This window comes from Hoplias malabaricus, chromosome 2, assembly GCF_029633855.1.
Source record: "Hoplias malabaricus isolate fHopMal1 chromosome 2, fHopMal1.hap1, whole genome shotgun sequence".
Taxonomy (NCBI): domain Eukaryota; kingdom Metazoa; phylum Chordata; class Actinopteri; order Characiformes; family Erythrinidae; genus Hoplias; species Hoplias malabaricus.
Genome location: NC_089801.1, coordinates 64,095,656 through 64,239,834, shown reverse-complemented (window position 1 = coordinate 64,239,834; position 144,179 = coordinate 64,095,656). Strand labels below are relative to the sequence as shown.

Sequence of the window (144,179 nt, the reverse complement as noted above, 5' to 3'; positions counted from 1 at the left end):
ACCATCAGTGATGCAGGCTTCTGAACGGAGCGTTGATAACAACTTGGGTTATCCTTGTCCTCTCTGGTCCGGATGACATGGCGTCCCAGTGTTCCATAAAGAACTTCAAATCGTGACTCATCTGACCACAGAACAGTCTTCCATTTTGCCACACTCCATTTTAAAAGCCCCCTGGCCCAGTGCAACGTCTGAGCTTGTGGAGCTTGCTTAGAAATGGCTTCCTCTTTGCACTGTAGAGTTTCAGCTGGCAACGTTGGATGGCACCGTGGATTGTGTTCACTGACAATGCTTTCTGGAAGTATTCCTGAGCCCATTCTGTTATTTCCTTGACAGTGGCATTCCTGTTTGAGGTGCAGTGACGTTTAAGGGCCCGGAGATCATGAGCATCCAGTAGAGTTTTACGGCCTTGACCCTTACGCACAGCAATTGTTCCAGATTCTCTGAATCTTTTGATGATGTTATGCATGGTTGATGATGATAACTTAAAAGTCTTTGCTATTTTACGCTGGGTAACACCATTCTGGTATTGCTGCACTATCTTTCTGCGCAACAATGGTGGAATTGGTGATCCTCTTACCATCTTGGCTTCAGAGAGACACTGACACTCTGAGAAGCTCTTTTTATACCCAATCATGTTGTCAATTGACCTAATCAGTGTTAATTGGTCTTCCAGCTGTTCGTTATATGCTCAATTTCCTTTTTCCAGTCACTTATTGCTACTTGTCCCAACTTTTTTGAATTAACACATTTTTCCTTTAAAATGTTACATTTCCTCAGATTAAACTTTTGATCTGTCATCTGTGTTCTATTATGAATAAAATATTGATATTTGCCATCTCCACATCATTGCATTCAGTTTTTATTCACAATTGTGTCCCAAATATTTTGGAGTCCGGTTTGTATTTAAAAATATGCCATTTATGTACTACGCTAAGGCCATATAACAAAACTTAAAATACAAAAGTAAAAAAACAAATAAATGGCAGAAGGGTACTTTAAAACATTTTGAGTTTCCTCAAATGTGTGGAAGTACACATTTGACGCTTATGGCATACATCAGTTCCATTAACAGTTTGCAAGCCTCTGCTGTGTTGTCACACTTTGTCAATACCTCACTGCCCTCAACAATGATGGAAAAATCAGCCGTATGCTCATCTCTGTCAGCCTGGACAACAGGGACCTTCAGGACATGCAGTGTACTGAAAGAACACTCAAATGTAGTCACCTCAGTTGTACTCCTTGTTGAATTCCAGCTCTATAATTAAACATATAGAGATTATGTACATGTTCTGTTCTCTTCAATATATTCTCTTTACAAATCTTTAATGAAAAACCATAAACTGCTTATGCATGCAGATTTATTAACTACTTCAAACGTAAAAGATAATCAGGTTATAGTACAAACGATTATGCTACATTTCTCACTGCCCCACTAGTTTTCTTACTGCAGTCCATCTTGACATAATTACATAAAGACAATTAATTAGTTCATGTTCAGCTCGGCACTGTCGGCTAGTTGCCGTCTCTGCGTGAATGCGGCACACTGCATCTGGCCCAGTTCCGGCTGCACGTTGGCACTGTCGGCTGGCTGAGGCTCGGCGTGAATGCGGCATCCTGCATCTGGCCCAGTTCCTGCTGCACGTTGGCACTGTCGGCTGGCGAGGTGATTGCCATTGCAGTTAGCACACTACACTGATCAGAGCATTTTATTAAATACTGCGTATTAATCGTATGTGGCCCACATCTAAAAATAAAAGACTATACTGGTAACCGTCTGGAAAACGATGTAGAAAATGTTAAATAAATAAAATCATTATTTTAAGTTTTTAAATGCCATACAGTTATAGGTAAGCTCTGTTAATATTGTAATATTTTAGAATATTGATGTAATGACTGGGATATGAACGACAGAAATGATTATGATAAACAGGGTTAATAAGGAGACAGTGCGGTGCTGAAGGAAGGAAATTGTTACTTAAGTTTTTCAAGACGACAGCTTTAAAATGAATAAACTCTGAATGAGAAAACGGAAGGTAGCAGAAGCGAACCGCTGTAAAAACACAGAAGAAGAAGACGATGAAGATTCGCGCTCTTTTCTGTGACCGCGGAGCGCGAGCAGCTCTTACCGGCCTCAGGAACAGCTTCATCCCGTAAGTATTTCAATTTAACCTTATATTTTTGGATACATAAGTATTTTTGTATCGCCCGAATGTGTTAACATCGTTAATGTTATGTACGTTATTCTATCAACTGCTATACGTTACATACGTGTTATTGAATCCATTTTTTTATGTAAAACTTTAGCTAATCTGTTTAACTCTAGCTAGCTCTTTTTTTTTCTCTGACATAGAAAACATTTAAATGACATCACAATCGCTCATACATGAGCATTTTAATTTGATGGCATATTTTACATAATGATGTGAGCATTTTTGTAGGTTTTTATGTCACACAGAACCCCATACCTCAGTATAAGAAAAAAAACTGCTTAAACACATTAAGAAGACATAAGGTACTAGCTAAGTAGGTTAAAATACATTCTCAATTTCAGTGCTGGTTTTTGGTGTAATGTAATGTTTTAAATACATAATTCCACATACACTAATCCTTTGTTAGGGAGTAGCAGTGACTTTGGGCTAGTGATTGATGGGTTGAAGGTTATTTTGAAAGATAGAAGCCTACTTACTGAGAGAAAAAAAAGCATGTGAAGTAGTTTATTTTTGGAGCTGTGAAGTTAGTTAAGTTTTTTCAAAATTAACTATGAACATGAACTAATTTTCTTTATGTAATTATGTAAAGATGGACTGCAGTAAGAAAGGGGCAGTGAAAATGCAGGTGGGCAGGGAGAAAAGCAGATAGGAGGTTAATTTAAGTTATTTAGATGAGATCTTTAGCATCAGTTATACAGTGTCTTGCTAAAGTATTCGGGCCCCTTGAACTTTTCAAACTTTTGCCATATTTCAGGCTTCAAACATCGTCTTCTTCTTCTGTGTTTTTACAGCGGTTCGCTTCTGCCACCTTCCGTTTTCTCATTTAGAGTTCATTCATTTTAAAGCTATCATTCTAGTCCAGTCATCTTCAAAAACCTAAATAACAATGTCCTCCCTTCAGCACTGCACTGTCTCCTTATTAACCCTATTTATCATAATCATTTCTGTCGTTCGTGTCCCAGTCATTACATCAATATTCTAAAATATTACAGTACAGATCTTACCTTTAACTGTATGGCATTTAACAAGTTAAAATAATGATTCTATTTATTTAACATTTTCTACATCGTTTTCCAGACGGTTACCAGTATAGTCTTTTATTTTTAGATGTGGGCCACATACGATTAATACGCAGTATTTAATAAAATGCTCTGATCAGTGTAGTGTGCTAACTGCAATGGCAATCACCTCGCCAGCCGACAGTGCCATTGTGCAACCGAAACTGGGCCAGACGCCGCGTGCCACATTCACACCGAGACGGCAGCCAGCCAACAGTGCCGAGCCTGAGCCGGAATCATCCCAGATCTATCTTGCTAGCTGGGAGGCGGAAACACACCCAGGAGGGGGCGCCCTTCACAGAGCAGCACACACTCACACACATACACACACCTGTGAGCACATCCACATCGCCAATACACCTGTTTTTGGACCATGGGAGGAAACAGGAGCCCCTGGAGAAAACCCACGCAGACACCGGAACAACACACCAAACACTAAACAGACAGTCAGTCACCTCGAGCGGGAATAGAACCCACAACCCAAAAGCATTGGAGCTGTGACATAAAATAGAATTTTTGAAATAAAATTATACATGAATTCATTAATACATACTGATTTATAAAATATTAAATAATTGTATGTATCTTAAAATGTATTTAATATTTAACTTTATTTCGTCATTAAATGTATTTCATAAACTCTGTCATTGGCCGATTAATATTTAGCTGTTTGCAGTGTCCAACGAGAAGCCTTCTTTAAGTTGCGGTTTTGATTGACAGCTGTTTGAACCAACCAGTTTTCACTCCAGCTCGGGCAGCAGCCAATCTTTCGAGGAGACGGGCGGGGCCTCGGCAGAGCGGCGGGATTTATTCTTTTGCACGGAGAAAGAATGGCGCCCAGCTCGAAGACGGAGAAAGACGAGGAGAAGGACAAACGAAAACAGAAGGAACACGTCAGTAAAGTTCTCACACGGGGAAAGGTAGCACTACAGCCGCCCCAGAGCCGCAGACACTCAGCAGTTCATGAAGGGAAACGGTTAAGTTGAACCGGAGCTAACGGACGATTACCTCCAACAACAAGAATTAGAGGGGGAAAGTGAACGAACTTTGAATTTGGCTCATCAAATATCGCAAAATATACACTTTAAAAAATAATATTTATTTAGATTTCCTCATTAAATAAACTTCCTCTTTATGGTAAAAAGCCTTAAAATCCAGACAATTTATTTTGACTGCCACACTTAAAATACACATTTAAAAATACAGAATAAACACATAATCATTTTCATGTGTTTGAAAGGAGAAATTTAAAGTTTGAATGAAGTTTTTTTTAGTTGTAAAGTGTAAGGATTTTAGAATAAAGTTTAGCCAAAAAGGCCTATTCAGAAAGACACTCAAGTTACTGTGGATTACAGGTGCTGGTCATAAAATTAGAATATCATGAGAAAGTTGATTTATTTAAATAATTCCATTCAAAAAGGTAAACTTGTATAATATACTTATTTATTACACAAAGACTGATATATTTCAAGTGATTATTTCTTTCAATTTGATTAATATAACTGACAACTAATAAAAACTCCAAATTCAGGGTTATAGGTTCTACGGTTGTTCCGAGTCTTGTGGTTGTAGCTCAACTGTAACTTGTGAAAATGTTTAAAGAAATATGTGTAGAATAAACACTGAGAATAAGAAGAAAGAGAAGAACAGTAATGTGTGAGTTTCCTCTGAGTGCTCTGGTTTCCTCCTTGACCCCAGGTAAAGACTCTGCAGTAAACTGGCTAAACCCTGTGGTAACCTGTTAAAAGCAGGATATTAAGAGCAAAACCACTGAGAACCACACAAACCTTAAGTGTCTTATGTATCAGTAGAAATACAATTTTGGTGGGGTACATACCAGTGGCGATTTCTCTTAGACTGCAAGGGAAGCTCAGCTTCCCCTAAAATGTCAAAAAATAAGTGATCAAATATATACTGTTGTGTGTACATGTCATTGAATAAATATGCACTACAACGCGATTAACTTTTGTTCAGAATCAGCTTCTTATCACTGGTAAAGACGCGGCTTTCCTCTCAATAATTTGCGCAGATTAACAATGCTTTAAACGGTGCGGACTCTGAGCGTCCACAGAGTTCAATGGAGAAGCAGCGAAGTGCAGCGAAACGAGACGAGTCATTGGATAAATGCTGGGCTTTGACTCGCCCATCGGACGCTCAGCGTCTCTGGGGGTCTATGGGGCAGTGGGCTGGCCTCGGCTGGCCCGGACGCTCAGCTTCTGCATGATGATTGGATGATCTGTCTGAGGCTGAATCCCTATTTGATTGACAGCGAAATGAGCGAATCAGCGATCCTTTGGTGTAAAGATCCGTGGAAGCATTACATTTTCATTCTGTTCTGCGCTGAACCAGACTTTCTTAAACCTCTTAGCGACATTTTCTTTGTTAAAAACGACTAGCGACAAATCGAGCTTCTATTTCAGGTGGGGTTTTTTGTAGCTGATTTTGTTTGGAGACAGACTTCTATCACTCTTTCTGACTTCTATCGCAGTTTCTGTCCAGCGGGTGCTGCTGAGCCCCTCCACCGTCACAAAGCACTCACAGGCGGACACACTTCACATGGGCCAAGGCCGTTTTAGCAGCCTAGCTCTGCTGGCCATTGAGAGGACACTAGTCAAGTCCCTGGAAAAGACGCCTTGTTGGTACGACAGGGTCACAGATCATTTTGTTGAAAAGGAATGGAGGGTAGAATTTACGTATAAATAAACCGACACATTTTATGATGTAGGCCGAAATTGAGCTTCCCCTTCTTGAAAGACCAGCATCCGCCTCTGGTACAGACTCTTCAAACAGAAGTGATGCAGGTGAAGTGTGTTTCACAATTTCACTTTTCAACTGTATTTTCTATTCATGTTAGACTAATTGTAGATTGGGACTGAAAAATCACACACACTGTTTTGATGTGACATGTGAATGTCAATCCCCCACCGGCTGTTTTGAATGATGTTTCAGCTCATTTGCATATCAAGTGTATTAAGCTGCTATGGCAACGGATTAGATGATGTGTAGAAAATTTTCCATGTGTTATCATTTTGAAAAATGAAGTCATCACCAAAATTTTTTCAACTGATGGAATAAGATAAATGTCCAAAACTTTAATGTAGATTTTGGCATTTATTGAATATGTAATGACTGCCATCTCCTCCATACTTTTACCTGACCTGGCCCATGTCATTAATGACTGTGGAAATTTACATGTTTTCTTTAGGCAGTCAGTCATCTTCATAAATTTCATAAATGGACTGGCACCAAACAAAAGCATCATCCCCTTTCACTTTCATCCAGTCACCCAGTCTTTTTCCTTAACCCACTATATCCTTGTTCTTTTCTGTTTAGGTGTTAATGATGGCTTTCATTTGGCTTTTTTGTGTGTAAATCCCATTTTTGTTAGGTGATTTCCTACAGTTCAGATTTTTGCTTTAGAAACTGCAAATTACAGAGTGATTCCATAATATTGTACTCAGAATTGAGTACTTCCATATTTCTATTCCTCTACTTTATCTAACAAAAACAATTGCGCTACAGCAAGTACATTTCTTTCTTTTTAACAGTTTTTTAAGCTAGAAGGAGAAGGTTTGAATTTTAAAACAAGATAGTTTTGTGGCATGTCTCTGTGATTTATGTATTTCTACAAACATAAATAATGGAAAAATTATTCTATAAGAATGGTGATCCCATTACTTTTGCCAGGGGTTATATTTACTGCTTCAAACACCTCAAAACAGAATGATGAATATTAGTATGAAATGTCCATTCTCAAAGAAAGTAAACAGCAGTGGAAAAATTTGAGAATAACATGGTCTGAGTCAGAAATATTTTGGCTGATTTATTTAAAAAATTCACAAGTGAAAATATGTTATGCTTATAGAATTCATGAATAAATTGACCTACGGCACCATTAACCACAGGGTTAAGGAAGCAACATCATTTAGAGCTGCAATGCCTTGTTAAAGGCTAAGCACCACTTAATGGACCTTCATGAATGTTTCACATTATTTTAGTTACTGACATATATAAGTATGAATTAAAATATAAATAGCATGCTTAATTTGCTTTAAAACTGACAATTTTATTAAATTGTCGGAAAAACCTGAGCTCACTACGGAAATTCTTGAACGCAACCGTGGCGTCACCGGTGGACAGCAGCTGAAAAACGCCGCGGTAAAACACCGTTATGACTGACTGTTATGACAGTATCTAGCTAAATAACCAACATTATTCATGACAATAGCCTAGCAATAAGCTAAACTCAAATTTAGAGGTATCGTTATTCTTGTAAATGTGATCAAAGTTGAACTCGAATTCATCCGACACTATAAACCTCCGAAATGCAACTACGTAGCCTAGTATAATCTCAGCTACCAAGTTTAGCAAGTCAAGCTATCTAAGTGTACTTACCCTGTTTACCTCCATGTATACGGAGGCTCTTGAACACCATTCGTTGGTTTCGTTACATGCCCATATTGTTGGAAAAGCGCCCGTGAAATGAGCACTACAGATAACGGAGTGAGCGGATGGTCGTTTCCAAAGTGCCCGTGCAAAGTTGACAAATTTAGTCCATTTTCTGGATATTTTGGCATCTTTGGGCCATTTGTGCACAAATGTCCCACTGTACATTGAATTATTGCAGCCAAAAACAACACACCTTTTCATCATTTTGCATTAAATTAAGTGCAATTTTTAGAGTTGTTGTCCACCATCTACGTCACATGCAAGACGCCTATTAGAGTTTCCGAACACCGTTGGGGGGCAAACGGTCTTTTAAACCTTATTCCTTGAATTAGTAAAAAATAACGTTTTCTGACTATCAATAAACACAAGTTAGGAACTCAAATTCCACTGTATTTATTTGTTTGACACTTTCATAAAGCTGATGCTTAGCCTTTAACTTTATGACTATGAATAAATGCTCTTTAAGGTAACATTAGGTTTTAAGTCCATCACCAGTGGACACTCACAGCACCCACAGAACTGAGCAAAATAAAATACTCCCTCTTCATAGTCAGCACAATCAAGACAGCTTTCCAATCCATCTTAAGTGGCGCGGCAGGTACATGGCAGCCTGATGAGGCTTTGAGAAGTCAGTATTTTGTTGTGTGTAGTTCTGCGGGATCTGTGATTGTACACTCGTGATAAATGAGTATGATGGTATCTCGGTCTCATCCTGAGCACAGGCGCTGTCTCTTGAGCCGTTTTTAGTCAAATTATTGCTCTTTTCTCCCTCATCTGCAACACCTCTCAGTATTCAATACATGTTCCTTGTGATTTATTGGATTACATTTTTTTGACGGACTGTAAAAGACACAAAAGACTGGTTTTATTAGAGGGTCTCATAGAGCTCTAAAGAATAACTAAATGATATATTCCACACTTAATATTGTCCCCATTGTTAATGTTATCAGTGTTTAAGAAATGTTTTATATCATTTTTATCTTTAAAATATAAATCATACAAATTATCTAGTTTTTAACCTTTACCTAAAGTTATTGTATTAGGGCCAGGAATAACAGTCTATTGTAAGGTCTTTTAAAGGTGTGCTTTCTGTCAGGAGGATTGTCACTAAGCTCAGGGAAAAGCTCAAAAGACTGTGTTAATGAACTGTAATCTACAGACGCAACAAATACTATTAATTTTACAAACATCTTAAATATCCTTCATAATGATAAGATTAAACATGTTCTCATTTACGTCTCAAAGAATAACACATCTTGATCTTGATTCAAACTCACGTTTTAGTTTTTCATATTCTTCTTGTAATTTCATATAATCTCCTTTAGCGCTTGTAAACAGATTCTCCAGGAGTTCATACTGTTTTTTATATTCTGTAATCATAGATATATTTATTTTTGTTATAATTGAACTCGTTTTGCAGCTCTGCCTGCTTCCTGTCTTCATCTTCAAATTTATTTTTCATCTTTTTCATTTCGTGTTTATGCTTCTTGATCATCTCCTGGCGTTCCTTCTCTTCTCTCTCTTTTCTAACAGCGTATTCGCTCTCTCTTTCCTTAATCTCCCTCTCTAATTCCTCTCTAAGTTTCTTTTCTCTTTGTCTTTCCTCTTCTCTTCTATCATCATCCTCATGTATTCTTTTCTCCCACTCTTCTTTCCTCATCTTTTCCCGTTTCTCATATTGCTCTTTCATTTGTTCTTCCATTAGTCGTTTCTGTTCTTCATACTCTCTTATCTTTTCGCTCACTCTCTTTTCTCTGTGCTTCTCTACACTGTCGTTGTTCCTCCTCTCTACGACTTCTCTCTTCTTCCATTTTCTGGAAACATTCCTCTCTCATTCGGTCTTGTTCTTCTTGTTTTGCTCTCAGCTCTTCTCTCAAGTCTGTCCTCTTTCTCTAGTCTTTTTTTTCTTCCCATTCCTGCTGTTTTTTTTGAGTTCCTCTTGTATCTCTTTCATCTCATGTTCAGACTTTTATTCTTCTCTCCCAAATACGCCTTTCATACTCTTCCACTTGTCTCCTTTTGTCCTCTACTAAATCTTTCTTTTTAAGCTCTTTGTCTTGTTTCTTTCTCAGTTCTTCCATGGTTTTCCTTTCTGAGGTTTTCTTTTTCTTGTTTGTATCGCTCTTCTCTCTTTTTATCCTCTTCATTTCTGTCACTTTGCTGTTTTTCAAAATCAGCTCGCTACCTCCTATTCTCTCTTTTCAACTCATTAAATCTGTTCTGCCATTTCTCCATTTGCATTTTTACTTCTTCTGACCTTCTCCTGTCATCTAACTCCCGTTTGTTCTTCTCTAGTTCATCTTTCTCTTCAAACTTTTTTGAGATTTTCCATCTTTTTTGTGACATTTCTCTGCATTTCTAGTTTTTCTTCACCAGCCTTTTCTTTTTCTTCCTGTACTCTTTTCTGCATCTCCTCCATTTCTCTCCTGTATGTGGTGTTTAATTCCTCCTTTTCAGCTTCAGTCTCTTGTTTTTTCTTTCAGAATTTGTTCTATTTTATTTTTGATGGACATTTCTGCCTCTTGGAACATGCTGTTTGTAAAGTATTAACTTTTGTTTGAATTTATCATTGTTTCTATCAGTTTTAAAAGCTCAGAAACTTGGGTGCAGTCATTTTTTTCATTGTTATTAAACACTAGGTACCTATTTCCACAGTCTCTGAGCAGCTTCTTGACTTGTTCAGTGGTACATTCCTCTATGTACTGGTGTATTGTCTGATCTTCCAGGTCATCTCCTCTAGTCAACAGTACCATGCTGAACATTGCAGCCTTTGGACCAAAGATCCTTTTTAGCAGATCTAAAGTGTCTAATTCCTCTTTGGTGATTCTCCCGACACTCAGTACAATGATGAAGGCATGGGGTCCAGGTGCTGACAGTGAGACGCATTTCACAATTTCCTGTTGTACTTCATCATTGGATAGTGTGGTGTCGAAGAGTCCTGGAGTGTCAACAATAGAAACTGACTTCCCCCGAACTTCACAAACTGCTTTTTCACAAATCTTAGTCACAGAATTCATACTGGCTTTAGATACAAATGCCTTTCTTCTGTCTTTCCAATCAACACTATCCTTAAGCTACTGGAATCCTGTGGATCATCTTCACCTGAAAATAGAATATATTTTAGGCTGGTTTGTATCTGTGGCAGAATAAGGGTTGCTGTTGCCCTTGCTCTTTTCTCTCTCTTTCTCTTTTCTTATTTATTATTAATTTTCACTTAGTGTTTATTTAATCAATTGGTGTTTTCATTGGAAATCCTAATCTTAGTCTTTTTGGTACCAACAAACTTGTGTGTCTAAACTACCTATTGAAATTATCAGGATGCAATTCCAAAGGTGGCGTAGTTGGCTACAGTGCTAAATGTTGCACGTCATCATAAATTATTAATGTAAAATTTAAATCACTTCTGTCGGCTACATTATTGCCATAATCAGCAGGATCTGGTACCAGATTTAAAAAATGATTGTGTTTAGTGATTTGAGTTTTAAAGTGGTTAGGTGGGTGAGACAAAACAGCAGCTGAGTTCATTTCACTGGGGACTGCAAATAATTGATCTCTCTTAGCAGTTTCAACCTTATGGTAAGTTCTTTCTTTATGATATTTTAGAAGGAGAAGCTAGAGAGAAGGTTAAGTACTGTTCTAGTGTGGAAAGGGGGGATCCAGTTAAGATAATTGCAATCTTATGAGAATTGTATGGTTGCTCTCAGTCCTATGTAGCATTACAGGAAGCTTATTTTTTCTAGGAAGCAGCCAGATGGGGAGTGCTTCCAAGAAAAACGTGTGTGCCTAATGCTGAAGTACTGTTGCATGACCAATTAATTGAACATACCTTTGATTGTGCCCTTCGCAGGGAGTGGAAACAACTGGTGCACGGTCAGCCAACTGCTACCCTTTTGGAGGTTTGTGCAGAAGCCATTAAGTGGTAGCAGGAGGGTATGGTAGGGGACACTCGAGTGCAAAGTCATTCTGTTCCAGAATATGGTATTCAATATGGGGTCCAGGGAAGCTCCATGGCAGGGGCTGGTGGTGCGTCAATAGGGTCTGAACTGGGGGAATTAAAAGATGTTAAAATCTCAACAGGTTCAGATAAATATATATATATATATATATATATACATCAGTGGCGGATGCTGGTCTTTCCAGAAGGGGAAGCTCAATTTCGGCCTACATCATAAAATGTGTCGGTTTATTTATACATAAATTCTACCCTCCGTTCCTTTTCAAGAAAATGATCTGTGACTCTGTCGTACCAACAAGGCGTCTTTTCCAGGGACTTGACTAGTGTCCTTTCAATGGCCAGCAGAGCTAGGCTGCTTAAATGGCCTTGGCCCATGTGAAGTGTGTCCGCCTGTGAGTGCTTTGTGACGGTGGAGGGGCTCAGCAGCACCCGTTAGAAACTGCGATAGAAGTCAGAAAGAGTGATAAAAGTCAGTCTCCAAACACAAGCAGCTACAAAAAACCCCACCAGAAATAGAAGCTCGATTTGTCGCTAGTCGTTTTTAACAAAGAAAATGCCGCTAAGGGGTTTAAGAAAGTATGGTTCAACTCAGAACAGAATGAAAATGTAATGCTCCCACGGATCTTTAAACCAAAGGATCGCTGATTCGCTCATTTTGCTGCCAATCAAAAAGGGATTCAGCCTCAGACAGATCATCCAATCATCATGCAGAAGCTGAGCGTCCGGGCCAGCCGAGGCCAGCCCACTGCCCCATAGACCCCCAGAGACGCTGAGCATCCGATGGGCGGGACAAAGCCCAGCATTTATCCAATGGCTCATCTCGTTTCACTGCACTTCGCTGCTTCGCTATTGAACTCTGTGGACGCTCAGCGTCCACACTGTTTAAATCACTGTGAATCTGCGCAAATGATTGAGAGGAAAGCCAAGTCATTACCAGTGAAAAGAAGCTGATTCTGAACAAAAGTTAATCGCGCTGTAGTGCATATTTATTCAATGACATGTACACACAACAGTATATGATCACTTATTTTTTGATATTTTAGGGGAAGCTGAGCTCCCCTTGCAGTCTTAGAGCAATCACCTCTGATATATATATATATATATATATATATATATATATATATATATATATATATATATATATATATATTTTCCAGTGATATATATATATTATTTATAATATATATATATAATATATTTATATATTATATTTATAGAAATACTCGAGTATACTCATTATGCTTTATTCAAGTTTGTATGAAGTATTTTTATTCATTGAGGTTATGTATTCGCCCAGAAAATATGATCTTTTTCTTTCTCTGGAACTGGAGACGGTCACGTGGACTCCCCAAACCCAGGAACAAATCAAAGGACGGAGACCTCTCAAGTGGGCGTGACTGCGGCACCTATGAAAAAGGGAGTCACGTTCCCTTACGCACACTTCTTACTCTTCTTACGCTTCTTGCACTCTCGATTCTTACGCTCTCGTTTTCACTCCTTCTTACACTCTCCCTTACGCTCTTTTTGCTCTTGTTTTCGCTCTAAATTGACAAAACTGACTCTCCCAAAGACTGTTAAAAGAAGACAGACCTTCATGCGAACTAGCATGGGACGCCTTGTGTCAGTTAGCATTGCAATACAGAAACTAAAAGAGTAAACAGTCGATTAATTGTCAGTAATTTTTTTTTCATTTGTGTTCGTTGTTTGTAGCCCAATCCAAGTTTAACTTTACGACTGATCAAAGCAGGTGAAATTTATTTTGGCCAGAATAAGAGCCCCTGCTGAAATTAGTATTGGCTATTCACTTCAGAGTACATCGCTTCTGAGGATTGGAGGAAAACAGCGAAATTTTATTCTGATGCCTCTTCCTTCTGGAGGGGACTCCCACTCAGGACAGGAAACCTTTCAACTGACGTCACCACACTCTGAGGGCGCCTGAAGCGGCCTGCCTCGTAAGTGAAAACTCCTACGCTGACCCAGCCTCAATGCTCCCATGAAAAGAACGGCAGGAACCAGGCTGGGCCTCTCTCCAATCACCTCAACATGCTGCTGTACCCATCGAGTTCTTGAGTTGCGCCAAAGAGTAAGCAAATTCCTCATTTTCAGAAGCTGATGATGAATTAAGTCTCTTGATAAATTTATACACTAATTAAATCATTTAGCAACATATTTTTCATAAGTCATATAGCCTAGCCAATTATTAAATTCGAACTGGTTTCACCTGCGTTGATTCCGTGAGATTTTGATGGTTGTGCTATGTTTATCAACCTATTATGATTCCTTCTAATAAAGTATTTCCATTATTTGAAATAATACAGTGTGTGGAGTTTGTTCCTTAAGAGTCTGAAAATCCTGAGAACTCATCCCTAGCGTTGACATTATTTCAATCTCTGATAAATTATTAATATTTTTGTCATTTAATTCAGTAACAATAATAATAATTATTATTATAAGTGATAATCACCATTAAACATAACCAACTCAAATACTGCTACTATGCTACACTGGCTCTGGTGTGCTTTCCTCCAGTATTGGGTCTAAATGTATTTCATCTTGGCCATCTTGGATGGTCATCAGGGCATAGAGCACACCACAGAGTTGGTTTGTCAGCATTGCTATTGGCCTGGCAGGTCCTCAGAGGTGCGTCACTGGTGTCAAGAGTGTGAGCGATGCCAAGTGTCAAAAGATGTTCATTCAGCATCTTTTGGCTTCACGCCCTAATGAGATCTTGGACATAGATTTTACTGTAATTGAATCATCTCAAAATTGGTTAGAAAACATTTTGGTTTAGACTGATGTTTTCAGTATATACACATTAGCTGTTCCGAGATCAGCGTGCTTCCACAGTAGCCCAGATGCTGGTTGGTTCTGAATGGTTCTGTAAATTCGGTGTTCCAAGTTGAATGCATTCTGACCAGGGTTGCAGATTTCAGAGTATTCTCATTCAGCAGTTATGTCAATTATATGGTGTTCAGAGATCTCATACTACTCCATATCATCCTGCTGGGAATTGTCAATGTGAACATTTCAACAGGACTTGCACAACTTGTTGCGGACTTTTCCTCCTTCCCCAAAGAGAGACTGGGTGTCTTGTCTTCCCCACCTAGTCTTTTGTTATAACATCACGCCTCACCAGGCAACAGGTGAGTCTCCATTCTTTCTTATGTTTGGGCAGGAACCTCAGTTGCCGGTATATTTTCTTTTGGGGCAAGTGCAGGAGTCAACTTCTGGCCTGGTAAATGACTGGATCCTGGAACATCAGACTCAGCTTCGAGTGGCTTCTGAGGTTGCCAGGGAATGATTGATGACTGTGGCGAACCGTTGTAAGGCACGCCATGACTAGAGGATAAAGGAGGTGCCATTGGCGGAAGGTCAGCTATTTTATCTCTGTGAATTTGGGGTTAGGGGTCATCATAAGATTTAGGATTGATGGAGTTCAGTGGTGTATAAGGTAATGAGGGCTCATCGGGGCACAGATTCAGGGTACACAATTGCATCTGTGGATGATTTGAGTAAATTAAGGCATGTACATTGATCATTGCTAAAAGCTTGGGTCCAATGGAAAAGTCTCCTGGTACTCCAGGGGTAGGTGTTTTGGATGTTGTACCAACACAGGAACAGGAAGTAAGGGGTATTTTTGTGAAGGAGATCTGTATGCATTTATATCTAACCCTTCTCAAGGATCTGAGGGTCCACAACCTGAAGTACCTGTCCTGCTGGGAGTTGTTTCTGGGACTGATGCAGAAGTAGCTTCAGCCCCATTTAGTGGTCCACCTGTGGTCAGCGGCTTGGGGGTGCGTAGGGCTACCCATACTACAGCAGGACATCATTCCAATCTCAATCATCTTCCTCAGGCAGTGGGGAATTTGGTGAGTATATCTGCTAATGATTTGGTTTCTGAGTCAGTGTCAAATTTCTTTTGGACTTGGCATTAATTTCAGGGTCAATCTTTTTCTGGGTCATTGCCAGGATGGTTACCTTGGTCACCTCTCTCACCATGCATTCAGGTTAATCTCCTCCGTCTGGCAACCCCTTACTTATAAGAAATCCTGCTTTATTTTGTACTCTGGTAGCTATGGCATTGAAACCCAAACAATACTTGATCTGATCAACATGGACTTGGTAAAACAAAATGATGCAGTCTGAGGATCAGTTTGCAGACAAGGTATGGTGTAATATTTCTGTACTTATTTAGTGTGTAAGTGTAAACAAATGAAACCCTTCTTTATTATTTCCATGATTCTCCTGTTGCAATTACAACAGAGCCCAATAATTTCTATTTTGTAGCTTGTTTATACTTTCTGGTTTGTAAGCTCATAGATCATAACATCTTGAAAGCGTCTTTTCAAATAATCAGCAGACCATTCAAGTTCAAGTCCAGCTGAAATTTCTTAACGGTCTCCAAAACAATATTTAATGACTGAGCCAAACAAATTGTAACAAAATATCATATCATATACAGCACCTACACAAAGTGTACAATTGTTGATTGTATGACATATTTGAGGCATTTTCATAATTTAATGTTTACCTTTGAATTTTTTTGTACTTTACACATCTGAATATATTTTACCTTTTTTAGATGCTGTACACAGTATATTCATATTCAGGCAAAAAAATTAAGGAGAATGCATTTGTCACGTCCTTTCATTCATTCATTCATTATCTGTAACCGCTTATCCAATTCAGGGTCGCGGTGTGTCCAGAGCCTACCTGGAATCATTGGGCGCAAGGCAGGAATACACCCTGGAGGGGGCGCCAGTCCTTCACAGGGCGACACACACACACACACACATTGACACCTACGGACACTTTTGAGTCGCCAATCCACCTGCAACGTGTGTTTTTGGACTGTGGGAGGAAACCGGAGTACCTGGAGGAAACCCATGCGGACACGGAGAGAACACACCAACTCCTCACAGACAGTCACCCGGAGCAGGAATCGAACCCACAACCTCCAGGTCCCTGGAGCTGTGTAACTGCGACACTACCTGCTGCTTACATTTGTCACGTCCTGTGTAAAAAAATATTTTTCTCTATTTTATCGCAGCTTTCTCTATTGAAATGAATAGGATGCAGCAGGAAGATGCACCATGAGTCAGGTTTAGGATCAATGATTTATATGTAATCAAACTTGAAACATTATTTATTTCAAGTGTATATGCAGCTCTGCCCCCCCTAGCCATATTTTCTGCCTTTGCAGAAAGCTAATTAATATTTTATAAAGTTTTTGTCTCAAAATTTATGTGACACCTCAAGTGTTGTACAAAATTTTGTGTCATACAAAAGTGTTCGCAGAGATCTATGCACATGTACTATAACTGTTGTTTGGACTGGATATTTCTTCTATTAATTTTACTTCCTTAAAAGTGAGTTTGGAGGGTAGGTGTAGCATTGCCCCCACCACTCAGGCAGGCGATAACACTCTTAACTGGCCTGATGTTGGTGCAATAAAGCAACCTTTGACATTTTGGCACATATCTCATGGAAAAATTGCTATGACAATAAGACCATTCTGAGTAACACCAGTGTGTCGTGGAAAACTGAGCCTGGCGCTGTGTGAGACTGTGGACTGCAGGACATTAGTCCTCCACCCTACAGCCCGGACTCAGTCCGAGGGATTTTATTACCTGCTCTAGAATCTGAAGAAAGACCTCAGAGGGAAAAGATTTTCTGATCAGAGCCATAAATTATAATTTATAGGGTAAATAAGAAATGTATGTTGGGTGATTACATAGAAAAATAAATATCAGATGAATTTTGTATGTTTCATATCTATAATTAGATCTTTAAACAACCCTTGTACAACTGGATCATTAGGAGAGGGGAAAGATACAACACGACATGACTCTGAACGAAGCGAAGTGAAATGTGAAATGAACGACAAACAGGACGTGAGACAAGAGGGCTTAAATGCTGACACAAACGAGACACACCTGGACAGATAACAAGGAGGACGGGTTAACACATGACACGGACTAAGAGGCGGAACAAAGGCGGAGACTCGAACATAAACAAACATAGCCATGTGCTCTCTCTCAGCACATGGCCGGAAAAACAGAGGTGACAAGACGAGGGCATGACAGTTTGTATATAATTGTATATTCTATGGTGAGTTAGAATTTAGAAATTTAGTACAATATAAAATATTACTCACCCTCACCCTCAGATTTTTTTTTTACCACAAGGAATGATTTTCTGGAAAATACTCTCAAATCTTCTCCCTACATTAGAAATATTAAAGTCAGTGACCAACCCACTGTGATCATAAGAGTGACTGATTATCAAACACATTTACTGATAATGGACATTCTAATATTCGGTTGGTTATAATGATACTTTAAAAGTATGGAAATAGAATATTTACATTTATCCTTGAGTTTCAGACTTTTGAGTTCAGACTTTTTCTGTGCTGTTGTCTCTTTGTGGTGTTGTACTTCTGTTGGAGCCAACACAAATTTCTCCCACTTAAGATAATCCCCTCTGTTCTCTTCCATAATCTTCTCCATGTTCATCAGAAGAGTGAAACGACTGCATCCACTGTTAAAGTCAAACTGGAATCTGCCGCATTCTGCAATAACTTCTTTAAAAACACTCTTTTCCACTGGGGTGGCCCTGCCTCTCTGTGGAATTTGTGTTTTCATCACTATGAAAACTGGGTGCAAGGCCAGTCCCTCACAAGGTGACACACACACACACATATTCACTCACACCAATCCACCTACCAACCAATCCACCTACCAACTCCTCACAGACAATCACATGGAGTGTGACTCAAACCCACAACCTGGAGCTGTGTGACTGCAACACTACCTGCCGCACCACCAGTCAAGCAATGCTCAAACAGAGCAATTTGAGTTGCATTAGTTATAGAAATTTGTTAGAAGAAAGAAAATAACTAGGACCCCTATTTTGTGCAGGGGCATTTTATGCAAAGCAGGACCTCACAGTTAACCAGACAGCCTAGGTTTCTAAAAGTATCAAACTATTCACACTGTCTGAACTGTGGTGTATAAGGTGCCCTGCAGTCTAGTATCTGTGCCTTAAGGATTGAGGTGAGGGGCCCTACAGTCCAGTTTACATGCCTTAAAAGTTCTGGGGTGAGGAGCATGGCGCAACCACAAACATTGCATTGACCCTGAGACCCTGCTCATTAACACAAGCTTTTAGAAACAGCTCCATATCAGCCCTGTTTTCAAAAACAAATAAAAAGGGTTCTTTAGCCTCTGGGTCATCTCCAGAGCCTGTATGCCAACTACATATCTCGAAGCCAGCGACGTGCTTGAGTCATGCTCAAAATGTTCTTGCGGGCTGACTTGGAGCTGCCTCCAGCCTGCAGAGATACCCTTCTCCCTTATTCAGCTCTGCCTTATCTGAAATGAAAAATACAGTTCTGAATTGCAGATTTGCAGTTTTTTTACTCGAGTCTCTAGAGACAGTTTACACCGAGCTCCTATGATAGTGTCAGGTTTAAAATCACTAGGCTGTTCTGTGTCCCATTCTACCGCCAGTGTCTGTCTATGGAGAGAAGATGGCTATTTGTGGCAGGTGTGTAAATAAGGATTTACACACCTGCCTACAATGAGATCATGTACACTAAGTGTTGGAGCATTTCTGTGAGAATTTGATGACATTCAGCAATGAGACCTTTAGTGAGGTCCGGCGCTGGTGTTGGATTATTAGTTCTGGACCTCAAACACCACTCTACCACTCCAGCTCACCCCAAAGACACTCAAAGAGCTCAGTCCACCAGAGAACACAGTCCCAATCCGACTTGTTTATACAAATGTTGTATATATCTGTCTGCAGTATTCTCCCTGTCCAAATTCTTGCCCTAAGCACTAAACCTTTCCTTGAAGTGTGCATTTTGATGATGTTTGATCATAATGTTGAAGTGTGAACAAAATTGTTTGGAGAACTAAGAGCTGAATTGGGACACACTTCGCTTGACACTCCTTTATGAGTGTGTTCAACGCTACGGCTTCAACACTGGCTTTCAGCAGAGCTGTGCATAACCTTACAGTGTTTAACTGGAGCCTCAGACAGAAATGCGTAGAGAGCCCTTAAGGTAATTTATCATCTCTTTTTCATGTGTGGAGGTGTTTGTGACCCATTTCATTTTCTACTCTATATTTTACAAAAGTAAGTCATCGCGTCTGTCCCTAAAATGACGCAATCACTCAGACGTGTATCTGACTATTACTGACCTTCTGTTGAATTCGTCTGTGCTATGGTAAGTTCCCGTTTTTACTAGTGAAAATATAATTGTTACTAGTAAAAATTAAATTCTGACTAGTAAAAATGAGAAATATAGCAATCTATAATTCAGTTCTCACTAGTAAAAATTGTTTTAATTTGTTGTAATTTCACTACTAAAAAAACATTTTTACTAGTAAGGATTTAATTAGACAGCTCTCTAATATTGTACGTAATACTGCGCAGGGAGGACGAGGAGACGGACGTAAACGCAAGGAATTTTATTTAACACAGACAGAATCAAAATAAACACGTGTAATAAAGACAAAACTAACTAAACAGAGCTAAACAAGGATGGACAGGGAAGAGCCATGAACTGGGGTAGACACGTGTGAACAGAAAGACTGTGAAACGCATATCTACACACGCTACACCAGACAAGGGGGCACTGAAACAAAGGGACTATATATACACATACAACGAGCATAGATAAGGACCACCTGGGACTGATAACGAGATGGCAGGACTATAAAGGAGACATTGATGAGAGGGTGGAACCAGGGCAAGACTAGGGAGGAGACATGAACAATAACAAACAGAGTGATGTGCTAAGTGAGCACATGGCAGGGAAAACATTAGACTGAACACTGGACGAGGACTGGGACTGGACAAGTGTCGAAAACTGGGACAAGACTGGTGACTGAAACAGGGAGCAGACTAGACTGGAAACAGGGCGAGACACTGGACTGGAACAGACTGGACTGGAGACCAGACAGGTGATGAGACTGAGGATCGATACTGGGAATGGACAGGGTACTGGACTTGAGGCAGGGGAACTGGGACCAGGACATTCACAGGGACAGACAAACACGGTGACAGGGACTGGGACAGAGACAGAGGCAGACACAGGTACTTGGACAAGGACAGAAACAGGGACAGACAGAGGAACCAAAACAATTGGGGAGTGCCCAGGACTGGCTAAAGTCTGAGGGGCCAGCCTGGACAGGAGTGGCCTGGTTGACAGCCTTCACAGGGACACGAGTGGCAGGTGCCGCCTTCACAGGAACAAGAGCGGTGGGGTTCGCTACCGGCACGGGATCAGGAGCAACATGGATTGCTGCCATCACGGGATCCGGAGCGGCCTGGATCACCGCCCTCGCTGGTGGGAGCAGAGAGTCCTGCGAAGACGCCCTCTGAAACGTGGACTTGGGCTGCTCGAAAGGCACGTGCTGGAGCTGTTGAGGGTTCGAGAGATCCAATGGGCGCATTCATGAGGAAATCACAGGTGTCACGTGAACAAGGATCCTCACAAAATGCACCCCTGTTAGCATCACTTCCTTTGCCCTGACGCTTGAGGCTAACAACACCAACCCTCAACGCCCCCCCCCCCAAATTTTCCCCGGACTTGAGGGAGCATTCCTCCAGCGAGGGGGAGGCTCCAGCACACTGCCCTTGATGCTTCCTACGACAATGGGAGGTGGAGGTTGCTGGTTCCTCCTTTATATACCCCACTGGAGTGCCAAGACCCGAATGGAAAGAAGTATGCTTAATCACACAACAAGCAAACGGATTCCTTGCTACATCCATAGTAAAAGGGTCTGATGTTCTGTCACAGTTGCGAAGGTAGGACGAGGAGACAGACGTAAACGCAAGGAATTTGATTTAACACAGACAGAATCTAAATAAACACGGGTAATAAAGACAAAACTAACTAAACAGAGCTAAACAAGGACGAACAGGGAAGAGCCATGAACCAGGGTAGACACGTGTGAACAGAAAGACCGTGAAACACATATCTACGCACACAACACCAGACAAGGGAGCACTGAAACAAAGGGACTATATATACAACGAGCATAGACAAGGACCACCTGGGACTGAAAACGAGAGGGCAGGACTACAAAGGAGACACTGACGAGAGGGCGGAACCAAGGCAAGACTAGGGAGGAGACATGAACGATAACAAACAGGGAAAACAGACATGACAGGACAAGGGCGTGAGAAATATGGCAAGCCTTTTTAGCTTTAAATAATTTTTTCTTCATATCAAGAATAAAATGTACACATGTGAAAATTCAGTTGTTACTAGTAAAAAAGCTATGTTTACTAGTAAGAATTTTTGCTAGCAAGATTCTTATTAGTGATAATTCAAGAATTTTCCCATTCATTTTAATGGGGGAAAGGTTTTTACTGGGAAAAAAAATAAATTCTTGATATCAGAAATTACATTTTCACTAGTAAAAATTCAATTCTTGATATCAAATATGGAAATTAAATTTTGGATATTAAGAATTTATTTTTTACTAGTAAAGATGTTTCCCCCACTAAAATTAATGGGGAAATTCTTGAATTACCACTAGTAAAAATTACATTTCAGAAATTTTATCTTTACTAGTGAAAATGTAATTTGTGATATAAAGAATTTAATATTTATTAGTAAATATTACATTTGTGATATCATAAATTAACTTTTCACTAGTGACAACTGAAATCTTACTAGCAAAAATAGATTTTTTCATAACAAGAAAAAATTATTACTCTAATGTAATTAGAAATATTAAAATTAGCCATAGATCTTGAATTCGCATTTTTACAAGTCAGATTTTAATTATAGATATGTGGACCAGGACTTTTTCCTAGTAAGTATTGCATTGTAGATATCAGAAATTACATTTGTACTAGTAAAAATATAATTGCAGATATCTCTAATTGGAGTTTTTACTAGTAAAAATTTTATTACGGATGAGAGGGTGAAATTTAATATAAGTCAATGGAGAATAATGACTAGTCAGAATTACATTAAAGATATGTTCTGACAATGTGACTAGTCAGAATTTAATTATGGATATGTAGGTCTACAGACTTGCTTCTTACTAGTAAAAATGTCGTAATTGATATCTGAAATGGGAGTTGTTACTAGTAAAAACTACACTAGAGCAACCTTGAATTAGCATTCTTACTAGTAAAAATGGACTTAGGACTTGTATTGCTGGCATCATTTTAGACTAAAACAGCTTGCCATATACTATGTCCTATTTGAACAAATGCACAACCTTACCCCAGATGGCAAAGGGTACCACTTTGTACGAGAAAAACACTTTGATTATCGATTTGGTGCAGGCACTGTGCAGATTAAGCATGCATTTCTTGATAGGGCTGTGTTCAGCAAGTCAACAAATACATTGAAGTCTGTGGTGACGGAGCCTCCCTAATGCTACACAAAAGCACATAACTCAAAAACACCATCATGAAACAATGTCAATTTTATAAGTGTTTTTTAAAGGGGAAATTTTTCTGATATTTAAAATTTAAATTAAGTTTCTAGGTGAAAGTCTAAGGATTTTAGAAGAAACATTTTAGCCTAAAAGGCCTATTCAGAAAGACACTCAAGTTACTGTGGATTATGACATCATCCACTCTAGCCTTCCCCATTCAAATGAATGGAGGGATATCAAACAAGAGATAAAATGAGACATGAGTGTGATTGGTCGTGAAACTTGATGTGGTGTCCCGATGTGCCCAGGTCTCACCATGTGAAATATGTGTATCTTAAAAATGGACTGAGTTAGAGCAGGTTACATTTTTGGCCAACTTTGGCAAGAATTATGGCCAAAAGTTGACGGACATGTTTGACTTCATTCCTATATAAATCCAGTCTGATTGCTCCACATGTATAGATCTACACTATAGGTTCTACAATTGTTCCAAAACTTGTAGATGTAGCTCATAAACTGTGACATATGAAAATGTTTATATATACGCTAAAATAAGAATTTGACCAGCCAAATTAATAACACACATGTAACAGACAGTTTCAGAGTAACATCATAGACACAGTTACACCACTACAACAAACTCTCAATCTACAGCTTAAAATCATGGGTAATTAGATGATAAACATTCATCTTTAACAGCCTTCTCATTCCAATTTTCCATTAAACCTGTGTGGGTTTCCTCTCCAGTGTCCTTTCACAGAGGGAGGATTGGAATGGATTGGTTGTTCCAAGGTGTCTCTAGGTGTGAATGTGTGATGCCCTGTGATGGACCCAACCCGTTTGTGTTCCTATCTTGAACCCAGGTAAAGCTGTCAGAGAGTCTGCAGACTCTGCAGTAAACTGTTTGGCTCCACCCTGTGGTGATCTGTTAAATGCATGTGTTTCATGAGAGAAACCATTTTGAGAACTACATGACCATTATGAATATCTTATGTATCCGTAGATATACAATTTTCAAAGCTTACATTTTCTGCAAACAGGAGGAGAAACAGGAGAAATATATTTAACCATTTCGTTTTTCAGCTATGTATTTTTTATTCATGTTACAATACCTTAAGATTGGGACTGAGCAAATACTCTAAAATTACACACACACACACACACACACTGATGTGATATGATATGAATGTCCATCCCTAGTGTGTGTGCAAAAATCTGCATTCCTTTATCATTTAGTTTGTTTGATGCAAGATAGTTTTGTGGCATGTCTCTGTGATTTATTTATTTCTACAAACATAAATAATTGAAAAAACATCCTCTAAAAGTGGTGATTCCAACATTTTTGCCAGGGGTTGTATTTACTGCTTCAAACACCTCAAAACTGAATGATGAATGTTAGTATAAATTGTCCAGGTTCAAAGAAAATAAACATCTGTTCAAAAATCTGAGAATAACATGGTCTGAGTCAGAAATATTTTTGCTGGTTTATTTAAAAAATTCACAGGTCAAAACATCTTATAGAATTAAGGAATCAATTGACCTACGACACCATTCAGGGTTAAGGAAGCAACATCAGTCAGAGCTGCAATGCCTCATTAACTTTATGACCATGAATAAATGCTATTTAAGGTAATGTTAGGTTGTAAGTCCATCACCAGTGGACACTCACAGCACCCACAGAACTGAGCAAAATAAAATACTCCCTCTTCATAGTTGGCACAATCAAGACTTTCCATTCCATCTTAAGTGGTGTGGCAGGTACATGGCTTCTCCTGCACTATATGAGGTGGAACAGGACACTGGGGAGTTAAAAGCTGACTTCAACCTCATGAGGCTTTGAGAAGTCAGTATTGTGTTTTGTGTAGTTCTACAGGAGCTGTGATTGTACATGGGTGATAACTGAGTAGGATGGTATCTCAGTCTCATCCTGAGCGCAGGCGCTTCCTCTTGAGCCATTTTTAGTCAAATTCTAACAACACTAACGTTTTGTGGTAAAGCTAAGATTTTCAGTAATGTATCATTGATTTCACTGAGGATGAGTAAAATTATATATACTGCACACTTGTCTCCACTATTACTCTTATCATTGTTTAAGAACTGCTCTATACCATTTCTATATTTATAAAAATGACAAAAAACAAAACAAAACAATTGTTTGTATTCATACAAAATATCTAGTCCAGGGGTGCACAACTCCAGTCCTGGAGGGCTGGGATCCCACAAAGTTTGGTGATTCCTTTGCTCACACACACCTGATTCAATTAATCTGTTAATTGCCAGGTTTAAGGGTAATGTTTTAGCAGTGGAATCACCAAACATTGCTGGATACTGGCCCTCCAGGAGTTTTGCACCCCTGATGTAGTCTTTAACCTTTACCTAAAGTTATTGTACTTGGGCCAGGAATAACAGTCGATTGTAAAGTCTTTTAAAAGTGTGTTTTGTGTCAGCAGGATTGTCACTAAGCTCAGGGAAAAGCTGAAAAGACTTTGTTAATGAACTGTACTCTACGGAGGCAACAAATACTGGGGAATCTTTTAGTAAATATATTTTCACTATTAATTTTACAAACATCTCACTGTCTTTGAAGAAACATCATTCATAATAATCAGGTTAAACATGTTCTCATTTACGTCTCAAAGAATAACACATTTTGATCTTGATTCAGGCTCACATTTTAGTTTTTCATATTCTTCTTGTAATTTCATATAATCTCCTTTAGCGCTTGTAAACAGATTCAGTTCATACTCTTTTTTATATTCTGTAATCAGCTCATAGATATATCTATTTTTGTTATAGTTGAACTCGTTTTGCAGCTCTGCCTGCTTCCTGGCTTCATCTTCAAATTTATTTTTCATCTCTTTCATTTCCTGATTATGCTTCTTGATCATGTCCTGACGTTCCTTCTCTTCTCTCTCTTTTCTAACAGCGTAGTCTCTCTCTCTTTCCTTAATCTCCCTCTCTAACTCCTCTCTAAGTTTCATTTTTCTTTCATCATCCTTTGTTTTTTCTTCTTTTTCTTTTCTTTTCTCGCACTCCTCTTTCCTCATCTTTTCCTGTTTCTCATATTGCTCTTTCATCTGTTCTTCCATTAGTCGTTTCTGTTCTTCATACTCTCTATCTTTTCGCTCACTCTCTTTTCTCTGTGCTTCTCTCCACTGTCGTTGTTCCTCCTCTCTACGACTTCTCTCTTCTTCCATTTTCTGGAAACATTCCTCTCTCATTCGGTCTTGTTCTTCTTGTTTTGCTCTCAGCTCTTTTGTGTGCCTCTGTTTTCTAAGTCTGTCCTCTTCCTCTAGTGTTTTCACTTGTCTTTTCTTTTCTTCTTCCCATTCCCTCTGTTTTTGTTTGAGGTCCTCTTGTATCCGTTTCTTCTCATGTTCAGACTCTTTTATTCTTCTCTCCCAAAAACGCTTTTCCTTCTCTTCCACTTGTCTCCTTCTGTCCTCTACTAAATCTTTCTTTTTAAGCTCTCTGTCTTGTCTCTTTCTCAGTTCTTCCATGGCTTGGTTTTGTTGATTTCTGAGGTTTTCTTTTTCTTGTTTGTATCGCTCTTCTCTCTTTTTATCCTCTTCATCTCTGTCACTTTGCTGTTTTTCAAAATCAGCTCGCTGCCTCCTATTCTCTCTTTCCAATTCATTAATTCTGTTCTGCCATTTCTCCATTTGCATTTTTACTTCTTCTGACCTTCTCCTGTCGTCTAAATCCCGTTTGTTCTTCTCTAGTTCATCTTTCTCTTCTTTTTTGAGATTTTCCATCTTTTCTGTGAATTTTCTCTGCATTTCTAGTTTTTCTTCATCAGCCTTTTCTTTTTCTTCCTGTAGTCTTTTCTGCATCTCCTCCATTTCTCTCCTGTATTTGGTGTTTAATTCCTCCTTTTCAGCTTCAATCTCTTGTTCTTTTTCTTTCAGTATTTGTTCTATTTTATTTTTGATGGAAATGTCTGCTTCTTGAAACATGTTGTTTGTGAAGTATTGACTTTTGTTTGAATTTATCATTGTTTCTATCAGTTTTAAAAGCTCAGAAACTTGGTTGCAGTCATTTTTGTCATTGTTATTAAACACTAGGTACCTATTTCCACAGTCTCTGAGCAGCTTCTTGACTTGTTCAGTGGTACATTCCTCTACATACTGTTGTATTGTCTGATCTTCCAGGTCATCTCCTCTAGTGAACAGTACTATGCTGAACATTGCAGCCTTTGGACCAAAGATCCTTTTTAGCAGATCTAAAGTGTCTAATTCCTCTTTGGTGATTCTCCCAACACTCAGTACAATGATGAAGGCATGGGGTCCAGGTGCCGACAATGAGATGCACTTCACAATTTCCTGTTGTACTTCATCATTAGACAGCGTGGTGTCAAAGAGTCCTGGAGTATCAACAACAGCAACTGACTTCCCCTGAACTTCACCAACTGCTTTTTCACAAACCTTAGTCACAGAATTCATACTGACTTTAGATACAAATGCCTTTCTTCCCAGGACAGTGTTTCCTGTTGAACTCTTTCCATTTCCTGTCTTTCCAATCAACACTATCCTTAAGCAGCTGGAGGCCTGTTGTGAGTTTTCTTCACCTGAAAATAGAATACATTCAAGTTACCTTGGTCACCTCTCTCACCACACAGACAGTTTAAACTCCTCCTGCTCACATACAAATCACAGCATGGTCTGGCAGATCTTATCAGAAATCTTGCACCCTTACTTCCCTCCCCATACACTTAGGTACTCTGATGCTGGTCTTCTTTTTAAATTTAGACTGATCTCTGCAGAGAGAAGATCTTTCAGTATCATAGCCCACATGGAAATGGAAATGGAACACATTTCCTTAATCTCTCAGTTCCTTCATTTAAAATTTTTTGCTTGCTTTATTTTGTGCTCTGGTAGCTATGGTCTTCAAATGCAAACAATACTTAATCTGAACAACTTGGACTAGTGAAAAAAAAAATGGTGCCGTTTGAGGATTAGTTGGCAGAAGAGGTATAGTGTAATATTTCTGCAGTTAGTTAATGCTGAAAACAATGAAACCATTCTTTATTATTTCCAGTGTCCAAATTATAACAAAATAGCATATATCATATAACATAATTGTATATTTACATTTGGATCTTTTGTACTTTTACACATCTGAATATATTTGACCTTTATTGTAGTAGCTGTACACCGTATTTTCATATGTATACTGTATAACAGTACTGCTGTATACTATATACTTGTGTATTAATGAGTGATTATTAAGTGACTTATGGAACCAAAATCTTCTCTCTATATACATAAATAACTCACTTATTGGAACCATTAAATGAGCAGATATTTCTGTCATTAATCTGTATTTTTACACTCATTCATTCATTATCTGTAACCGCTTATCCAATTCAGGGTCACGGTGGGTCCAGAGCCTACCTGGAATCATTGGGCGCAAGGCAGGAATACACCCTGGAGGGGGCGCCAGTCCTTCACAGGGCAACACAGACACACACACTTTTGAGTCGCCAATCCACCTGCAACGTGTGTTTTTGGACTGTGGGAGGAAACCGGAGCACCCGGAGGAAACCCACGCGGACACGGGGAGAACACACCAACTCCTCACAGGCAGTCACCCGGAGCGGGAATTGAACCCACAACCTCCAGGTCCCTGGAGCTCTGTGACTGCGACACTACCTGCTGCGCCACCGTGCTGCCTGTATTTTTACATATTTTAGAATTTGTTGAGGAAATTTGTACCCCTAGAGCAGCATTTTTTCAACCATGGAACTTTTTAAAAAGTATTAAAGATTTTCAGATATATTCTAAAAATAATCTAAATCTATGTCTAAAATATATATTTTTTAAATATACTGTCTGACAGCCAAAAACACTCAGTATTTGTATGTGAAGGCTCATCTAAAGGCATTCAGTTTTAGACGAGCTTCCAGGGTAACAGTACTTCATAATGTTGCCAAGATACCAACAGCATTGGAGATGGGTGAGGATTTGCTCACTGCAATGAATATAAGTTTAAACATAAACTAGTCATTTGTTCATTCATCGTCTGTAACCACTTATCCAGTTTGGCATGTGTTGTGTATCCAGTTCAGGTGGGTCCAGAACCTACCCAGAACAATTGGGTGCAAGTAAGGAACACCCCCTGGAGAGGGTGCCAGTCCTTCACAGGGTGACACACTCATACGTTCAGTCACACCTACAGACAATTTTTTGGACTGTGGGAGGAATCCGGAGCACCCGGAGAAAACCCACACGGACACGGAGGAGACACCAAACTCCTCAAAGAAAGTCACCAGCTGCAGGACTTGAACCCACCTGTGACCCTACCTGCTGCACCACCATGCCGCACTGAAGACTCAGATTCAAATTCAAATTTTCTGATGTTATTCTTCACATATTCTGTATTTTTACTTGGACGATTCTGAATTTAATCTGAAAGGCGTCATAGCTGCACTTTCATGATAAGTTTTGTCTTATAAATGTTTTTTGGTTAGCAGTATCGTTTTTGATGGCACCCCTGATTAAGCCAGGCTGCACCCCAGTTGAGAAAAGCTGCCTAAGAATATGGTATTATAATACATAAGACAAATTTTTAGGAAAAATCAAATAAACCAACCTTCTGACTTCATCCCCTTTAGCTCCTGGATTTCCATCTCCTTTTTGAGCAGTTCTTCTTTATACTCGTCTTCAACGTCATGTCGTATCTGATTCTCTAGAGCTTTTACAAACATGTTTAGAGAATATGGCTGTGATTTTATCTCATTTAGAATGTGGTACATCAGATCTTCATTCGCCTGCTTTGGAGGTTTGCCTGTCTTTGTTTCCACCAAAATGTATCTTTGATCACAAATGGATAGAAATTTCTTTGTGTTTGTGTTGTGTTCTATAAACTCTGTCACAAAACTATTTGCATGCTGAACTGTAAAAAGAACTATTAAATGATCCTTGACTTTGTAGCAGAAGGTTTTCTGTATCATTTCTATTTCTCTTTTGTCTTCATCAGGGAGAGGCCCAGGTGGAACAACGAAGAGGAAAGCATGGACTCCTGGATCACAGAGAGAGAAACAGTTTAGAGCCTCACTCATCAATTCCTCCTCTAAGAGCTGGGTGTTGTAGAGAGATGGCATCTCCACAAGAGTGACTGAGCGTCCAGACACTTTTCTGTCTCTCCTCACACATTTTGAGGTGGGCTCTGGACGGTGCCGACTCTGGCCCAGTATTAGATCTGATACAGAAGACTTCAGCTCTTCATCACTGCCACACAACACCAAGTTCAACTTCTGAGACACTGAAAGAGAAAAAATAACAATAATAACAATGACAATATAATAGGTTCACAAACTCAAGGATGCTTTACAATTAGAGGTAAAAGCGAGGTCATTGTAAAGAAGCTGGCTGTTCATAAAGCTCTGTGTCATTAATAGAGAGGCGAAGGGAAGGAAAAGATGTGGTAGAAAAAAGTTTACAAACAATAGGGATAACCGCACCCTGGTGATTGTGAAACAAAACCCATTAATAATTGTGTGGGAGATTCACAAAGACTGGACTGGAGCTGGAGTCAGTGCTTCAAGAACCACCACGTACAGGCATGCAAGTGCTCTAAAACTTCTTGGTAGAAATCTGCGTTGACCTTGGACCTCAGAAAACACAGTGGACAAACACCTGTCACGTTCGCATGTCGCAGCTGTCACATTCCATGTGTCAAGCCACAAGAGACAGCATCAGAAGCGTCTCGCAACGGCTAAAGACAAGGACTGGACTTCTGCTGAGTGGTCCAATGTTATGTTCTCTGATGAAAGTAAATTTTGTATTTGCTTTGGAAATCAAGGTCCCAGAGTCTGGAGGAAGAGAGGAGAAGCACAGAATTGCTTGAGGTCCAGTGTAATGTTACCACAGTCAGTGATGGTTTGGGGTGCCATGTCATCTGCTGGTCTTGGTCCACTGTGTTTTCTGAGGTCCAAGGTCAACGCAGCCATCTAGCAGGAAGCTTTAGAGCACTTCATGCTTCCTACTACTGACAGCCACCGCCTCCAGCTCCTCCAGGGATATACCGAGGCGTTCCCAGGCCAGTCGAGACATGTAGTCTCTCCAGCGTGTTCTTGGTCTGCCCCGGGGCCTCCTCCCTGTTGGACATGCCCGGAACACCTCACCAGGAAGGCATCCAGGAGGCATCCAAACCAGATGCCCGAACCACCTCAACTGGCTCCTCTCGACGTGGAGAAGCAGCGGCTCCACTCCGAGTCTCTCCCGGATGTCCGAGCTCCTAACCCTGTCTCTAAGGGAGAGTCCAGACATCCTGCGGAGAAAACTCATTTCAGCCGCTTGTACCCGTGATCTCATTCTTTCGGTCACTACCCAAAGCACGTGACCATAGGTGAGGGTTGGGACGTAGATTGAACGGTAAATCGAGAGCTTTGCTTTTCTCCGCCACTTGGCTTGCGCAGAGACATTCTGTCCATAAAAATTGTGAACAGAACCGGTGACAACGGGCAGCCCTGACGGAGTCCAACTCCGACTGGAAACCAGTCGGACTTACTGCCAGCCATACGAACCAGACTCCTGCTCTGTTTGTATAGGGACTGGATAGCTCGTAGCAAAGAGCCCAATACCCCATACTCCCTGAGCATCCCCCACAGAATACCCCGAGGGACACGGTCGAATGCCTTCTCCAGATCCACAAAACACATGTAGACTGGTTGAGCAAACTCCCATGCACCCTCCAGGATCCTAGCGAGGGTAAAGAGCTGGTCCTGTGTTCCACGACCGGGGCGGAATCTGCATTGTTCCTCCTGGATCCGAGGTATCAGTCGGACTCTCTTCTCCAGTACCCCCGCATAGACCTTACCAGGGAGGCTGAGGAGTGTGATCCCCCTATAGTTGGAACACACCCTCTGATCCCCCTTTTTAAAAAGGGGAACCACCACCCCAGTCTGCCAGTCCAGAGGCACTGCCCCCAATGTCCACGCGATGTTGCAAACGCGTGTCAGCCAAGACAGCCCCACAACATCCAGAGCCTTGAGGAACCTGGGGTGAACCTCATCCACCCCCGGGGCCCTACTGCCAAGGAGTTTCCCTACCACCTTGGCCACCTCAGCCCCAGTGATAGACGAGCCCCCCCTGGGGTCCCCAAGCTCTGCTTCCTCTGCGGAAGATGTGCTGGTGGGATTGAGAAGATCCTCGAAGTATTCCTTCCACCGTCTGTTGATGTCCCTAGTTGAGGTCAACAGTTCCCCACCCCCACCATATACAGTGTTGGTGGAAAACTGCTTTCCCCTCCTGAGTCACCTGATGGTTTGCCAGAAACTTCTTGGAGCCAACCGAAAGTCGTTTTCCATGTTCTCACCGAACTCCTCCCACACCCAAGTTTTTGCCTCAGCGACCACCGAGGCCGTGAGCCGCTTGGCTGTCGGCTGCCTCCGGAGTCCCCTGAGCCAACCAGGCTTGATAGGATTCTTTCTTCAGCTTGACAGCCCCCCCTCACCCGGGGTGTCCACCGCTGAGTGCGGGGATTGCCACCCTGACAGGCACCGACATCCTTGCAGCCACATCTCCGTTCAGCCACCTCAACATTGCAGGTCTGGAACATGGCCCACTCGGACTCAATGTCACCAGCCTTCCCCGGGATGCAGTCGAAGCTCTGTCGGATGTGGGAGTTGAAGATCTTTCTGACAGGTTCCTCTGCCAAACGTTCCCAGCAAACCCTCAGCACACGTTTGGGCCTGCCAGGTCTGTCCGGCATCCTCCCCCGCCATCTGATCCAACTGATCAGATGTCAGTTGACAGCTCAGCGCCTCTCTTCACCCGAGTGTCCAGAACATATGGCCGCAGGTCAGATGATACGACTATAAAGTCGATCATCGAAATACGGCCTAGGGTATACTGATGCCAGGTGTACTTGTGGACACCCTTATGCTTGAAAATGGTGTTCGTAATGGACAAACTGTGACAGGCACAGAAATCCAATAACTGAACACCACTCGGGTTCAGATCAGCGGGGCTGTTCCTCCCAATCACGCCCCTCCAGGTCTCACTATCATTACCCACGTGAGCGTTGAAGTCCCCCAGCAGAACAATGGAGTCCCCAGAATGTGTGTTCTCCAGCACTCCCTCTAGGGTCCCCAAGAAGGCATGGTACTCTGAACTGCTGTTCGGTGCATAAGCACAAACAACAGTCAGAGCCCTTTCCCCAACCCGAAGGCGCAGGGAAATTACCCTCTCGTCCACTGGGGTAAACCCCAACGTACAGGCGCTAAGCCAGGGGGCTATGAGTAAGCCCACTCCTGCCTTACGCCTCTCACCCTGGGCAACTCCAGAGTGAAAGAGCATCCAGCCTCTCTCAAGGAGACTGGTTCCAGAGCCCATACTGTGTGTCGAGGTGAGCCCAACTATATCTAGCCGGTACCTCTCAACCTCACGCACCAGCTCAGGCTCTTTTCCCACCAGAGAGGTTACGTTCCATGTTCCAAAAGCCAGTTTCAGTAACCGAGGATCAGAATGCCAGGGCCCCCGACCCCGACCGCCACACAATCCACAATGCACCAGACCCGGATTACTACCACTCCCACAGGTGGTGGGCCTATGGGAGAGTGGACCCATGTAACTCCTTCGGGCTAAGCCCGGCCGGACCCCATAGGTGAAAGTCCGGCCACCAGGCGCTCGCCAAGGAGCCCCTCCTCCAGGCCTGGCTCCAGGGTGAGGCCCCGGTAACCCTACTCCGGGCAAGGGAGGCTGTGTCCATGCTCGTGTTTTATTCATCTGTGTCTTTATGGATCACTATTTGTCTGGCCCATCACCTAGGACCAATTTGCCTTGGGAGACCCTACCAGGGGCTATTGCCCCCGACAACATAGCTCCTAGGCTCACGCAGTGATCCAAGGAGGAGTATATAAAAAAATATATTTATTTTCCTAATGTTAAGGCAAACTTTGTTTTGTTACTGTTCCATTGTTTCTAAACAAAAATGTTGATTGTGATAATAAAGTATTATGTTGTCATGTACAATGTTTAGTGAAATTCTATCCTAGGTCTTTTGAATCCTTTGGATCTATGAAGCTTAAATATTAAAAAGCATCAGTATCGGTATCGATATCTGCGATATTGGCCCTGCATTTACTTGGTATCAGATCGATACCAAAATTCACGGTATTGCCCACCTCTACTGCAGACTCATCGTCTCCATGCCACGCTGCAGTGCTGCAGTAATTCAGGCAAAAGGAGGTCCAACTAAGTATTGAGTGCTGTACATGCTCATACTTTTCATGTTCATACTTTTCAGTTGGCCAGCATTTATAAAAATTATTTTTTGTATTGGTCTTCAGTAATATTCTAATTTTCTGAGATACTGAATTTGGGGTTTTCATTAGTTGTCAGCTATAATCATCAAATTAAAAGAAATAAACACTTGAAATATATCAGTCTGTGTGCAATGAATGAGTATAATTTACAATTTTCATTTTTTGAATGGAATTACTGAAATAAATAATCTTTTTCCTGATAATCTAATTTTATGAGCAGCACCTGTATGGCGTCGGAGCCAATAAAAAACCTGAGCAGAGAAAAATATTTTGTGTGAGGAAAACCATGGCAACAAACAGTGATCTTGCAAATGGGAAAATATTTCCAGGGAGGACAATACACTTTGAGTGAACAAAAACCCAGCGGGTTCTCCCTTGGTGCGAAGGAGTTTCTGCGCTTGTGTTTTGTGTTTTGTCGCCATACCAGAAACAATACACCCCGAACACAGAGTGAACAGGAGACTATAACATTTATATTTAATATTTAATAGCGTAAACATTTATAGTCTTGTTTACATTCTCACATTCATGTGGTCGCCTGTTCATTTAGTGCAATAGCTGGCTATGCTGAACAAGAATAGAAATGAAGCTTTATCAAGCTCAATTACCTAAAATCATGTTTATTGAGTGAAAAATAATAACGAAACAAATCAATATTGTTTTATCGTCCACCATTAAGTATATGTAATCACAATTAAAACATTATTTGTTTTATTTTATTTATTTAAATGTATATGCAGTTCTGCACCCCTAGCCATTTTTTTGCCTTTCCAGAAAGCTAATTAACATTTGATAACATTTGATTTTGTGTCTCAAAATTTAGAAGACAGCTAAATTGTTTTTGTGATTGTGATTGTTTTGACTGGATGTTTCTTCTTCTAATTATTTTTCTTCCCACAATGTGACTTTGGAGGGAAGGTGTAGCATTGCCCCCAACACTCCGGCAGGTGATGAAACTAAAATTTGCCTGATGTTGGTGCAGTAAAGCAACATTTTACAAATGGGAAAATATCTCTTTCTATGACACATATCTCATGAAGAAAAGGAGTTTATTCATACCCTTTTCTTCCAAATTCAACTGATGTCCCTGAATGTTTGTAAATAATTGTATATTCTATGCTATGAGTTAGAATTTAGAAATTTAGTTCAATATAAAATATTACTCACACTCAGACTCAGACTTCTTACCAGGAGTCATTTTCTGGAAAATATCCCCAAAACTTCTCCCTACATTAGAAATATTAAAGTCAGTGACCCACTGTGATCATGAGAGAGACTGATTATCAAACACAGTTACTAATCATGGACATTCTAATATTCAGTTGATTATAATGATTTTTTAAAAGTATGGAAATAAATTTACATTTATATTTTAGTTTTGGACTGTTGTGTTCAGACTTTTTCTGTGCTGTTGACTCTTCGTGGTGTTGTACTTCTGTTGGAGCCAACACAAATTTCTCCATCTTAAGATAATTCCCTCTGTTCTCTTCCATAATCTTTTCCATGTTCATCAGAAGAGCGGAACGACTGCATCCACTGTTAAAGTCAAACTGGAATCTGACGCATTCTGCAATAACGTCTTTAGAAATATTCTTTTCCACTGGGGTGACCCACCAGGCTCTCCGTGGATTTTGTGTTTTCATCACTATGGTGTATTTTTGTGGGTCCTCAGAAAAAGAACGAAAAATGAAATCCAGCCTTTTATCGTCTACATCGGTGAAGTCTTCTGGCTGTATGACCAGCACTATAACATGAGGTCCAGGATCACACAGAAACATGCACTCTTTAATTTGCTCAGTCACTTCATTCTCAGACAGTGGATTATCAAATAAATGAGATGCACTGATGAGGGCGATGTGTTTTCCTTCCACTATTTCACTGGCTTTCTCACAATACTGTGGTGGCCAAATGATTTCAGTATCAAACACCTTACTTCCCAGGATGAAATTTCCCACTCTTCTGTTCTCCTGATAATTCTTCCCCAGCAGCATCATCCTCACTGTATAATGAAAGAATTATATTAATATATTGCTAATAGGTCTACAGGTACTGTAAAGTGTTGTTTGTGTAATATATATTTGTACTTGTAATGCATTAAGCATTAATAAGAAACTTTGTCTGAGTTCCAATGAATAAAAAGAGACTTCATAAAAAACTCACAAAATGTTTATCTACTGAATTGTGTATTGTTTTATGCAACATTTTAGCTTTCAGCACGTCCACTAACCTAGAGAGACCCTGCTCTGTTATTTATGTTTCCATCCATCCATTATCTGTAACCGCTTATCCAATTTAGGGTCGCGGGGGGTCCAGAGCCTACTCGGAATCATCGGGCGCAAGGCGGGAATACACCCTGGAGGGGATGCCAGTCCTTCACAGGGCAACACAGACACACACACATTCACTCACACACTCACGGACACTTTCGAGTCGCCAATCCACCTGCAACGTGTGTGTTTTTTGGACTGTGGGAGGAAACCGGAGCACCCAGAGGAAACCCACGCGGACACAGGGAGAACACACCAACTCCTCACAGACAGTCATCCGGAGCGGGAATCGAACCCACAACCTCCAGGCCCCTGGAGCTGTGTGACTGCGACACTACCTGCTGCGCCACGGTGCCGCCCTATTTATGTTTATAGTACTTTTAAAATTAAAATAAACACTTATAGGATTTGGTTCTGAACAACAGAGAATATTCATTTAAAACAATGAAAGCAATGCAGACTATAAGGAGGATCTTCTAAAATACTCCTCCTCCGGGGGCGTAATGGATCTGTGCCAAAGAAGAAATTATTTTCTGCTATGCTAGTGTTGTGCTGCAAAATAGAGTGAAATGTACAGTATTTATGTAAATAAATGTATAAATGTAAAAACGTTACAACAAACACCTGTTACACATTTCACTTTAATAATAATAATAATAATACTTATTTCAAGGGCACTGTAAAATCATAGGGGGAGAAAATTCAAAAGACACGAAAAGGAAAGTTTTGAGCAGAGATCTGAAGTGAGACAGATTTGAACAGTTACAAAGAACAGGACAAAGAGAGCTCCAAAATTTGGGGGCAGCAACACTAAAGATTAACTACCCATAGTACTTAGAAAATCTAAGGCAATGACAGGGACAATATGGAGAAATAAGTTTGAAAAGAAACGTAGCAGCCAGAGCATGTAAAGCCTTAAAGATTAGAATTTTGCATTTAATCATAGACCCAACTGGAAGCCAATGCAATTGTTGAAGAACTTAAGTAATATTAGCCCTACTCTTGGTGAAAGTAGGAATACTGGCTGCTGAGTTTTGGATGTAATGAAGATGACTGACCAGTTTAACTGGTATACTGTAAAAAAGTGAGTTCCAATAATCAATATGGGACAAGATGAAGACTTTAATCAACATTTTAGCATCACTATCACTAAGCATAGGGCATAATTACGCAATAATACACTCGAAGGATATATATTATAAAGAGGAGTGGTCCTAGAACAGATCCCTGAGCTACACCACAATCTGCAGGAGCAATAGCAGAGTTATAGCCAATGTATTGATGACTATGAGTAAGGTATGACCTTAACCACTGGAGGACTAAGCCTGTAACACCAACAGACACTATAAATAAGATGTTAATGGCTAACAGCGTCAAAGGCTGCCGTCCAGTCAAGGAGGACCAGGATATTAATAAATCCAGCGACATCAGCAAGGGCACAATCTGTACACTGAATTGTGCAAAAGCCAGACTGGACAAATTATTAGAAGTTAAAAAATCTTTTTCATGACTTTAGCTAAAAAAAACTGAGGTAATAGATGGGTCTGTGGTTGACCAATGACGATGGATCCAACCCAGGTTTCTTTAGTTTATAAGCTATTTTAAGAGGAGTATCAGTACCTAGTGGTTTACAGAGATTTATTAAATGCGCTATTAAAGGAGAAATAACAGCTACAGAGGGGCTGCCCATACACTAAATGGACTGTGCACATGGCTTATGATCATCACTGGTGACCATAGACCATCAGAAAGCTCTTCTAAGTCAGTCATGAGTTCCTGATAAATAACTAGTAAAACTATCACACAATGAAGCCCAGGAGTTCCCCAAGACCATTTGTCAACCTTACTGTCAGATCTCATCTCAAGAAGGAATCAAGCAACACAAAGGAGAGGTAACACGACCACCCCCTCAAGCCTCCCGTAAAGAAAACTATTGAAAGCTCAATATTTAAAATCTTCTTTCCTACTTATAAATCTCCAGCAAAAACCTATATCAGTCGACAGGACTTTATGAGACAATCAAATGGATATAACACTCGATGGTATGAACCTTTTATTGAATGTGGAATTTTAAATTGAACATTCATAATTAAACTCTGGAAGAAAACAGCATGGACCAACAGTCCCTCCAAGTGGACATTTGGGAAATCATTCATTCATTATCTGTAACCGCTTATCTAGTTCAGGGTTGGTCCAGAGCCTATCCATTTATGCATTTTCCAGTCCAGTTTATACATTATCCAAATTATTATTCAATTATGTGTTATTCTGTGTTATTCTCATTTTAATGTATTCAACCCTGATTGCATGATTTTATAGGAATTTCTGTAACAATGAGTATTAATTAATCTCTAATAACTAGAATAGTTTTGTGTACCTATATTAATGTACTCAATATATTAATTCATGAAAGAAATCAAGGCTAAGATATAAAAGGGGTTTTATCCCCTACTGTCATCGTAAGCAAAGTAAATTTGACTCATGTGGAACTAGAGGTGCGAGCCCTAGATCTAGATCTAAGCTCTGACGCTAACGCTGACTCAAACTCATTCTGAGAGGCTCGGAAAGAAAGCTCCCAAAAGACGCACCGAAGAAGAACAAGAATCCATCTGAGAACTGAACCGAGGACACTTGGACCAGTTCTAGATTTGAGCACACAGATATTTAAGCATTTTCAGAAATAACTCCGTCAATCTCAGTCGCAACTTATTGTTCGTTGGTTTTGATTTCTTTTATTGCCCAGTAAAGAATTTTACTAAGGGCTGGTCAAAGCAGGTGAAACTTATTTTTGGCCAAAATAAGAAATCACCCCTGAAATTAGTAAATAGATAAGATAGAAATTCACGGATTTTAGACACCAATTATGAAACTAATCTCCACCTATGTCCTGTTAAGTTTATTCATTTAAACAAAAATGCTTTAATAGAGTGTTGCGGTCCTTTGTAACTTTAATACCAAGATATTTTATTTTAACAGTGGAAATTTTAAATTGGAAGGAATTTAAAAGCCTAGGGTTAAGATTAATCGAAAGAGCCATGAATTCACTCTTTTGCCAAATGATGATATCACCAGATATTTCACTAAAAGAGCTAATGCTGAGCAGAGGAGGAATCGATTGTTCTATTTCAGATAAAAACAAAATTATATCATCTGCGTATTGTGAAATCTTATGTGCAACATCCTCTAAAATTATAGGCTTAATATTCCTGTTTTCTCTAATTCTAATTGCTAAATGTTCTATGGCGATAGAGAAGAGAAGGGGTGAGAAGGGTCTCCCTTGGTGTATCCCTTTATAAAGAGGAAAATGGGCTGACAATCAGGGCTGACAGCTCCTGATTAAATAGAATAGAAGCAGTAGGGTGTTGTAGTGGAGTATGGACCGAATAAAGAAATGGAAAGTTCTGAATAAAGACTCTCCACTTTGAATAAGGATTTCTTGGGAGAGGACCCCACATTCCACAGACTGCGTGTGTGCAAAGACCCTGCAGTCCCCCCCCCCCCCCCCCCCCACACACACACACACCTAAGGCCTGCATCAAACGACTGACCAGGATGCCTGTCCATGACCCGCTCATCTCCGCCATGAATGAGAGATAACAAGCCAGTTTATTATGCTTTTAGGCAAAAAGAAGATCAAACAAAGTGGGGAATAACTATGAGTAACAATTCAGCTTTATGGCTGTGGCGCCTAAATGGCGAAACGTTATCTCTCGTGAAAATCAGCAGATGGCAACGCTGAGTGAACTTGGGTTGACCTCCTGGTAACCCATCCGCACAGGACGAACAGCATGGACCAACAGCGACCCCAAGTGGACGTTTGCGAAACCGTGTTTCGCCCTAATGACTCCTAAATGCACACCGAGCGCAACGAGTGTTCATGAACATCGTTTTATGCAAATATGTATTAGTGTCAGCCCCTTTTGTTGTCCTCAGATGAACGTCTACCAACCAATGAAGTGATGTGTATTACTGTTTCAATCATGAAAGAAAGTTTCTGTCTCTAATTGAGAAAACGAATTAATATCTTCTAACATAATATTGTAGTGGGATGTAATCATAAAGTACCCAGGATATATATACGTAAATGTTTGATATTAATAATCCAGGACACACATTATGCTATACCATAAGTATGTATGGGTAATTTTTATGTTATTCAATTTTGTGTATACGTTTATCTTTTCTCTCTCTCTCTGAAACGTGAAACAAGTCACGTGAGCCTCAGACCCAGGATCCAATCAAAGGAAGGATACCTCCCAGTTGGGCGTGAGCGTGCCACTTCTGAAAAGAGTGTGCCCGGATCACGCCGCTGTAGTGGAGTATGGACCGAATATAAAAAAATCAAAATGAAAAAATTGAAGAAATGAAGAAATGAAAAGTTTTGAATTAAAACTTTCCCTTTCTGAAGAGGACCCCTTTCCTGTCTCATGAAGTCAGTCACGTGAGCCTAAACTCGCGTCCAATCAGAAAAGAACGCCTCTCCTTAGGGCGTGATCGCGCTGACTTTGAAAAACAGCAGCTCGACTGCTCGCAGTTCAGTTACGAGAGCTCGACAGAAGTAACGGTCCACGAAAGAAAGCGGAGAAGAGAGGACGACAACAACGGCAAGAAAATCCGAGAAACTTTGAAACAACAAAGAGACGCTTCTCCTTCCCGCCGACGAAACAAAGAAAAACCTCATAGACTTCATCAAAAAGCTTACAAGAGACGTCTTGAATTAGCTAATAGTATGAAGTTTTAATAACGCGTCGAAGGATTTGAATATTTTCTTTTCTTCTAATCGTGTTTATGTCTTATAGCCCAATCTAAGTTTAATCTCACGACTGATCAAAGCAGGTGAACTTATTCGTGGCCAGAGTGAGGAACACCGCCGAGATAAGGAAAGTCGTAGAATAAGTGAGTTTATTGAATCGATTTTCAGTTCTGGATCTGCAGTAACTAGCGAACCTTTCATCCAAGACGTCCATACGTTGGACTCTCCTGCCCAGGACAGAAAGCCAAAGAGAGGATCCTGCCGCCTGCGTCATCACACTCCGGGTACGCCCGAGTACTCAACCGATGAAGAAAGACCTACACGCTTACTCAGCCTGGACGCTTCCGCGGGAGAACCGCGAGACTAAGTGAGACGCCTTCACTCCCAGGACCTCATAGAGCCTCTGTATTTAAAGAGTGGTGAGAATCGACGAAAAAGTAAGCTAAACTTATGCATCTCCAGAGCTGAAAATTGAATCAAGTTTCTTGATAAATTTTGTATTAATTAAACCTCATTTAGCAACACTTTAGTCACAAGCCAGAAGCGCCTAGCTCACCTTTAAGCTCGAGTCGGTCTCCCCTGCGGTGGCGCCGTGAGATTACAAGGTTATGCTATGTTAATCAAATATCTTTCTTTTTGTTAATAAAACTTTCATTATTTGAAATCACAGTGTATACAGTTTTGTTCATTAATTTTCCTGAAAATCCTGAAGTACTCACTTAGCGTGATTATTATTCATTCTCAAACTAATTATTAACGTTTTAATTGCTTAAGCCAATTATAAACTTTAATTAATATCATTAAGTCAAATATCAGAGATTATAGGAGTTTGAATAAGGTCAACGCTATAAACACAAATTATAAATATATATATTAAATATATATTCACAGAGGTATCGTGGCGTATGATTAAAAATCCAACATACGCTACACCACGCTCTTTTTTTACTCTCTCCGACTCTACGCTCGACTCTTTGCTTTACTCTCTCTTACGCTCTCAACTCTGCTCTCTCTAACTTCCGAACTTTCTTCAAGCTAAGCTCTTCCTCTTCCTCACGTCAACAAAACAAAGACTCTAAAGGACCTCACTCAGCTCCCAAGAGACGTCTTGCGCTAGCTAGAGTGTGAAAGACAACTACCAGTAACATCGAGTAACTCCAAATAATCTTTTGTTCTTTTTATTGTGTTTATGTTTTATCGCCCAATCTAAGTTTAATCTCATGACTTATCAAAACATGTGAAACTTATTCATGGCCAGAATAAGATATCACCCCTAAGATTAGTTGATAGCGTATACATTAGCGTTATAAGCCGACTTCTGAGGGCACTGCTTCTCAAACTCGAGTAAAGGACGGAACAACTCTGAGACACCCCCCCCACTCAGGGGAAAGACCAGCCAGGCCTGCAGTCCTTCGTGAAGGGAAACTCCCGACTGACATCACCACGTCTAAGGCCAAGAGTGTCTGACTCAAACTTGAAGGAATCCTCTTTCCAGCGAGCCTACCCTCAACGACGCGGGGAGGACAAGAAGCAAAAACCCGGAGCACGGAGATTAAAACAGCAGGACCCGACGGTGAAGCAAAACTTCACTCACTTTTCAGAAGCTGGTGCCAAATTAAGTCTCTTGATACATTTATACATTAATTAAAACCTCAGTTAGCAACACATTAGTCACAAGTCCTAGCACCTAGCTTATCTTTAAATTCGAATCGGCTTCACCTGCATTGATGCCGTGAGATTTTGAGATTATGCTATGTTAAGTAAATATTCTTTTGTTAATAAATATTTCCATTATTTGAAATCACAGTGTGTGGAGTCTGTTCATTAAAAGTCTGAAGATCCTGAAGAACTCACGTAGCTAGGCCATTATTCATTCTCAAACTACTTGTTAATGATTTAATTATTTAAGTCAATCCATCCATCCATCCATTATCTGTAACCGCTTATCCAATTTTAGGGTCACGGGGGGTCCAGAGCCTACCTGGAATCATTGGGCGCAAGGCGGGAATACACCCTGGAGGGGACGCCAGTCCTTCACAGGGCAACACAGACACACACACATTCACTCACACTCTCACACCTATGGACACTTTTTGCGTCGCCAATCCACCTGCAACGTGTGTTTTTGGACTGTGGGAGGAAACCGGAGCACCCGGAGGAAACCCACCAACTCCTCTTTAAGTCAATCAAATTTTAATTATTATCATTAGTCAAACATCAGTAACCATAAGAGTTTGAATAAGGTCAAACGCTACAAACACAATATATAAATATATATAATATATATTTACATATATCATGGTGTATACACAACATACACTACAGTGTGCATATAACATACGTACCCATGAAATAAAAGCATTTCCAAATATGAATTCATTGAGAGTAGTAAAAATACAGTCCCATTCAACTTGGTCAAGTTTATGTTTTTTAGCCAGGCTTTAATGTGTCCTTTTGCTTCTGATTTGTACAATGTTGCGAATGGCGTTGTTTGCATGCAAATTTCTAAGCTGAGGAGCTTATAATTGTTGTGGTTTATCTCCAAATTCAAAGTAGTTCCGTTAATTTTTTAGGATCTGATCACATACCCGCCTTGAAATAATTGTATTATATTCACATTTTAAATTAGGCATCTTTTGTAAAGTTTGCGTGCTTTCTGAGTTTCTATATGAAATATTTAATTTAGTTTCCCACAGCATAGAACCAGAGACATCAGATGTATCGAGTTCCAAATATTCTGATATTTTAGTGGAAATGAACCGGCAGAAAGCGTCAGTTGACAGTAAGCTTTGATGAAGCTGCCAAACATATTTCCTTTGTGGTATTCCAAAATCAAGCGTCAGTGATATTGGAGCATGATCTGAAATCAAAATGATATTTTAAAAATTATATTTACAATTAATAACATTCTATAATAATCTTAAATCAAGCAGAAAAAAATAATAAGTATAAGTAATGCATTTGAGGAAAAAATAGAATAACAGTAGTACACCAAATATCTACTAAATTATTAGAAATAATCTAATTTTAGGAATAGGAATAATAAAGGCTCCACAGTTGATGATCTATTTAAATGCTTATCCAACACAGTGTTGAAGTCCTTACCTGCAATCAAATATGTGTCAGTTAAATCTAGCAAAACATAAAAAGCCTTCCAAAAAATTTCTGCATCATCAAAATTAAGACAATAGATATTTTTACATGATTCTTCCAAATATATCCTGTTACTACTATGTATATGTCATCCATTAGGGTTAGTTATAGTGAAATTTGCTCAAATTTTAGAGACGTTTTGATTATAATGGCATCCCCCTGAGATTTGTTTACATGGAAAATATAGACTGGAATATCTGACCAGTCCAGCTGCAATGCAGCCTGTTACACTCAGAACGTCTAATATGTGTCTCTTGTAAATACACAATGTATGTTGAAAGGGATACCTTGGATGGCCTAGGCCACGTACATTCCAGTACACAAAATTAACCCAGCAGCTGCTGGATTGTGATAACCTAGCTGTTAGTGCCAGTGATCCTTAAAATCAATATAAAATCAATATATCTCTATTGACAGCAGTGAAACCTAGAACGCCCAAAGATTCACGCAACATGGAACAAAAATAAAACGTGAGTTTACAAACAACAATAAGCTCCCCCCACTCCTCCTAATAACCCACTCTCACAAACAGAGTGATTTATAATACTCCCATAGACCCTCTGGAGATAATATATCCAAAATGTTGACTATGCTAAATGATGCCAAACTTATCTGCAGTAACTTTAAATGAAGCAACTACATTTCCTCTCCAATTTCAAGAATGAAATGTCAGTATATAATTAGCCTGCGGTGGAACAATATCAGGAGGTTAGGAAACCACAAAGATGAGATGTAAAATCATCAGAAAAAAAAGAAGGGGTTGCCAAATAGTGATTCCCTACCTATATAATGCTATGGTGTTATAGTTACAGTGTGACAATTCAAGGATCTGCCTCAGAGTTCTTCGTAAGTAAGCAGCTAAGGAACACTTCAGCCTCTTGCTGGGAGGCGAACAGCTTCGTGGTATTATTGTGTGTGACATGGAGATACAAAAAGCCACAAATTGCACCATCAATGTTTCCTCACAACTTCTGATGGAAATAGATTTATTTCAGATCTGGAAAGAAGGAAATCCTTTCCCCCTCAAATGTCAGAGGATGTTTTTGCCGTGCAAGCTGTAGAATCTTTTCTCTCATTTGGCAGTGATGGATCCTAGCAATCATTACATGCAAACGAGCTGAACTCATTGGTGGCTGCCCTCCAAGCCGATGAGTGTGGTCTTCCTTCAGAGGCTTGTAAAAGTCCTCTGCCATCAGCAAGTCCGAGATAAATTTTTAGATTTAATAGATTTTTACTTTTATTATTGCCTGTACCTTGAGGTTTGCATTAGCCACTTGCTACCGGGGACATGCTGGCTCATGTACCCACTATGTGGACCGTTCCTCTGGCTTTTTTGTGAGGGTGCTGCAGATGGGTGGGGGTGGGGGGGGGGGGGGGGGGGTTGTGTGGAATGAGCACACACAACAAGGCAGAATTTGCTTAAGCACTGCCTAGCTCCTGACTAAATACTAAACACCTGAACTAAATACTGAGCTCAATGCTGGGGCTCTATGGTGAGTCACTGTTCTGTATACAGTTGATGAGATATAGCACCTCCTGCTGAGGACTTTTAGTTTGACAGTTCTATTTCATGCCTCCTGACCACCAGAGGGTGGTCTAACCTTGTGGATGTTCCCATGGGCACGCCTGCTGGACCGAGTAAAAATACCAACAAAGTCACATGTGACCCAGCCCCTATAAGGGCCACCGGACATGTATGAATGTTCTCTTTTTCCTCTCGGGCTCTGGACCGTTCACAGCTCACTGAGCTGCAGTTCTTTTCTGCCCTCACGAGCTGTTCTCTACTACACCTACTTCATCTTTAACTTTGCCACCCAGTGCTTGTGCCCAGGCTGGTGAGTATTGCGGTTACCCCACATGCTTGAGCTTTGTGCACTTTCCCTGCACTTGTCTCAGTTTCCAGTGCTGTTGGGTTCACGTCGGACGTGTAGTCCCTAGTGCCAGCCTCCTCTTCGGCTTCGTGCCCACGCTGTTGCCTCTGGGCACGTAATACAGTGCTTTTGGGCTGTGCTGTCTGTACTCCTGACGGCCTCATTTCGACTATTGCAGTGCTATGTATGCCCTGGCCTGTCGTGCGTGTTTCACGGCTTTACAGCCGGATGACCCGCAGACTTTGTGCCCCTCCTGCCACTGATCCCTGTGTGCACTGCGCTACAATTCCGCTCGCTACGCATCAGCACTGGCTCGCTTATGTTCTAGTCAGCACTGACACTATGCTCCCTCCTCCAGAACTCCAGCGGCACGGTGTGGAACAAAATGCTGTTCCTTGCAGCTGCCGTCTGCTCGTGCGTCGAAGAAAAGACCAGGGAAACGTCTTACACGCTTGGAGCATGTGGAGGCTTTACTTGTGCAGCTCCAGGCTCAGCAGCCGCTGGCTGCGGACCGGCCCCTCACTGACGCTCCTTCTTTTGGGAGCGACTCTCCTCTACACCCCAGTGCGGGGTATTTGGATGATGACATGCTCTCCACAGCTGCTACAGATACTTTATTCACATCCGAAATACACATCCGGGCTTTGGGCTCTTCCTCTGCAGACTCGCCGCTTTGTTCGGCCTCTGTTGTGGATTGTGAAAGCACGCTGAACAACGTTTCTCTTCCAGTGATGGTTCGAGCTACGTTAGCCCGACTGGGCTCGGCTCCTGTGCAGGCTAGCTTGGACACGAGTGCTTACTTTAAACACGTTGCTACGGATGCGCCTGTGTTCATTCCACCACGCTTTTGAAAAGTTTCAGTCTGCTTTTTCAATGGCAGCCTCACGCCCGCAAGCTGCATCTCTCGCTCTGGCTTTCTGAAATATGGGTGACGCGGCTCGGTTCGGGTTAGATCATATGCCTTTGGTGGAGCCTTGTGTAGCTTCTCTGGTCGTTTCGCCTGATGAAGCATTGCGCGCTAATGTGCGCTGTCCGAGCAAGGCGTGCAGATACACTGATGACGGGCTTGTTAAGGCTTATGCTCACAGTGCGCGCATAGGGTGGCTGGAAAATACACTTTCTCATTTCCTTCTGGAAATGGACTCCTCACCTCAGCTGGCAAACATGCCTCCTGCTTTCAGAGATGCTCTTCAGATGGTTCTTCATGGTATGGATTTTATCACGCAGGAGTTGGGCAGCCTTATGGCTTGCTTGGTTCGGCTGTGGCGACATTTGTGGCTTTCGCAATCTCCTTTTTCGGTTGCTTGCAGAGCTGCGCTCAGGGAACTTCCTTTTGTACCAGGCCAGCTGTTCAGGTCAGCAGCTAAGGAGGCACTGGAGCGCTCGTGTAGCAGAAGTTCACCAGCAGCAGTCAGAACAGCGACGCCAGCATTTCCGCCCTCCTCAGCACTCGCAAGTGCAGCGTGTACATTCTTCTGGGAACAGTCGTACATCTACTCAGCGATCATCACCGCATGCTTCTGAACCTTTCTGCCGCCAATCGGCTCCCCCCCCCCCCCCACTGTTACTAAAATGTTGCACTCTTCACGCTGACAGGCGTGGGTCGCCGTCCGGGTTGTTCACCACATGGGGATAAATGGGCCATCTCTGGGTGCCCATAGACTGTTCTGCAGTTTTCTTAAAGGTGTTTGTCGCATCAGACCTTTCAGGGCTCCTCGCAGTCCTCAGTGGGATTTGCACTGTGTGCTGGATTATCTACGCGGGCCCCCATTTGAGCCGATTTCTCTTGCTGATGTTAAGTGGGTTTCTTTTAAAACTTTTGTTGGCAATTGTTTCAATGAAATGCGTCAGTGAGTTACATGCACTTTCAGTTAGTGCCACCTGTTTGCGCTGGTGGCCAGACTTTTCCGGTGTTACTCTGTGGCCAAATCCTGTGTTCCTGACTGGACGCCCTCTTTTGTTAACCAGTCTTTAGAGTTGTCCACACTTATGGATGAAGTCTCTAATCTACCTTCTGTTCTGTGACTGTTCGTGCACTGTAACAGTACATTTCAGTTACGGAGCCCATTTGCTGTACTGATCAGCTCTTTGTCTGTTTTGGAGGCTGCACTGTCGACCGGCCACTTTGTAGGCAAGGGCTTTCACTCTGGGTGGTCCAGGTGATTACTTCGGCCTATACACCGTCTGGTATGATGCTTCCTGGCACAGCTAAATGTCACTCACTGTGTGACATCCTGGGCTGTGCTTCGTGGGGTCCCTCTAGCTGATGTCTGTTCAGCGGTGACATGGTCATCCTCAAGTACCTTTTCGAGGTTTTATCGGCTTAATGTGACTGCTCCTTCAGGCTTGAGCTCCTCTGTGTTGACAGCCACGGGCCTACCTTAGGATGCGCTGCCTTCATGACCAAGTATGCATCATCCACAAGGTTACACCGCCCTCTGGCGGTCAGGAGGCATGAAATAGAATGCTTGTTATGAATGTAACTGTGGTTCTTTGAATGCTGGATGACCGCCAGAATCATTTGTCCCTTGGTAAGCTTGTGGTTTCGCGAGGTGTTTTCAGAGGACGTTCATACATGTCGGGTGGCCCTTATAGGAGCTGGGTCACTTGTAACTTTGTTGGTATTTTTACTCGGTCCAGTAGGTGTGCCCATTGGAATATCAACAAGATTACACCGCCCTCTGGCAGTCATCCAGCATTCATAGAACCACAGTTACATTCGCAACTAGCGTTTTTGTGTTCCTTTGTAAATAGGAAGTAACTTGCAGTACTCCAGCTCCCATGCTTTGTGGAAGAATTTCTTGTATACCTGTTTGTTTATGCCACAGAAAGCATCGTTTGTAAGTGACAAAAAATAGTTACAAACCTTATATTTATTTTTAGGAATATTTTTTGTTTGTTTGCTTCGATATTTTGAGCTTATTTATGTTGGAATGCACTATATACGACTTTCTGTTAGCCTTGCTTCATTATTTCTGCCTCTACTCATGGTAACTATATAAGAGAGAGTTTAAATTTTTATGTTTGAAAGAATTTTTATGTGTTTAGGATTGTTAACAATGTAGTAGTGTAGTGAATATGTTACAGTTCTGCTGGCATTACTTATGCTATATTGTAATTATTCTTATTTTTCTTATAGTTTCACTCCCGTTCATTTGATGTATGGATACCCAGCTCAATAAAACTCAGGAGCTTGGAGGCTCTCGTACATTTATATGAAGGGAGTTTGGCTTGCTGTTAAATTGTGTACATTCACACACACGAGGAGAACAGTATAGTGAAAAAATGTAAACTCAGTTGGCTAAACTTCGCAGCAACAAAATATTATACACATTATCATGGAGGAGAAATACTTAAAGGCTGCTAGGACAGAGGGATGACACAAGGCGGAACAAAGGCGGTACAAAGGGCGGAGACATGGACAACAACACACAGAGCCATGTGCTAAGAGAGCACATGGCAGGGAAAACAGACATGACAGGACAAGGGCATGACACGTGTCATAAAAATGTATGCTATGCTCGACGACCAAAGCAACAGAACTTTAGCAACATCAGAGGTTTTTTTTACCTGTTTGGGATCTATGGAAATTCATTACCTTACACCCTAAGGACCTGTGCCAGAACAGCAGAGGCTTCAGGCAGAAGAGCATTCGGTTATCAGATTGAAGCAGCAAATGGTGGAGTCAGCCTAACACTCCCAATGCTAATCGAGTGCAATGAAATACTGAATAATTGAGATGAAATCCCTACCCCAGAAGCAGCTCTGCATCATCTTCACCTTAAACACATTGCAAAGGAAATCCCAGCCTTAGAACCTGATGCCCACATCATTCTCCTCTTGGGCAGAGACATCCTCAGAGTTCATAAAGTGAGACGACAGATCAACGGACCTCACAGTGCTCCCTTTGCTCTGAAACTAGATCTTGGATGGGTCCTTATAGGTGATTTCTGCCTAGGAAAGGTCCACAAGCCTGCCGTGCACTGCTTCAAAACTAACATACTGGAGAATGGAAGGCCATCATTCTTTGTTCCATGCCCTAGCCACATCCACTTAAAAGAAAACATTAGTCAAAGCCTCGATTCACCTGCAACCGAGGGTCACTGGGGAAACAAATCAGATGATGGACTTGGGCTCACTGTTTTCAGAAGTACATGCAATGACAATAAGCCTGCTCCTTTATTGAAGATGAAATCTTTTTAACACTCATGGACAAAGAGGTCTACCAAGATGATTCAAATAGCTCGGTGGCCCCTCTTCCTCTCAAAAGCCCCAGACAGTCACTCCCTAATAATAGAGAACAAGCACTTACTCGCTTCTCTTCTTTAAAGCGCACTATGGGAAGAAAACCTAAGATGAAAGAACAGTTCATTGCTTTCATGAAGAAAATGTTTGACAATGGACATGCTGAGCCTGCACCTCCAATGAGGGAATGGAAAGAATGCTGGTATTTGCCATCGTTTGCCGTTTATCATCCAAGAAAGCCAGATCAAATTAGGGTTGTGTTCAACTCTAGTGCACAGTACAACGGCACCTCCCTGAATAATGTCCTTCTTACAGGACCAGACTTGAATAACTGCCTCCTGGGTGTCCTAATTCGTTTTAGGAAAGAACATGTGGCAGAGACAGTAGACATAGAACAGATGTTTCATTGTTTCATCGTCTGGGAGGACCATCGAGATTATCTGCGCTTCTTCTGGTTTCATGATAACAACCCCGACAAAGACATCTTGGAATTTAGGATGAAGGTCCATGTATTTGGAAATAGTCCTTCACCAGCAGTTGCTATCTACAGCCTGAGGAGAGCTGCAAGAAAAGGTGAACAAATCTAAGGCTTCACAAGCTTGTGTCAAACAGCACAAAAGTACTGAAGGCCTTTCCTCATGATGACCGTGCCAAAGACATTAAAGACTAGGGCTGCAACAACTAATCGATTAAATCAATTAAAATCGAGTGTTAAAATAGTTTGCAAAAGTTATTATACACATAGGTACAGTTGCATAGGTACACATGACGAACTCTGGAAGAAGGGTTTGAAAAATGGCGGAGGTGGTCACAGCAGAAGATAATGTTAGCACAAGCAGAGAAAAAAATGTATGACCCAAGTCATCAAAAGTATGGGAGCACTTTACATTAACACCTTCAAGGAACAGCGTTAGATGCAAAATGTGCACAGCTGATCTCGCATGGCACAGCAGCACAACATCACTGGATGAGCATCTGAAAATGAAGCCTGTTGGAGCTATGTGTGAAAGAGATTAAGTATAGTAAGTTAATTCTACTTTTTCTCTCACTCAATTTTACTAGAGCCTGCTAGAGTAGATAGATAGATAGATAGATAGATAGATACTTTATTGATCCCCAGGGGAAATTAAAGGTCTCAGTAGCTTACAGACTTAGACATCACATACACGAATCACTAAACAGCAATGGACTAATAGAGTTTTAAAAAAAAAAAAAAATCAAATACCCAAGAAGCTGACAGTGTGCTTAAGAATAATCAATCAATCGTCAGAGTAATCAAACATAGCCTGGCAAGAATCTGTGATACTGTGAGCAGCTGGGGATGATCTCTTTTGTGCAGCATATGATTTAAAAGTTGAAAAGGTGTGGATAATGCAATGGGTATGGAATGTGCAATATAAGTACAGTGCAATAACAGCGCAGTTTCAGAATTAGAAATAAATATATTAAATAAACTAGTGCAAGGCAATTTAGTGCAATGTACCTGTATTAAGTATACACCTACTATTGTAGCTGTCAGATTAAGGTACACATGAGGTAGATGAGTTGGTTGACTTGTCCAGTGGTTGACCTGTCTATTGTCCAGTTAGGTACACATGTGCAATATGGAGGAGGTGGAGGTGGTGGTGGTGTTGGATGGACAGACAGACTATGCAGAGAAGTCCAACTCTCCTCTCCCCTTTAGTGAAGCATTGAACAGCTCAATAGCCCTGGGGACAAATGACTTCCTCAGTCTGTCAGTTGAGCCTGGCAGTGAGCGAAGTCTCCAGCTGATCAAGCTCTTCTGCTTGGTTATGATACTGTGGAGTGGATGGCACTCATTGTCCAAGATGCTAATCAGTTTGTTCAGGGTCCTCTTGTTTGATATGGAAGTGATGCACTCCAGTTCAGCCCCCACCACAGAGCCAGCTTTCTTAACCAGCCTGTCTAGTCGCCCAGCATCCCTCTTCTTTATGCTTCCTCCCCAGCATACCACAGCATAAAAGAGGACACTGGCAACAACAGTCTGGTAAAACATCCTGAGGAGCTTACTGCAGACATTGAAGGACCCCAACCTCCTCAGGAAGTACAGCCTGCTCTGCCCTTTCTTGTAGAGTGCTTCAGTGTTGGCTGACCAGTCCAGTTTATTGTCTAGGTGTAAGCCCAGATACTTATAGGTGTCCACCACCTCCACGTCGACCCCATCAATGGTGACTGGTAGCAGGACAGGCTTTGACCTGCGGAAGTCCACCACCATCTCCTTGGTCTTTGAAGTGTTCAGTTGGAGGTGGTTCAGTTTGCACCATTGCACAAAGACCTCCACCAGGCTCCTGTACTCCTCCTCCTGCTCGTTCCTGATACACCCCACAATTGCAGTATCATCAGAGAACTTCTGCATGTGGCACGACTCAGTGTTGTAGCAGAAGTCAGATGTGTACAGGGTGAACAGGACTGGTGAGAGCACAGTACCTTGTGGAGCTCCTGTGCTGCAGATCATGGTGTCGGAGAGACAGTTCTTCAATCTCACGTACTGTGGCCGCTCTAACAGATAATCTGTAATCCAGGTTACCAGGTGAGCGTCCACACCCATCTGTTGGAGCTTGTCTCCCAGTCTGAGAGGTTGGATGGTGTTGAAAGCGCTTGAGAAGTCAAAGAACATGATTCTCACAGCACTGTTCCCCTTGTCCAGGTGTGAATGTGTCCTGTGTAGGAGATAAGTGATGGCATCCTCCACGCCCACTTTCTCCTGGTATGCAAACTGTAGTGGGTCCAGTGCATGGCGTACCTGGGGTCTCAGTATGCATAAGACCAGTCTCTCCATTGTCTTCATCACATGTGATGTTAGAGCCACAGGCCTGTAGTCGTTAAATTCACTCGGGTGTGGCTTCTTAGGGACAGGGGTGAGACATGATGTCTTCCACAGTGTTGGAACTCGACCAAGACGGAGACTCAGGTTGAAGATGTGCTTCAGTGGCTCACCCAGTTCAGCAGCACAGGCCTTGAGCAGCCTTGGACACAGTCTGTCTGGCCCGGCAGCCTTACCAGGTTGTAGTCTCCTCAGCTGTCCTCTGACCTGATCAGCCGTGACGATGGGGGGAAGGGGGATGGGGGCAGGGGAGGTGATTGCCTCGGGGGGTAGTTGGATGGCTGGAGACTGATGGCTGTTGACTGCAGCCGTTGACACCGTGTGGGGGAGAGGTGTGATAGCATGTGATGGGGGTCGCCTAGAGTGTGAAGGAGGTGTTGGTTGGTCGGGCAAGCACACAAGAGCAGTGTCCGAGTCAGTAAGGGGTGGCTGGCATACCACTGCCATCGGAGCTGGATCCGGATCAGGGCGGTCAAACCTGCAGTAGAACTGGTTCAGCTGATTCGCCATGTCCAGATCCCCCTCCACAGAACTGCTGCTCTTTTTGAGGCCAGTGATGGTCTTCATACCATCCCAAACCTCCCTCATGTTGTTCTCCTGCAGCTTCTGTTCCACCTTCTTTCTGTAGTCCTCCTTAGCCTCTTTCAGCTTAACTTTGAGTTCCCCTTGTACGCGCCTCAGCTCTGCCATGTCTCCCTCTCTAAACGCCTTTTTCTTCCTATTGAGAAGGGCCTTGACATTGCTGGTAATCCAAGGCTTGTTGTTGGGAAAGCAGCGTACAGTTCTCGTGGGAACAACAATGTCCATACAGAAGTTCAGGTAGTCCGTAGTGCAGTGTGTGACCTCCTCTAAGTCCTCCCCACTCTGCAGCACACTCCAGTCTGTGGATCTGAAGCAGTCTCTCAGAACCTCACCTGCTTCAGGTGTCCATTTCCTGAAGGTGCGTGTGGTGGCTGGTAGCCTCTGTACTTTGGGCTTGTACATTGGCTGTAGATGAATGAGGTTGTGGTCTGACTTCCCCAGCGGGGGGAGTGGCGTGGCACTGTATGCATCCCTCAAATTTGCGTACATGAGGTCTATTGTTCTGTTTTTTCGAGTAGGGCAGTTAACAAACTGGTAGAAATTCGTGAGAGTGGAGTCCAATGTTATGTGATTGAAGTCGCCCGAGATTGCAAAAAATGCATCAGTGTGTTGAGTTTGCAGCCTAGCGATTATTGAGTGGATGACGTCACACGCTCTGTCCGGAAGAGCACGCGGCGGAACATAAACACACACCACAATGGCGTGCGAGAATTCTCTCGGCATGTAGTACGGTCTGAGACTGACCGCCAGTAACTCCACATCCTCACAGCATACAGTCTCCTTCACTGTAACGTGTCTGGGATTGCACCATCTGTTGTTAATGTACATCACCAGTCCACCTCCCTTCTTTTTGCCAGAAAGTTTACAGTCTCTGTCCAAGCGAGCCACACTGAAGCCGGGCAGCTCAACGTTAACAGTGGGGATTTGGCTAGTTAGCCATGTCTCCGTAAAGCATAGCAGGCTACACTCTCTGTATAACTTTTGGTTTCTTACCAAGGCAGCCAGTTCGTCAGACTTGTTAGCCAGAGAGTTCACGTTTCCCATAACCATCGAAGGAACTGCGGGCTTGTATCTCCACTTCTTCTCCCGCCGCCTTGTCTTCACTTTAATCCCCGCACGGCACCCTCTAAAGCGCCATAGCTCCTCCGGGATGTTTACGTTAACTCTGCCAGCGTTCTTCCGTAGTGCAATCAGCTGATTCCTTGTGTACACAAGTTTGCTGTCGCTGGGTCGTTGTGATCGGTCCATATCCATAGGATATAATAAAACACTCCTCAAGGTGTGTAACCAAAAAGTTTCAAGATAAAAAAGTAAACAAAGACTTAGAAAAAACAAGCGAAGACGGAGCTACCTCGAGATGCTGCCACTGTCGTCGGCGCCATTTTGAATTTGAATTTAGTAAAACAACATTTGTTTTTCTTAGTACATTGATATTACACTGGCATTTAGCGAACAAGCTTTAGCATCCCCCCAAGTTTTATCTTCCACCTTAAATGTGTCATCTCCACCAGCAGTTCCAAAACAAACCGTAGTTTTAGTCAAGCTAACGTTAGTGACAAGTTCTATTTTTTCTCTCACTCAATATCACTACAGCCTGCTAGAGTAGTTAAACAAGATGTCTCATTTTTAGTAAATTTATATCACTCTTGTATTTAGCGAGTTTTCCGTTCCACCTTAAATGTGGCGGCAGTTACATTCAGAGTTAAAAAAAAAATCCAACATTTTTTTAAATAATATATTCAAAGCCTTTTTCAAGGTATTTTCTGACTGGCATTGCGTGTTAGTGTTTGAGTAACACAGCGATGTGTATTTTACATTATAACTGTATATTACATTACATACACGGTGTTAAATATTGATAAAATAAAATGTATGTAACGGTTGGGTTAATTCTTCATGTAAACACTAATTTTTAATAATGGTAGGTTGTGTGTTCCTTATACAATTTCAACATTAGTTCTCTAAAATCTTATCTTAACAATATCTGATCATATGTGTTAGTTGAATTTCCCTTTTATTCTCAGCACATGGCAGCATCACCCAATATTCATTTATGTAATTTCAATTTGCCTGCATTGTTGTCTGCATTTTAGATCAGTAGTTATTAACTTAAAAAAGATGTATAGTCATATCTACACTTTCTCTCTCACCTCAGATAAAAACAGCCCAGCATTACTGACTATGTTTTGAAGAAGATCTGCACACCACAGCAAGCAGCTGTTCTCACTGATGGTATCCTGAATATGCTAGTAACAGACAGGAAACCAAATTTGGTCTTCCTTTTTATACGATTAATAATCAATTAATTGAAAAAATAATCGTTAGATTAATCGATTATCAAAATAATCATTAGTTGCAGCCCTATTAAAGACTTAGACCTTAATGGAGAAGTCTATCATACACAGCGTAGCCTTGGTTTAATCTGGGAAGTAGCATCTGATACATTCACCTTCCAGGTGTAAGTCAGTGATAAGCCATTTACATATCATGAAGTCCTATCCACTATTGACAGTCTCTTTGATCCTCTTGGCCCTGTCACTATACATGGAAGATTTCTACTAAGAGAACTCTTTACAGATGCAGGAGATTGGGATACGTCTTTACCACAAAGTAAATGTGGTGAGTGGGAGACATGGAGAAATTCTTTGCAGGACTTACAACAGCTTCATATTCCTCGCAAATACACTGCAAACTCACTCTGCGAGGCTAAAAGGAAAGAAATTTGTGTCTACTCAGATGCATCCATGAAAGCTATAGGTGCCGTCGTATATCTCAAGACAACAGACAAAGACAACCAAGTCGATTTTGGCTTCATAATGGGAAAGGCTAGACTGGTGCCTCAGGCAAAGCCCACTATTCCCAGGTTGGAATTATGTGCTGCTGTGTTAGCAGTAGAGATAGCAGAGTTCATAGTTCAATAGATTGATTTCAAGCCGGATGCAGTGACCTTCTTTATTGACAGTAAGGTGGTTCTTGGGTACATATACAATGAGTCAAGATGTTTCCACGTATATGTCCATAACAGAGTGCAGAGAATTATAAAGTCCACACGTCCACAGCAGTGGCGTTACATACTCACAGAGCATAATCTGGCCCACCTCAAGATCTGTTCAGGCATCCCATCTAGTCAACACCACATGGTTCACAGGACCACCCTCCATCTTCAACGTTCACAATACATATGGGGCAGCAGGAGATGTGTATGAGCTGGTTGACCCTGAAGCAGACAGAGAGATTAATCCCCAGGTGACAAGTTATGTCACCAGTTCTAGGGAGAAGTCCCTTACCTCTGGAAGATTTGAATGCTTTTCTTCTTGGGACAAACTTCGAAGGGCTTTCACATCACTCATACATATAGCACATTCCTTCAAGTCCTCTCCCAAACCACCTGAGTGCACTGGCTGGCATCATTGTTCTAGAACCCACACGGCTGGAGATTTGTTACAGGCCTCTAATGTAATCATCCAGAGTGTACAGAGAACAGCCTTTCTTGAAGAGTACAACATACTTTGTCAAAGAGCCCAAGTACCAAAGAAAACCCAACTTTTAAAGCTTAATCCTATTCTGGACAAAAATGGACTAATCAGAGTAGGGGGCATGTTGAAACAATCAGAAATGGAGACAGACGAGAAAAATCCCTTCTTACACACTTCTTATCCGCCACTATCATAAAAAGGTGGAGCATCAAGGCCGAATATTCACAGAAGGAGCTATTCGTGCTGCTGGATTTTGGCTGATTGATGGGAAAAGATGCATCAACAGTCTTCTGCATTCATGTGTCATCTGCCGGAAGCTGTGTGGCAGAACAGAGAGGCAGAAGATGTCTGATCGGCCAGGAGAGCTACTGACCGTGTCACCACCATTTACAAACACTGGCCTGGATGTATTTGTTGCTGTACGCCTAGGGTGACCAGATCTGAAATGGTGAAAAAGAAGACGCATTTCCAGGGTGGGGGGATGATTTTATGCTTGCTTACTCTTGTCGCTGTTATAACCAAGCCGATTGGTCCAGCAGATTTAATCTCCGTTCTCAGGTTCTTGGCTTTCTGTCCCCCCCGTGTACGGCTGAAGGTAGGCTTGCTATGGAGGAGATTCCCTCCAGGATGAGTAGGCCACTTTTGGCGTCTTTGGACGGTGTGACGTCATTCTGGGATTCCCTTCATAGAGAACTGCTGGCCTGGCTGGATAGTCCCCGGAGTGAGGGGGGGGCGTCAAAAGGAAGCTCGCTGTTTCCTCAAATTTTCAGAAGCGATGCCCTCAGAAGTCAGAGGATAACGCTAACATATGAGCTATCAACTAATCTCAGAGGTGGTATCTTATTCTGGCCAAAATTAAGTTTCACCTGCTTTGATCAGTCATAAAATTAAACTTTGATTGGGCTACAAAAAAAAAAAAGACAAACACAAAATAAAAGATAAGTTGAAAGTTGCTAACAGAGCTAATCGACTTTTCGCTGTTTTAAAATGTCCACTTGGGTCCACTGTTGGTCCATGCTGTTCGTCTGTGTTGAACTCAGGTGGACAGTTCACTATTAGTGCAGTCCTCGGGCCATCTGCAGATTTTGCGATAAGATAAGCGTTCGACAGTCCGACGCTGGAGGGTGATAAAATGCTGGGGGGGTCCTAGGGTCTCCACAAGTGGTGAGTTTTTATGATTAAGTTCTCAAGGATCTATTTGCGTTATGTTGATTTAATGATGCTTTCTGGAGTCATAAAATTGGGAGAACCACTTAGTGTCAGTCTGGATTCTTCTTTGAGCATCTCAGGGTCACTGAAGAATAGGGCTTTATAGTCTTTCAATCTTCGGTAGACTAGGTGTGTGTGTGTGTGTGTGTGTGGCTGCTAGCACACACACATTCTGTGGAATGTGAGGCCTTGATAAAGTCAAAGTTTGAATCTTAGCGTTTTTTCATTTCTTGATCTGGATCCATTCTCCACTACAGTATATATACAAACAGTGTGCTGCTTTCTGATTGGCTAAGATAAACATCACAACAATATCACTGCTATACTATTTAAAAAGATAATAATAACTTGTAACATTTCATTCTTACTAGTGATATCTTGAACTGCCATGCTGACTAGTCAATGTGTGATTAGAGAATGCAAATATGGTGAGACGAATTAAAGTAAAAACGGTTTGCCATATGTTATAGACCGTGCCTTGTCCAAGGTTTATTCCTGCCTTGCACCCAATGAGTCACTGAGTATAGGAGCCGTAACTCCAAACTCAGCAATCAACAGGAACCAAGACCTAAAACCCATCTACTACACAAGCACAGAGTGCGAAAGGTAATTATCTGGAAAAAAATTACCTTTAGTTTTTGAGTCATTTCGTCAGTTTCAAACTCTTTGCTTATTTAGTTTGGTACTTAAAAAATTATGTTCACTATGTTTGACAAAATCTAATTCAATACTAGATTATAATCTGTACAGGTAGAAGAGTTGCATATAAGTTTAACCCACACTAAGATTAGGACCTGTTTTCTCTAACTCTGTATAAACTACTAAGACACATTTAAGCTGAAAATGCAACATCATGTCACTGACGCCTCTTTAAATTCAGTTTTACAGTGTGTGCTTACCACAAGCTGACTCCATTTCGCCTTCATCAAAGAGCTGAAATCAAAACAAAACCTTGTCTCTGAAAAAATCATCCCCCTACAATCACACATTAAAAGAGGAGGGGCTACTAATCGCATGTTCCCTTATTTGGCTCTGCCTTTTTCTAAAATCAGCAGATACAGTTCTGAATTGCACACAATTTTCTGTCCTATGACAGTGCCAGATTAAAAGTCACTAGGCTGTTCTGTGTCCCATTCTACTTCCACTGTCTGTCTATGGAGAGAACATGGCTATGTACTTGATTTACACACTTGTCTACAATGAGTTCATGTACACTAAGTGTTGGAACATTTCTGTGAGAATTTGATGACCTTCAGCAACGAGAACTTTAGTGAGGTCCAGCGCTGGTGTTGGATTATTATTTCTAGACCTCAAACACCACTCTACCACTCTAGCTCACCCCAAAGACACTCAAAGAGCTCTGTCCCCCAGAGAACACAGTCCCACTCCGACTTGTTTATACAAATGTTGTATATTTGTTGTGTACAGTTAGTACATGAGTGACAACATGTGGTCATATGCAGATACTCCAGTGTGTGAGTATGACTGAGATTAATGCTACAGGGTGCCAGACATCCTCTTTTTGTTGGACCTGTCTTGTTTTCGGGACCTAAACTTTTCCTTGAAGTGTGCACTTTGATGATGTTTGATCTTAATGTTGAAGTGTGAACAAATAGGTTTGGAGAACTAAGACCTGAATTGGGTTCCAGTCCATGGTTTGGAATCCATGACTATGGTTTAGCTCCACCTTTCCACTATAAAAGAGTGGCCAACTTCACTCTCAGGAGGAAGATTTCTGCACTTGATCTGTTGTGTGTTTTGCTCTGCTCATTTTTGACCCTGCTAGTTTTTTACTTTTGATTTTTGCCTGTTCCTTTTAGTCTTCATTGCTTGTGTATAAATTGTACTGTATTTTCAAGTTTTGCAATCTTTTTTTTTTTTTTTTTGCTTAGCAGTGTCAATGTTTTTGATGGCACCCCCTGATGAAGCCAGGTTGCACCCTGGTTGAGAAAAGCTGCCTAAGAATATGGTATTAAAATACATAAGACATATTTTTATCAGCTCCGGTTTCCTCCCACAGTCCAAAAACACACGTTGGTAGGGTAGGTTGATTGGCAACTCAAAAGTGTCCGTAGGTGTGAGTGTGTGAGTGAATGTGTATGTATGTCTGTGTTGCCCTGTGAAGGACTGGCGCCCCCTCCAGGCTTTATTCCTGCCTTGCGCCCAATGATTCCATATAGGCTCTGGACCCCCGCGACCCTGAATTGGATAAGCGGTTACAGATAATGAATGAATGAATGAATATTTTTATGAAAAATCAAAGAAACCTACCTTCTAACTTCATCCCTTTTAGCTTCTGGATTTCCATCTCCTTTTTGAGCAGTTCTTCTTTATACTCATCTTCAACTTCATGTCTGACCTGATTCTCTAGAGCTTTTACAAACATGTTTAGAGAATATGGCTGTGATTCTATCTCATTTAGAATGTGGTACAACAGTTCTTCATTCGTCTGCTTTGGAGGTTTGCCTGTCTGTGTTTCCACTAAAATGTATCTTTGATCACACATGGATAAAAGTTTCTTTGTGTCTGTGTTGTGTTCTATAAACTCTGACAGGGAGCTACTAATATCTTGCTGAATTGTAAAAAGAACTATTAAATGATCCTTGACTTTGGAGCAGAAGGTTTTCTGTATCATTTCTATTTCTCTTTTGTCTTCATCAGGGAGAGGCCCAGGTGGAACAACGAAGAGGAAAGCATGGACTCCTGGATCACAGAGAGAGAAACAGTTTAGAGCCTCACTCATCAATTCCTCCTCTAAGAGCTGGGTGTTGCAGAGAGATGGCATCTCCACAAGAGTGACTGAGCGTCCAGACACTTCTCTGTCTCTCCTCACACACTTTGAGGTGGGCTCTGGACGGTGCCGACTCTGGCCCAGTATTAGATCTGATATGGAAGACTTCAACTCTTCATCACTACCACACACCACCAAGTTCAACCTCCGAGACACTGAAAGAGAAACAACAACAACAACAATAATAACAACAATAAATTACACTTGAAGAGCCTTTTAAAAACCAAAGGACGCTTTACCATTTAGGATTTTTAAAAAATCGCTAGTGAAAGAAAGTCTTCAGCGAAAAGTTCTGAAATTTGAAGATGCAAAGACAGGAGGAAAAGCTGATGGAAGAGTGTAGCAATGGTCAGAAGACCAGAATTTGCTCAGTGTCAGAAAAAAGGTATTCTACATGTACATGTACATGTCACTAAATGTACAAACCATGTTGGAAATATACCTTTAAAGGAACAGCAGTGGTGTTAAAGTCCAGTTGTGTTCCCTAAATGTTCATTACATTCTCTTCTCCAGAAGGAGAGGGGGATATCTGTGATCATTCATTACAGAACTGTGTAAAATAAGGAGATGAAACTGGAATTATGATATCAAAACAAAAACACTACAGTTAATATTGAAAGTATTTTATCTGTACCTTTGGGGTACCACCACAGTGCCAATTTTTCTGAGGGTGTACAGCAAAATTTTAATGGAAGCAAACAATCACAAATATCTCACCAAATAATTTCTGCAATCTTTGCTGTAATGACATGCCAAGGGACATACAAGAGGTGATCATAATGTTATGGCTGACTGGTGTATGTTGGTATGTGTGTGCCAAATGTACACAAATGCACGTGCACACACACAATAGAGTGGCACTGTAAGTTATGGATGTGGATTTAATCTAATCCTGCAAGGAATTTTATAATGGTTCTGGGAACCATTTTGTAAATCCACTTTCTGATTCAATATAAAGAAAAACATCGTCTCATTTCCGTCATTAGTTTTGTTGTAATCGTTACGAAAATTAAACCATTCTGAGTAACACCAGTGGGTTGTGGAAACTTGAGAATGTTACTGGTGTGTGACTGGACTCCAGGACTTTAACCTTCTCCTGAATATGATGAAAAATCTCTGGGAATGAAATTAAGATTCATTGAGTGAAGAAGAAATGTTTTTCAGGTAATTTAAAAGCTAATTCCTAGAACAAATGTAGTATGATTAGATAGAAAAATTATATAAATTTTGTATGTTTTTACTTCATATCTATACCTGGTTAGAATTTAGAAATGTAGTACAATATAAAATATTACTTACACTCAGCCTCAGACTTCTTACCAGGAGTCATTTTCTTGAAAATATCCCCCAAACTTCTCCCTACATTAGAAATATTAAAGTCAGTGACCCACTGTGATCATAAGAGAGACTGATTATCAAACACAGTTACTAATAATGGACATTCTAATATTCGGTTGATTTTAATGAGTTTTTAAAAGTATAGAAATAGATTATTTACTTTTATCCTTGAGTTTTGGACCTTTGAGTTCAGACTTTTTCTGTGCTGTTGTTTCTTCGTGCTGTTGAACTTCAGTTGGAGCCAACACAAATTTCTCCCACTTAAGATAATCCCCTATGTTCTCTTCCATAATCTTCTCCATGTTCATCAGAAAAGCAGAACGACTGCATCCACTGTTAAAGTCAAACTTGAATCTGCTGTAATCTGCAATAACTTCTTTAGAAATACTCTTTTCCACTGGGGTGGCCCTGCCTCTCTGTCGAGTTTGTATTTTCATCACTATGGTGTATTTTTGTGGGTCCTCAGATAAAGAACGAAAAATGAAATCCAGCCTTTTATCGTCTACATCTGTGAAGTCTTCTGGCTGTATGACCAGCACTATAACATGAGGTCCAGGATCACACAGAAACATGCACTCTCTCATTCGCCCAATCAGTTCATTCACAGACAGTGGATTATCAAATAAATGAGATGCACTGATGAGGGCGATGTGTTTTCCTTCCACTATTTCTCTGGCTTTCTCACAATACTGTGGTGGCCAAATGTTTTCAGTATCAAACACGTTTTTTCCCAGGATGAAATTTCCCACTCTTCTGTTCTCCTGGTAATTCTTCCCCAGCAGCATCATCCTCACTGTATAATGAAAAGGAAGAACATATTAATGTATTACTGATATATTTACGTACATCTTAAAGTGTTGTTTGTGTAATATATAATTGAAATTCAGAAGCACTATTTCAAACATAAACCTTTGTCTAATTTACTACACAGTAAATTCACCAGTGTTAAATCAACACTATTAGTGTTAAATTAACACTGAGTGTGTTAAATTATTACACTAACAGTGTTAATGTAACACTAATAGTGTTGATTTAATACTGGTGAATTTACTGTTTATCAATAAGAAACCTTGTCTGAGTTCCAATGTATAAAAAGAGACTCCAGAAAAAAGTCAAAATATGCATCTACTGAATTGTGTTTTGTTATATGCAGCATTTTAGCTTTAAGTACGTCCACTAACCTGGAGAGACCCTGCCCTGTTATTTATGTTTATAGTACATTCAGAACTAAAATAAACACTTATAGGATTTGGTTCTGAACAACAGAGAATCTTCACTTAAAACAATGAAAGCAATACAGTCTTTATTCCAGAAAATATGGATGCTGTGTAACTTACTTTCAGGAGGATCGTCTATACTACTCCTCCTCCGGGGGCATGATGGATCTGTGACAAAAGAAATTATTTCCTACACATTACAACAAACACCGGTTGCACATTTAGTTCTAGTTCTACTACTTAGCCACAACTACTTAGTTCTATTACTTCTTGACCTTAGTGCTGCCTTTGATACAATTGACCATAAGATTCTTATAGATAGACTCGCAAACTGGGTTGGACTCTCAGGAACAGTCCTGAAGTGGTTAGTTTCTGACCTGGAAGGCAGGAACTACTTTGTAGAAATAGAAAATAATATTTCAGAGAACATGCCAGTGACCTGTGGTGTTCCCCAGGGCTCTGTTCTTGGTCCACTTTTATTTAATTTATATATGCTTCCTCTTGGCCAGCTATGCAGACGATACTCAGATTTACATGGCTCTGTCCCCAAATGACTCTGGTCCAGTTGACTCATTAAGCAAGTGCCTTGAACCCATCACTAACTGGATGGGACACAACATTCTGCAGCTGAATAAAGATAAAACTGAGATTATACTATTTCGGAACAGCAATGAGAGACAAAGACTTGAGAGCTCCCAAATCTAAAGAACTGGCTCGAAACCTTGGTGTATTAATGGACTCAGATCTAGATTTAGTAGTCATATAACGGTTACTAGATCAGCATTTTACCATCTTAAGAATCAGTAAAATTAGAGATTTTCTTACTAAACCAGATCTGGAGAAACGTATCCATGCCTTTCTTTCTAGCAGGATTGATTACTGTAATTGTCTCTTAGCTGGTGTCACACTCACGTCCCGTTTAGTCTGTTTTCCTTTCTCAGCACATGGCTTTGTTTTGTTTATGTTCATGCCCTGCCTTTGTTCCGCCTCCTCGTCTTTTCCCTTGTGATCCGTTTCAGGTGTTTCTCGTTTGTTATCGTATTTAAGTCCCCTTCCCTCACTTCCTGGTGTCGTTCATTGTTCCTAGGTTCTTGTACCTTGTTAGGTGTTTCGTTCGAGTTGTTCTTTGTTCCTCGTTTCGTTAGCTCTGTTCTTCGTAGGCTTCTTCGTATTGTTTGTCTCGTTTCTCTTGCTCGTTTCACGCCCGTTTCATGCTCGCTTCCTGTTCAAGTCGTGTTGTGTTTGTTTTTTTAATTCCCTGTGAATAAAGTCTGTGTTCTAAGCGTTTGCGTCCGCCCTCCGCCCTCATCCCTCGTGACCCGTAACAGCTGGACTTCCAAAAAAGACCATTAAACAACTATAGCTGATTCAAAATGCAGCTGCCAGAGTTCTCATTAGGAGCAAAAGAAGAGATCACATCCCCCCATCCTCAAATCCTTACACTGTATACCAGTCTTTTACAGAATAGACTTTAAGGTGTTATTACTGGTCTATAAATGTCTAAATGGGGTAGGACAAGCATATTTATCAGATCTGCTACAGAGATATGAGCCGAGCATAGCTCTCAGATCTTTAGGAACTAGTCAGTTAGTGCTGCCTCAAGTCAAAACTATACATGGAAAGGCAGTGTTTAGCTACTATGCCACTCTTAAATGGAACCGGCTGACTGAGAATATTAGAAGAGCCCCGAGTTTAGACACTTTTAAATCAAGGTTTAAAACATTCCTGTTTGAGCAGTTACAGCTCAGTTTAAAATATTCTGCATTTTTATTTCTGTAACTGCATTTTATTTATTTTATCATTTTAAATTGTTTTAATCATTTAATCATATTACTCTTTTTATGTAAGTATTTTATTGGACTTTTATTATTTTATTCTGGCCTTTAATTTAACTGTTTTTTTTCTCTCTCTGTAAAGCACTTTGAATTGCTTCTGTATGAAAGGTGCTCTATAAATAAACGTGCCTTGCCTTACTAATATAAAAATGTTATTTTTATTAGAACGAATTGTATTTTTACATGTGCAAACTGAATTCAGGATAGCAGTAAAATGGCTTGCCATAGATATCGTGATCATATTTTAACTAGACGGTTCAGATATCTTGACTGATCATTCTGACTAGTCACAACACAGCAGATTTATAAAATGAAGTTTCTTCAAATAAATTCCTGTTAATTACATGGGAAATTCAAATGAGCAGTACTCAGTGGAAGGAAGCTCACATTCTCTGTATCCCATCCCAGCTAGCAAAATTGTATCGGCCGACATCACACACGCCAGAACAAAAACACTCGGCCCGATGCCGGCATGCGGGGTCAGCATTGTCTTGACCGTGATGTAAAGTGGGCCGATAGTTCTGGCCCGAGTCTGGGAAACTCTCTGCCCAAACTTAGCCGAGTGTTGTGGCTGAGGTGCGGCTCAAATGACTCGGCCTTAGTCAGGCAAACCATAACTAAATCTCGATTACCAGACCACGGCCAAGTTTGAGCCAGAAACACGCCATAAGTGCCAGACTCTGCCCAGATCTGGCTCATTATCGGTTGTAATTGTTAATTTCTATACACCCCACGACCCCCCTCCCTCTCCCCCCAAAACCCACCCCCACCACCATCCTCCCTTCCCTCAAAAAAGTTTAGAATCAGGTTCATGGTGAAATTACTGCTTTATTAAATAACTTACACTCTCAGAAAAAGGCCCATTATTGGTCACTAAAGGTACAAGTGTTTAAAAGTCTAGTTTTGTTCCTTAAAAAAATGTACATTGCATTCTCTAATAAATGTCCTGGAGATGAAACAGGGTGTGTGAAATCATCACATTTTAATATCTACAATTATAATATAATTATGTTATTATTATTAAGTATGTACAATTGAGGGTACCACCACAGTGACAACATCTAACAATGTAATATTCGTAAGTGTGCTTTTCCTACAACCTTGAAACAATGTAAACATACAGCAATTGCCATGTATACAAACAGTACATAAAACTCAATAAATAGAAAATACATTTGTAACTGGCATTGAAATTTGAAATTGGCAGTGTCGTGATTTCCTAAATCCAATTAACATTCAAACACAGTTTTCATAGTTTTACACCCTAAGAACTGCCATTTACATTCAGATTTTTCTTTAAAAAATTGTAATTTATATAATACGCTAAGGCCATATAACAAAATGCTTATAATAGAAAAATATTTCACCAGTAGGTTTGGAAAAGTTAAAAAAAAATGTCAGAAGGGTATTTTAAAACAGTTTGAGTTTCCTCAAATGTGTGGAAGAACACATTCGACACTTATTCATGGCATACATCAGTTCCATCAACAGTTTGCAAGCCTCTGCTGTGTTGTCTCACTTTGTCAATACCTCACTGCCCTCAACAATGATGGAAATATCAGCCGTATCCTTATCTCTGGCAGCCTGGACAACAGGGATCTTCAGGACGTGCAGTGTAGTGAAAGATCGCTCAAGTGTAGTCACCTCAGTTGTACTCCTTGTTGAATTCCAGCTCTATAATTAAAACATATAGAGATTATGTACATGTTCTGTTCTCTTCAATATATTCTCTTTACAAATCATAAATGAAAAATTCTAAACTGCTTATGCATGCAGATTTATTAACTACAGAACATCAAATGTAAAAGATTATCAGGTTATAGTACAAACGATTATGCTACAGCTAATGCTAAAGATCTCATCTAAATAACTTAAATTAACCTCCTATCTGCTTTTCTCCCTGCCCACCTGCATTTTTCACTGCCCCTTTCTTACTGTAGTCCATCTTTACATAATTACATTAAAAAAATTAGTTCATAGTTAATTTTGAAAAATATAACTAACTTCACAGCTCCAAATATAAGCAACTTCAAATGCTTTTATTTTTTTCTCTCAGTAAATAGGCTTCTATCGCTTTCAAAATAACCCTTCTTCAACCCATTAATCACTAGCCCAAAATCACTGCTACTCCCTAACAAAAGATTAGTGTATGTGGAATTATATATTTAAAACATTACATTACACCAAAAACCAGCACTGCGATTGAGAATGTATTTAACATACCTTATGTCTTCTTAATGTGTTTAAGCAGTTTTTTTTCTTATACTGAGGTATGCGGTTCTGTGTGACATAAAATCCCACAAAAAATGCTCACATCATCTTGTAAAATACGCCATCAAACCACATAATTACTCAAATTAAAATACACCTGTATGAGGGGCCTGGAGGTTGTGGGTTCGATTCCCGCTCCGGGTGACTGTCTGTGAGGAGTTGGTGTGTTCTCCCCGTGTCCGTGTGGGTTTCCTCCCACAGTCCAAAAACACACGTTGCAGGTGGATTGGCGACTCGAAAGTATCCGTAGGTGTGAATGTGTGTGTGTCTGTGTTGCCCTGTGAAGGACTGGCGTCCCCTCCAGGGTGTATTCCCGCCTTGTGCCCAATGATTCCAGGTAGGCTCTGGACCCCCGCGACCCTACATTGGATAAGCGGTTACAGATAATGGATGGATGGATGTATGAGCGATTGTGATGTCATTTAAATGTTTTCTATGTCAGAGGGGAAAAAAAGAGCTAGCTAGAGTTAAACAGGTTAGCTAAAGTTTGACATTTGAAAAAAAAATGGATTCAATATCACGTATGTAACGTATGGCAGTTGATAGAATAACGTACATAACATTAACGATGTTAACTACTGTTGTAGAAAACAATTTTATTACTTTGTGTTTGTTGACAAATATCCTCAAATGATGATTAGTTAAATTAGCATACTCATTGTGTGAAATCCTGTACCCTATATGCATGTATATGAATGACTAACCAGCATTTACATTATGAATTACTTACACATGTAGTTAAACATTTTTGCTTGATTCTGCACTACTAACTCATATGATAATTACTCCTAAAGACATATTATAAGCTAACTTCACTATATGGCATGATAACTTGATATTTACACACAGTTTTAATTCTTAACGTCTAACCTTGAACGGATGTGCACTCCAGGATTGTAACACACTGACATCATAGTGTTGGGCATGGAGGCGCTGATCTGTAGCTTCTTCTTGTGGCCTTGAAGTGTATTTCTAACTCCCTAAATTTTAGTCTCTAGGGAAAAAAAGTGCTGAGAAGAGAGGCCCATTGTAAGCCTGACCAGATAATGAATGTCTTCAGGGTCACAACAGGCACCTGAATATTGCACGTGAAGAGCTGAGTACTAACACGTGAAATCATGCATATTAATATACGCTAATCAGCCAGAAACGCCTCACCACCAGGCTATACGTCATCATGGGTATAACTTTTTGAGTCAGATGATGGGAGGTCAGAGCTTCACTTGGGAGGGGTATTAGACTGTTCTCAATGTGTGAATTCTCCTGGATCCAGTATTTTGGTAAATAAATACTTTGATTTGCTTTGAACTTCACTCGACTGGTGTCTGCGACTCTCTCGTAACGGACATGCCTCCCCCGAAGAGGGAGAGTGTATTTTGGACCTTTATGTTATTTTCTCATGAGTTGGTACATTTTAAATACTTTGAGAACGGTCCAAAGAAACATTTTTATCTTCAAATTGGTGACCCCGACGTGCGGGAGGTCCAGACGGCGGACAACTTCGGACTCCTTTCCACTCGCGGCCGCAATATAATAAGGTGGGTGTGCAGACCCTGTTTTATTCAAATTCTGCATATTGGACATTTTAAATTGGAGTGGTGTGGAGCCCCGAAGGTGGTCCGGAGTGGGGTATTGAGCAAATCAATTTATTTTGAATATGTTTTTATAATTTTTTATTGGTTTATACATTTGGGGTTGCTTGGTTATGGAATAGATGGACGTTGTGCCCATCTGAGACAGAGTGGTGGCGTCCTCAGCTCGGAACCTGACGAGGTTTCGTGTTAATTGCCTGGTCTAAGGGTAGGCCGTGAGAGTTCGTCTCCTCAGAAGTATATTAATATTCGCGGATGTTGTACCCGCGAGCGGAAGTTGTCCCCGCGTATTAATTAATTTAAAAAAAAGCAGCGGAAGTTGTCCCCGCGAAAAATAAAAGAGCGGAGGTTGTTCCCGCCACAATTTGTTGTATATTTTAATGAAATTTGATTGTGTATTCATGTTTTATGTCTGTTTGGAATTGCCTGTTATTCTTACAGGCTGTTATGTGACTGTCGTGTATGTTTTTGCTCGCTAGAGGGCGATAGAGGAGTGTCTTGCTGTGTATGTGTATGTGTGTGTGTGTGTGTGTGTGTGTGTGTCAGCTGAAATAATTTTTTTTTTGGGAGAAAATGGAGAAAGTGGAGGACTGATCAACCCCCTTTTCTTCTCCGGTTGCTTTTGAGTGTGGGTGTGAAGAACCCTCCATGTGCTGTACAGAGCCATAAATTTTATGTGAGTGTGTTTAGAGAAAAGGGGGGAAAGGACATCTCTGTTTTTAGAGTGTCAGTGAGAGAGTGTGTTTAATGAGAACGGAAAATGTCATAAAGAGAGATTTAGAAATTAATAGGGAAAGAAATTTGTAATGGTATAAATTATGAGCTTCGTTCAAGGACAGTTATTTAAAGAATATGAACCTCAATAAAATGAGGGGTTTGTTTATTTATGACAATGAGCCTGAACGGAAGACGTTTTAAAACAAAATATATAAAGTTAATTAAATGAGCTTTCTTGGAGACTATACATTAAGAAAATATAGACAATGAGCTCCAGAAAGACGTTTTTAGAGGTTGAGAATAGGAGAAAGGTGAGCAAGGTGTAAAGCTGAGTAATTAATATGATAAATTGGGGAAACTGTAAGGTTTAAATATGGGAATTAAAGGGAAAATTGTTAATTGAACACTTGCTCTAATTTTGAATCTGGTGTCTTTGATATTGTTAATTTAGATTTGTGGTAGATAAAATATATTTGATATTTTGTTTACTGCTTATTGTCCTAAGAATCTTATTTTTCCCGTTTAGTTAGTATTTTTTAACTATGGTAGTTTGTCTAAAAATTTATTTTCTGCCACGGTTTGAATTTTTCGTTCATCATAACATATTTTGTAACTTGCTTGCTATTTCTCTAGTTCATGATATTTTGCTTTCACTTGTTATAATATATCTTGTGATTTCACTGTGGCTTGTGGACTGTTGAGTGTGGCTGGAACCTTGTTTTCGTTTTTAAAATATAGTCGTTGGTTTAATTCTGTGTTGTGTGATACTAGTCCTGCTTTTCTTGCTTTTTCTATTTACTATAAATTGTATTTCGTATATTGGCGTGGTATTTGCTTCTGCCTAACAAGCTTTTTCGGTCCGTGGGTCGGTTTCATAATTAATGTAAATTAGGCTTGACTTGCTTTTATATTCAATACTGTGTTTGAAGACAAACTTATGTTTTATATCTACCTGTGAAATTATTCACAGGGTTGAGGAGGTTCTGCTTTTATTGGCTGAGTTTGTAAACTTGACTGTAAAACTTTGGACTTTTTCTTTTATATAAACTGAGGCGGACTGTGCTGAGAGCAGCGGCGGCTGCGTGGGCGATTTGCGTGGGTGCTGGGAAACTGTTTTGGTTCACTCTGAATTGAAATGAAACCTAGCGGTGATAATTGATTTGCAATTAAAGGATGAACTAGAACGAAGACCAATTCAGGTAAGGTCAAATTTTTTAATCAGCTTCTTACAGACACTATGGCTACTACTAGAGACTTACATAATGAATTAAACGCCATTTACGGCGTGGGGAATTGGGAATGGAAATTGTTTGTAAAACAAATTGAAATAATAAATGAGGGATTAAAACAGGGAGAAATATATTTGGAAAAGCGGGATATTGTGCACAAAAGTGTGCTACAGAGATTTGAAACGTGGGCTAAAAATACACACAGGGGAGAAAACTTATTTAATCACCGGTATTAATCAGTTGAAAAGAGAGCTGGAGGTAATATTACGTCAGGCTGAAGCAGAGGTTAGTAAGGCTAGCCTTTTCCAAAGACCTAAGGCAAACACAAGTTTAAAAATAGCTAAAACAGACATTGCGGAGCTTCAAAATTTTAAAATGGCGTTTCTCAGTCTCCTTCCGCAGCTTGTGGTTTTGAAAACACCAGGTCCGTCACCTTCGAGCGGTATATCACTCACTGCCGTGAAGCCGGAAGTGGAAATTGCCTATACGAACCAAAAGGGGGAGGAGCCTACAGCTCCTACAGCTCCGCCTCCCCCATATAACATAGGTCACGTCACACCAGTTGATAATATCCTCCGTTTTCAGTGTTGATTCCGGCAAAGTGAGCGTACAGACAGACACAAGAGGCCGGGATTTTGCTTGTGAGCAGCCAGTTCAAAGTGACAAACACACAAACGCACACACAGACGACCCATTCCAATTGCGAAAGCCACATGAGTCAATTTTAAATACACAAACGGATATTAACACCGACTGTTATGACATTATAGATGACACGGGAAAGCATGTAGAACAGGATAATCCGCGCCTTGTCGATAAACAAACAATAACAACATCATTTAAGAACCCGATGCCACGTAAAAATAAACAAAACATCAGGATTAAAGCTGATTTAGAGGGCCATGTCACAACGGATGACTCTGACCAAGATGAGGGACTTATAGCAGATGATGAGGACAGTGCGAATGAACGTCGTGGTGGTAGACGGATGACTGATTTGAACAAAACATTGCGTGCCATGGAAAAACTCATATTAGAAGAACAGAGACAATTGGACTTAAAAAAACAGACTTTAGAATGCGACATGCACACCTCAGACAAAACGGACATTTTGAGACGAAGCACCAGACCCCGACACCCGCCTGACAGATATACGTCTGACACTAACGTTGATACTATGCTTCCATTAGTGGCCACTAGCACAGGAACATATAAATATGTACCATTATCATTAACTGATGCACAGACTTTGGTCGATCAGCTTCCGCCTTTATGTAGTGGAGCGGCTGCTTGGATTAGAAAGCTGGACAGTCTGACAGGTGGCGTGACTTTAGCACTTGGGGATTTTAGAAACATTATTAAAAGATCAACTACTTCTATGGAAGCAGCTGAAATAGAGAGACAGGCTGAGACATCTACTAAACCTAACTATGATTTTTTCTATATGAACAAATATAAGGAAAAATTTGATAATAAAGACAAGGAGATACTTAAGTTACAAAGAGACCTACTAACTGTTCAACTAGCAGAAGCCAGGAAATCTGTAAATGATAATAAAAAGCAAACAAAGTCTGACACCATGATGCCTATGACTGCACTGCCACATATGCAATCACCACAAATATTTATGAACAAAAATACATACATGCCTACTCAATCTGGGCCACCACAAAACCCACCGTATAATTATGGACCAACTCCATATTTCTTATATCAGCCCTACTCATGGGGCAGGGGGCACGGTAATGGCAGGTGGAGGGGCAGGGCCCGCCGTCGGACAGGGGCGTGTCTAAGATGTGGAGCTTTGGACCACTGGGTAGCACAATGTGAGGCACCACACCCACAGGCGGCACCAAAACCGGAGCCATCACATCTTCCTGCTGGCCAATACAGCATGGAACCGTGGGGTGGACATTGATGGGGCCAAGAGGAGCACCAGGACAGCAGGGCCAGGGCAGAACCATGCTGTCATTAACTGTGGGGGCCTCCGAAATTGTTTTTCTGGTTGACACGGGAGCCACATGGTCAACCATCAACACTGTATTACCTGCACATCTGATGAGCGAACACACTGTGCAAGTAAGGGGCTTCTCAGGGACATCTAAATCACTGCCAAAAACAAGACATTTGCCAGTCAGTACTGGTACACAGACTGTGTCACATTCATTTTTAATTGCACCACAAGCACCTTTGAACATTTGTGGTAGAGACTTGTTGATAAAAATGGGAGTCTGTATTTTATGCCAAACAGATGGGATCACACTTACGTGGTTGGACGGACACAAAATTGTGGCAGTGGTGGGGTACACTGACGGTATGTACCTGATGAGACCTCAGCAGGATGAGTCGGTAGACATTTATTGAGGTTTAGTGACTGGACAGACGGACCCGTCACCACGACTCATTGCCTTGTTCCACCACTGGTCGACTTGGTTTACAGCCATGGCACCCTACGTTCCTCCGCCCGACCCATTCCATGTCACCCTGTTTTATGATGTAGGGGGAGATTTAACTTATTATGAATTTTTTCAAACAGAATTAGAGGACATACAGTGGTCGGTTAATACCACAGGGATTTATGTGGGTCTTGAAGGGGTGGCATCTCCTGTTTCACTAACACCACAACAACATTATTGGTAAAAACTGTCTGACAAGGCGGCACAACACATTTCACTAGCTCTCGATCAGAGACAAGAGGCCAAGCAGTTGGGCCCTATGGTAAAAAGAGCAAATGAGGCCACGGATTGGGTCTGGACCTAGCTGCCTGGTGTCATGTTTTCAAAGTCAACATAGACATATCACATCACTGATAACTCACCAATCTTAGTCACATTGCACCATCAATTGCTGCCTAGACACCATGGTTGTGAGGACTGTGATTATCTACAGATGGAGGTATTATTAGCATCACTACCTGACACATTGTGGTCCACAGGACCAGATGATGTATGATAGACTAATCAGACACCTGTCTCTTTTTGTATGAATATTACACAACCAATTTGGATTGCCCAATATAACCACAAAACCAGAGACTGTGTAAGACATGTTAGCATTTTTAGAACTGACTGGTTACAGCAGACAATACATTACTGACTTTGTCGGACGAACATAACCTTTTAGGGACATGGTGAAATTTATAGGGATGAGAAATTTGTCTGGTAAGCTGAATTGGACGGTGGAGTCGGTACAGGCGTTTATAGACGTTAAACAAGCCTTATCCGTTGCAGTTGACTTGGCCAGACCTGACTATTAATTACCTTTTTACATGGATGTTTCTGAAACAAACACTGTGATTAATGGTGTACTGTTTCAGAAAAAGGGGGAAGGTAGAGCAGTACTAATGTATTTAAGTGTCCCATTGGACCTTATAGAGAGGAGACAATCACAGTGCACAAGACATGTAGCAGGACTGACCAAATTAGTCCAGAAAACAGCACATCTGGTAGCAGGATACCCATTGCGCATTCTAACCACACATGGAGTAGTAGCGTACATAAACTCACAGATGTTCACACTCACTACATTGAGACAGAGACGCATTCACAAAGCATTGACTGCACCCAACATCACCTACACACACGAAGGAGTTAATATGGCAGATGGGATGTTGGAAGGTCCACCACATGAATGCGAGGAACAGGTGGAAAGGCAAGGAAAAGTAAGACCAGACTTACAAGCCACACCCATTCCAGGGTCATGGAATTTATGGACGGATGGGTGTGGGTATAGGGCAGATACAGGTGAAGTCAGAGCAGGATACGCAGTAGTTCAGGAAGCGAAGGGGGAAACATGAGTTTCAGACAGTTATAGCAGACGAAGTGAAACAAAACCCATCGGCGCAGAAGGTAGAGCTGCACATATAGGAAAACAACAAAACACTGGAAAATTAAAAACAATGGTGGCACCCATACATATCAGCATTAGTGGTTGATCGCATCACTAAATGTCAGATTTGTAACACTCAGAATGTAGCAAAAGCATTTAAACTAGCTCCAGGAAGGTTTCCATTGCCAGATTATCATGGACATGAGATTCAAATGGATTACACAGATATGATTGACCCCATTAGGAGATATAGATATCTCCTGGTCGTGGTAGATAGATTCTCGGGGTGGGTAGAGGCATTCCCCACTCTGAGGGAAGATGCAAAATCAGTCTGTAAGTTTCTGATTAATTGTTGGATTTCTAACCATGGGTTTCCTAGAAAATTTTTTTATTTTTTATATTTTTTCAGATAGCGGGAGTCATTTCACGAGTAAAACACTGCAGTGGGTGGAGCAGTCGTTGGGGCTGCGCCATAGCTATGGTTGTGTGTATCATCCTGCCTCACAAGGTCAGGTGGAGAGGATGAATCAAACTTTGAAAACCAAATTAGCAAAAATCAAACTGGCCACAGGCATGAATTGGCTTGAGGCCCTTCCAATTGCTTTAATTTGTGTCTGTAGTTCAGTAAATAGAACTATAGGATTTACTCCTTTTGAATTAGTGAGAGGCATGCCATTTCCGGGCCCCAACAATGTGCTTGCGTCCCCACAGAAACCACCTCAAGCAGAGTACCGACAGCTATATGAAGAACTAAAAGCTGTTTGTAAAGATTTCTCTATACAGGTGCAAGAAAGGAGAGAAGGAGAAAAAACAGAGGAGAAGGATCCAGAAGTGACAGTCTCACCCTGGGTCCTCCTGAAGGTCATCAAGCGGAAGTGGTACGAACCTCGCTGGACAGGACCCTACCAGGGGACAGAGAGAACCAGTTGTGCAGTCCGGCTGAAGGGTAAAGGCTTACAGTGGTACCACCTCACACAGTGCAGAGCCACACCGACACCTAACATCAAACATTCACTGAAGGAAAACAACACCTCAGAAGAGGCTGATCAAGCAGCCTCAACCAACATAGGGGCAGAATAATCCCCTGAGGCAGGGGCACGACAAGGAAAGTCTATCCTTGCCCCCAGCGCAGATCCCTACCAACGGATGAAGAATACACTTTAACACATACACATATAGGGTTCATTGTAATCTCTTAGTCCAGAGAGTGAGTGGTAGGACAGAGGTGTCCACTCCCAACAGGAGTGGTGTAATTGCCCGCTACCACCACAATCTGCCATCACGCTCTACCTAAGTCACTCACCAAACCGGGGGTGACCTAGGCAGACCAATTTAACATTAATTGTTTACCATTTATCTAAATGTATTGACCTGTCAGTTGGACAGGTCAAAAGGGGGAATTGTTGTAGAAAACAATTTTATTACTTTGTGTTTGTTGACAAATATCCTCAAATGATGATTAGTTAAATTAGCATACTCATTGTGTGAAATCCTGTACCCTATATGCATGTATATGAATGACTAACCAGCATTTACATTATGAATTACTTACACATGTAGTTAAACATTTTTGCTTGATTCTGCACTACTAACTCATATGATAATTACTCCTAAAGACATATTATAAGCTAACTTCACTATATGGCATGATAACTTGATATTTACACACAGTTTTAATTCTTAACGTCTAACCTTGAACAGATGTGCACTCCAGGATTGTAACACACTGACATCATAGTGTTGGGCATGGAGGCGCTGATCTGTAGCTTCTGTTTGTGGCCTTGAAGTGTATTTCTAACTCCCTAAATTTTAGTCTCTAGGGAAAAAAAAGTGCTGAGAAGAGAGGCCCATTGTAAGCCTGACCAGATAATGAATGTCTTCAGGGTCACAACAGGCACCTGAATATTGCACGTGAAGAGCTGAGTACTAACACGTGAAATCATGCATATTAATATACGCTAATCAGCCAGAAACGCCTCACCACCAGGCTATACGTCATCATGGGTATAACTTTTTGAGTCAGATGATGGGAGGTCAGAATTTTCACTTGGGAGGGGTATTAGACTGTTCTCAATGTGTGAATTCTCCTGGATCCAGTATTTTGGTAAATAAATACTTTGATTTGCTTTGAACTTCACTCGACTGGTGTCTGCGACTCTCTCGTAACGGACACGCCTCCCCCGAAGAGGGAGGGTGTATTTTGGACCTTTATGTTATTTTCTCATGAGTTGGTAAATTTTAAATACTTTTAGAACGGTCCAAAGAAACATTTTTATCTTCACTACATTTGGGCGATACCAAAATAATGATGTATCCAAAAATATAAGGTTAAACTGAAATACTTACGGGATGAAGCTGTTCCCTGAGGCCGGTGAGAGCTGCTCGCGCCGTGGTCACAGAAAATAGCGCGAATCTTCATCTTCTTCTTCTGTGTTTTTACAGCTTTTCGCTTCCGCCACCTTCCGTTTTCTCATTCAGAGTTCATTCATTTTAAAGCTGTCGTTCCAGTCCAGTCGGCTTCAAAAACTTAAGTAACCATGTCCTCCCTTCAACACAGCACTGTCTCCTTCCCAGTAAACAATTAGCCGTTGATTCAACGTTGAAATAACGTAATGACTGCCGTCTAATCAACGTTCTCTTAAGGTTGAAAATGAAAGTTGAAAAGACGTCCAAACACAGACATTGAAATGACGACTATTAGACGTATTTTGGACGTCCATCGACGTTATTAACTGGTCCCGAAATAAATTACTTGTATAAAACGCGTTTTGGACGTCCACTGACGTTATCGATTGGTCACCACTTAACCAACTTATTAAGATGGATTTTAAACGTCCATTGACGTTTAAAATATATCCTTGACGGACAGACTACTTTTAGACCTATTTTGAACGTCCAGGGACGTTCCTTGTTTACTGGGTTATTAACCTGCCCTATTTATCATAATCATTTCTGTCGTTCGTGTCCCAGTCATTACATCAATATTCTAAAATAGTACAATACAGATCTTACCTTTAACTGTATGGCATTTAACAAGTTAAAATAATGATTCTATTTATTTAACATTTTCTACATCGTTTTCCAGACGGTTACCAGTATAGTCTTTTATTTTTAGATGTGGGCCACATACGATTAATACGCAGTATTTAATAAAATGCTCTGATCAGTGTAGTGTACTAACTGCAATGGCAATCACCTCGCCAGCCGACAGTGCCAACGTGCAGCAGGAACTGGGCCAGATACAGGGTGCCGCATTCACGACGAGACGGCAGTCAGCCGACAGTGCCGAGCCTGAGCCGGAATCATCCCAGATCTATCTTGCTAGCTGTTCAACGCTTTAGAATTTGTGGCAGTTTCTGACATTTTTTTTCAAGGGGAACCAGTACCATTTTAACCTAGAGTCAACAGCTACCCAGTAGCCAAAAAATAATTTTTTAAAAAAGTAATTTTTACTAGAAAGTTAATCATTTCCGCTAGTGAGCATTGAAAATCTGATTAATTTAATTTTTACTAGCACTACTTTAATTTTTTACGAGCACTACATGTATAGTGTTGTAGTAATGTGTTCAAATATTGCTGCTTTTAAAGCCTGTCTCTAAAGCGATTCATTTGTAAACACCGTCATTTACAAAAAGGCTGCCAGGTGTCAAGGCTGCTGCCTTCTCTTTCAGACACTTATAAACAGACCGTTATTGCGTACTGGAGCTGTCACTCCAAACTCAGCGACCAATAGGAGCCAAGATCTAAATCCCGCCTACCACACACGCGCAGGGAGCGCAGTAACGGTAATCGTCTGGAAAATAAAAAGTCACGTTTTCGAGTTATTTTGTTCGCTTCAAACTGTTTCAAAACATCTAATTCAATACTAAGTTATAATTTGTATTTTTTTTACCGCCGGCCTCTGCAGGGAGAAGAGCTCCATATCAGTTTACCACACACTAAGATTAGGACCTGTTTTCTCTAACTCTGTATAGACTACTGTGACACGTTTAAGATGAAAATACAACACCGTGACACACACGCCTGTTTTAATTCGGTTTTACAGTATGTACTTACCGTAACCAGACGCCATTTCTCCTTCGTGTAACAGCTGAAATCAAAACAGAAACCGACCCCCTGTCCCACTACTGGCACTTGCGCCCTCGCGCCCCTCGTGTGTGTGTGTGTGTTTGTGTTTGTGTGTGTGTGTGTGTGTGTGTGTGTGTGTGTGTGGGTGGGTGGCGGGGGCAAGGGCAGTGAAACGTAATGGATGGGCGAGTCTGTAGACATATTTAGAAAGCTAGAACTGTATTCTATGTTTAATTTCAGCAGGGATTCAGGTGCTGTATTGTCTGTAATTAATCATAGATTGATGTGGGTTCAAGTCCTGTTCCAGGTGACGGTGTGTGAGGAGTTTGGTGTGTTGTCCCCGTGTCTGCGTGGGTTTCCTCCGGGTGCTCCGGGATTGGTGACTCGAAAGTGTCCATAGGTGTGAGAGTGTGTCCCCATTTGAAGGACTGGCGCCCCCTCCAGGGTGTGTTCCTGCCTTACGCCCAGTGATTCCGGGTAGGCTCCGGACCCACCGCGACCCTGAACTGGATAAGGGTTACAGATAATGAATGAATGAATGGTCATAGTGCATATTTGTTATGTACAGTCAGTGAAGGTGTGCAGTAGAACATGAGCGACATCATGTGGTCATATGCAGGTGTGACCTCTGTGTTGGGACCTAAAAATACATTCGGCTGGGATTTCTAAATGTACAAAGATTTCTGGGATTTCCCCGTCTGCAGTATTTTCCCCGTCCAACGTCTTGCCCTAAGCTCTAAATCTTTCCTTGACTTTTAGTGGTAGGAGACCTAAGAGCTGACACACTTCGTTAACTGTTACCGTTAAACTGTAAACTTGCTATGACTGTGCATTCACAATAACTGTCAACAGGTGTGAGTGTGTGAGTTACTGGGTGAGTGTGTGAAACCGTCCACATGTGTGAGTGATCCCCTGTGATGGATTAGTGCTCTGTCCGGGATGTGTCCCTGACTTACACCCAGTGATTCTGTGTAGACTCCAGACACACTGCGACCCTGAACACCCATCTAGCAAATGAATGCACATTGGTTTATTTAAAATAATGACCATATAAATGTATATATCCTAAAATATTTTTATATTTTATATATTTCATTATGTTTTATTTCTTACATTTATTTGATAATATCGCTCATTGGCCGAGTATTATGGAGCTCTGCGCACTGGCCAATGAGAAGCCTTCTTCAAGTTGCGGTTTTGAATGACAGCCGTCTGAACCAACCAGCGTTCAACCCAGCTCGTGCAGCAGCCAATCCTTCGCGGTAATGGGCGGGGCTTCCGGGCGGAGCGGCGGGATTTATTTTTTTGGAAGGAGAAAGAATGGCGCCCAGCTCGAAATCGGAGAAAGACGAACATAAACACAAACAGAAACAGCAGCGAAAACAGAAGGAGCACGTCGTTAAAGTCCTCACACGGGGAAAGGTAGCACTACAGCCGCCGCAGACACTCAGCGGTTCATGAAGAAAAACTCAGTCGGTTAAAGCGAACTGGAGCTAACGGGCTATAACAACCAGCAGCACAACAACAACAATAAAACACCTGCAACAGACACAGTTTCACATTAACACCATTTACACAGACACGGTTACACCACTACAGCAAGCCCGCTATCCACAGCTTACAAAAACACGAGCAGTTAGTCGATGAACAATCAGCTTTGACAGCCTTCTCTTTCCCATTTTCCGTTCCACCTTAAATGCTGCTGTCGTTCCATTCTGTGAATGGCCATTTAAGGTGGACCGGAAGATTTGAGTTTGTTTTCATTTTGCTTGCCTCACTCAAACTGCACATAGAGGCTTTTCAGGAATTTATAATTATCTGCTACAATGTTATTTAACACATTTAACTTTTTAGACAATGAGTAAAAAAATATAGGCACCTTAAACATGAATGTGTTTGTGTTGATATTTCAGCTACAGGGAAACTGGACTGGGCTTAGTATCCGTTACATAAGTCCTCGTATTTAAAAGTGTTTATTTCTAAATTGACCTTCTTGTAGTGGATCATCTGTTGCTTGGATTTGTTTATTGATTTCTTTCTTCAGCCGTTGACAGAGAAGTGGGCCACACTTACAGGATAATTTTCTTCTACAGTAATAATGAAAATACTGATCAAAACGAAACATTTCACCCTCCAACAACGGTTCTGATGATGTACATTTCTCAGCCATAGGTTTAAAATGACCTCCTTTATACACTCACTGATTCTGGAGAGTTTAATAGCTGCCTATCACGCCCCCACAGAGCAGGTGTGATGTGGTGGTGGATCATTCTCAGCGCTGCAGTGACACTGATGTCATGGTGGTGTGTTAGTGTGTGTTGTGCTGGTACAAGTGGATCAGACACAGCAGTTGCGGCTGGAGTTTAAACACTGTGTCCACTCACTGTGCACTCTGTTAAACACTCCTCCCTCAGTGGTCCACCTTGTAGATGTAAAGTCAGAGACAGTAGCTCATCTGTTGCTGCGCAGTTAGTGTTGGTCGTCATCTAGTCCTTCATCAAGACATTTCTAACCAGACTTCACTGAAAATGAATGTAAATCTGATAATAATTTAAGTATATACTATATATTGCTCTTGTGCAGCTTGTGGCCACTGCATCAGAGTCCATTTACTGTCAGTTTCTTAGGTAGTATTCTGTTTATTCTTTTGTTTGACTCTAAACCAATGCTGTTTAGGTTTGCACTGTAAGGTTGCATTGCTGAGGACTTATCACTGAAGGACTTTATATTTGAGGATTGCAGAGGGGGCTGTAGAGGTGGAGATCACTTTAGGAGATAGTCATTCAGATATTCCAGCCTAATTGTCCCATTTCCTCTTTGTTTATTTTCACTCTCCGTAGATCTATGGCCATCTGTCTCAGCGGATATTCAGAAAACTTCCTCCTCGTGTGTGTGTGCCATTGAAAACTATAGTCAGTGAGGAGTTTCTCAGAGCAGGGTGAGTATGTGAAAATGTTTACCACAGCTTTCCTGTTTCACACCTTGCTGTCAGGAGTTAAAGTGATAGAGAAAACAGACAGTCATTGCTCAGCACAAGTACAAGATAAGGAAATGCTGTACTTAATAAATATAACTTTGATATGTGAAGCCTAAATACTGGTCATAATCATATGTTCAGTGTCTGAAGTTTGCATATTTTAAAGTGCACTGGAGCTACAACTAAAGTGTCCTAAATCTTCATGCTATGTTTTCAAGTCATAAAAATACCAGCAGGTATCCCAACATTTTGCCCTGCGTCATAAGCCTATTTATTTGCTTATTTACTTTGTTTGGTTGATTGTAATTTTGTCAGTTTTGAACATTTAAGCAAACCCAGGACTGAAATGAAACATTTAATTGTCTTGATTGATTCAGAACAAAGGAATCCAACTAAAGTCCAAACACACTGTAAGTGTTCCCCTTATTAAGGGACATTCGTATTGTCCAGGAGCACGTTTAGGTCCTTTCCATCTTCTTAAACCCTGTACTGAGTCTTTTAAAGTGAAGAAAACACTACAACATTCACATAAACAAATTTATTAAGGCAGCATACAGAGTAGTCGAAGTGTCATTATGGGCAGTGAGTAAAGGACATAAACAGTTGTAAGTACTTATCAGTGTTGACATTTTGTCTCTTTTGTTTCAGTCACGTCTTCCTGGGCTTTACAAAGTGCGGCCGCTACGTTCTGTCGTACACCAGCGACTGTGGAGAGGATGATGACTTCTCCTTCTACACATACCACCTGTACTGGTGGGAGTTCAACCTGCACAGCCGCCTCAAACAGGTAGGAACCATCGCTCGGTCCTTAACAGAGCACAGTGTCATAGCCGTGTTCACCAGGTCAGTCAGAGTCTTAAATCATACACAGTGTAACCAAGCAATGATAGTGTAGTTTTCATATTAACAATGCAGGGAAGCTACAAACATAGGCTGCATCATATTGTCTGACCCATTTGTATTTTCTTACGTTCCTACATATGTGTCTCTCTGTAACTGTGTCCTTTCCCAGGTGCACCATGTACGTCTGTTTGCAGGAGAGGATATCTACAGTGAGCTTTATCTGACTGTTTGTGAGTGGCACAATGATCACTCCAAGATCGTCATCTTTGGCTTCAAGTGAGACCCTCTGAGAATCCATACTAGATGTACATGCTAGAAAAGTGGCCTGCAAATCATGTTAAATGGGGACATGTTCTACCCCCTTTTCCACAAGGGAACAAGGCTGGTTTCAGCACCTGTTCCTTTAAATGATAATTAGCCGCTCGTTGCTCACCCTGACCCCTGAACCAGAAGCTCTGGTTTTTAGCCACACATTTTTCATATGTCCTCTTTTAAATATTTTGCACTTTTTCTTGATATTAGATATACAGTAGCAATACAGGAGGATAATAACAAGCACTGTAGACCATTATCTATGTTAAGACTAGGAACTAACCCATCTCCATTTAAATGATTCTGTAAAAAACATTCAGTAGGGACCTTCAGTACTTCCTTTTTTGTTTGTAAACTTTAGTTCTTCTCTGTGCATCAGTACACGCAGCAGCAGCTCTGCTCTGATGAACATGATGATGAGTGATGAGAATAACAGAGACATTTACATCACCATCGCCTCCATGCCTCCTGCTCAACCCTGCCAGCAGTGCTGCCCTGTGCCTACTGCATCTACGATACGCACAGGTACACGCACACACAAAAAACTGTACATATAGACATGTATATGTGCCACCAATTCTCTTTCATTTTGATACATTTGCTTAATGTTACTAATCTCTCTCTCTCTCTGTCTCTCTCTCTCTCTCTCTCCCCCCACCCCACTGTGTCTGTGTGTAGGAGGAGAATGCTTGGAGCATGGTTATGTGCTGAATGCTCGTTATCAAGTGGTCTACCCTTTCCCCACTTTCCAACCAGCCCTACAGCTGAAGAAGGATCAGGTCATCCTCCTCAACACCAGCTACTCACTGGTGGCCTGCGCCATCTCCCTCTGCTCTGGTGAGGAGCTCTGTCTTTGTCTGTGTGTGTGTCTGTTTTGTCCTTTTTTTTCCCCTTTCCGCTTTCAGCACCCGTTCCTTTAATTGATAATGAGCCGCTCGCTGTTCACCCTGACCTCAAGCACACAGCAGTGAGTAGCGAGGAGCAGAAGCTCTGTTTTTTTTAGCCATTTTCTCTCTGATCTGTTTCTTTGTTTTTCTCAGTGCTCTTATTTCTCTGCGCTTGTTGTGTCTGTTTTGCTCTGTTTAACCTCATCTTTGTGCTCTCACATAAATGCGGGTCCAGCGTTGTGATTGGACAAACTGAGATAATGGGACATGGTGATTCTAAAGTCTCTGGCCTTGACAGCAGAAGCAGTGCAGAACAGTTTGTTTTATCCCATGTTTCAGATTTAGATTTAGTGATGTTGTTTTAGTGGCAGGTTGAGCTAAACCTGTGGGTGGCGTCTGGATGTGTGTTGTCTCACCTTTCCAGGTTGGTGGTGCTGTGTGATTGAGGGAGTCTTAGCTAATGGTGGAATTTGCAATGCCTAAACTTTGTAATATTGTACTATACATTTTCTTCTTTGTATTAATATCACTTTTTTCTGTCTTTGTCTCTCTCTCAGGGGGAAAGCAGCAGGAGGCAGATGGGCAGAACACTCAGATCTTGTACCGAAAACGAGAGGCTCATTCTTCTTCCAATCATCACCCACCCAGCCCTTCAGCTTCATCCTCATCGTCATCATCCTCATCAACATCATCCTCATCGTCTTCCTCATCCTCTCACTGTTCCCCTGACCACAGACAGCTCAATCCCCAGCCCACCCCGCTCTCGCCCAGCCGCTCGCAGGCAGCCGCGAGAGCACGAGAGTTCGCCGCAGACATTTTCCGGCGGGCGCAGGCAGCGGGGACGGACGGAGAGAGTGAGAGATTGAAGAGAGAAAATGAGGGACTGGAGAAGGCTGAGGGAAAGGATAGAGGATCGGCCAGGCCTTCTGGAGAAACAGAGAGAAAAATAAAAGAGAGAGGTGAAGGAGGGGTGGAGGGGTTTCTGTGAATAATTACAGACGATGTGTTGGGCATCACTGTGGCTTGTGGAACTCTATTTAAAAACAGCTGGTTCTCAACTGTTGTCACCTTCAGCCAATCAGATGTTGGTGTTACCAGGGTAACGGGACAGCTGACAGGACCGGGTTTGTGCACATTGATCAAAATAAACCTCCAACATTAGAGAAATAAGAATTTAAAATATATATATTTTTTCCACCATACGACCCAAACTCTCGATCCATTCAACACAGTTTTTGGGTTGAGGCACACCTGTGGAGAACAACTGTTCTAGAACATTGCTCATAGAACACTGCTTTTTTGCAGAGCTGCTTAAGAACACTGCTGCATTTGGAGAACAGCCATGATCTAGAACATTGATCAAGAACACAGCTTTATTCTAGACCATTGCTTTATTCTAGATATGTAGAATACTGCAGTATTCGAGAACATTGTTTTATTTTAGAACACAGCTTGAGAGCGCTGCTTTATTTTAAAACATTGTCCAAGAACACAGCTTTATTGTAGGACATGGTTTTATTTTAGAATACAGCTTGAGAACACTGCTTTATTCTAGAACATAGCTCTAGAACATTGCTTGATTCTTGCTTTATGTGAGAACACTTCTTTTTTGGGGGGAAATGTTGTTCTATTCCAGAACATTTGATGAATGTCATTTATTACCTGCTTATTTTACTGTAATTACTTTGTGCTGAGAGCATTTGATTGACGTGATTACAGGTTACAGATGTGTGGTAAATGTAGTGTCAGGAGCTGATACATAATTATACTGTAACAGACAGTATTTTGATGTTTTTGCCCAGACAGAGAATTAAACCCCAGTGCTCCCTCCCCACTACGCTCCCCACCACCTTCCTTTCCTTCAGGAATGTTATGATACTGTTGTATGTCCCTGTCACCACATTGTTCTTCACTCTTCTGTCAAACAGATGATGACAAATCGAGTCTTCCAGGGCCGTCCACTTCAAGTGTGAACCAGAACACATCGTTATCTGCCGAGCAGGAGGACACCGGTCCCCCCAACACGGTCATGTCTCCAGCGTCTCAGTCCTCTTCCTCCTCATTGTCACCTCGGGCTTCCTCTTCCTCTTCATCGGAACCGGGATATGTGAACTACACACGGCTCAGATACAGACTGCAGCAGCCTGGCTCCTCAGAGCAGGAGAGCGGTAAAACACACACACACACACACACACATATATGTACATGCATTACTACATTATGATCTACTGACCACAGAATTGCACTGAATGTGTGTGAGAGGTTTGACATTGTTTGTGGACTTGTTCAGGAGAAGAGGAGGACAAGGTCCAGCTTCCTTTCACCGTCTCTGACCTGAAGGGACGAAATCTGCAGCTGGTGACTGGACATTACACCGGACAGGTGTGTCTCTCTAATCAGTACTTTATTATCACTGTTATTTTAATGGAATGAACTGTCTATTGATCTTTTATTAAACAAAAAATATCCTAAATGTTTTTCTCTCTCTCGCTCTCTCTCTGTCTCTCTCAGTGTGTGTGTGTGGAGCAGTTAACTCTGGATTTTGAGTACCTGATTAATGAAGTCATCAGGAACGATGCTGAATGGGCCTCTCAGTTTTGCTCCTTCAGTGACTATGATGTCGTCATCTTAGAGGTGAGTTCGTGTCTAAGGCTTGGCTTTTAATATATAATCACACTTTTATCACGGTGATGTCAGAAGCTGGAACTAATTATAATAATAACGTCATTGAGACAGATATTAGTGAGAGCTTAATGTTTTGTTTTCATCTTATCTAGGATGGTTTGTTTAAAGGCTGGATGACCCTTTAAAAAGATTCAGTCATAAATATGAGAGTTTGGCATGGGAAAATAAACCCAGTCACTTCATTCAGTCATTATCTGTAAGACTTATCCAGTTCAGGGTCGCGGTGGGCCCGGAGCCTACCTGAAATCACTGGGTGCAAGGCGGGAACACACCCTGGAGGGGGCGCCAGTCCTGTTTGTGTTCCTGTCTTAAACCCAGGTAAAGCTGTCAGAGAGTCTGCAGTAAACTGTTTGGCTCCACCCTGTGGCAGTCTGTCAAATGCAGGTTTCTAAGAGCGAACCACTCGACCCTTGTGTATGTCAGTAGAAATATATTTTTAACAGCTAACGTTTTCTACAAACAGAAGGGATGTATTTCACCATTTCACACTTCAGCTGTGTATTTTCTGTTCATGTTACAGTAACGTAGATACAGAAAGTAGATTGGGATTGAACAGTTACTCTAAAATTACACACACACACACACACACTGATGTGATGTGTGAATGTCCATCTCTAGTGTGTGTACATTTCTCATTTCTGCATTTCTGTCTCATGTAGAAGTTTGTATCCTGACTCGCCTCAGCACCAGCTGTTTTGATTGACGTTTCAGCTCATTTGCATATTGAATGTATTAGTGTATTAAGTTGCTATGGCAACTGTTCAGATGAAGTGTAGAGATTTGTTTCTATGGTGACAGGTTTGCCCAGAGACCAACATTGTGGTGATAAACATCGGACTTCTGCTGCTGGCCTTCTCCAACTGTGAGGAGGAACACAGCAGGTACACACACACACACATTCTCTCTCTCTCTCATACACTCACACAGAGTATATACACCTACACACAGCAAGTAGTCAGTGTGATATGTGGAGAAGAAAAAAAAATTGTCACTGCCTCACCCTACATTGACCTGCATTTGTTCATTATATCAGCATCTATGCAGGCATTTTCTTGTGACAGAATTATGATTTAGTCTCATTGACTTTGTGTGTGTATGTGTGTGTGTGTGATGGCAGGCCTAAATCGTATCACTCCAGTCTGCAGGTGAGCTGGGATCTGAACACCGGCGCCTGCTGCACTGTGGGTGTCGGAGATCTCACTGAGGTCAAGGGCCAAACAAGGTGAGGAAGAGTGCAGCTGGTTTTTGTTGTTGTTCTAAAATAATTAAGTGCTTTTATTAACAGCTTATTTATCAATAATATGAGTAAATTATAAGTTTCTAAATATATTTATAGAAAGTGAAATGTGTTGAATAGAATAATGTTGTATTTTGAAGCTTAGACATCTATTCTCTCCATTTCTTCATGTCCTTTCCCCCCCATTTCTCTCTCTCTCTCTCTCTCTCTCTCAGTGGGAGTGTGTGGAGTTCTTACAGAAAGTCGTGTGTGAACACCGTTATGCGATGGCTCGTCCCTGAGAGCAGTTCTCGCTACATCAACCGCATGACCAACGAAGCCCTGCACAAAGGTGTGTCTCTCAGAGGAAATGTATACTCCTGGTACAACACGGATCATAGGGTCTCTGTATTCTCTAGATATTCTGCTAAACCTTCTGTGTTTGTCCAAATGACTTGTACTCACTGATGTCTTTATTAGAAACTTGTTTTTTTAGCTCCACTTCATAGGTGTTCAGTTAGAGACTGAAGCTTCTCTGTTGATGCAGTTTGAGTTGGTCTCTAGTTCTTTATCTGTGGCCAGTTACGGACTCTACTGAACCACTCGTTTGGATGTTTTTTAAGCAGAGGGCCACTAGTGCATTCAGTGCCTTGCACAAGGGCAATCCACCTTAACCTTCACACCCACAACCCCCATTTTTCCTGCTGGTTGTGGGAATCGAACCAATGACTTTGAGTCCTAAGCCCTCTTTTGTAACTATTAGGCCATGGCTCCCCATGTGTTTTGCATTTGTAAAACACCCAGACAATCATCTGTAGATGATACACATTGTCGTTGTCCAAGTAAAAACATACGTATCTCCAAAAAGCTAACATTTAAAAAACAGGATAAGACTTTTTTGAGTGTAACAGTAAAAATAAACCGCAGATAACGCAGTTTATACCCATTACAGCTCAGAAATGTAAAAATATCTTTATTGGGAGCATGTCTGAAAGTTTCATATGTAAAATGGACTTGCATGTTGTAGACAACACACTCTGTGACCACAACCTGCAGCAGATTCTCCTCAACACTGCCGCTATGAATTCATGTTTTAGCAAAAGCAGAGTCTATTATTATGCTATTAACGAGATCCAAATCAGCATATTTAATCCTTATTCTGATTAATTATAGTCACGCTGCTCTGATATTTCAGGTGAGTAAGCATGAGATCAGACGTTAAATTTAGGACATACACTCAGACAGTGCCAGGAAGGCGGGAGTTACGTGGTTTTGATGGACAGGTCTAGCAGCCAATGAAGTCACTTGATAAACTGATTTTTCAGCTTTTCATTGGACATTTTGATATCGGCTCCTATGAACAGATAGAGATTAATGTCCATATTTAACACAGTTTATCAAAGTGTAAAACCACTAAAAAATGGAGATACGTGTTTTTAATCGGACAGCAATGACAGTTCTTTTTTGGGTTCTGGAGCATTTATGTTAATTGAAAACACTTTGTAAAGTAGAGAAACATGTTTCTAACATTCTGGCCAAGAATCTTCATCTTGCCCAACCAGTTAATACACTTAATGAATGTAGTGGCCATCAAATTAAATTTGTCTTCTTTGTTTTACCACAGGTACCTCTCTTCAAGTCCTTGCGGACAGTGACAGAGGCACATGGATCGTCCTCTGAGAGACTTTCAGGGAAACCTCTCTACATCACACAGATGAATAGGCTCTGTATTTTCATTGGTGGAAAAACCCTGTGAGGAGTTTTTAGCCCTGTTCTTGAGGACTATCATGTTCTCTGCTGTGTTCTACCCCATACACACAACCCAGGTAATCCAGGAGTGTAGAGCCTTTTTTGACACGCATGGTGTCCCCACAGAAAAGACTGAAAACCTCTGTTGTATTTCCGCCGAGCCGTAACTGTTGCTGCTACACTATGGAAGCTGCACTAGAACCAACCCTCGCTGCCCATCCATCCTCACAGCTGCAATGAACAAAGTGTCTCCAGTGTCCTTTATATACATTTTTAAGTTGTGTTTTTGTATGATTTTGTTTTACTGTGACATATATTTGGGCAGGTTTAGCTCAGAAAATTTAACAGGAGTGTTTGCCATTGGTAACCAAACCTCCAGCTGGATGTTTACCTTTCTTTTGGAAAGAATTAAAGAGGTTTCCACAAATTTAGCAGCTGCTGACCAGCCAAAAATAAGCCTGCTGCTAATCTAATTTAACTCGCAGTGACTTAAATCCGTTGTTAGTTTACAATCTGTATTCATTTGATTTTGGCCACAAACTGCAGTTTTTCAGTTTTAAGTTTATATGAGAACGGCCTAAACAAACTCCCCATAAACTGCAGTGAAAAGCCACAGATTAGCATTGTCAAGATGTTTATTTGTGATTAGCTCTTCTACGTTATATTTGTATTATTGACTGAACAAACCTCTACAGTTGGTTCAACACGTGTATTCTTTAGTTTTCTTAAGTACTTACTTCGTCGTCAGCATTAATAGCATTATCCCAAACCCATGGCCAGGTCTTTGAGGTGAGATTTGCAGATAAACTGTGAAAGGCTTTGGAAGCTTGATCATAGGAGGGCTTCACAAAGCAGCTTTTCTTATTTAGACAGATAAGTTGACACAAGATTTATTTCACTGTTGTTTGGCTAAGAGAAATTTTGCTTTACCTTACAAACCCCACTGAAGGGCAGGTTCACACCAACTCAGTAGAAAAGTGAAGAGTTGTAGTCTGTGTTTTGGCCCGTTTCTGAGTCTGGTTCAGGATGTTTAGGACCTGTGGGGCTGAGACCAACAGCCAATCAGAACGTGTAGTTTTTTGACTTTGTATTTTTTTTTTTTTAAATACTGGACATGGGACACATTAATAACATCAGTACTTGATCTTGTTGAGATTGATAATGACTTTTTTTTGTTTTTGTTTTAGTTTTGTTTGTTTTTATAAGTAATAAATCATTCTAAAAGTGCTGCTTCCTGCATTACCGAAGATGATCAATGTCCTGATAAATCTCAGCTTACATCTTGTGACACATTACACTTCGGGGAAAGTTCTCCACAGGCACATGTGTTTTGTTTTTGGTGTATAATTTTAAGCAGAGAAATATCATAAACTTCTCCTATTTTATAAACATCTTTCTCTGCCAAACAGGAAAACATAATGTGGGGTTAACACTGAGAGACTGAAGGCTCTTTAACATTGAATGAAAGTCAAATAAATCTAATACAATTTGTCAGTTATAGAGCAAATATCAGCTTAATACATTTGACCTATTTCAATTATATTGATTTCAGATTGATGTTTTGGTCAGTGAAAATTCAGAAACAGTACCCTGTAAAGTGGAGACTGCTTAAGGCTCTTACTATAAAATACTCTACTCTCAAATAGTTTATTTACAAAGTTTGTAGTCTTTAGTGTGTGATTCCTGTCACAATTTGCAGACACTGCTGTGGGACTTTGAGAAGTGGACCATGAAGAGTTTCTATTTTGGCCCTGAGCTGTGTGTTGTGTAGACAATGTTTGCAGTGTTCAATGCTGAGACAAGTTTAACTGCAAAGTCAAAGACGACACACGCTTTTTATTAGAATTTAATTCAATTCCCAAATGACAGACACCATAAAAGACTGCTGAAGAAAAACAGCACAAAGGTTTTTAAGGAAAATTCTTTCCCCTTTAATCACAATCTGTGGTACAGTCAAAGCTAAACACCGACGTCTCCCACACGGAAACCCACAGGGACAAATAAGGCTGGAACGGTAGAAACAGTATATCATTAAAACCATACATTTCTAACAAAGTCACTGTCAACAGAAGTGGCACGGTTCGGGTTAACCCCTTAAAGGACATCAGAGTCACCAAGTCATTTAGAAATACAGCATTTACAAATCCACACCAGACTAGGTTTAGATCAGAACAGCGAACGGCAGTACAGTCTAAAGTCAACATTAATACTGCTCTAGAAAACAGTCAATACATTTTTTTGCCACTGCTGTAGAATGGAGCACTCTGATTGGCCACTGACAGAAATTAAGCCACAAGGGAATAGCTGCTAACCGCTATCACAGCTGCCATTAGAAACAGGTTTGCGAGAGAAACACTGTAGGACTTTGATAAAGGTTTCTGCTGGCTAGTTTTGGTGAAGGAGTCAAACAGAGAGGAACGTGTTTGGTGCTGATTATCAGGAGCACTGGCAGTGGCGGTGGATTGTGATGACGTGTGCATGGATATGGCTCAGGGCTTTTTTAAAGGGGATTCTGCTGGTTTTTAAAGTCTCTGCATGATTGAGTTAAACAGTCATTCAGTTTGGTTTGATGTGAAAGGCTCTGCTGAAGAGAAGTTTGACTCAATTTAATATCATCACCACCTCCACCATCAGGAGTCAAGTGATGCTCTCGTTTCATTGTGAAGGTTTGAAATTACGAAACTAAGATTTTAAATTTAAGATTACGGTCAGAAAATTGTTCAGTATTATTTTCCTCTGTGGCACACTCTTTAAAAAAAAAAAGATGGTTCTTAATGGGTTTTTAGTTCATGAACTTGGTCTTTAGGGAGCCAGAAGGAGCAAGATGTGAAATTGGTTCTTCAGAATGTGGTTGACTAAAGAACCCTTTTTAGCCCCAAAGACAACAGAAGAACACTTTATGGTACTATGTAGAACCACAAGTCTGAAGAACCATTTTGCCATGAAAGTAACCATTTAGCATGCACATTTGTTCTTTGTACCTGTACTCTGCACACTGACCAATTACAGTCTAATCCCATTTCGTCTTATGGTTCTCTATACAGTTTTCTTTACAAAAGAACCCTTGAAGAAACATCATCTTTTAAAAGTGAATCTAGGAAGTCAAATTCAAGTGTGCTCTTCCATTACTAAGGACTTCAGGAGCTTAACAGAAGGCCAGTGGGGTCTTTGATTGAGAGGGTGGGACCAATCACTTCAGGCCTTCTGAAAGTTTGAGGTACATCATTGACTATGGTGTTGTTGTGTTCTAGACCCAGGGAACTAATAACCACTGCTGTGAAGACTAACAGTACACTCTGAATGACTCTGTTTACATCTCAGGGACTAGTTTAAGCAGCCCATCAGGGGTCGGTTTAAAGCATCTGTTAGCGGAAGTGAGATGTTGTGGTTCTTAGTCATCACACACATGCAGAGTGATTGGTTTGTGAATAATGTGAACCTAACATGAAAAACAAAATACAACATCTATGGATAAATGAGCCGATAAATCAAAAACAGCGTAAGAAGAGTGAATTCTGGGATAACTGTGTTTCCACTGCATAGCTTATATTGAGTCTAAAGTCACTACTGACTTTTTCTAGTTTGCCAAAGCAAAAATAAATAGCGTAAAAACTGAGACGACTTCTTAATTTATTCATATGTTTTAAAGATCCCAACACATTGAGAGTTACTCTCCAAAGGCACAAATCAATACAATCAATAAACTGAGCGCAAAAGCAATCTCTTTTCTGGCACAAAAAAAAACAACACAAAGAAAAGTAAATAAAGCAAATAAAAGCACACTGTTACACAGCCATGTTTAATTTAGATTCATGTTGGGGAGGTTTTTTGGCTTCATGAAGAGTGGAGAGATGCTGCGTTGCTAAGCAACAGAGCTCTTTCATCAAAGTGCTCAAAATAACACGAACGAACAAGAAACCCGAACAAAACTCTGATGCTTTGTGTGGGATCAGGCTTTTGAATTCGAGCTCTGACAAACACGGCGTGAAGTCTTTCACACATTTCAACATATGTCACACAAACATGATTAACCTGCACATACGGCGGGTTCTGTTAGCAGATGGTTGCCATGGAAACTTTGGCTGTCAGGGGTAAGTGTTAGAGTCCCAAATCTAAAGTCGCCTCCTCTCTCTCAGATTATTTATTGGAGTTGGCTGCTGAGATGAACGTAGGGTTAAAAATATCCAGAATTTCAGTCATGATGGTGATGGGATATGAACCTGAATGAATCTGTGAACCAAAGATTCAAATTTTTTACTGAATACAGTGAGTCAAATTACTAAAACGAGTCGGGTACTGCTCATATTCCCGGAAGACTTCTGGACCAGAGACAACAGTTCATGGGCGAGCAATTTTAAATCTGGAATCTCTCGACCAGGCCGAGGTGCTGGAGCACCTATCACCCACTTCTGCTTTAAGACACAACCACACACTTTTGATTTGGAGGGTGGAGAAATGTGTCGTTCAGGAATCTGTGCTGATATTAAAGAACATCGTCGTCGTCTGAATAAACTTGTCTCTCCAAACAAGGCGTTTACAGCATAAAGAAGTGATGTTTTTCAGTGGAATTAAAAATAACAGGATAGCCACGGCTTTTCTATTGATCTGTTTGTCATGACAAAGTGCCACTTTAATTAAAAATCATAGATGACCTATGGACGCCAAATGAAGGCCAGCCATACTCACAGCCCACTGATGCATTTCTGTAGAACAATTAACTTTCTACAGAAACGGTGTGGTGCGAAAGCATGATAATCTGAGAGAGCACAGGACTGAAGGTGGTAAACACATTTGAGAGCTACAAGGGGCCGTCGGCAACGTGTGAATTAAACCACTTTAACCCTTCACTGTGAAAAAATAACAAGGATTTATGAAGCACACAAAGGCAGTGCAAAGCAATGAAAAACACAATGATATGAGAGAGACAGACAGAGAATGAGAGAGAGAGAGAAAGGACGAGAGAGAGGTGGGTGTTTCATCAAAAAGTTTCTCCTTTGATTGTGGATTTTTTTTTTGTTATTATTTGTTGTTTTCTAAAACTCCCTCCCCATCATCATCATACGTCTCTTGTTCTCACTTTTAAACATGGAGCACTGTGCAATTATTTTCTTGTCAAAGCAGCCATTAAATAAACATCATTCAATCAGCATTCACAACTTATATAATATCAATATATCATTTGCTCAACCTTTATTTGTACGATCTACAGCCACTTTCCGGCTTTTCGAGTCTCCCAAACTATTAAAAAAACCATCAGAACAGAATAATGGACCCCTAAAAACTGCACAAGACCTGGAGTCTCACCAAAACTGGCCCTCTGCTCCACTCTGGCTCACTTCAGATCAGAACTCAAGCCCTTTGTGTCCATCCTTCCACTGTGCGGAGGATACCTCCATACTGTGGGTGTGAAAGGATGTGGAGCTGGAGAGAGACCATTCATGAGAAAAGGAAATAGACAAAAGCAGAGAACCTGCACTAGAACTCCAAAACTGGGCATATGAGGTGTGGAATACGGTTTTATGTCCTGTGTATTACTGAGATTAGAATACCTGGGATGATTCGAGAACGTCTAGGCTGGACTTTGAGGAGTGGAACATGCCCCTGCAGATTTCTCTAAAAACCTGAAAGCAAAGTCTCTCAATAAAAAAGAAATGAATGCTGAAATAAATGCAAAGAAAGGGCAGAGTAAACACTGAATAAATGAATATATATTTAGTTTAAATAATGTGAATTCAATGGCTGTTTTGACAGAAAAAAGGGGCGGTCTCTGACATTTGCACAGAACTGTATGTGAACAGGCACACACTGACACACACACAGTCACTCCCTGTGAATAATATAGAGTATAAATGCTATCACACAAACGGGCTATGTGTATATTTAAGGCATTATCACTGAAATCAATTTAAGGCATTAAACATCGATACATTACACTATCGTATAGAGGCAGTAGAGTAGTTTGGTAAAGGATAAGGCAGATGACTGCATGGCACTAAACATGAAAACTGAAAAATATAATTAAAATAAAAAACAATCTATGTGGTGTGTGTGTGTGTGTGAGTGTGTGTGTGTGTGTGTGTAAGTGGGGTATGGGTATAAAATGATGTGCATTTGAATGTAATGCGTCTGGTGTATGTGTGTGTGTGTTTTAATTGTGTGCGCTGTTGAACAGATCTGTTCTGGCCAGTTTTGCGGGCGGCTCCAGAGATACGTCCCCCACAGCTGTCGAGTCGGCCATAACGCACATCTGCTCTTCGTCGCTCTCATCGTCCTCCTCTTCCTCTTCTTCTGTACGAAGAAACACATATAAATATGTTTATATGAAACATGTTCATGTTTTTAATGAATTTTAAATGAATAATTCGTTTGTTCAGTGTGACTGCAGCAGGGCAGTTTCTAGCTCTAAGTAGTGTAAGCCATCGCTCAGGACCACCCAGAGTCACCACAGGTGCCCCATAAGAACTCATGGTTGGGTGGCACCCAAGTTTCCATGACTCGTAAGAGGTGAGGAATAAGATACTGGAGGATCACTATTCGTTTCCTCTGACTTAAGAAGAAAAATGGGTCAGTATCGGACTGATTTAGAGTAAACTACAGCCTAAGATCTGATCTTAGTTTGCAAGCTGTAGTAGTGGGGATACGTGTGTATTGTTTGTATTTGTATTCTAGGGCTATAGCAAAATATTTCAGCTTATCAAAGGGAGGGTTCAGGTACAGTTCTTTTTAAAAGGACAAGGATAATTTACATTTGAGGGTGCATTTGAAATCCAGTCTGCTCATCGTTTACACTGAAAACCTACAGGTAGCACATTCTGAAGCACTTAGCCTCTGAAAACCTGAGCAGTTGTTATTTTTATTTAACAGAAGATAAATGTATTTGTTATACACATTTTCTGACATCAAGTAAGATGTCGCTTAGGGTTCCTAAAGGTTCATAAATAGCCCTGTACCTCAAAGTCAGAGAACAGAAGTGGAGGTTTATTACCTTTTTCAACGTCTGAGGAGTTCAGATTGCGACCCATGCTGGAAAACTGAGGAAACGGGGAAAAGAAGCAATTATTTCTCATTTTCCCAACTAAATATTATGAAACCTGTATGCTGTGAAAAAATGTCATGTATTGTGATATTAGGTCTGTATTTTTACCATCACCCACCCACATCACCTTAAAGGAGCAGTCAATAGCTTCAATTCTTCTTCGTGTTTATGAAAGAGCTGTTACACTAACACCTAGTGGCCTGGATGTATTTAAGATTCTGAACTAAGTCTATCTTAACCATGGACTCACACATGATGGGGACGTGTTCTGAAGAGCATAAACTGTGCATTTGATGCTTCATCTAAAAGTTACCAATAATTACACTAATCATTGTGCTGAGGTTTTGCTGCCCTCATATGTGATGCGCAGTAGGGTGTGTTTTTAGTGTGGTGTGAGGGTATGTCATGGGCCATGTATCTGTGTCTGTTCTTGTACCTCTCCCATTACAGCGATAGGTGTTTCTCCTTTGGCCAGGGCCACTCTGTGCTCCACCAGGTAATACATGTACTCATCATATAGCAGACGGATGAGGTGAAAGGAGCCGAAGCTGGCCGCACTTCGCAGGGTCAGGTCCCTGATCACCATCGAACTACAGATAGGGACAGTTAAAATGGGGATAGTTAAAATGTAGGAGCAAGCAATTTAGACCACTATAAAGGTCAGTTTGATGCATATCGTTCAACTCTGTACTTTTTCTGTTGTTCTGTATGCACGACTAAACGACTAAACAGACTTGTGCCTCCATGACTAATTGAGCCTGTTCTGACCTGTAGAAGCTCCACTTGAGCAGGAAATGTTTGGCAGCTTTAGGAAATGCCGGGCTGGAAGTGTAGGGCTTTAGGACCTGGGAGACGACTCCATCCAGCCAGGCAGCCCACTGCTCCAGAGACTTCTGCTGCTGCAGGGTCGTCTTAAAGTCCTGCTCAATCCTCTGGACCACCCGCTCCTCACACGCACACACCCAGGAAGCCTGCTCCTACACCCACACACACACACACACAAAACAGGAAAGTTCAGGTTGCTGTAGGTGGTGTACTTTAACAAAGATGCTCACACTGTTGATCAATAGAATGGTAGGTTCTGGAGAAACTGCATATGAGCCTAAGGTCACTACACTCATTGCCAAATATCAGCAAGAGGGTGTATAAAAGCCCCTGTAACTTGGGGGTCGTACAACTGTGAAACCACATACAATGTTTATGGTGGATTCGCACTGGATAAGAAATCGCTGTGAAAATAAAAGAGATGGGAGGGGCTACTTGATTCACACACTGCCGTCACACAATGTGGATCAGACACAGCAGAGCTACTGGAGTTTTTAGACTGTCACAACTGTTCTTAGATCCAACAGGTTAAACTAATCCCGTCCGAATAGAGCTTTAATAGAATTTAAGCTGCGTTGTAATGACGCAGTCTAATTGGCTGAGAAGCATTCTTCCTGTGTTGTTACTTATGAACATGTGAGAATGTGTATTTCCACAGTAACTAGCACTGATTGTAAAGCAATGAATCACCTGACAATGCAGCTTTTACTTAAGTTTCGACATCCTTTCTCCACAACCATACCAGTTCGATATGACTGAAAAGCTGACAGTGAACATCAGAATGTCAGTGTTGTGTGACTCTGAGTGTAGGTGTTTATTTACCTGTACATTAGTGAAATCCACTCTGTTGAGGTCATTGAGCATCTGTGTGATTTGAGCAGAGTTCTGCAGCACAGCTCGGGCAGCCTGAGCCAGGTGATTCAGAGACGTGTACCTGCGCAGAGTCTGAGCAAACGCTCCTGCACACACAATCTACACACACACACACACATTCTTCTGAGTGTGTGCTGCAGGCTGTGTGTCACTAGATACACAAACAGAGAACATGTATGTGTATGTTTGTGCGTGTGAGTGTGAGAGAAGATGACATTGCCTAATACTCAGTGCCCAATTCAGGAAAATCATGTTTGGTTCTATATTAATTTCATAATAACTTCACTCATGAAATTAACATTAATAAAACTTCATTCTTAATCATATACAAGTTGGTGTTATGCCGTCAGTACACTATATTTACTATATTACCACCACATGGAGTATGTGAGTCTCTCCGAATTCATATCTTTATAAGAGAGGGAAGAAATCCTCATGAAAAGACATTTCATGGAACTTTAATGCTATGTTTATTTACTTAAAGCAAGTCTGCCCCACCTCTACTGGTCTATTACTTGTTAATGTTAATAACAATCTACAAGGTAGGTGGTGTTTTCAAATTATACCCCTAAATGAGTAACAACCAATGGACAATGGAGATGTAAGGTTTGGTTCAGACAGCTAGGACCTGTACGTTTCTGTACAATGAATGAAAAAATAAAAGAGGCAAAAGAGGAAGTGTGTCTGTTTAAGTTCCAAAGAATGTGTGTGGTGTGTGTGTGTGTGTGTGTGTGTGTGTCTGACCTTGACGCGGACCATCTCCTCCGGTATGTTCACCATGGCGCTGGTGAGCCAGTTCTCTAAGCTTTTGGCACAGTTTCGAATGGCTTGGGTTAAGGCACCTGAGAAAACACATCACACACTGTTTGTACATATTCAGTACAGGAATCTGTGGAGTACACACTGTAGCATGTGTGGAGTTGTGTACTCAAAGAGTTTAAGCCTGTGTGCATGAAGGAGTCTATCTGACAAGACAACAGAAATAAGGATTTTTAATTTGTGTAACTCACTAGGTATTGGTCTGAGGACATCAGGGATAAGGATTTCCACTAGAGTCTGATACAGAGAATTGTCACAGTTGCGGCTCCAGCGCAAAGTGGGCTCATATTTACACAACAGCACCAAACACTCCTTTGGCAAGCGCTTGTCCGATTCCCTATGACTGCAAAACACACCAGAGGGAAGGTATCAAGTGGGGTGTGTGTGTGTGTGTGTGTGTGTGTGTTGTAAGGCTGCAAGAATTAGCAGTGTGTTATAGACAAGAAAACATTCATTTAGTTAACAATGAATATATGAAAACATTATGATAACAGAAATCTGCCACTGCACTCAAGGTTTTTTTTTTGTTTTTAAAGTGCTCCATAGTGTTATTTCATATGATATGTTCAGAATCTGTTCATCTGATCTTCACAGTCCTTCTGACAGACTTTAATACACTACAGGAAATGTAGAGGGCGTTAAGGTTTATAATCTCTTCATGCATGTGTATGCTAACTAACTAAACAAAACAACTGTGACAGCAGAGTGAATAAAGCTCCTGGAGGTTGTGGGCTTGAGTCCCGCTCCGCGTGACTGTCTGTGAGGAGTGTGGTGTGTTCTTCCTGTGTCTGCGTGGGTTTCCTCCGGGTGACTGTCTGTGAGGAGTGTGGTGTGTTCTTCCTGTGTCTGCGTGGGTTTCCTCCGGGTGACTGTCTGTGAGGAGTGTGGTGTGTTCTCCCTGTGTCTGCGTGGGTTTCCTCCGGGTGACTGTCTGTGAGGAGTGTGGTGTGTTCTCCCTGTGTCTGCGTAGGTTTCCTCCGGGTACTCTGGTTTCCTCCCACGCTCCAAAAACACGTTGGTAGGTGGATTGGCGACTCAAAAGTGTCCATAGGTGTGAGTGAATGTGTGAGTGTGTGTCGCCCTGTGAAGGACTGGCACCACCTCCAGGGTGTGTTCCTGCCTTGTGCCCAGTGATTCCAGGTAGACTCCGGACCCACCCCAATAAGGGTTAAGGGTCACAGACAACGAATGAATGAATGAATGAATGAACATGATGCACTCACAGGTCATGTGTGTCCATGTCATTGGTTGGTCCCTCACTAAACCTCCAGAAAGTCTTCCAAAGAGTCTCTACCAGAGTAAACTGCAGATTCAGCATCACATCCACTATGGCCTGCAATACATACAGATTACACAGTTCTGTTCACATTTGTAATTAGTCTTCTGTCAAATTCAGCCAAGAAGTGCAACTAATTAATTCCCCAAGTAATTTCTGAGGACATTAGCCTTAAGATAATGCAACTGCATGAGAGAAAAAAATAGTCAAAAGAACAGACAAAATAAATACTTACAGTATATATAATAAATAAATACAGAAATGTCTATTATGTATTTCAATTATGTTTTGAATATTTTAAGTAAATAAATAAGGAGTTATGCCCAGTACATAGATGTACACACAAACACACAGTACACAGGAGATGCATAGGCAGTTACCACACACACACACAGGGCATGGTTCTACCTCGCAGTGCTCTCTGTAGAGCTGCTGAAATGCTCGGATGTGCTCCGGATGAATCCCGTCTGGAAGAGGCTTCTCCTGCAGATCAATCTCCGGAAACTCCGGCAAAGTACGGGAGGCATCTGAGAGGTTTGACCAGTTATTATTAAAAATGTACCAAATACATCTCCCTCCTTTTTAACAGAATCATCAACAGCTCTGTTCAGAATTACAAACACATCTCACATTTCCTCCACACTTCTACTCTGGTTTGCATATTTCTGTTTTAATTTGTTCAAGCTGTTGTGTGTGTATTTACCTAAAAACTGCTGATAATGGTTAACTTGGGAGCTGATGTCAACCAGCCCAGACCCCTGTCCTGATCCCACCCCCATGGCCATACCATTGGTCATTCCTTCGACCTTCTGCACTGGTTTTATCCTGAAAACAAGAGAATCCATCAATCAAACTGAAGCAGACAACCTGTTAAAAATGCACAAAATATGATAAAAACTCATATTTCACTGATTCAATATCACACACACACACCTACCTCTGTTTATGAGAGAATGGCTGCTGTCTCATGGCCAGGTGCTGTTGGTCCTCCATCAGTTTGTGCAGGGGGGAGCTGCTCTTGATCCGAAGACCATAGTAGTGGTACTTTGAGTTCCCCCTGAAACACACACACTTTATAAACACAGTAGCCAGTTTAATCAAAGAGAAACGAATTCATACACACACTTCCTATTGATTATTTACTAGTAACATGATAACACAGCATTAGACTTATCTGAATATTAAAAGTAGTCTGGATACACTGTACTACACCATCCAAACCTAATAATCAGCCAAAAAGAAAGTTCTGTTAACAAAGAATCAAAAATTTTGTTAACGTAGACTCTGTTTAATGTGACACTTGCCACCGTCTGTTTTTTTGACAGCGTAGGTTCTGAGCATCAACACCAGTTTGACCATGACTTCACTCACTTGTCTAGGAAACGGAATCATTTCCATCATCAAAATGTGTGTGTGTGTGTGTGTGTTTACCTGGTCCCCAGGCGCCTGGTGCGTAAGCCCATGAAGACGGATCTGATGAGTTTGCCGAAGGACGCTGCATTAACCGGCTCCAGCTTGGCCTCCTGACAGTGCAGCAGGTAGTGACAGTACAGAGTGCAGCGAGGAAGACTCACACCTTCAGCTGTTTCATAATTATCACACAACCACTGCAGCTGAGAGACACAGACACAGAGCTTCATTATCTTTTACATTTTATTATTTATTTATCTTATAATCTAACTACTTCTAATTTATAGGTTACCCTCAAGATGGATGACACTAGTCAGCCAAAACATTACGACCACCTGCTTGTTTCTACATTCAGTCCACTCTCTCAGCTTCACTGGGTGTGTTAGGGTAGAAATACTAGCTGTTAACTACATGCTCACAGACACATCATGGCTGCCTCGTGTATCCTGTGTTTGTTTGTTGCACTGATTGCGCATGTATTCTAGGGCTGGACGATATGTCCAAAATTGATATCACAATACATATCTTACAATATAATTCCAATATCAATATGAAAAGCATAAAACCCACTTTTGAAAAACTTACAAGAACAAACAAGAAACATGACATCACCATCAAACATAAACCTCCAGGCTTTGTCAGTACTAATATTTTTAAACTATATTTTAAATCAAGCACAGTGAACTGACAAATCCCTGTAATGACCGTCAGTCAGTGACAGATGCTGTAAATAATATTTATTGTAATACTGAAAGTGTTTAAAAATCACATCATTGTTATTGATACATTTTAAATTGCAATATATATTGATATTGAATTATTGTCCAGCCCTAATGTCCTCAGAAAATAAGCACTATACATACACACGGTAAAGTACATGCATAAACGGTAGGGGAAGTGCAGGCTTTATGGTCATAATGTTATGGCTGATGGGTGTGTACATTCATGTAAACTAATGCTGAACTAACTCCACACAGTACTCACAGTAGCAGGAGAGGCGCGTGGGGTGTTGTGGGAGTAATTCTGGCTCCCTGTTCCCAGGACAAATCCGCCCTGAACCACATAACTCCCTGCTCCTCCACTGGCCCCGCCCACTGCCCCACCCCCACCAGCAGAAGAGGAGGAGGAGGAGCCTCCTCCTGACACCACGGTTATTCCCGTACCACCTCCGGAGAACATGGGTGACGTCCCACTGCCCGCGCCTGTGGTCACTGAGACCGGCTGGGACGTCATGGGGGTAGAGACCTGTGAGACGGACGTGGGCGTGGCTTCGTAGTACGTGGCAGAGGGTGTGGCCTGGGTATAGAGGGAGGAGTCTGTGTATGGGTAAGTACTGGAACGACTGAAATGAGAGAGAGAGAGAGATTTATCCTGATTGCTATATCAAAAGAAATTAAAGAAATATTATGAAGCAAGACTTAAATGTGTGTCTCACATTGCTGTGTTGTAGTTGTCATCTCCATCCACATATTGACCCTGGGTGGAATATACATGAGAGATCTACACACACACACACACACACACACACACACACACACACACACACACACACACACACACACACACACACACACACATTATGCATTGTTCTGCACAGAACTATATTCCTCAACCTCTTCAGTTTGACAGTATAAATGGTTTGTCGGCTTATAATAATGATTCTGTCAAACAATTATTCTTTATACAAAAGTGTTTTCTCGACAAACCCCAGCAGCATTTTGCAAATTTGTGCCACCACAACCGATACAAAGAGTATCAAAATAGCCTTTTTTCTTGTCAATATATTGTCCCAGACATAACAGCGATAACCAATATTATTTATGCCACTCATATAATGAAAACATAATAATGCAATTAAACCCCTTTTAAAGAGCATTTAACTTTTAGCAAAAACTAAGTTATTAAGAATATTCTAACACTGGAACTGGATTATAAAAAAATGTTTAAATATACTAAATAAATAAAACATATATAAAATAAAACCACTATTTTCAAACATAACCAGACCAGAGAAAAGCAGAGAGCAGAACAGAACAACTGACTAAAATATTAGCTATGTTACGTAAACAAACAGGCCAGTAAACACTGAGTCATACTGAGGTCAGCTAAAATTCTGAGGAAATGTCCATATATTGTACAATAAGTTGATGGTGTAATAAGTTAAGACAGGCCTAATGGAAATCCCCTCACACTAAAAAAATAAGAAAACCCTGACTGCTAACGTAGCCACTAATTAAGAGGCAGAGAAACACAATGCCCAAGGGTCAAGAGCATTGGTGCTGAAAACCTGGGATTCTGATCGACACAGGGTTTTATCAAATGTGACTTAGTTTTTTAAATGACACACATTTTTGGGTCACGGATATCTAGTCTTCAGCATTTTGTGATTAATCATGAGGCAATATAATTGGTTAATAGTTGGTTGTACTGACCTCAGGAGCAATGTGTAAGTTGCTGACCCCCAGCTGAGCGCTCTGAGTCTTTGCTGCGGTCTGTACCACTGACCTCTGCTGGCAGAAAACAGAAAAAACAGCACCAACACACAGTTTACTCACACTGAAAAACCATGCCCTGCAGCTTTGGTAACCAAACAGGATGCTCAGAAGAGTCTGCAACTAGCTTATGTATGAGTGTGTGTGTTTGTGTTTGTCCATTACCTGTACAGTCTGCACCTGCTGCACTACCTGCGTAGGCACACCTGTCTGAACCGCAGGAGGTGGACTGGAGTCTGACACGGAATCACTAGAATGGAGAGACCCTTCTACAAAGGCAGAAAGAGCAAGAGAGAGAGAGAGAGATTTAACACTACTTGCTTAATACATCTGGATGGTTAACCAGAGGGGAAAGAGATATGCATATGCATATAAATGTACATATATATATATATATATATATATATATATATATATATATATATATATATATATGTGTGTGTGTGTGTGTGTGTGTGTGTGTGTGTGTGTGCATGTGTGCGTGCGTCAGGAAGAGGAAAATAGGAACTGAGAGAAACATAAAAGAAAAGAGAGAGAGAGAAAAAAAACCAGCACTCCGGAAAACACATGACTCAAGAGTGAGACCCAGAAAAAAAACCACAGAAAAAAAGAGCTTAGTCCCAAATGCTAATGTGAATGAATTAAACTGTATGGAGATCACTTAGCATTATGTTAATGACAGCATGCTAATTATGAGCCACTGTGCCATATTTATCGGTTACTGATGTCAAAACCTTTGAATATATTCCACAATATGGTATTTAATAAAAGTTACATAAACATGAATATTTAATATATATATTTAATATATATTTGTATATTTATGTTTTTTTTTTAATAAGTACATTACAGGGAGCTTTACACAGTATTTTAGAATGAAAACATTATTTACTTAGTTTTTATGTTTTTAACTATCAAAATAAATCTAATAAATCACATTAATGTAATTTAAAACCAATAATAACCAAACTTTTCTCTTTTCTCTGAAGAATATGAATTAGCGACTCCGCTGACTCACGGTAGACTGGCTCCAGCGTGTACAAGCAGCTACTGTAGAACATGACTTTTCTACACAGAGGGGAAAGCAGAAGGATAATAGACAGGGATTGAGAAAGAAGGAGAGAGGGAGTGATGGATGGAGCATCTCTCTCTCTTCTCTCTCCTCTTATACCGAGCAGGACAAGGCTAGCCTTGAGCAGCTAATCTCAGCAGACGGCAAAGCACTCTCATGTTCTAGTAAACACAGCACTCGGAAAGAGAGAGAGGGAGAGATTGAGAGAGTGATAGAGAGAGGGGGAGGAATGGAGGGAGAATTAAATAGATAACAGAGAGAGAGATAGAGAAAGTAGATCTAGTTAGATTAATTTTTTGCTAGCACATGATCAACCTGTTGCATTTCCATAATTTTCCTCGTGTCCCGTTAAAAGACTACTGTCCATATCCTCACACTGGGCACATGGTGATGTTCCGAGGCCATTTAGCAACATCCCTCAGAGGTTATTCCCACTGATACAAGACCAGAATTCAGAATTCAGAATCTCTTTGAATGGGCAGAGACATATAAACCCAAATCTTGTATGAAATCACTGCTGAAATCTCAATCTAATCAAAAAAGACACAGATACACCTTCACTTATATCAGTTCCACTTCTGTCATTTTGTTTTTGTTAATAAAATTTGCCTAAGGTCAGTTTGTAAAACCTTAGTTAGATCAGCAACAATTATTTAAAGCTCATGGTATGTTCATTCTTTTACTTTAGCTTCTAGAGATCTTCGGCCCGACGCCACTGACACTTCATATAAACTTTATGGTCATTTTCCCCCAAAATTGGCATCAATAAAATGTGTGAATGTATTGAGAAGGCAGTAAAATGTTGAACAATTATTAGTGATGTTATGGTGTTGCTCATAGGGGTTTATTGGGTCTGTACACTTATTTAAGGGGTTTATTTGACTTAAGTCTTCAGTCTTGAAACAAATAAACACTGTAAGAGGTTTCTGTGCATTGTTTAGTGTTAGCGTGTTTATTCCAGCGAGCTGATTGGCTCTTATTACTTAAGGAAGGGGTGAGGGAAGGACCTTAAACAGACACCAGTTTGAGCATTACAAGCCTTACCACTTAACCAAGGACCTGCCATTATGATGTTGGTTTTAATATTTTTTAATATCGAGACCTCAGTATAAACTTTATCAATATCATGTTAAAATAATATAATGGATATTATTTTCCTTGATTATTCACTAATTTGGTGGTGATAAACACAAAATTCTCAATGTGTGTGTGTGTGTGTGTGTGTGTGTGTGTGTGTGTGTGTAACACGAGATATGGGACACTTGTGAGGTCTTTCCTCTAATAGAAAATCCAGAAATAAAATACACAGAGGGGTGCATGTTGACACCACATGGCCACCCACACACACACACACATACACACACACACTTGTGTCTCAGAGACTGTGTATGTGTATTAATGTGTGTGTGTGTGTGTGTTATATCTTACCTGTCACAGTAACTACTATGTACTGTGGTGTGCTCTGGCCATTGCTGGACTGGGAAGCAGGGTTCTGTATCTCCGTGGCAACATAAGGCACCGCTGCCACGGTTACCTGTGGAGGTGTGGCCAACACTGCCTTCTTCTGGCTCACAGGGGGCGTGGCTTGACTAGATCTAGAGGTGGGGCCTGTCTGGGTAGAGACAGAGCTTGAAGGGCTCTGTATCTCAGGGAGGAACTGCGGTGTGGCAGTGGGTGGAGCTTTCTGTTGGCTGGCTTTGGCCACAGTAATGCTGCCCCCCTGGGGCTGGGAGGGCTGCAGATCCTCTGCAAAGCCTGATGTCGCCATGACAACTACAGATGAAAATCTGTATGAAAAAAGGGAAAGATGAGACAGGGTTTAATAGATGCAGAATACATTCAGCCTTACCTTACACTAAAAAAGAATGTAGACTTCCCACACCCCTGACTGCACTGCTTTAGGAAAATAAAACAGCTGCCTGCTCTTCACTCTTTTATCTCCACGGCTTACAGAGGGACACATGCTAGTTTGCTAAGCCTTTAATATAGTGGCAGATTACAGTTTATACAAAAGGTACCTTATATTTTCTGAAAATCTTTTATGTATGGGTCATTTTAAATGTTTTTAAGTAATTATGTCTCTAAGTAATTATGCGTTTCCCAAGATTTAAAGCCACTGTTGTGGGTTCAACTTAAAAGATGCGTCATGGAATTTTACCGTCATGTTATACTCAATATTTACTTACACAGTAAAGCTGTGTAATTGTGTTTAAAAGCTCAAAAAAATCCCTCTCTGCTCCTGCTCTGAGCTGCAAGGGCAGATTACCTCTCAGAATGATTCACAGTGGCATCACAAAGTAAATGAAGTGGTGCTAATGAGAAGCTATGCCGGTCAACCTGGGTTTGGATGCCCCTGCAGTGGACGATAGCTGAGACAGGAGGTTTATTGCAGAGGAGAGGTGTGAAATGTTACATTACAGCTGCCCCCTGAGAAACTCCCCCACTCCCAGCAGGACTTTACAGGCTAACAGCACTGAAAGCAGTGTTTTTATGGAGGTGAATGACGTAAACATATTGCTAACTCTGATTGGTTCTGTGGCAGACCTGATGCCAAGTCAAATTTAATCCCACCCAATAAAATCCAGCAGAAGAAAACCATAGAAAAATAATGTGCGCCACTTCAGAGCACAAGTACCATAAAACACAGAGGTCAGAAGAAAAGTATGAAATATGAGTAGACAGTGGGTTTAACAACTGTTTCCATACTCATTGAAACTCATTGTTTCTTATGATCTTGTGTATTTCTCAGGAAATTATAAGTAATCCTATTTCAGTTTAAGAGAATTAGTATTTGGTAATAGATAAACACTTCAACACTGTCTATAATCATAACTGAAGCAGGGTTAAAAGCCAGGGCAAGGTGAAAAACCCCAGACATGGCACTGACAACAATGAGACTTTACCTCTTTAATCCTCAGAGATTCAAAGTTATATTCAGCTGGGAGTGCCAGTTTAGTGACTACCAAGAGCGAGGATTTGACCAAGATATTATGCAATTGTCATTAGCATTTGTGCTTGGTCAAGTACTCATCAGGAGGACATATCCAGTGTTTCCTATTGGTCTTTTTGTGTCGTAGCTTGGTTTGAAAATGGCCCCTAAAAGTCACACAACAACGCCAGAGTGTAGTTGGCTTATGTCTAAGACAAAAAGCCTCTTCCTGTCAAATTAGGCAATTCAAAAGACATTTGATGATAGAAGTCTAAACAGAAGGCAGAACCAGGATAAGGCTTCACCATTTCAGTCCCACAGATGAGGACACTAATGTTTGTCCATGCAGCAACAGGAAGTTGTGTGGCTTATAGGAAAAACGGTCAATACACCAGACAGTGTTATGTTTGCTCTCAGTTTCAGGTAGAGAACAAGGCCACACACAGAGTGTGTGCATGTATGTATGTATGTGTGTGTGTGTGTGTGTGTGTGTGTGTGTGTGTTTGAGCGCAAGAGACTGTGAAGGCGGAAATAAGGCTTTTGTGTTTCACTGAAATGCATGGGAAGTTACTTCCTCTTTGAAGGACTTTCAACAATATCTGAGTACAGTGAGAGAGAGAGAGAGAGAGAGAGAGAGAGAGAGAGAAATAGAGATGGAGATAGAGTGGAAGTATAAAGGGGAAACTTGACACTGAAACTGACAATGGTGAAGTGATGCCAAATAATTTTTTTTTTTTTTATTTGCCAGTGAGTTTACTGCTGTAATAAAAATGCGGCTTTTATAGGAAACGTATGAATATTTTTTAAATGTACATTCAATTCTTTCAAATAATTTGACGTATTCAACGTTTAATTGTAATATATTTAGGACTATTCATTCATTCATTGTCTGTAAGTGCTTATCCAGTTCAGGGTCATGGTGTGTCCGAAGCCCACCTGGAACACAAGGCAGGAACACACCCTGTATGTTGATGCTTCATAAATATACGACTGGTGTGAGAGAGAGGATGCATTCTGTGGTGGCTAGGTGTTCATATTTAACTTTGTTTTCTGCCAAAGTTCAGCACTTCCACCGTCAGTTTACAAACATGTATGAGTAAAGCAGTAACTTCACAGAGCAAATCTTTCTTAGCTTTTAAAAGAACGTAACCCAGCAACGAGGCTCTCTCTCCTTCCAACAACAATACAAAGAGTTACAATTACTAAACTCACTTGACACTTAGGCATGGAGTTAGCATAACGCTAAGTGGTTGGGTAAATAACTCTCATTACTTGTTATCTTCATGCCCTTGGTAGCTTAAGGGCTAAAGAGGGCAACTTAAGACACCAAACATGCCTATACAAATGACCTACATTTTGAGTAAAGTGGAGAAACTGGCTAAATGTGCTTCTTCTCATTCACTATGGCTTTAATTCTCTGCAGAGTGGAGTAGAAGCAGATCTGTACATGAGTTTAAAGTCAGAAAATAAGAGCCTTTCTCTCTTTAAGTATATGTATACAGCATATGTATAAAAACACTAGCCTCACAAATCAGACGTTAGGACGCTACACTGTGTGAAGCTCGTCCAACTGGTTTTACAATACACCCCTTTTAACGTTCAATTAGTTGCAAACAGGCTGTGTTTACTTGCCCAGTCTTGTGATGGAATTCTTGTGACTGGATTTCACAGCTGATTGGCTCTCTGGAAAACATCTGTATGTCAGTGAATAGGGAGATAAGTGACATCTTTGACAATATGTAGCTCTATCTAAGCGGTCTGTTAAAGGGGAATTCCAACCATATTTCAGAATTTATTTGCAATTAAACAATCAAAACCTGAACAAAATAATTCAGAGTGGCTTAATATGAAATGTTCTGTTCTATATATATATAAAAATTATAATTTTGGTGAGGCTCGCTCCAGGTGACTGTGAGGAGTTAGGTGTGTTCTCCCTGTGTCTGTGTGGGTTTCCCCCGGGTGCTCCGGTTTTCTCCCATGGTCCAAAAACACACGTTGGTAGGTGGAATGGCGACTCAGAAGTGTCCGTAGGTGTGAGCATGTGAGTGAATGTGTGAGTGTGTGTCGCCCTGTGAAGGACTGGTGCCCCCTCCAGGGTGTGTTCCCACCTTGCATCCAGTGATTCCGAGTAGGCTCCGGACCCACCTTGACCCTGAACTGGATAAGGGTTACAGATAATGAATGAATGTGATGTTTGTACAAAAAAGCCTTATGAATAATGGTAGGATAAGGTTTACCCTAAATCACCTTGTCGAGGGCTTGTAAGACAAAGAATTCTCAAGAAATAACTATTAAAACTCCTTAGATTTACCAGTAAGTAAACAACATTGTGCACAAAATCATAGAGACATGTAGAAGCACTGGTTTCGTTGTAAATAAAGCATTATTTACTTTATATTAGTGCCATACATGCAGTGACCCCTGGTTCCTACTGTCATCACTGTGAAAAAAATCTAACTCAGTAAGCTTCTCTTGAACGAAGCACTTCACAACAAACCGCTCTGAATGACTCTATTTACAAACACCAGGTTTATGCAGAAACAGAGAAGAACTCTATAAAAGATAACTAAGATAAAAGCCTGTTGAGAGACATTTCAACTGGACAATCCGCAACTTTGAGCTTAAGTTATCCAGCTAACTGGGAAATCTTGCTTTGTGCTATACAAACCCTGTAAGAAATCACACAAAACTAAATAAACCCAGCCACCAGCAGCTATCTTCTCTACACAGCACTGATACTGAAATGTAACTGGAGGAACACTGTGTCAATCAAGACCAAGCCATGCTCCCTTTTCAAGAAAACCACACCCACACCCACTCCCTCACTGACAGCGCTGATCTGGCAGCATGTGGCCTTTCACCAGCACAACTGCAACTGTGCTTATTTTACAAACTGAAGCTGGGAAGCAAAAGCGAGACACATGAACAAAACTTTAACATCAAGGTTACATTTTTTTAGAGGTCCTAAAAGCAGACCTTAAGGGCCTCTTTGTGTTCTGCTCAATGGTCAGCAGTGGAAACACAGGGTCATGAGTCTTATTCACCCATGCCAACTGCTTTACCAGACTTTTAAATACTGATCTTCAAAACAGATGATAATATATCTTTTAACTGTTTCAGCAATGTGTGGAGGTTAATATCGGTAAATTACCTTTGAAAAATTACAGAGCTGTGACTCTTTTGATGCAAAATCAGTAAAACATTGTTGACATATAAGGAATGTGTTTTCACACATTTAACCTGGCACTGTGTCAGTGAAAACACATACAAAAATATACATATTAGCCCAAACAAACATGCTGTATACACACACTGACTCAATATATTACTGTATTTTTAAGGCTGATAATTAGTTATGGATAAGTGTCAGGTGATAATTGCAGGGAATAATAAACATATACCAACATAAAGCACTACTGACTGTACTAAAGTTATCTGTGAGGTATACATTGACTTACTGCCCAGATTTACTACCTTGTCAAGTCCACAAACTTAAATATAACTTACAGATAACTATATTTCACCTTCATTAAATCTATAATTAAAGACATGTTCCACGAATCCAAAAGAAAGCACATTCAGTCCTAGTTCAGCCTGAGGGAAGGAATAAAGCAGCTCTCAGACAGCTCTGAATAAACACACCACTAGTTTAACAAAAAGAAGAGAAAAAAGAAATGAGAAAGACAGAGTGAGTGAGGGTGAGAATGTTTAAGTGTAAGAGAAAAGAGTGAAAATGTGAGAGATTGAGAAAGATTGTGAGTGAGAGAGTGCGCAAGAATGAGAGAAATTGAGAATGATTACAAGAGTGAGAGAAAGTGTGACAGAGAATGTGAGTGCAAGAGGGAGAGTGAGAATATGACAGACATGAGAGAAAGCGATAATGAGAGTGAGAGAATTATAGAGTGAGTTTGAGGGAAAGAGGGTGAGAAAGTTGAGAGAATGTGGGATTGCGAGAGTAAGAGAAAGTGAGTAAGTTAGAGAGAGAGAGTGCTGGACTTTAACTTGTTGCTTAGTCTGTCTCTCTCTCCCCCTCTCTCTCTCTCTCTCGTGTTACAACACCCGCCATTTTGTACCACTCTCGCGCGGATCGTCATAACAACCGACACCCGTCAGCGCGGCGCAGCGCGCGACTCCAGTTTCCCCGGTGAGCTCGCGCTTTAAAAAGCCGTGCCGCTGCTGGGGGGAGGCGAGCGTTACGGTGCGCGAGACTTTCCCACTTTCCCCACCTCGCGCTCGCGAGAGTCTAAACAAGAATAAAGCCCGTACCCGTCGCCTCACGCGCTGCCTCGTGTCGGTTAGTCTCGGTGTCGTCGCTTCGGTTGTTGTTTTTCTCTCTTTTTAAAATATCCAGTTGTTGTTGTTGTTGATTCCCGTTGCTTGGTTCTTGTCGCCAGGACTACCGTGACTATGGCGCCTCGTCCTCACCGGGGCAACTGTTGCTACCCACCCGGCCTAATCCCGCCTCCGCCTCCGCAATGAATGGCCCGCCTCAGCAGCTTCTATTTCGACGATTGGCTGGTGTCTGCAAGTCGTGTGTTTATTGGTCAACGGTGCCTGTCAATCACCCACTCTTATTATTACGTAAGAAGTACACTCCCCTCGCTTGCCCAACCGACAGGGTCTGAGACGTTCACTCACATTCATATTGACGCCTCGTTATGTGACTTTATTATTCTAAAACACGTTTAAATTATGTGCAAGAGGCGGGAGAAAATATATAGACAGGACTTTATATTACACTGTGAACAAACTCTGCTCCACGTATTTATATTATTAAAAAAAAAACTTCTGTTAGGAACTAACTTCAAAAGTAGAAGTAAGAACCGGGGGCCACAGGCCTACCACAAAGCAGGGTTTTCTAAGTTAGTCAGATAGTTTCAGCTTAGGTTAAAAATTGTTAAAGGAACACTAGGTTTTTGCTTCTGGGGCTAACCCTAGTGTAGTTCATTTTTACAGAAATCAGTGGAGAGGGGCTGGTTTCCTACCCTCCTCAAAAAGTAGTGAAGTTTTTGCAGTGCTGAGCCATGAGTAGCAACGACATAGGCTCTAATCTAGCTATTACAGGTCAGTGGAGTATCACATTGATTTTGAAGCTTTTATTTTAGGTTAAAAATATTATGTTTTTTTTTTTTTTTAAACTCACTGGCTAACTGAGTAATCCTGCTTTGTGGTATACCACCCCGAAGTCAAGGTGAGAGCTAGAAGGCTAAAAAAAAGTCTCAGAGAAAGCTGCAAAACTATGCTCTCACATCACTGCAAAAGACATGCAAAAATATTTAGTAGGCAAGGAAATACTGAGGTGACTAAACATCAACATAGAGGCCATTGCCAAAAAAAAATCCTTAGCATTTTGAAATAAACTTATCAACAGAATATCATTTCAATAAACAATGATGCAGTAAATAGTGCCTTACCCATTTACTAAACATGCGTAAGTTTGTAAGTAAGTGAGAATTACAAGCCACAGCTGGGCATCTTAAAACAAAGAAGATTCTTAAGTGGTAGCAATAGCATCACACTGAACACTCTCTCTCTCTTCCTGTTAAGATGATTTTGGGAACTGGGTCCAGTTCATTAATGTGCTTTGTTTCTTATAAAGAACAACTTACTAACTAAAGCAAAAGGGTGGATCTGTTATGCTTTCTTTGGCGGTGTGGTGGTTAAGTGGCAGTCAATGGCACAGAAAAGGTTGTGTGGACAGAGAGATCAATGAAGTCAACAAATCCTGAAAGCTGTAGAAATAAGGTTTGTTGTGGTCGGCTGGCTTAGAAAAGGCATTTTTTTCTTATAATGACTGACTGGCTTGAAACTTGAATGCACGAGTAGGAACATTATTTAATCCTCTGGTGTTAGTTCAGCCATATTTCATATTGCACTTTTCCACCAACGAGGAACAGGATCGGTTCCAGTTTGTGAACTAAATTTGAAACAGTTCACTGTGTTTCCACTGACATAAACTGGTTTGCGAACCAGACAAATTAGTTCCAACCTGAAACCAAAGAAGAGTAGGTTCTTCAGAGCGAAGCGTGGCTTCATCAATGGGCGTGTTGAGGTTCAGTAACTCAAGAAAGATCTCAGAGTCTCAAATACAGAGTTATGGCCCAGAGAAGCTGGACGGGGTCATTTACAAAGATTCATATAAATAAATAATAGGAAATAGGACAAGAACACTCTGTTGTGAGTGTTTCTGGGGCTGTGTTTGGCGCATTGCCCAGAGCCGGGTCTCTTCGTTGGTTAGTTCACAAACTCAGCAGGATGGCTCTGAACTCAACAACATTTACACATGTATTATATCTCACAGTGAGAGGAGGGCTGCTGAATTTGTCTTATTTCACGTGAGTGTGTGTCATTGCCTGAAATATTGTAAAGGGAAGTGGTGGGGAGACATTTTGTGGGGTTTTCAAACTCCATAGAACTGCATACAGCCTCATTAAACTTCATGTGTTTTAGTCTAACCTATTACACTGAATAAATAAGTAACTGTAATTAAAAAAATGTTATTGGTCTTTGTTCTCTGGTCATCTAGAATTTATTTTTAAATAAAATGAACAAGAAAAACACTGATGTCAGTGTTATATTTTATGAACAAATTTTTGTGCTCCTTTTTTCATTTCTGCATTGATTAGTCCTGCACTCCATATTTTCTGTACACAAACACAAACACAGAATAAAAAACACATGTAAACAAAGATGATACAAAGCACCAAAGCTTCTCCAGACCTTCCAATGACAAGAGGATGTATTTTGGGCATTTCCTGTTTTTGAAATACCAGAAACACCTCTGTAACAATGGCTATATGGCTAATGGCAGTCCGGCTAAACTAGGTTCGCCTAGTCTTATTACAGTAAGACAATAATTTGTACATATATCAAAATTTACATTGAACTACTTCCAAAAGATATTTTAAATATAATGAAAATCTCTGGTCAGATCTTAGACCTGCTTAGCATACCTCAGGGTAGATTAATTTTTATCAACTAGAAAAATTTAAAAAGTACTTATAATAAATATATATAAAAGCAAAATAAAAATGTAACAGTGCTAAATTTCAATCATGTACAACATGTATTCTTTGATGTGGGGTTCTAAACCATTTACAAAAAGTCTATAATCTGTTTTAGAGAAAAAATGTAAAATATAAATACATTCAGTAACACATGGATATAGATGAACTCTCAAAAAGCAGACAGTTTCACTGCACTGACATTTTTTTAATTAGATTCATGCATATTCCAGTATTTATTGTCTTGCATACTAGTGTGATAAGGGAGAGGGAAAACAGTTTTGAACACATTGCCGTTCCTTCCTATCTTTCTGAATGCCAAATTATGAAATCAATTTCACAACGCTTTGTTATTTCACACATGAGCAGCACTCGGGAGTGCAGATAGGAAGGTACACTCTGATTACAAATTTATGACAAAACCCACAGATACATGACCACCTCACCCTATTTCCCCTCTCTGGTCCTCTTATCTCTGTACCGAAATGCCAGAGCAGGTCAAGTGACCTGGGATGAAATATTGCGCCTGTGACGTCTGATGTCATATTTGCTCATCTCACAGGCTTTGTTTTGTTTTGTTTTTCTGTAAGAGATGACTCTCTATTGCACCTTTCCATTCAAAACCTCAGTTCATTTCTTTCTGTTCTTATAATACCCTTAGAAAATAAGGCCAAATATTACCCATAGGCCTGTGGTTCAGCTCTGATCTTATGTCAAAGCTTGTTTATGCCTTGTTTGTTACTGGAGCCGAAGGAAGGTCATCAGATATCATTTCTGATATTAGATATGGACTGTCACATGCAGAAGGAGACCTTTAAAATACCACCCTCTATATACCCAACATACGTCATTTAATACGTATCGATGCACAGAGCCTTGGGGTTTGGCTCAGAGTTTCGCTGACACCATTAAAGAAGACATCATCATCAACCTACTCTTAATAGCTGCCAAATTATGTCTAAACATCTGAGGATGTATGTTAAGAGCTAATAGTTACATACATTATATAGTATATCTTTGTGGGGAGAGTGAAATCGATCAAGCACAACATTCAAATGCAGGGAGAAAAATAAAGAAAAAGAAAGATAGACATCCAATATCACCTTAATGAATTAAATACTCAAATAAAATAAAAGCAGTAATGAGATGATGCTTTACAATGATGTACCCCAGAGCAGATGATCTGGCAAGAATTTTCCCTTGTTAGTGTTTAACAATAAATAAAACAACCAATAAGCATAATGAAAAAATACTTAAATTGTCCCCCAAGGACATGTTGATTCCTGTCACAATCAGCAAGGTGGCACAACAGGCATCGCTGTCACACAGCTCCAGGATCCTGGGTTGTGGGTTTCGAAAATATATAAAAATTTTGATGTTGGTGAGCTCTGTTGGTGACGGTCTGTGAGGAGTTTGGTGTGTTCTCTTTCTGTCCATGTGGGTTTCCTCCGGGTGCTCCGGTTTCCTCCCACGCTCCAAAAACACACATTGGTAGGTGGATTGGCGAATCAATAGTGAGCTCTTTAGGTGTGAGTTTGTGAGTGAGTGTGTGTCACCCTGTGAAGGACTGTTCCCGCCTTGTGCCCAGTGTTTCCGGGTAAGCTCCGGACCCACCACGACCCTGAACTGGACAAGGGTTACAGACAATGAATGAATGAATTATTCAATCCATTTAAAAAACTTTTAAGATGGTAGATATTAAACTTTTGCTCTGTGATGTAATTTTCCATTACTCATTAACTCCTTTAGCCTCATTGCTCCAGTGCTAAAACTAAAGAAGCTAACAATAAACATGATCAGCTACATTTAGGAAATAGTGTATATTAAATTCCTGGTCAAATAATTATTTTATGAAGCAGTAAAATTTGATAGCGATGAAACTAATTTGGTTTATGTTTGTTCTTGGCTTGTGCACACAGGTGTGTGTGTGTGTGTGTGTGCTGTCGGAAAGGTCATGAGCAGTGAGATTAGGTTGTTCCTCTGACATAACCCCCTCCCTTGTTGGGTCTGGGTTAATTACAGCAGCTATGGGACAGTGCTTTGTCCAATTAAAGGTCTCCTCCACTATCAGGCCTGCTATCACTACCTCTCTGACTGACACTGGGAGAGAATAGGTCACGATGGATCAGAGTGGAACTATAAAAGATTCTCCCGGACGCTGGGGAACACACAGAAATCATATGCAAACCAAGACAAAACACTGAAGACACTGCCAAAAATTTATTTGGTAGCATTTTCTGATTATCTTCAATTTTGTGATTTAGTTCTGCAACATTGCCCACCTTCTGGCTACTGGCACTCTCAGTTCTTTGTGGGTAAAGCCATTTAACCCAAGCTGCTGTCATGTATAAAGAAGTAGTGCTGACCCTGTGCCTGCTGGTGGCGTTAGCAAGTAGAGCACAGGCCACAGATGGACATCCCATCTATGGAGTGAAGTTGTGTGGAAGAGAGTTCATCAGAGCCGTGATCTTTACCTGCGGAGGATCGCGATGGAGACGATCAGTCAGCATGGCAGGTGAGGCATGACACATATTTGTGGATTTTTTTTAGTTTACTACATCTGAACAGACATTGTATGGGAATTTCATGATGAATTTACCAATAGAAATGCTCCAAAATTACTTGGAATTAAATCTTTTTACACTAACATCCATTAAAAGATATGAAGGTTTTGTTCTGTAAAGTTCCTGTTTTGGAGATACTTTGGGGGCTGCCTTGGCCTTGAGGTTGGAGAAGCGAGCTTGAGGGTCACTGGTTCAATTCCCAGGACCAGCAAGAGAAAAAGTATTCATAGCTGAAGTGCCCTTGAGCAAGGCCCCTAACACCCAAGCTGCCCCCCGGGTGCTGAGGTGGTTGGTATCCCTCTTCTCTGGTTGTGTGTGTGCTCACGGCCCCTAGTGTGTGTGAAAAATGGCTCAGTAGTGTATGTTTATGTGTTTGCTGCCATGACTGGGTCAAATGCAAAAAAAAGCAATTTACCAAAGTGGCTCAAAAACTGTTTCTTTTTCTTCTTCCTTTTCTACACGTTTTTCATTGGACTTCATTGATATTATACACTGAACAGATACCTACAGGTAATTAACAACATTAGACAGTATATTAGGGATGGGTTTGAGTGGTGCTTGTGATCCAGAACCTATCATCCATCCATCCATTATCTGTAACCGCTTATCCAATTTAGGGTCGCTGGGGGTCCAGAGCCTACCTGGAATCATCGGGCGCAAGGCGGGAATACACCCTGGAGGGGATGCCAGTCCTTCACAGGGCAACACAGACACACACACATTCACTCACACCTACGGACACTTTCGAGTCGCCTGCAACGTGTGTTTTTGGACTGTGGGAGGAAACCGGAGCACCCGGAGGAAACCCACGCGGACACGGGGAGAACACACCAACTCCTCATAGACAGTCACCCGGAGCGGGAATCGAACCCACAACCTCCAGGGCCCTGGAGCTGTGTGACTGCGACACTACCTGCCCCAGAACCTATCAGCGTTACTAATTAATTACTTAATACATTAACACCTGAACACATATAGTTCTGTTGTAACATCTACAGTGTTAGATCTTTCCGATCATCAAACAAATTTAAATATTAGTCAAAGACAACACAGGTAAACACATAATGCTGTTTTTAAATGAAGGTTTTTACCATTAAAGGAGGAAAAAAATTCAAACGTACATGGCCCTGTGTGCAAAAGTGTTTGCCATCCCAGTTAAAACATAACTTAACTGTGGTTTATCACACCTGAGTTCAATTTCTCTGGCCACACCCAGGCCTGATTACAGCCACACCTGTTCTGAATCAAGAAATCACTTAAATAGGACCTGCCTGACAAAGCCAAGTAGAACAAAGCCAACAGTGGTGAACCTTCCCAGGAGTGGCCGGCTGACCAACATTACCCCAAGAGCGCAACGATGACTCATCCAAGATGTCACAAAAGACCCCATGACAACATCCAAAGAACTGCAGGCCTCACTCAGTAAAGGTCAGCGTTTATGACTACACTATAAGAAAGAAACTGGGCAAAAATGGCCTGCATGACAGAGTGCCAAGACTAAAACGACTGCTGAGCGAAAAGAACATTACGGCTCCTCTCAATTTTGCTAGAAAACACCTTGATGATCCCCAAGACTTTTGTGAAAATACTCTGTGGACTGACGAGACAAAATGTGAACTTTTTGAAAGTGTGTCCCATTACATCTGGTGTAAAAGTAACACATCATTTCAGAAAAAGAACATCATACCTACAGTAAAATATGGTGGTGGTAGTGTGATGGTCTGGGGTTGCTTTGCTGCTTCAGGACCTGGAAGACTTGCTGTGAAAAATGGAACCATGAATTCCACTGTCTACCAAAAAATCCTGAAGGACAATATCCGGCCATCTGTTCATGACCTCAAGCTGAAACAGACTTAGGTTCTGTAGCAGGACACTGATCCAAAACACACCAGCAAGTCCACCTCTGAATGGCTGAAGAAAAACAAAGTGAAGACTTTGGAGTGGCCTAGTCAAAGTCCTGACCTAAATCCTATTGAGATGCTGTGGCATGATCTTTAGAAAGGCGGTTCATGCTCGAAAACACTCAAATGTGGTTGAATTACAACAATTCTGCAAAGATGAGCGGGTCAAAATTCCTCCACAGAGCTGTGAAAGACTCATTGCAAGTTTCTGCAAACGCTTGATTGCAGTTGCTGCTAAGGGTGGCCCAACCAGTTCTTAGGTTTAGGGGCAAACATTTTTTTAAACAGGGCCATAGAGGTTTGGATTTTTCTTCTACCTTAATAATAAAAACATTTCTTTTTAAAAATGACATTTTGTGTTTACTTGTGTTGTCTTTGACTAATATTTAAATTTGTTTGATGATCTAAAAAATTTAAGAGAGATAAACATGCAAAAACTTTCACAGCACTGTAGATCTAGTTATATGCTTGATTTGAGAAGAAATGCTGGACTAGCAGGTTTCCACAGACCTTTGGAGGAAGTCATTTGCTAACGCTTGGGAACCAGTGGTGCCAATTCAATGTTTGCTTTGTTTTTAAAATGATTACACATCTACAGCGAGGACGCCAGGTAGTGTCGCTGTCACACAGCTACAGGGTCCTGGGGTTGTGGGTTTGAGCCCTACTTCAGGTGTCTGTTTGTGAGGAGTTTGGTGTGTGGGGATCCTCTGGGTGCTCCAGTTTCCTCTCACAGTCCAGAAACACACATAGGATGACTGGCCATGCTAAATTGTCCATAGTGGTGAGTGTGTGATTCCCTGTAATAGACTGGCGCCCGGTCACACAGTGATTCCGGGTAGACTCTGGACCCAGCGTGACCCAGAACTGGATAAGTGGTAACAGACAATGAATGAGTGAACCTTCTACAGAGAACACACCTGGATAAAAGCATCTTCTAAATGTAACTACAAACAAATGTAAGCCTAAATTCAGCACACAGACAATTAATGGCCAGCATTGTGGTGCATGGGTTCAAACTCTGCCTCAGGGCAAAGTCTGAGGAAGTGTGTTGTTTTCTTCGTGTCTCGGTGGGTTTCTTCCAGCTGATCCTTTTTCCGCCCACAATCCAAAAACTCATGATGGTAGGTGGATTGACTATTCAATAGTGTCCACCAGTGTGAATGTGTGAGACACTGAGTGTGTGTGTAATAGTGTCTACAGGTGTGTGTGTGTAATTTGATGACCTCAGTGATGATTAAAACACCTTGTCCTGGTCTTTCTAATTGTACTGTGAAGTGTTAAATCCACTGCATTGATAAAAACCCTGTATCTGCTCTTGTCCCTCACAGCTGACCTGTCTACTGACCTGCTCTCAGCCCATGACGACGAAGCCTCTGACGACTGGAGCTCAAACTCCCTCTCTGCTCTGTCTTACAAGCCTCACCCTGACTCTGAGACCCCTGGCTGGGCCCCTGAGGGTCCAGAGGGTCCAGTCTTCCCAAGACCTGCACGGTCTCTCATCTCTGATGAAGTTTTGGAAGCTCTGCGGACCTCTGACAGAAAAGGCCGGGACGTGGTGGTGGGCCTGTCCAATGCCTGCTGCAAGTGGGGCTGCAGCAAGAGTGAAATCAGCTCTCTTTGCTGAAAAAACACCCCTCATTCTATCCATTCGTCCATTTCTTCGTCTGTCTCCACAGGTCACCCAACACTCCTTCTACAGAGTTTTAACTTCAAACCATTTCCAGTATAAAAAGATGTTTCCACATGAATGAAATTCATTGGATCATCAACACAATACTCTCTTTCTGTTTACTCACTGTGGGCTTTACAGAACTCAGTAAGTCATGACATTTCAGACTTTAGTATGAAGTTATACTCTAAAAATGCAACAAACATTTAAATGTGACTTTTATCACAGTAGAAGAATTATTATAAAATAAAAATATGTTATTCATTTATTTATGAGCCATCCAATAGTTGCAAATATCCCTGATTAGCTTATTGAGATTAGATTTGAGTTTAGAGGATTTCCACCATATGAAAACTTACAAAAAGCTCTTAATTTATGTGTTTGTTGTTAAGAGGCATGCTCAGTAACACAGGGAGAAAAAATAATGTCTTATTTGAACATGTTGTCTAAATTAAAATCAAATTAAAATATTATGCAAATGTTGTGTGTGTATTTTCTCTATATATTATGAATAATGTTAACAAAATAAAAGCTTTTTGTCTTTGCAATAATTTTCATTCATATGTTTTAAAAATACGTAACAATCATTTAGCTGAAATATATCTATAATTTATTATCAATACCTTATTAATATCAATAAAGATCAATTTTTAATGGAGCTACAAGGCTAATGTAGTTAACAAGACAATGACTTCCCTTGACTTACTTTTGAGTGAAATCTGACATTTAGTACAATTTAACATTTTACTTTTGCGTGGTACTCTACAGCAATTATCAAATTACTGGCCTAAATATTCATTCATTCATTCATTCATTGTCTGTAATCGCTAATCCCGTTCAGGGTCGCAGTGGGTCCGGAACCACTTGGCACAAGGCTGGCCTAAATATTACTATTATAACACATTGCGCCCAGAGATTCTGGGTAGGCTCTGGACCCACCGTGACCCTGAACTAAGGGTTACAGACAATGAATGAAATACAAGTTCAATTAACAAGGAAATTGTATGTTTCCCATTTATTAGCTTAATTAACTTTAAGTTAGTTTACCAAAATAAACTTGGATTGAAATGTAAGCAAATCTCAAGCGATGTTTTTAAAATTTCATTGAGAATGTTCCAGAAACACTGAGTGAGTGGGAATAATTAGACATGTGGTAATTTAATGCCCCCTGTTCAATGACTGCAGGAGCCTTCTAATCAAATCATGTACCTCTGCTGCACCCTGTGTACTAATCTCACTCCAAGCTCAGCTCAAAAGTTGGCAGCTCTTCTATTACATTTATGTTGGCTGAGCAAAACCAAAGCCTCAGCTAAAGTATAGCTGTTACAGAAAGGGAAGGAAATACTCGTGTCCTTGGACATTTTTGTCAAGGATGTAAACTAAACCTCACATTTTTATCAAACCTGACAAACTTGAGCCGTTGTCTGTGTCTTGAGTTTGGGATAGTGAATGGTTTTGCCTTGACACTTTTAAACAGGCGACATAGTCTACTGTGGTATATTTCATAGCTGGTTCTGCTGAGGCTGATGAAGAAACGTGTGGTCACAGGGGTGAAAACAACAGTCTTTTCCAATCTCTTAGAAAAGAACTTTGCCTGCCATCCAAAGCCAAATCTCGTATGACTAATCAGTCTGAAAGAGCTGAATGCCAGAATACCATCAAGTGGAATCCAACGAAATGCTTAGGAGTCTGAGTGTGTCCAGTCTAAACATTCATGTTAGCTCGTATGGTTTAATACATGACCACGGGGTCACGGTTCTCTCTCATCGGAAAACATCCAGTCATTTATCTAAGATCTCCAGTGGTGTAGTTCTTAATTTCTAGAAAGATGATTTGTAATAATTGTTGTACAATTTTAATTACTTTAACTGAATACATTACACTATTTCTGATTTCAGGCATGAAATTCATTATACACAATCCTCTAATTTTACACCATGTGTCTCCATCTGTTGCTGAGCACAGGAACTACAAGCAGCATCACATCTAAAGCTTTCACTTTAGTTATTCTAAGAGTGAGTGAATGAGTGTGTAAGTGAGTTATTCTCAGGGCATGAGTGAGTGACTGACTGCTGTTCTTAGCGAACGAGTTAGTTTTATTCTCACCGAATGATGACTGTGTTAATGAGATTTATTCTCAGGTAAGCGAGTGAACGACTGCTTTTCTCAGGGAATAAGTATGTTTGTTGTCAAGGAGCAGTGAGTGAGTGGCTGTTCTTCTCAGGAACAGGTGAGTTTATCCTCAGGGAGTGATGGGAGGGTGAGTGAAAGAGTAGGTGAGTGATATCCTCAGTGAGTACTATTCTGGAGGGAGTGAGTGAGTTATAAAAAGATAGAGTGACTGGGAGTATGAGAAAGTGAGAATAATGAGAGATACTAATGCAGAATACCCCCTTCTAGTGAAACTGTCAGAATTGTTCACAGTGCTGGTGAATGAAACCAGGCGCCTGAAGATTTGCTCTCACGGATGTTATAAAATCAAATCAAATTTATTTGAATAGCGCTTTTTTACAACTGATGATGTCACAAAGCAGCTTCACAGAATTCCGGTAAGACAAAGCTTTGACGTGAAATGTAAAAATCCCCAGGTGAGCAAGCCAAGGGTGAGAGTGGCAAGGAAAAACTCCCTCAGCTGAGGAAGAAACCCTGGGAGAAACCAAGGCTCACAATGGGTGACCTATACTCCTCTGGTCAATCTACTGGTAATAGTAATAATAGCTAGGAGTCCTTGAAAACTTCAGTGTAGGGCAGGCAGCTCCAAGGCACTTGATGCTGGCTGGAGCGTGGGCAGCTGGTCTGAAGCGGGGAGGAGGAGCTCGACATCCATCAGTGTCCAGCCGAAAAGGTGGGCGGTCATTTACTTGGAAAAAGGCAAACATTTGAAATGTTTCTGACTATGTTGTCTGAGTTTCTACAATGTTGTAGAAATTTACAATTGGCCCACTATGTTAAAAAGACAAATGTAGATGAACTACACAACTGGGGGTTGTTTCACAAAGCAGGGTTTATTACGAGCTACTTAGATCAATTAAGCTCAGACCAAGCCAGCATGCCTTAGTGAGGCCCGCACAGGTTCAGCATGGGCTAGGTGGGTTCAAGATGTCCACTGGCCTCTGTCCGGAGGTACATGGTACATGGGCTTTTATGTCTTAATTTGGAAAGTTGTTGTGTTTTCATTCTGGCTGCCTATATTAGCCACATGTGTAACCCATCCTGATCTTGGAGGTCATCCATACGTGGGGCTAACATTACCCATGTAGAAACATCTCGCAGCTCCTTTCCTGTTGGATACATTTCACTTGAGGCTTAGATTATCTGAATAAACTGAGAAACCCTTCTTTGGGACACCTCCCAGGTCACTGTGAATTGAACATAAAGTGACTATATTTGTGTGAAAGACATTATGACTCCTGGTTCCATTCACTAGAACTGTACAAGAAATCTGGGTCGTTACGTGTCTCTGTAAGGACCCAGGACACATCAAATGCCCCTGGATGACTGGGTTCACATATCTACCAGTGAGACATTGGGAATTTTATAAAGTTTACGGAGTGGCCCTTTAAGGCAAATTTTTTCATCATGCGCGGGAAATCGGTGTCAAGCCGCTACGGTGGCCGAGGAAGCTCAAACGCCAGGACGAGAGAATAACAAACCAAATCGAGTAAAAAAAAAAAAAAAAAAGAATAGACAGAAAACAGGAGGAAGAGCGCCGCAATCTCTACGAAATCGCCCCGCGGTTCAGCTGTGTTTTTACCCGCCGATAGAACGGGACTCACACAGCGAAGCAGACTGAAAAGGAGAAGGAAAAGGAGGAAAATCGGCGTGTTGAGCGAATCGGGATCAGGTGAGAGAGAACGAGGGCATCGTCGCTTTCAACGTGTCCGCTCTCGGTCGCTGGCTCTTGTGTTTAAACGCGGCGAATATAACACAAAACAGAAATATGGACAGATAGAAAAAGGAACAACATCCGCTACTGTTTAGAAATGCCCCAGAATGTCACACCAGTCTAGTATTGCCTCCTCTTTTTGCCAGCTACCCGTTTCCAATTTTCCATTTCCACCTTAAATGCCCGCCAGGCGCTTGCTGCAGCATTTAAGGTGGAGTGGAAGACTGGGAAAAGAAAGCTGCCGAAATAAAGAAGGCAGTTCCAACCTCATAACCGTGTCTCTCTGGTGTCCTTTGTCGCTTCCATGTTTTATAGTTATGTCACTAACTCCGCGCCGGGAGCGGTGTTATCTGAGTGTCCTGACCGTTACACTGCGGCCAGCGTTAGGTAACGCCAAACTTCACAGCCGCTAGCTTAAAAAAATGCGGCCATGTTGGTCAAAAACGACAACAACAGAAATAAGAAAACACAGCTCGATATTCTGCAATAAACAGCAGCAGCCTGCGCACAAAGCCTTGTTGCTAAGCTAACGTTGTAGATGCTGTAACGGTAACGGTACTTGTTGCTATGTTAACGTTACCGTAGCAATGACGGTTGCTATGTCAACCCTATATAATACGTCATCTAAACTTTAACATTAATTGTTGCTATGTTAGTTGTACCCTAGTGATAATTGTTGATATATTAACGTTATCGTAGTAATATTTGATGCTACGTTAATATTACCACAGTAATATTTGTTGCTATGTAAGTGTCACCATAGCAGTATTTGTTGCTATGAGTTACGAGTTACGATAGTAATAATTGTTGCTATGTTAACGCTGTCACAGTAATACAGTTGCCTTGTTAATATTATCATGTTAATACTTGCTCCTATTTAAACATGACCATAGTAAGATTGTTGCTATGTAACTGCTAGCATAGTAATATTTTCTGTTACGTTAATGTTACCATAGTAATACTTGTTATTAATGCTGTCAAAATGGAAACATTTTGGTGTTATATAAGGTTATTATAACAACATTTGCTGCTGTTTTATTTTTACTAATATGTAATAATGGGTATTTAGACATTGGTTGCAGGGGTAATGATTGCAGCTTTGATAACATTATAGTAGCAATACTTTTATTTTGTTCCAACATTACTGTAGCAGTAACTTTACTAATTAATATGATAGGAGTAATATATCAACATTTATTACTGTATTAATTTGATCAAAATTTGGTTAGAAAGCACGTCCTACTAAACATTTTCTGAATTAGGTCAGTAAGACATGCATCGTTTTAGCGACAGACCTCTTGCCCAAGTCTCGGTCTCACAATTTCACCTGCTTCTCATCGTCTTCTCCTCTCACAGTAACCGATTCTGATCTATGCGCCATTATGATGTGTATTTGTCTTTACCATCTCATTGCCAAGCCAATCACATTGTAGTATCCGTAGCTTTAGAGTCGTCACTGTGTTTTCTTAGCTCTCACAGAGTGTGTGCCTGTTACATCTCCTTGATCATTTTGAGTAGAATATCTGTGTAGCGCACTCATTCGTCCTTTGTGTTTCTCGTCTGTCTGTTTTTTTTTTTGTTGTTTTTTTTTTCCTTCTTTTTGTGTGTATGTGTGTGTGTGTGTGTGTGTGTGTGTTCTTGTCTCTGTTGTTGTGTTGCCTTCTGTGCTGTGGTTGTGCTTTGTGTGTGTGTGTGTGTGTGTGTGTGTGTGTGTGTATTTAGGATGGAGTGGCAGCCGGATGAACAGGGTCTTCAGCAGGTGCTACTGCTGCTGAAGGATTCGCAGTCTCCAGATACGGCCACTCAAAGAGCTGTACAAGAGGTATCCTTGGAAAATATGCACAGTTGTGCATGGGAGACATTTACTACTCTAAAACTGTCTAAGAGCAGTATTTAAGTCGTCTTCATTTTACATGAGGATGGGAGGAACGTTTGAAAGACTGCATTTAAATGGATGACTTGTGCTTACAAAACAAATGCTGGTGCTTACTTTTATTTGGATTTGTAGCAGGCCTGTAAACTGTCTTTTTAGCCAGGCTAGAATACAACATTTATTTATCACCTCCAGGAATTCCAGTGGCCACTTAAAATCATCGTTTTTTTTTTTGTTTTGTTTTTTTGGAAAGGCTGTCTCCTGTCTCTACTTTTGTCTGAATTTTCCAGTGCCTCATAGCGCAAGAAACAATATAAGCAAGTCCTAAATATAATGGTAAAGATGTATTTTTCTTATTCACATGTGTTTTTTTTATTTTGGGCATTGGTGTTATGTTAAAGGCACACTGGCCTTTCCCTAAACTTATAGAGTGTAATTAATTTTCAGCATTCTTGTGAAATCAAGGGTGTGTGTGAGATAGACATGAGGTTTCCTACACTTCTCCAAGAGTTAGTGCAGTTTTTGCAGTGCTGAGCCCAGAGTAGCAACAACAGAGGCTCTGTTCTCCCTATTACAGGTCGGTGAAGTCTAACAAGGATTTTGAAGCTGTAATTATACAGTAAAATACTCTCTAGTGTTGCTTTAAAACCTGCCCTGTCATCTTCTCTGACCTGTGATTTCCTTAGCAATTCTTACAGAAACTGGAGCAACTCAATCAATTCCCTGACTTCAACAATTACCTCATATTTGTCCTCACAAGTCTGAAATCTGAAGGTGAGACTCTGCTTCTCAGAGAATTCCTCTAAATCCTTACATTCAAGGGTGTCACTGAGAAGCTTCGAGGCACTGCTTTGTGTACTGACATGAGCACTGCCTTTTCTCTCTCTTCAGATGAGCCTACTCGCTCTCTCAGTGGCTTGATTCTGAAGAACAATGTGAAAGCTCATTATCAGAACTTTCCTCCTGCTGTGGCTGACTTTATCAAGCAGGAATGTCTCAACAACATCGGAGACCCGTCGCCACTCATCCGTGCCACTATTGGTGAGTGAAGAAGAGCTGTGTGGCTCACTATTAGTGCAGAACCTAACATTTTTATTCAGTTTCATTTTGCAGACGGAGGGTTTGCATTTACCCTATTTGACCACAATGTCCTCCTATCATTGATTTAGGCTTTTTAAAGAGCCTGACCACTAGTATTAGTGGATTACCTTCTACTTTTGCTGAAATATGTATTAAATATCATCGCTAACCCTCACTCGCCTCCGTCTCTGTCTCTCATGCACACACACACACACACACACACACACACAGCTCCCGTTTCCTCTTCTACCTCTCAATCACCCTCCATTTACAGGTGCATCTCAATAAATTAGAATATCATGAAAGAGTTAATTTATTTCAGTAATACAATACAAAAAGTGAAACTTATAGATTAATTACAGACAGAGTGATCTATTTCAAGCGTTTGTTTCTTGTAATGCTGATTACAGCTTACAGCCAATGAGTACACTAACATCATTATCAGAGAATATTATTTAAAAAAATTAAATAATTATTTTTAATACAGAAATGTTGGGCTACTGAAAAGTATGTACAGTATATGCACTCAATACTTGGTCTGGGCTCCTTTTGCATGAATTACTGCATCAATGTGTCATAGCATAGAGTATGTGGCACTGCTGAGGTGTTATGGAAGCTCAGGTTGCTTTGATAGTGGCCTTCAGCTTATCTGCATTGTTGGGTCTGGTGTCTCTTATCTTCCTCTTGACAATATGCAATAGATTCTCTATGGGGTTTAGGTTAGGAGAGTTTGCTGGCCAATCAAGCACAATGATACTGTGGTTATTAAACAAGGTATTGGTACTTTTGGCAGTGTGGACAGGGGCCAAGTCCTGCTGTAAAATGATCCATAAAGCTTGTCAGAAGAGGGAAGTGTGAAGTGCTCTAAAAATGTCCTGGTAGACGGCTGCTCAGACTTTGGACGTTATATAACACAGTGGACCAACACCAGCAGATGACATGGCTTCCCAAACCCTCACTGATTGTAGAAACTTCACACTAGACTCAAGCAGCTTAGATTATGTGCCTCTCCTTCTTCCTCCAGACTCTGGGACCTTGATTTCCAAATGAACTGCAAAATTTACTTTAATCTGAAAACGAGACTTTGGACACTGAGCCACAGTCCAGCTCTTTTTCTCCTTGGTCCAGGGAAGACGCTTCTGGTGTTGTCTGTGACTCATGAGTGGCTTGACACAAGGAATGCGACAGTTGTGACTCATGTCCTGGACACGTCTGTGTGTGGTGGCTCTTGAAGCACTGACCCCAGCAGCAGTCCACTTCTTGTGGACTCCCCCACATTTTTGAATGGTCTTTTCCTGACAATACTTTCAAGGCTGCGGTTTTCCCTGTTGCTTATGCATCGTTTTCTACCACATTTTTTTTTGTCCTGCTCAATTTTCCATTAATACGCTTTGATACAGCAGGAGGGTGTCAATGACCGCCTTTTGGACATCTGTCAAGTCAACAGTCTTCCCTGTGATTGTGTAGCCTATTGAACCAGACTAAGGAACTGTTTTAAAGGCTCAGGAAACCTTTGCAGGTGTTTTGTGTTGATTATTCTAATTTTCTGAGATAATGAATTTTGGGTTTTCTTGGGCTGTAAGCCATCATCATCAGCATAAAAAGAAATAAACACTTGAATTAGATCACTTAGTTTGTAATGAATATATGTAATGAGTTTCACTATTTGTATTGAAATACTGAAATAAATTAACTTTTTGATGATAGTCTATTTTATTGAGATGTACCAGTATCTCTTAAAAAGTGGTTGAAGCTGGAACATGGAGCTGCACTGTAATGTTAATTTTTTTTATTAAAGCTTCTGTGTCTAATGCCAAAACTCTCCCTGAAACACTCTGCAAATGTAAAGATTCTAAATCAAAAATCAGTAAATTACTCTGAGATATAATTAAGGTAGGGTGTGCTGTAATGTGACACATTTGCGCTGATGTGCTCAGGTCGTAGTTGCTACGTAGACACGACTAATATAAATGTAATTTCGTTGTTTAGAAGCATTGCTAACAGGTACTTGTAATTTGGAAACTCCAGTTCTGTTCACACCTATATAGAGAGAAAACCTCATAGCTGTGAGCACAAGGTTGAGTGAAGTTTCATCTGAGTGTTTTGTCTATTTTCAACTGTTTTAACCCAAACTCCCAACTGCATTGGGCTACTGGGCTTGTTTTTTATCCCCGCCCATTTTCAGACTGTAACATCAGCAGTCAGTGACCTCCCACGGCGCCCCCTCCCTGTGGCTCTCTTAAATGCACATAAATGAACTCTGGCCTCGTATGCAAGAGTCAGCCACAGAACAGAAATTTGACAAACCACACACATCGTAATTTTGAAATTCGGCCCTCATTTTGAGATACTATCCACATTTTTAATTAGCACAGTATATGGTATCAACATAATGGCGGACAATGCTGACAAACACTAACACTGTGTCATCTGTGATATGATTCCTGATTGAAGTACTGTGAGTATTGTTAAGTAAAATTGGGATTGATTCCAACACCCCCCCGCCCCATGTCTCTCATTGTTTGTGTTTATGTGCAGGTATCCTGATCACCACTATAGCGTCTAAAGGCGAGTTGCAGACGTGGCCGGAGCTGCTGCCTCAGCTCTGTAACCTGCTCAACTCTGAGGATTACAACACCTGTGAGGTGAGCACTCAGAGTTTCACTCACTGCTTTTAACTTTGCTCCTCATGACTATGACTGAATGAATGAATGAACATATTTGTTTGTTTTCAGGGTTCATTTGGCGCTTTGCAAAAGATCTGTGAGGACTCTTCTGAGCTGTTGGATAGCGATGCTCTGAATCGTCCTCTAAACATCATGATCCCCAAATTTTTACAATTCTTCAAGCACTGTAGCCCCAAAATAAGGTCTGTGATCGTCTTACTCTCCTCCTTTTATCTGCGTATTTAGTCATCTTCCTGACATTCCTGTGCATTTCCCCTATCTAAATATCCAGATGTCTTTTCAGATACCAAAATCTGCATGTTGTTTTCAAGTGTGCCCTGTGGCGTAACGTTGTACTGAATGGACAGTTGAGCAGAGTTTGACTGGGTGCTCAGTGTGTATCACACCTTCTTTTCATTAGTTGTCTGAAAGACGTTCTGCGTAGGATGCCACATGTTGCTAGTCAGCAGATTCTTGCAGTGTTTGCTATCTCTGAGCGCCACTCATCATCCCTTCTACTGCATTAAATTAAAAACAACCAGACCACAAAGCCCTTGTAGACAACATGAGGTTTGCATTTATGCAGAGAAAGGCCGTCATTCTAAAGTCTCTGAGCTGAATAGACCAATATTAGCATCAGCTAATGTTACTAGCTGAGTTGCTTTGAAAGACGTGATGGCAAAACATAAACTTCCACTATTATTTAGTACATTTTATTCAGTGTAGTCTAACTGAGCGCAGTGGTAGCCTTTTAGTACTTCCTTTAGCATACTACACTGATTTGAACCTTTGACAGGGGCTACCACCCAGCCACAAATATCTATCAAGAAGTTCATGGAAATTGTCAAACAAAATATAGCAAATTAAATTGTTGTAAAATTGCATATAAGGACTCTCTCTCTCTCCCACTCTCATATATCCCCACAGGTCTCATGCAATAGCGTGTGTGAATCAGTTCATCATAAGCCGAGCTCAGGCTCTGATGGACAACATCGACACCTTCATAGAGGTGTGGTTATAATTAGTAACTCTAAATTCACCGCACTTCTGTGTTTGCGGTGTAATATAAAAAGTCATTATCAGTATTCCTGTCTCTCTCCTTCAGTTATATTCATCACTAATTGTTTCGCTCCCTGTTTTTAAGTCTCTGTTTGCACTGGCGGGTGATGAAGACTCTGAGGTCAGGAAGAATGTGTGCAGGGCACTGGTGATGTTACTGGAGGTCCGCATAGATCGTCTTATCCCTCACATGCACAGCATCATCCAGGTGAGACGCACATTGCATTCACACAGTTAACTGGAGGTGCATATTTACCTGTAGTTTCAACTAAAATATTTGTTTTTCTTATATAATTACTGTTGTATCTTGTGGTATTACTGCGGTTCTGAACTGGATTAGTTTATCAGGGGGATGTTTTTGCTCAAACACTGTTCAGCGTAATACAGATCCTTTTAGTTCTAAGTAAAGTGTTGTTGGGGTACAACTTCGTTGCTGGCTGCGTCTCAGTTGATGTCCAGGAGTAGTATCCAGACCCAGGCCAGACTCAGGGTGGTTTTTTTTTTGCAGAGGACAAATAATCGTATGAAACGTATGGAAACTTCAATCTGAATGGGACTACATTTATGAGCGCCTGTAACAGGAGAGACGTGGCTGATCCAGACAGAAATAAAACATAGAGTAGCTCTGTGTAAAATAAGAAACTACTCCAGGAGCCTGTTACATTTAGGGCTGACGTTCCATTTGTGCTACAAATGTGTAGAAACAATACTGTCCCCTAGTCTTTTTGTGGTGTATTACTGTACTCCAGAAGAACCCAGTTTAATTTTTGCACATTACGATAATTGCAGGGGGCTTTTTTTCATCATTTTCATTTTGGTAGTGTGCTTACGATCTGTCAGAATGGCACTGTGTATCATTTCAACATTGAACAATACGACAGAAATGCCCAGCATTGGCATTGTTAAAGCCTTTGATATATGTTAAAGATTTTACTTGTATAGGTGAAGCAAATGTAATGTGATTCGGTGGTGCCTCTCTCTCTGCTCTTCTCTCTGTTCTGTTGTATGGGTCTATTGACCTAACACGTTCCTCTCCCTGACACACAGTACATGCTCCAGCGCACGCAGGACCCCGATGAGAACGTGGCTCTGGAGGCGTGTGAGTTCTGGCTCACTCTGGCGGAGCAGCCCATCTGCAAAGAGGCTCTGTCAGGACACCTGGTCCAGTGGGTACCCCAACAATGCAACACTGTACTGAAATCTGCAGAAAGAATTATTGTTAACGATTCTGCGCTGAACCAACGCAAGCAACACTGTAGTATATTTATAGAATTTCAAGTGTCTGAGTTGCAATTTGAATGCCATTTAAGATGAAGGGGTGTGTGTGTGTGTGTTCTCTTCATAGGCTCACCCCCATCCTGGTGAATGGAATGAAGTACTCTGAGATTGACATCATCCTCCTGAAGGTGCGTGTGCTTTAGGACACACTCATTTTTCTATTTTCTGTTTCTATGTCATTTTTTCTTAAATTAATTAATTAATTAATGTCCTCTCTGTCATTGTCTGTAGGGTGATGTAGAGGAGGATGACACTATCCCAGACAGTGAGCAGGACATAAAGCCTCGTTTCCATAAGTCTCGCACAGTCACACTACAACATGAGGGTGGAGAGGGGGAGGAGGGAGAAGACATTGATGAAGATGAAGATGACGATGATGATACCCTGAGTGACTGGAACCTGCGTGAGTGATAAAGGAAAAAGAAAGGCCTGTGTGTGACAGACAAACAAATTTAAGCCTAGTTTTTGGTTGTAGCACCACTGACAGTACAACACGCAATCGTTCATGCTGAATTAAAATAGTTTAAGTATAAAATTAAACCTAAAACATAAATGTAGCCCTGTTTTTGTGGACGTTGAGCAGACATTGTAAACATTTATAATCAGTGCAGACATCAGCTAAATGTCCTATTGGTCAAACCCTTGTTTAAATGTAGCTAGTTGCAAAACTGTGATTTTAATCCTTGTGTGTGTGTGTGTGCGCAGGTAAGTGCTCTGCAGCAGCGCTGGACGTCCTGGCAAACGTGTTTCGGGATGAGCTACTGCCCCACCTGCTGCCTCTGCTAAAGGGGCTTCTCTTCCACCCAGACTGGGTCGTTAAAGAGTCTGGCATTCTGGTGCTGGGAGCCATTGCTGAGGGTCTGTATTTAAAATAGAATATTAAATAGAAGCTTGTGTTAGAATATGTAAAAAGACTTCCATGTGAAACATTATTCATTGTGTTATCGGAGGGCTCCTGGTCTAAGCGCTACTCCTGTCCCTATGTGAAGCCCCAGGCTGAAGGTCCTAAAGAGCACAATTAACCTTGCTCTCTTTTTGGGTAGCACAACTCCCAGTCCCTCATCACTGTCCATGGTGCATCTGTGAGCATGAGAATCTGTCAGCTGATGTGTCAGATCTGGGCAGTATACATTCTCCTCACGTGTTCAGGTTTTCAGTTGTGTTGGCTTAGTAGCAGTTTAAATGTCTCATGTCTCGGAGGAATGCGTTTTATATTTGACAGGTAAAATATAGATCTCCTCAAACTAATAGAAATATTAATAATAAATACATGAATGTAAATATAAAGATATGAATTAAGCACAAATACCAGGACCTATATCCGTGTAACTACTCTACAGTACAGTAAAACAGAAATAAGAGCTTCAGAGCTGACTTTGTGCTTCTCCAAATGTTAGCCCATTTTTTTTGTTTGTTTTTTGTTTTTTTTTGTCACCCTTATCTGCAGATATATAATTCCAATATCAAAGTGCATCACTAATATATGTATCATTTAGACAAGTACTTTCTTGTTTACAACAACATGTCGTGTGTGTGTGTGTGTGTGTAGGCTGTATGCAGGGAATGGTTCAGTACCTGCCCGAGCTGATCCCTCACCTGATCCAGTGTCTGTGTGATAAAAAGGCTCTAGTTCGCTCCATTGCGTGCTGGACACTCAGCCGTTACGCCCACTGGGTGGTCAGCCAGCCGCCGGACGCCCACCTCAAACCACTCATGACTGAACTCCTCAAACGCATCCTGGACGGAAACAAGAGGGTGCAGGAGGCAGCTTGCAGGTGTGTGTGTTTGTGTGTTGAGCATCTTAATATTAAACTCAGCTATACGAATATATCTCAAATCTAGTGATGTATAAAATCCTACAGATCCTAGTTTGTTTCAAGCTACGAGTTAGAATCTTTATCACAAATGATAACATGCTATGGTAGACCATAAGTCAACACAATTATTTAGTTTGACTATGTTTAGGGGTGTTTACATTCAACATAGTTTTTCCAACATGGTTATTAAGGACAACAATGTGTGTTTAATATTAATGTCTTTTCTTTTCTTCATCCCCCTCCAGTGCGTTTGCCACTCTGGAGGAGGAGGCCTGTACGGAGCTGGTTCCGTACCTCAGCTTTATTCTGGACACACTGGTATTTGCCTTTGGAAAATACCAGCACAAGAACCTGCTGATCCTCTACGATGCCATCGGCACTCTCGCTGACTCTGTAGGACACCACCTCAACCAGCCGGTAACACCAACAGCTGTCTTAACTAATGGGATTAATTATCAACACACTGTAATTGACAATATTATTAACATAGTCCCTTTGTTTCTGCACTGACTGTGAGTAGGAGTACATCCAGAAGCTGATGCCCCCTCTGATTCAGAAATGGAACGAGCTGAAGGATGAGGATAAAGACCTTTTCCCCTTGCTGGAGGTGAGATACAGACTGGCTCTGGTAGAGCAGAGCCACAGATCTGTTGCTTTAACTCCAGATAGCCCACTAACAATGTTCTGTAAATATTGCATGCAAAAGAGATGACATCTTGATGATGATGAATTACGTTTTATATATTGTAGCACATCTGAATAGTGTGAGAAGTATTGTCTGGCAGTAAGTTGGACTTAAACTGGGGGAGGGGAAACTGTATATCAGTCAGGAAAAAAAAAAAAAATTATTGAATCCCTGCTCTTTCCAAAAACATTCCTAATCCATCTAAAGGTGTTTTTATATTTGTCATCTTTGGTGGGATTAAAATGGGCCCTGGTGTGATTTGCTCTGTGGTTCATTAGAATAAGCGCAAATACTTCCTTTTGTTTTGCACACAAAACAAGCAGACCGAGACCAACAGAGCAGACAGGTCTCAGTTCCTTTCTAACCATTTCTGGTGCGGTTTATTTTAATATACCGCCAAAGGCATCAAAACAAAACAGACACAGGATGTGAAGTCCCTTACTTTCTGGAGCAGGGGAATTTCTGGTGCTGTTTTGACTCCTTTAGCTATTTCACCACCTCCTGCTGTTTCCAATTGGTACACAACCCTGATAAGGGCATTCAGCAGTGTGTTGCATTGTCTGAAAAACATTCATTTATTTGTTTGTTTGCCGATTGTGATTTTTTTTTAGTGTGAATGCTACGCAAACCAGGACAAAATTAAAATGAATTTAATTTTTTTTGGTTTGTTATGGAGGGACCCAAACTATAAGTATAAACACACACTAAGAAATGTAGTGGACATTCATTTACAAGGTGCATTTCATATCATGGTCGCTAGAGGTCAGTACAGGAGAGGTGAAAAACAAGGGGACACGTCAATTATTTTTTTTAGCGTCTACGCTTCTGCTTTTATTCAGCGCTAACAGTAAAATATCACACCGCTGTGATATCACGTCAGTCGCTTTTGGAGAAGAGTTGTTATAATCTGTGATTATTAGTGATCATTTCCTGCTTCTAGGATTCATGTAGCCTCACACGCTTCTGTTTTCATGGTGCCCATGAGTGCAGGGCTACAAAAGTAGAAATCAGAAAGTGTTTAACAGCTGGTGTGAAACTGAAGCTTACACAAGTTATCTGTTCTTTTAGAACTGTGAAACTGTGAAAGATGTATTTTCAGCACTGAAAATTTGCATATTCATTAAATAGTTTTTGACCTGTTGTTGTTTTCAGCTGTGTTGTTGCAGGATTTCTCATCTGCGCATGTTGTGTCTCTGCAGTGTTTGTCGTCAGTGGCCACGGCTCTTCAGAGCGGTTTCCTGCCCTACTGCGAGCCTGTGTACCAGCGCTGCGTCACACTGGTGCAGAAAACCCTGGCTCAGGCCATGGTGAGAACACTTTTGGAGGGACTTTATAGAGCACAATGAAATGCACACTGTACAAAAAACAACAGGTTTATTGCAGGGGTTTCCTCCTTCTGAATTCTCTCAAAACTGAACCGCTGACACACATCAGTACAGTCACCTCTACAGGTGTCTCTGGTCATGATTTCCGAAACGAAAACAAGTTTCACATCCTCCACAGAGAACACATTTCTGCACATTTTGAAAAGCACAGTCACGGTTGGTTTATTTAACTTAGAAACCTTAACCTGGGTTGTACGTACAGATAGTAAAGTCCTATTCATCAGTTTCTTTAACACACACACACTCTCACTCACTGTTTCTCACACACATTGTTAAATCTTCTCTTTATTCTTTGGTTGGTAGATGTACAGTCAGCAGCCGGACCAATACGAGGCCCCTGATAAGGACTTCATGATCGTGGCTCTGGATCTGCTGAGCGGATTGGCTGAGGGCCTTGGCGTACATGTTGATCAGCTGGTTGCTCGCAGCAACATCATGACTCTACTCTTCCAGTGCATGCAGGTTTGTGTGTGTGTTAAAGCCCCTTTCACACACACATTGTAACCCAGAAATGTTTCAGAATGTACCCTAAGGAGATGTATGTGTGAATGCAGACACCTGTAACATTTGTGCACTTTACACTGACTTTATCCTCAAAGTGCCCTAGTAAACACCAGGTAAAGTCAGTAAATTGAGCGGCTAATGTCCCAGAGTATTGCACTGTATCTTCTTCACTTTCTGCACAGGAGCCGTCCCATGCCTAAAGCGTGCAAAAAGTTTGTGCAAGAATACATCTGACACTGAAAATCTCCCACAGTCCACTGCATGTGTGATTGCACCACTCCAGGGAAACTCTGAACCTTATACTTCGGAGTTTCTCTGGTGTTTCTCAGAATCCATGGAATTTTGGAGATGTAGGTTAACTGTCTTTGTGTTTATCTCTTCAGGACACGATGCCGGAGGTGAGACAGAGTTCTTTCGCTTTGCTGGGCGACCTGACCAAAGCCTGCTTCCCTCACGTAAAGCCCTGCATCGGTAAGAACACCCATTTTTCTGCTCGCTTGTCCATCTGTGAAGTGCTGAAGTGAGTATTCACTCTGAGAGCCATCATATTAAGCAGAGACCTTCAAAAAGTACGGGTCCTGAAGAGAGATTTATAACATATGCATGGTTTTGTTTTTGTTGACTTATTGGGATCTGAATTATGCTCATCAGATGATACATAAACAGATGTGGTAGTTATAAACAGGCAGACACTAACTCATGCTGGTGTTTTTTCTTATTTCTCTTTCTCTGTGACACAGTCCTCTGTTAGTGTTGTTCAATGAGTATTTTTGGACACTGTTCGAGCCCTCTTTTAAATGTCTGTGTGTGTGTGTGTGTGTGTGTGTGTGTGTATCTCTGTGTAGCTGAGTTCATGCCGATTTTGGGAACAAACCTCAACCCTGAGTTTATCTCTGTGTGTAATAACGCTACGTGGGCCATTGGAGAGATCTGCATGCAGATGGGTGAGCTGTTGTTTAGTTGCTCTGTTGTTGTTTGGTTAAATATACGAATAATTTTAACTTGAAATCATTCAGATGCCCTACTGAGCTGTAATAGGGAGAACAGAGCCTTTGTTGGTGCTGCAGAAACTGCACTATGTAACTTTGGGAGGAGGATAGGAAACCACACTTCCCCCTCCGTCTCCCTCTCTTTTGATTTCAGGACAGTGCTATATAAGGCAAAAATACCAGATCTTACTTAGTGTTCCTTTAACAACAGAGAAACCTGTAACACTCTAGCTGGCATTAGCCAGAACAAAGAAAGATACTCCATTCTCAGTGTTAATGCAGACATTTCAAATGAACACTTAGTGGATGGTTCACTGAAGAGAATTTTTAAGGTCACTACAACATACTGTAATGTTTGCTACTATTAGTAGACTTGTTTTCAGTTTCTCTGTCTCTCTCTCTCTCAGGTGTGGAGATGCAGCCATATGTCTCTCTGGTCCTTCCTCACCTGGTGGAGATCATAAACAGACCCAACACCCCAAAGACCCTGCTGGAGAACACCGGTATTACACCTTAGACACATCAGCTGCCGTTTACATTCACATCATCATAAATGCACCAATGGAAATGCTCCAAATCTTGCTCCATAAACATAAACCTTTAAATATTAAGAATTATTATTATTTTTTGCCATTATTTCAAAACAAACCCTTCACTATGAACAGACTGAAATAGTGGACCCAAAATGATCATGTATTTCTGGCTACAGTGGAAATATTAATGCTTGTAAGATGGTTGTATACATATATCTCTCTCTCTCTCTCAATGGTCCACAGCCATCACGATTGGTCGGCTGGGCTATGTGTGTCCACAGGAAGTTGCTCCAATGTTGCAGCAGTTTATCAGGCCCTGGTGGGTTTATATGAACACCTTGTTTACAGAATCAATTTGCCTGTGTTTTTGGAAGTGTAAGTTCTAAATGTGGGGTGTGTGTTTGGTGCGCAGGTGTACGTCATTAAGAAACATCCGAGACAATGAGGAGAAGGATTCTGCCTTCAGAGGCATCTGTGTGATGATTGGTGTAAATCCTGGAGGAGTGGTGCAGGTGAATAAAAGCCTCTCACTTTCTCGCTCTTACTTCTTTTTCTCTCCTTCATCTCTCTTTCACTTCATCTTTCTTTCTTTCTCTCGTCTCCTTTGCTCTTTTCTCTCTCTCACTATTTGCTTTCTAGTTCCCTTTCTTTCTCCCTCTCTCGCCCGTCTCCTTTTATTCTTTCTCCCTCATCATGTTTTCACTCTTAACCTTTTTTCTCTCTCTGTCTCTCGTGTGTGTGTGTGTGTATATTCCTTCATACAGTTTTTCTCCTCTCTCCTGTTCAGGATTTCATCTTCTTCTGTGATGCAGTGGCCTCCTGGGTCAGTCCTAAAGATGATCTCAGAGACATGTTCTACAAGGTAAAACCCCAGGTTATTAATCCCATGTGAATGGACATGTGGGGGATTCCCCTGAATTCCCCTGAATATCTCGAGGGATATCTAGGTTTACACATAGCTGGCTAACATTTTACTTTTTTTAAATAATGTTTGTGTGTGTGTAGATCCTGCATGGTTTTAAGGATCAGGTCGGAGAGGAGAACTGGCAGCAGTTCTCAGAGCAGTTCCCGCCAGTCCTGAAGGAACGGCTCTCCGCCTGCTACGGCGTGTAGCCCCACCCTCCTCCACACAGCACAGTCCTGCGCTGTCAGGTCAGTCACACTCACAAATGAAACTGCAGGGAAGCATCGGGGAGGAAGTCATTTAAATACATTTTTCTAAAGAAACGTGTGACTAATTCACATGCGTCTATTTTCTATATATCAAGCTACAATGTATTTGGTCTAGAGTAGCACATCCTTTTATGGGGGCCATGGCTGAATATAGTGTGCCAGGCTCTGTGTAGAGTGGAGTTTCATTAAGAGAGAGATCACGACTGATTGTGTTTAAATGCATTTAGGGCACTGTAAAAGTTGTTGAGTGAGTTGTTATTAGTGTTTTTGCAATTTAGTTTAAGTCAAGATTATAGTGTATGATGAAAGATTTAAAGTATTGTGATTATGATCATTTTTGCCATAATGGCCACCCCCAGTTCAGAAATTTCTCCACAAAAAGCTGTGGTCACATTTGAACTTTGCAGGCGTACATTTTGGTCCAACTGGTTATAATGTGCACAAACTGCATTGGTCTATCGATATATCGTGATTATACTGTATCATTCAATCATTCATTCATTGTCTGTAAGCGCTTATCCAGTTCAGGGTCGCGGTGGTTCCGGAGCCTACCCAGAATACACCCTGGAGGGGGCGCCAGTCCTTCACAGGGCAATACACACTCACACATTCACTCACACCTATGGACACTTTTGAGTAGTCTATCCTACTTTTGGACCATGGGAGGAAACAGAACACCCAGAGGAAACCCATGCTGACACAGGGAGAACACACCAAACTCCTCACACACAGTCAACAGGAGCAGTGTGACGTCCCTGGAGCTGTGTGACTGAGACACTACCTGCTGCACCACCATGCCGCCCATATACTGTATCTCAGTACACCATAATATCTTGATGTATCGATACATCAATGCAGTTTGTGCACGTTATAAACAGTTTATAAAGTTCTTAGCATATACATTTTTGTGCTTTATATGTGGGTGCTATTAGTATAAAGCCCTGCCCCTTCAGGTCATGGCCGGAGCAGCAGCACTGTAGATCCAGGGTGCAAATTTGGACAAACTTGAACTTGGTGCTCATTTTCGTTCGCAAAATGTACTCACCCTGGATATCAGCAGTCACAAAATTGCCCAATGTTAAAAATGAAAATGAATTCTATTAAAATGAATGGGAGTTTCGTTGTGAGTATCGCTGACTAATGTCTGGTGTGACCACACCTGAAGACTTGAGACAATGTTGACTAATGCAGGAAATTACACTGTGCTTGAAATAAGAAAAATCCCACTCTTTTTTTTAAAAACAATAAATAAATCCTTCTCATTAAGTTGTAAACTGTGTTATTTCAATCTCCTCTCTTTATTTATTTCTTGCTCTTTTTATTTTATTTTATATTTTTCCCCAGCTGAATCTTTAGGAGGGTTAACCGGGGGGGAACTCATCCATCTGTGTATTGCACTGCCCTGATCGTGGGGAAGAGGGATGCGACTGGCCGCTCCGCCTGACGGACAGACCCCACTCCCTGTGTGTCCATGAGGGTGGGTGGGAGGGAGGGAGGGGGGAGGGGACTCCTCTAGTTAACTGTGGAATGCACCCAGTCATGGGGGAAATCAACCTAAAAACAATTTTTTTTAGGGATGAACGAAAGATAGAGTAATGAGAGAGAAACTTTAAAGCGAATGAGCAGGAGGGAGGGAGGTGGTAGGTTAAGAGGGAGGTTACAGATGTTATATCTGGCAACGTTGTGATAAAAGGCTCTACATTAGGGAGGGACGCTGGACAGCAATCCTTTAAAAATAAACCACACTTTTTTTTTTCTTTTTCTTTTCTTTTTTCTTTTTTTTTCTTTTAAAAGTCAATCCCAGGCATTCAAATTTACACATCCTCACAGACGGGCTGACCCTGGACATATTCGCTGGTACATTTGCAATAAGCAAACAGACAGCACATGGCGCTGTTCTGAAATTAGCATAATCAGGCTTAGAAACTGAGACTGTAAAAAAGGCTAGTTTTTTAATTAAACATAAAAAAATAAACTACCAAAACAAGAACAAAGAAAAAAAAACGGTTAATACACAGTCTTCGGTTTATTTCCATAATTTCTTTCCAACAGGTTTATCTTCGTAGATCGTTATCCTCTGCTGCTTTCTTCCGCTTGTCGTCTCTGGTTTCTCTTTCCCAGTACTCGCGCTGTTTCGTTTACTTGTTTTAATTTGTCGTCTCTCAGTTCTGGAACGTGCCGTTAGCTAGTCAGTAGTTTTGTTTTCTCTTCCTGGGCTTGATCATTGTCTGCAAAACATGTCATGTTAATCATTGTCAAAATACAGTTGGAGTAATGCAGAGACCATGACCTGTGTTTGTATGTTTGTGTGCGACTGTGTACATGTGTAACTGTGTTTTTGTTTTGTTTTTATTTCTGTTTTTTTTTTTTTTTGCTTTGTTTGTGTGTTATGAATTAATAGGTTTATTGTTCTAAGGTACATTATTACACTTGACTCCTGGACCCCTATTGACCTCTAAACTGTGACCAACTTGTGTGTGTGTGTGTGTGTGTGTCTGGGTGGGTGTTAGTGTCACAAGTGTTTGTGAATGCGTGCGAGTGTCTGTGCTTTTTTGTGTGTGAGAGAGAGAGTATTTGTACCGATAACTATTGATGCCATATTGATAATTCATGTAGTGATTTAATTCTCTCATACAGCACACCACACCTATATCAAATATAGTTTTACAAGATTGACATTTCATTTTTTTTATTTTGCTGCTATTGCTGTTTTTTTTTTTTTTTTACCTTTTTTCATCAGTGAATTTAAAATGCATCATTGAACATTGAATGGAAAGATATTAGTAAAAACATAAACATGATTTAAATTGGAATTAAATGGTCTCCTTATGCACTTTCCCTATTGTTTTTTTTTGTTTTGTTTTGTTTTTTTATTTTTTTTATTTTATTTAATTTATTATACAATTTTTTTGTATGAGGATTTAATGCCGAAACGTTTACCAATTAAATACAACTTGTGGACTCATCTTCTCGTTTTGTTGATGTTGTGGTGTCTGTTTTTGCTGGGAATATGAGCAAATGAAAATGAAAATTCAGCAGGCTGAAGAATGGAGGTACGGAAGTGTGTTCTGTG

The 144,179-nt window shown here is 41.0% G+C and overlaps 7 protein-coding genes and 1 long non-coding RNA gene across 9 annotated transcripts; 3 read left to right on the top strand and 5 right to left on the bottom strand.

The window, feature by feature from the left end:
- Positions 1–26,060: 26,060 nt before the first annotated feature.
- On the bottom strand, positions 26,061–32,797 carry LOC136677856 (GTPase IMAP family member 8-like). The gene is made up of 6 exons (XM_066655533.1): positions 32,759–32,797; positions 32,402–32,695; positions 30,643–30,742; positions 29,675–30,346; positions 26,533–27,650; positions 26,061–26,099 (listed from the first exon to the last, which is right to left on the bottom strand). Exons 1-6 carry the CDS (start codon positions 32,795–32,797, stop codon positions 26,061–26,063), a joined length of 2,262 nt encoding a protein of 753 aa, XP_066511630.1.
- A 26-nt stretch (positions 32,798–32,823) lies between these two features.
- Positions 32,824–36,346, bottom strand: LOC136677847 (GTPase IMAP family member 5-like). The gene is made up of 2 exons (XM_066655522.1): positions 35,751–36,346; positions 32,824–32,998 (listed from the first exon to the last, which is right to left on the bottom strand). The coding sequence occupies exons 1-2, from the start codon at positions 36,344–36,346 to the stop codon at positions 32,824–32,826; spliced, it is 771 nt and encodes a 256-aa protein (XP_066511619.1).
- A 23,429-nt stretch (positions 36,347–59,775) lies between these two features.
- LOC136677841 (GTPase IMAP family member 9-like) lies at positions 59,776–63,670 on the bottom strand. Its single transcript, XM_066655511.1, has 4 exons — positions 63,043–63,670; positions 61,493–61,699; positions 61,025–61,126; positions 59,776–59,795 (listed from the first exon to the last, which is right to left on the bottom strand). The coding sequence occupies exons 1-4, from the start codon at positions 63,668–63,670 to the stop codon at positions 59,776–59,778; spliced, it is 957 nt and encodes a 318-aa protein (XP_066511608.1).
- Positions 63,671–66,812: 3,142 nt separating this feature from the next.
- Positions 66,813–68,555, bottom strand: LOC136686814 (uncharacterized). The gene is made up of 3 exons (XR_010800386.1): positions 68,303–68,555; positions 68,158–68,214; positions 66,813–67,608 (listed from the first exon to the last, which is right to left on the bottom strand). It is a non-coding gene; the product is annotated as an uncharacterized lncRNA (long non-coding RNA).
- A 12,380-nt stretch (positions 68,556–80,935) lies between these two features.
- dcaf15 (DDB1 and CUL4 associated factor 15) lies at positions 80,936–91,594 on the top strand. The gene is made up of 14 exons (XM_066659008.1): positions 80,936–81,061; positions 82,480–82,577; positions 83,265–83,403; positions 83,629–83,735; positions 84,151–84,296; positions 84,450–84,608; positions 85,216–85,617; positions 86,587–86,826; positions 86,949–87,040; positions 87,170–87,292; positions 88,142–88,224; positions 88,461–88,565; positions 88,796–88,911; positions 90,184–91,594. The coding sequence occupies exons 1-14, from the start codon at positions 80,960–80,962 to the stop codon at positions 90,237–90,239; spliced, it is 1,968 nt and encodes a 655-aa protein (XP_066515105.1). The 5' UTR covers positions 80,936–80,959; the 3' UTR covers positions 90,240–91,594.
- A 542-nt stretch (positions 91,595–92,136) lies between these two features.
- Positions 92,137–113,484, bottom strand: rfx1b (regulatory factor X, 1b (influences HLA class II expression)). Of its 2 annotated transcripts, none has more exons than XM_066660810.1 (18): positions 113,307–113,484; positions 107,540–107,898; positions 105,205–105,308; positions 104,980–105,057; positions 103,983–104,047; positions 103,532–103,889; positions 102,569–102,750; positions 102,075–102,194; positions 101,841–101,962; positions 101,546–101,664; positions 101,085–101,194; positions 100,053–100,204; positions 99,787–99,884; positions 98,992–99,141; positions 98,113–98,321; positions 97,781–97,934; positions 97,294–97,339; positions 92,137–96,596 (listed from the first exon to the last, which is right to left on the bottom strand). In XM_066660810.1, exons 2-18 carry the CDS (start codon positions 107,877–107,879, stop codon positions 96,457–96,459), a joined length of 2,547 nt encoding a protein of 848 aa, XP_066516907.1. In that variant the 5' UTR covers positions 107,880–107,898; positions 113,307–113,484; the 3' UTR covers positions 92,137–96,456. The 2 variants fall into 2 exon arrangements, with proteins under 2 accessions (XP_066516907.1, XP_066516908.1); XM_066660811.1 differs by having other exon boundaries at positions 104,980–105,054.
- Positions 113,485–118,232: 4,748 nt separating this feature from the next.
- rln3b (relaxin 3b) lies at positions 118,233–122,555 on the top strand. Its single transcript, XM_066661810.1, has 2 exons — positions 118,233–118,559; positions 121,838–122,555. The coding sequence occupies exons 1-2, from the start codon at positions 118,388–118,390 to the stop codon at positions 122,131–122,133; spliced, it is 468 nt and encodes a 155-aa protein (XP_066517907.1). The 5' UTR covers positions 118,233–118,387; the 3' UTR covers positions 122,134–122,555.
- A 3,315-nt stretch (positions 122,556–125,870) lies between these two features.
- tnpo2b (transportin 2b) lies at positions 125,871–142,582 on the top strand. Its single transcript, XM_066660809.1, has 25 exons — positions 125,871–126,022; positions 127,787–127,886; positions 128,636–128,711; positions 128,829–128,978; positions 131,556–131,662; positions 131,753–131,886; positions 132,611–132,692; positions 132,828–132,950; positions 133,790–133,908; positions 134,088–134,148; positions 134,252–134,423; positions 134,726–134,878; positions 135,570–135,795; positions 136,083–136,254; positions 136,358–136,444; positions 137,722–137,829; positions 138,211–138,369; positions 138,795–138,882; positions 139,257–139,355; positions 139,808–139,903; positions 140,177–140,252; positions 140,346–140,445; positions 140,721–140,795; positions 140,939–141,085; positions 142,451–142,582. The coding sequence occupies exons 2-24, from the start codon at positions 127,788–127,790 to the stop codon at positions 141,044–141,046; spliced, it is 2,670 nt and encodes an 889-aa protein (XP_066516906.1). The 5' UTR covers positions 125,871–126,022; position 127,787; the 3' UTR covers positions 141,047–141,085; positions 142,451–142,582.
- Positions 142,583–144,179: the final 1,597 nt, after the last annotated feature.

Bases quoted from the DNA above. Each gene is read 5' to 3' on its own strand.
- LOC136677847 (XM_066655522.1), bottom strand. From the start codon at position 36,346: ATGATGCTGCTGGGGAAGAATTATCAGGAGAACAGAAGAGTGGGAAAT. The intron at 32,999-35,750 runs GTCTGAACACAA...TGCCTGTCACAG, and splicing joins GAGTCAACAGCACAGAAAAA to TTTGTCCATTACGAACACCA.
- LOC136677841 (XM_066655511.1), bottom strand. From the start codon at position 63,670: ATGATGCTGCTGGGGAAGAATTACCAGGAGAACAGAAGAGTGGGAAAT. The intron at 61,700-63,042 runs GTAAATAATCTA...TTTCTCTTTCAG, and splicing joins TCCAAAACTCAAGGATAAAA to TGTCTCGGAGGTTGAACTTG. The intron at 61,127-61,492 runs GTGAGGCTCTAA...TGTTTGTAAAAG, and splicing joins CTTAGAGGAGGAATTGATGA to CTCTAGAGAATCAGGTCAGA.
- rfx1b (XM_066660810.1), bottom strand. From the start codon at position 107,879: ATGGCGACATCAGGCTTTGCAGAGGATCTGCAGCCCTCCCAGCCCCAG. The intron at 101,195-101,545 runs GTAGAACCATGC...TATGTATTGCAG, and splicing joins TCTACAGAGAGCACTGCGAG to GCCATAGTGGATGTGATGCT. The intron at 99,885-100,052 runs GTGAGTTACACA...GTGTTTTCTCAG, and splicing joins TGTCCTCAGACCAATACCTA to GTGCCTTAACCCAAGCCATT.
- tnpo2b (XM_066660809.1), top strand. From the start codon at position 127,788: ATGGAGTGGCAGCCGGATGAACAGGGTCTTCAGCAGGTGCTACTGCTG. The intron at 128,979-131,555 runs GTGAGTGAAGAA...GTTTATGTGCAG, and splicing joins ACTCATCCGTGCCACTATTG to GTATCCTGATCACCACTATA. The intron at 138,883-139,256 runs GTAAGAACACCC...ATCTCTGTGTAG, and splicing joins TCACGTAAAGCCCTGCATCG to CTGAGTTCATGCCGATTTTG.
- dcaf15 (XM_066659008.1), top strand. From the start codon at position 80,960: ATGGCGCCCAGCTCGAAATCGGAGAAAGACGAACATAAACACAAACAG. The intron at 82,578-83,264 runs GTGAGTATGTGA...CTTTTGTTTCAG, and splicing joins GAGGAGTTTCTCAGAGCAGG to TCACGTCTTCCTGGGCTTTA. The intron at 83,404-83,628 runs GTAGGAACCATC...GTCCTTTCCCAG, and splicing joins TGCACAGCCGCCTCAAACAG to GTGCACCATGTACGTCTGTT.
- LOC136677856 (XM_066655533.1), bottom strand. From the start codon at position 32,797: ATGCCGGACAGACCTGGCAGGCCCAAACGTGTGCTGAGG. The intron at 30,743-32,401 runs GTGAGAACATGG...GGAATGTGACAG, and splicing joins TTGGGTGTGGGAGGAGTTCG to CTGCGACATGCGAACGTGAC. The intron at 26,100-26,532 runs GTAGAGGACAGA...AGAAAAGAAAAG, and splicing joins AGCTTAAAAAGAAAGATTTA to AAAAAGAAGAAAAAACAAAG.
- rln3b (XM_066661810.1), top strand. From the start codon at position 118,388: ATGTATAAAGAAGTAGTGCTGACCCTGTGCCTGCTGGTGGCGTTAGCA. The intron at 118,560-121,837 runs GTGAGGCATGAC...TGTCCCTCACAG, and splicing joins ACGATCAGTCAGCATGGCAG to CTGACCTGTCTACTGACCTG.